The sequence below is a fragment of the Sciurus vulgaris genome (assembly GCF_902686455.1).
Source record: "Sciurus vulgaris genome assembly, chromosome: 15".
In the NCBI taxonomy this organism is placed as follows: Eukaryota; Metazoa; Chordata; class Mammalia; order Rodentia; family Sciuridae; genus Sciurus; species Sciurus vulgaris.
In genome coordinates, this window is record NC_136476.1 from 53,362,133 (window position 1) to 53,499,761 (window position 137,629).

General features: G+C 38.1%; 2 protein-coding genes across 2 annotated transcripts; both read left to right on the forward strand.

Moving 5' to 3' along the window:
• Nucleotides 1-991: 991 nt before the first annotated feature.
• On the forward strand, nt 992-79,690 carry LOC306645606 (reversion-inducing cysteine-rich protein with Kazal motifs-like). The gene is given in 28 exon segments (XM_079113519.1): nt 992-1,160; nt 15,517-15,575; nt 21,814-21,888; nt 22,621-22,657; nt 25,399-25,484; nt 27,206-27,253; nt 41,044-41,077; nt 43,295-43,492; nt 45,445-45,712; nt 48,692-48,871; nt 55,390-55,602; nt 57,144-57,280; nt 59,520-59,660; nt 65,865-66,053; nt 68,470-68,592; nt 69,329-69,500; nt 73,611-73,762; nt 73,765-73,802; nt 74,989-75,066; nt 75,068-75,200; nt 75,881-75,921; nt 75,923-75,955; nt 76,756-76,798; nt 76,801-76,815; nt 76,818-76,871; nt 76,874-76,908; nt 78,094-78,190; nt 78,193-79,690. Coding segments are annotated over 28 exon segments (2,907 nt in total). The 5' UTR covers nt 992-1,060; the 3' UTR covers nt 78,321-79,690.
• A 28,064-nt stretch (nt 79,691-107,754) lies between these two features.
• On the forward strand, nt 107,755-114,134 carry LOC306645634 (reversion-inducing cysteine-rich protein with Kazal motifs-like). The gene is made up of 5 exons (XM_079113579.1): nt 107,755-108,247; nt 109,433-109,643; nt 110,327-110,400; nt 111,199-111,354; nt 112,536-114,134. The coding sequence occupies exons 1-5, from the start codon at nt 108,179-108,181 to the stop codon at nt 112,761-112,763; spliced, it is 738 nt and encodes a 245-aa protein (XP_078969705.1). The 5' UTR covers nt 107,755-108,178; the 3' UTR covers nt 112,764-114,134.
• The last annotated feature ends 23,495 nt before the right edge of the window (nt 114,135-137,629 follow it).

Below are 137,629 nucleotides of genomic sequence, written 5' to 3' on the forward strand. Positions count from 1 at the left end.
TCCCATGGGAAAACTAACTGCTTCTAGTGTCTTAATAGAGGGAAACTGGAAAAATGGGGGGGAAAGCTATTAGTTTTATCCCTGAACAGCAAGATGATTCAAAAATGGATGTACTATTTGTTCAGGGGGGCAGGAGAGATCTACACAATTAATTGGCTTTAATAGCTAGCAGACGCTTTCAAACATTCTCCACAGAGGCTGTCATCATGAGGGGTGGGCACCTTCAAATTGTCTTTTTTTTTTTTTTTCCCCAGTGCTGGAGACAGAATCCAGGACCTCACAGATGACAGGCAAGCGCTACCACTGAGCTACACCCCCAGTCCAATCAAATTGTCTCTTGAACAACGTCTGAACTTCACAGTCCGACATTCAGGCTCCACGTGTAGTTCCACGAGCCTTCACCCACCCACTTTTTCCTGAAGGAAATAGGTATTAAGAGTACACCAAAGGCACTGTGAACCTATATGTGCCAACGGCTTTGGTGGTGAATCCGTGCCTCTGGCCCTTGTCTGGGGACCGTGTCGGTGGCAGAGCCCTTCAGCATTTGGGGAGATCAGGTGACACGCCTTCTTTCGGTTTGAGGTAGCACTTCGGTAGAAAGGATATTGAGAGTTATCACTGAGAGTACTAGAAAGGGAGAAGCCCCTGCGGTTCAGCCTTGACTTAGCCCTCCCTGGTTCTCAGGCGAACGTGCAGTGTTCTTCACGGTCAGTCTCCTCTCTGAGCTTCAGTGGCGCCATCTGTAAACCTTGGGAGTGGCAGAGGTGTTCCAAGGGCCTGTCCAGTTCTGACGGCCTCTGACTGTGCTCTTGGAGAACGCTGCTTGGAAGGCTGCAGATAATACCGATACACAGCTGGGCTCTAACAAAGGGCCGGGGTCCCGGGCGCGTTGCCGCCCCCAGGAGGGTTTGGAAACTCTGGGAGACCGAGGGCGGGGCTTGAGCGCGCCGCAGCCAATCACCGAAGGGCCAGGGCGCCGGGGGCGGGTCCTGAAGCGAGCGGCGGCGGCGGCCAGGCTGGGTCCGAGCATCCCGCCGCTCCGGACCCGCCCGGCCCGGACATGGCGAACGTCCGGGCCTCCCTCCGAGGCACGCTGCTGCTTCTGTTGGCCGTGGCGGGGGTCGCGGAGGTGGCGGGGGGCCTGGCCCCGGGCAGCGCGGGTGAGTAACTACCGGAGCAGCTGTGCGGGGCGATCCGGAGCGGCCGCCTCAGCACTCCAAGATGGCGCGGGGCAGGGGGGGGTGAGCGCGACCCCAGACCGGCCCACGTCCGGTGACCCTGGGTCCGGAGGTAGCGGCAGTCAGGACCTGTTGCCGACTCCGGGCGAATCAAGGCCCCTCCCCACTCTCGCCTCTGCGCCCCGAAGATCTTCTGAACGGGGGCCGGTGACCTGGGTTCGAGGCCTTGCTCTGTCACCTACCAGACGTGGGCCCCCTGCCCTGTCCTGATACCCCTCGCCAGGCTCTGGTCCTTGTCAGAAAACGGTAAAATGCCTTCCCTCAGGATCGTCGCGAGGGTTGGGCGGGATTTCAGATGTGCAGCCTCCTTACCGCTGCCCAGGCCAGTTATTGTCACTTGTTACTTGACCCTTACTTGGTTCCGAAAGACCGGCCTCGGTGTCGGAGAGCTCGTGGGCCCTACGGTGCTATGTCGGACAGGGTTGAGCGGGAGGCATTAAAAATCAGTAAACCCTGCTCTCTGGTGCTAGCGGGCTGGAGGAGAGTTGGTCCTTGCTCTAAAGGAGTTAAACTAAGGATGAATAGGAAACTGCAGTGCTTATAGTTGTCGCCTGCTTGCTGGTCATTCAGATTTGTTGCTAACTCCTGCCCTCCAGCAGAGCACAGGTTAGGAAGTAGGATACAACAGGAGTAGCTTGAATTCAAGGCAGAAGTGTCCAAAGGAGATACAGAACTGTGTGTGCACAGAGGGAGATGACATCCACCTGGGATGGGGGCAAAATTGAGTGATGTCCTCCTAACTATACTAACCATCGAAAGATGGCAGGGTTCCTAATAACAACAGTGGTGGAGGAGTGCATTGCTTTCAGGGAGAGACCTCCTAGAAAAGGCAAAGTCAAACTCTACAGGTTTTAAGGTAGTCTGCAATGTTAAAAATAAAGATTTAAAAAAAAAAAAAAAAAAAAGGAAGGCATTTAAAGGGGGAGAAAATTGTGTCAGGAACCTCGGATTAGTTAACTGTAATTGTGTTCTAAATTTACCTGTAAATTAGCTCAGAAATCAAAGAAAAAAGAGAAAGAATATGTATTCTTCGCTAACTCAACTTACCTTTGTGAACCCCATTTTTCTCACTAAGTTAAAAGAGACTGAACTAAAGCACTTACAAATATTTGGTCCATAGAGTGCTATTGCCCATTCTCATCCATAGCTACTCAGTTCTGTGGGAAGTTGTAGAGTGAAGTGATTAAGAATAATGGAGAAAGTTTCTTAGCCTTAATTTTTTGTCTAATACCCACATTTATTATATATAGCACCTCCTAGATTTTATTATAAGAATTAATTGAAGTAATACATCGTATTTAGCATAGTAAACACTGAAATGTTAGCTACTGAATATGTTTGGGAAACACTGCACATTGGACCCCGTCTTATAAATTCACAAAATACATTAGATTCACAATAAAGGGGCCAAGGATTCCTTTGGTAAAGACACTGGTTTGCTGGGGGAATAGAGAATGACTGCTCAGGAGTGTAGAGTTTCTTTTTGGAGGACTGAAAATATTCTAAAATAAACAGTGGTGATAGTTGCACAACTCCGAATATAAAAAAAAAAAAAAACTGAATTATACATCTTAAAAGGGTGAATTGCATGGTATGGGAATTATCTCAAAATTATTACAGAAAAAATAATCATTGGCTCATAAAACTTTTCTTCATAATACCTAAAGTGCACTTTAGAAAATGCTGGGCTATAGTTGATTTTTAACAGCCCTTCCAACTCTAAAAGTTCATGACCTGATACAATTTGTGTTGTTTGATAGAGCAAAATTCCAGATTTAATCTTAAAATCCTTGTACTAAATTCTAGGAAGCTTATATTGCCTGGTTCTTTACATAAAGAACATTGAGTATATAGTAGACAAAGGCTTCTACTGTGCATTGTAGAAAGTGCAGAAAATGTTCTTCAATTCTAAACAGAAATTGAGAACACAATTACTAAATTGTTTTTCAATGAAGGCTTGGCTTATATTCCTGCATAGACAGTCTTCTGTCTGTCAAAGATTGGGTCCTTCTGTCTCCTCCAGCATAAAGCTTTACAGGTCACTACCCCCTCTTTTATATTGCCCTGATTATTCCTATACTCATTGGATGTAGGTAATGGAGTGATACTACTTATTAGCTGATTTTCTCTTTGGAGGGTAGGATGGGACTTTAGGGTGCAGTCTCATGGCACCTGGTAGTAGCTCTGTTTCTATTTAAGATATTTTGTAAGAAAAAGATGTAACATTAAAGGCCAAGTTGCAACAAGTTGACATTTAAGGAATTATGTAATAGTCTAGAATCCTGAAAAAGAATGTAATGAATTTTAAATAAGAAAAAGAAAAACGCCTATCTGAATAAAAGTAATAAAAAGCAGATTCTGTTCCCAATGCAGTATCTTGGCTCACACTGGAAAGAGCTAGGACTAATCATGGACCTAACGATAAGATAGTTTATTATGGTATATTACTAAAAGTTCCTATCTTGTATCCATAGACTTAAGCAATCTTTCATTAATCATACTTTTAACTATATACCATTGAAAGAAGAAAGGGGGAAGATGTCAAGGACGTGGGTTTTATATATTAAAATGTACCCCTTTTATTGGGGGGGCAGGTACCTAGGATTGAACCCAGGGCGCTTACCCACTAAGCCACATCCCCAGTCCTTTTTTATATTTTGTTTAGAGACAGGATCTCGCTGAGTTGCTTAGGGCCTCACTAAGTTGTTGAGGCTGACTTTAAATTCGAAATCTTCCTGTCTCAGCCTCCCAAACTCCTGGGATTACAGGTGTGCACTGCTGCCACAAATGTGGCTTTTAAAAGAGCAAAATATACTCTTTTTTGTTAAAGGCTGGGGGTGTAGCTCAGTGGTAGCGTGCTTGCCTTGTGTGAGGCACTGGATTCAGTTCTCAGCACTGCATATAAATAAATAACAACTAAAAAAATTTTTTTTTAAATACTGATGGTTGCTGTATGTCAGGCAGTGTTCTAAGTGCAGAGCTGCTGCTCTCAAGGAGCTTTACATTCTAAAGGAGGGAAAATAGATAATAAAATCATCTCTGGGTATGATAAGTATACTATGAAAAAACTAAACCAAATGATAAGAGAATTGTGTGTGTGGAGGCTGAATGGTTACTTAGAGCTGACAAGAGCAGTCTCTTTGAAAGGTGAAGTTTAAAGTTAAGATCTGAAGGCCAAGAAGGTACTATCCTTCTGAAAGACAGAGGTGGGGTCCAGGAAGAGCAGAGACCTTAAGGCATAAAGACCAGAAGGTCTGTGTGGTTGGAACTTCGTGGGCAAGAGAGTACCATATCACTAGGTGCTAACCTTTGCAAGAAGTCATGTGAAGATTGTATTCTGTGTACAGATAGAAACCAACAGAGTTTTAAATGAGAGAGACATGATTTATTTATATTTTAGATCACCCTTGCTGCTAATGGGGGGGGGGGGGGGTATTATAATGGGCAAGAGTAAATGCCAGGTGTCTAGAAGCATTGCGGTAGTCCAAGCAAGAGAGAATGGTGACTTAGAGGAGAGATTCAAGATATTGTTGATAGGTTGAATATGGGAATTGAGAGAAGGAAGAATTAAACTTACTGATAGGTTTTTGTTGTTTTGTTTTTGAATTTTGAGCAGCTTACTAAAAGTTGATGCCATTTATCAAGGTAGGAAACACAGGAAGGAGCAGGTTTGAGAATTGACAGGTAAGATGGAAGTAGAACAAAAGATCCATTTTGTGGCCTGTAGATGTAGCTCAGTGGTACATGTGCAAGGTCCTGGGTTCAATCCCTAGTACCCCAGTTTTTTTACATTTAAAAAAAATGTTTAAGATGGGTGTTAGGAAAAATTCCCTGTGTCCATTGCTTTTTAAGCTAAATTTTATACCTGTCAGTTACCTATTTAACAAAATAATATTAATAGTACCAGATACCATAATAAACATAGGTATAAAATAAAAGCGAAAACAGACATGATCTCTACTTTCATGGGACTTCCAGTTTTGTGGGAAGTTCAGACATTAATATTACCTCCAAATGTATACTATCTACATTGCTATTTTGTATTTGTTATATATAATTCAAGTACATCTAAGGAATATATTTCAGGAAAAATCGTATGATATTCATGAAGTATTGTAGGGTATAATGTGCTGGACGCTATTAAGAACATAGATAACATGAAGACTACAAGAAAAGTGGAATATTAAGAGATTCATTCTGACCAAGGGTTATACCATTGAGAGCCAGATTTCATACTTTTAGATCCCTTGTTTTGAATGGGAGCCTTGTAGCACTGAGTGGGGAAGAACATTATCCAAGAATGCTGGCTATCAGCATATATAGAGAATTTCAGAAGCGCCTTTTGCTTTAGTTGTTACATAATGATGATGTTAGGGTTAAGGTTTAAGGTTTTGACCCCAACAAACAGAACCAAGGGTAGCTCTGATTAGGGGGCTGGCTATGTGACCTTTAACAGGAAATCTCATAGAAAACCATGAGTGGGAAATTCAGCACACCTCTACCTCAGGGATTGCTGGGAAACTGGAAAGTGGCAGGAACAAGACTGTTTTTACAAATAGCTAGCTTCTCTCTCTTTCACTGCTTCTCTTTGTGCATCTCTTGCATTCTTCTGCCAGCCAGTTTCCTCTTTTTACTCATGTTTTCTGTACTTCCAATAAAACTTCAGCTTCCCCAGTTACAATTCTTCTTGACCTTCTATACCTACTACCAACTGACTGTTTCTCTCTTGCCTGAGTACTTATCTCCAATATATGTTTTGACCTAGGCCAAAACAATCATGTTTACTAAATTATGAGTGGGTCACCATATGATATGTGGTAGTGAGAGAATACAGTGAGGAAAAAAACTTGTTTTTTTTTCTGTTAAAAAGGTATAACAACATTATTAATATTGTTAATCTTGAATAAAATATTTTAAATTGAGCACTGTGCTTGGTGTACCAAGATCAATCAATCTGGGGATTCCAAAATAACTCATATGAAATGACTAGAAAAAAATTAAAGATTCCAATTCTACCTAGAATAGTAGGGTCTTGCTGTAGTACATGCCTGTAAACCCAGTAACTGGAAGCTGATCACAAATTCAAGACAACTTAGCCAGACCCAGTCTCAAAATAAAAAAATAAAAAGGTCTGGGGATGTAGTTCAGTGATAAAGCACCCCTGTCAATCTTCAATACTACCAAAAAAAAAAATGTTGGCTCTTAATCAACCCCCAAATCAACATGGCCTGAAGTTGTTGGAAAAGAAACATTGAAAGATGTTTGGAATTTAGATCATCAGGAAAGGGACATGAAGCACTTTAGGCAGAAGACTGTTCCAGATAATTGTAGATTTTCCTTATTGAAAGTAAATGAAGTTTAGGGAAGGGAAGGCTAGAAAAAAAGACTTGGAAATTTTTAGTTGGAATACTAGGAAGCCATTGTAGACCCTTAATTTATTAAGAGTGACATCGTGAAAGGTCCATTAAAAAAATTAACCTGGCAGTCATATTGGTACTACAATAGAATGAATATAATTGGTATTACAGCAGTACAGTGTGAGACCAACAATGGAGGATATGTCTAACTTGCAAATGATTCAGGGAAAAAAAAAAGCAAACATGTTTATAATATGTATAGTCAGATGATAAAACAGTATAACAGCAATGTTGGATGAGTGATGGATTATATGGATAATCATTTTATTATTTGGCTCTCCCTTAGCTGACAGTATTTTATATAGATATATATACCTATAACATCAGTTTTTAAGGAATAAAGGTGATATTTGCATGAAGTTATTTATTAATTAAAGTTGAAGTTGTCATTTAAACATTTTTAGAGTGATTTTCATTTTCCAAGTTGTTTTAAAAATAAAAATTTGATCACAAATAAGATTTCATTGGGCACAGTGGTGCATACTTATAACCCCAGCTGTTCAGGAGGCTAAGGCAGGAGGATTGTGAGTTCAAAGCCAACTGGGACCATCTTTTTTGAGACCTTGTCTCAAAATAAAATTTTAAAAGAACTGAAGAACTGGGAATGTAGCTAAGTGGTAAAATGCTTGCCTAGCAAGCATGAAACCCTGAGTACAATGCCTAGTACATCCAAAAAAAAAAAAAAAAAAAATATATATATATATATATACATAAGTAATAAAAATAAGAATTTTTAAATTAATGTATCTTTTTAATTTAAAATGACCTTCCAGTATTAGCTCAGATTTTTTCCCCTTAATAGTGTGGGAAGGATATTTATATTTTCTTAAAAATATGTATTCTGTTTTAGTAATTCTTTAGGAAAACATTAATTAGAGGAAATCATTATTTTCCTTAGAAAAGAAAACAAAAATGACTTTGCATTAACCAGATTGAATTATAGCTTTTGGGAGACTTCCTTGTGGCAAAATCCCTTTTAACTTAAAAAATCCTATAATTCTATGGATATTCCTTATTTTTAGATTGGGGTGTATTTTGTTTTTTTAAATGCCAGTTGGTTTAGAAGTTGTATTTTCTGTATGTGGCTAGAGCATGTGTTTCCTGCTTATTTGCCTAACTTTGGTACACATGTTGCCTAAATCAGCAGCCAAACCTTGATGTTTCAAATTATTGGATATTCTGCTTGCATATATCTAGATGGCTCTAATTCCTTCGCTTTTTTTGAGGTGGGGAGTACCAGGAATTGAACTCATGGGCACTCAACCACTGAGTCACATCCCCAGCCCTATTTTGTATTTTATTTATAGACAGGGTCTCACTGAGTTACTTAGTGCCTCACTTTTGCTGAGTCTGGCTTTGAACCTGAGATCCTCCTGCCTCAACCTCCCAAGCCACTGGAATTACAGACATGCACCACCGTGCTTGGCTCTAATTCCTTCTTAAAGCCAACAAAATGGCTTTTAGTAATCAATTTTTGGTTTTTATTAATTTTATAATCACAGACACTTGGAATAAGGATGCAGGATATCTGTATGTCTTTAATAAGGATAATACCTGTGCTTTTTATTTTCATCATGTTGATATAGAGTTATATTTCAAACCATTTTACCTTTAGTCAACTTCATTCTATGAGAAAAACAGCTTAAAACTTTTTTCTTGAAGAAAAAATTAGAATCAAATTATAAATTAAAGCATCTGTAGAATTCATTGCCTTATAAAAGCATTAGGTCTTGGAAATATTTTTTTTCCCTCTTTTGTACTAGTTGAATGACCCAGTTAATCCATTTTAATTGCTCTAAAAAAGATAAAGACCTTTAATTGCCACATTAATTACATTTGAATCTTCCCATCCTTAATGAAGGCATATGAATTAATGTTTTTTCATGGGCATTTATTTCTTGAAAAATATGCAATGGAAAAGATTCTAATAATCTTTTATTGTTTAAAAGGAAGAAAAATGTATACTAATACAGTAATGGCTAAAGTTAAGAGTACAGTTTGGAAAATATGATGGAGCTCCCTAGCCTGTTCATGGAGGGTGGCAGTCTTCTAAAAGGAGGAAATGTACTATTATAGAGGAATGTTTGGTTGAGAAGAGGAAAGAGATTATTACCAGAAGATTTCAGGCTGCCGTCTTTCATCCCATTCTGTCAGAAATACAAGAGAAGGCTTTTGGAAGAGTAGAAGGAAATATGCCAGAATGTCAACAGAGGTTGTGGCAGTACAGTGGGAGTATAGATCTTTCCCCCCTCTTTATTTTCCAAATTGGGGTTTTTAATGAAGGGGAGGAATTATTTAAAAAATTTAACTTTGTAGGTCATTCCACTATAAATTTGACCTTCACCATTAAATAAGGGAAAAAAGGCTTTTATATTTTAAATAAAACTTTTATATTTTAAAAAAAATAAAATTGGAGTTTTAATTATGACACATTTTGTGTTTCTGTTTTAAATAAACCTTTGCTCCAAGAAACTTTTTCAAAAATCCCAAGGTCCAAATCAGACTCCTGTCTGCCTGATTGTTTACTTTTTGCTAAGCCTGTGTTTATTGGGACCATATGTTATTCTGAGTTATCTTTGCTCAAGATCAGCTGGATTTTCTGCCCTCATATGACCTTTGTGTTAGAGGATAGTAGAAAGTGCCAATTTTTAGAATACTTCAAAAGAGAACGTCAGTATCATGCAGGGGAGCCTTTTATCCTTGCCTGCCCTCCCATTCTAATGAGTCTGGGACACACCAACAGTCTTAGAAGATGGGGGTTGCTTGGTCTGGCATTGCAGAGAAGGCAGGGCTGCTGGGAGGAAGTCTCATGAGTTCTTGGGCCCTTCCTAGATTTAGAGCTTTTTAGAAAGTGAGAACAGTACAAGACACTTTTGACACTTTGAATCAAAGCACATTTTTCTTCTGAAACATAATAAAATTTTTTGTGTGTTCTTCAGAATAATATAGGTCAGATGTTTAAAGCTTTCAAGAAACCTTTTCCCATAGAGTTAATAGCGCCACAATACTCTTTTATGAAACCAAACTATAGTAATATGCCAGTGGTATCATAGACCCTGTCATTGTTTTGATAAAGAAAAAGTTTCTAGTTTTGAACTTAGAAGCCTCATTTGTAAGATTTAAAGAGGACTTCTTTTATCTTCTGTTTATTCATCCTCTTCTTCCCAATACCATTTCTGCTTTCAATCAAAAAAGTTGTTTTTCAATGAATAAAAATGCAGTCTGTAAAAATTAAAAAAAAGAAAAGTTGTTTTTATCTCATTTGTATACTGAAATGGTTTAGATTTTTACTTGAATAGAGGATTATGTTACATGTATTAGTATGTGTACACACATATACAGGTTTGCATAATATATTAAAGATGTGTGTGTGTGTGTGTGTGTTATACATATGGGGGGGGCGGATACTGGAGATTGAACCCAGGGCCTTACGCATATTAGCAAGTGCTCTACCACTAAGATATGTAAGCCTCACTAAGCCCCAAGTATGTATTTTTAAAGCTGTAGTATCAGATCCAGTTGCCTAAAAATAATGTTTTCACTTCCATGTCTCCTTTGACTTGCCAGTCCTACACAACTGCTGATCATTGTATTTTTTCCCAATCTTTTACACTCTAAAACAGTTACATGCTCCTTCAGATTATTTATATAGCTAATTTATGAATTATTCTGGGCCTGTAATGTTGCTTAGCAACCTTTTTCCTTTTCTCTAATTTGATGTTTCTCAAATGGCATTCTGAGATGTTAGTAAGTGGCATGAAAAGTGTTCTGTGCTTTGAGAAATTTGTGTAATAGATCCCTATTTAGCAAATTAATGTATATTAATTGTTACTTTAACAAATAAAAGGCTTTACATTGTCCTATAGTGAATCTGTTCAATTGTTTTTTTTTTTTTTTTTGGGGGGGGGCACTAGAATTTGAACCCAAGGGTGTTAAACCACTGAGCCACATCTCCAGCCCTTTTTTATTTTTTATATTTATTTTTATTTTGAGATAGGGTCTTGCTAAGTTGCTCACAGCCTCACTAAGTTGCTGAGGTTGGCTTTGAACTTGTAATCCTACTGCCTCAGCATGCTGAGCTGCTGGAATTATAGGCATGCACTACCACCATGCCTGGCTTTTCAACTTTTTTTAATCCTTCATTTCCCAGTTTATTTGAACATGAAGCATTTTCTTTGAGGCATAAATATTAACATGGTATGAAACAATGTTCTTTTATACAGAAACACATCTTTAGTTGTTTTCTTTCTCAGTTCTCCAAATTAGTTGTTTCAGACCTTGACATTTTCAGCTCAAACCCCCCCAACCCTATTTATTTCAACCTTATTTTTATTCTTTGTTTTGGATTTTTTGTTTTGAGACAGTCTTGTTATATTACCCAGGCTGACCTTGAACTCAGGATCCTCCCATCTTAGCTTTCCAAGATTATTATAGGTGTATACCACCATATCTAGTGCAACTCTATTTTCTGACCCAATCTCTATTTCACTGAGAAAGTAGATAACTGTCAGCTTCATTCTTCATATATCAATATCCTTAAGTCCTTTCCTCTTGTCTAGATTTCCTGGAATCCTAGGCCAGAGACCTTACTCTTGGGGTTCCAAAAATGAGGTTTGGCCACTTGTCTGAAAACTAAACAGAAAAGATAATGGTGTTTAGCAGGAAAGGAGCTTTTCTCAATATAGTCACATTGGGAAGGCAGAGTGAGATCTAGCATCTTAGCCTTGTCTTTGGGGTGTTGACATAGGTTTTAAGTTTGAATAAGGAAGAATTGAGGCAGGGTATAAGAGGTAATGCATAATTAAACAGTCCTAGTCAGACTGTGGCCTGGTTGGTCATCATCTTAGTTCTAGTTCTTCAAGGTGGCTCCAGAGAAGTTCTTATCATTGAGAGGGCCATCTCCATTTGCTTCACAGGATGCAGGATGTTTATCTGTCAGACCTGTGATCCTGGAAGGGATGATTGCTCCTGTTTAGGGGTTAATGGTAGGGTGATGTGCCTACAAGGCTCTACTATTCATGGAAGAAGTAGAGAATGACCGGAGACTTCTAGGCACCAACCCCAAGGGTCTGAAACAAAATGCTGTAAATGTCCCTGCAAATCTTGCTTTAGTCTTGAAGGAGGACAAGATAGTTAAGTAAATTTAGGGCTAATAAACTTGCCTTACAAGTTTTCAGATGAACACCCCTAAAATGATTAACATGCCTATGTGCAGAACTGAGCAGGTCATAAAGTTTAAGGTAATAAAGGAGATGGATACAAAATTAAGGCAGAAATGCCAAGCTTTATCCTGCTTTTAGTAACTCATTGGGCATCTGCATCTGCAGGCCTAAGTAAACAGACAATACTTTTAACAAAGACAGCCTTGCTAAATCTGTTATATATCACCACCAGGCTGTAAATTGATGAAGTAAGAGAGCATATTTTTTGTTCATTATTGTGTCCCTGTCTCTGAATACACTATCTCTTCTTGAATCCACATCCCTTTCTAGAAAAACCATCTTTCATTTCTCTTTAATCTGTTTGATCTCCGACTGGGTGTACTGCAATTCAGTTCTACCACCAACCACTCAATAGTTAACATAACCTCCACAAGCTTTAAAGGGCATGGCCCCTAACAAGACTTCACTTACTCCAGACACCAACCTCACTTCCGGAGTCCTCAGGCCACTCACACTTTTGACTATAAATCTGTGGTCTCCATGACCCTTTTAGCTTCAATAATTCACTTGAACCACCCACAGAGCTTACAGAAGGCAATATACTTAAAATTGCTCTTTGGAGCTGGGGGGCATAACTCAATGGTAGAGTGCACACTTAAGTATGTAGGAGGCTCTGGTTTCAATTCCCAGTACCAAAGTATAAAAAAACAAAATAAAATTACTGTTTTATTATAAAGAATTCAAGTCTGGAGCACCAGCCAAATAAAGAGACTCAGAGGACAAGGTCTGGGAGGAAATGAAGAGCTTCTGTCCTGTTCTCATGGAATCAGGATGCATCATCTTCACAACACATCAGTGTATTCACCAGCCCAGTGAGCTTCTGTCAGGAGTTTTTATCAAAATTTCATTACATAAGCATGATTGATTGATTGGTCACTTGATGGAATTCAGTCTCTAACCCCACTCCATCAAAGATTGAGATGTCAGGTTGAGAGATGATTCAAAAGTCTCAATCTTCTAGTCTTTCTGGTATGGCCAGACCCCATCCTGAACATATCTGGGTAAGACAACGAGTCATCTCCATTTTCATAACAAAGACACTCAATATTACTCAGGAAATTCCAAGGATTTAGAGTCTCCTAGGTTAGGGACAATGGCCAAATTCTTCATTATACATTGCTGATACTCAAAAGAGTTATCTGTACATTCTTAATTCTTTCTTGAACTCAGTCAGGCTTTTGCCCTCACCATGTCAAATTGATGAACACTATTTGAATTCATCAGTATCCTTCACATTGCTATATACTGTGATTCATTTTGAAATCCTCCTTTCTTGACATCATCTAGCACAGTTAATGCCTCCTTCTTGAAACATTTTATTATGTTGTCTTCTTGGTCACTGTTCTTTTCTCTTAGTTTTTTTCCCCATACATTAGCTACTCTTCTGCATTCACACCTAAGGGATGTCTCAAACTTATATCAAAATTATTTAAAAAACTGGATTTCTGATTCTTTCTTACCCTCCGAAATTCCCTTTTTCAGACTTTTCCATTTCAGTTAATGGTATTTCCAGTATTTCTATCTTTCCACTTAAAATTTTATAGTCATCTTTGGATTCTTTTTCTCCCATATCACACATCTAATCCAATAGCATATTCTATCAGGCTTTGTATTCATAATATATATCCAGATTCTGATTACTTAATACCACCTCCACTGCTGCCCTCTAGTCAAGACACTATGATGTTCTATCAGTACAATTGCAGCAGCTTACTGAGAAGCAGATTGCTCCTCTGCAGTGTGTGTGTGTGTGTGTGTGTGTGTTTGTGTGTGTGGTATGTGAATTTGGTACCAGGGATTGGACCCAGGGGCACTTAATCGCTGAACCATACCCTTAGCCCTTTTTGTATTTTATTTAGAGTAAGAGTGTCACTGGATTGCTTAGGGCCTTGCTAAGTTGCTGAGGCTGACTTTGAACTTGCAGTCCTCCTGCCATCAGCCTCCAGAGTCACTGGGATTACAGGCATGCACCACCTCACCTGGCTTCTGCAGTATATTTTTAACACAGAAGTAGAGTGATCCTTTTAAATTCAGATTATGGCATGCTCAAAACCCTCCAATGGTTTTCCCTTATTAGAGTAAAGGCACAAGTCCTTGTAATGGCCTATAGAGACCTATATGATCTAGCCCTGTTACTTCTCTGATATTATACATTATCATCTACTTTCTTTCATTCTTTTCCAGCCACACTCCGTGCTGCTCTCTGAACACACAAGAACTTTGCACTTGTTTGAAAATTCAATAGACTTGTTCTCTCACTTTCTTTAAGTTTTCTGCTCAAATATCATTTTTTTCAATGAAGCTTTCCTAACCTGCCCTACAAAATACCTTTGTACTGCTTTATATCACAGTAGTCTTTACCACCATCACACATTCATATTCATATCTTCCCTTCGTTTCTCTGTGTGCGTGTCTGTGTGTGTGTAGTTTATTTTTCCTTCCAGGGAACGTAATCTCCATGGGGACAAAGGCTCGTGATTGTTGAGTGAATGAATTGATTCTGGTACTTAATAAACTGCTTCCTTAGAGGAAAAGATATGCACTGCTTCTTGCTAAGCATAATGCCTTCTTATTAAAAAAAAACAAAACAAAACTTGATTTCACTCACTCTGGATTCCTCTTAAGACATTGTTCTATCAGAAAAGCATTAATTCTCAACTGTTTCTTTCAGTCTGTAAAGAAGCTCAAGTCTTTCCAACTCTTAAAAAGGGCAGGAAATCTTCTGTGGCCCTGCATCTTCCTGTAACTACCATTCTCTTCTCTTCCTGTTACTGCCAGACTTCTTGTGAATCTACATTTACTATCTATGCTTCCTCACCTCTGACTTACTTCTTAATAGCTTTCATTTCTACTGACTGTACAGAAGTGATCAGGTGGCCTTCTGACTAGTAAATCCATTTTCTTTTTCAGTTTTCCATTCAACTTGATTCTTGGGCACATAACACTACACCCTCCCCTGTAATACCACTCTCTGTAGTTGACCTATCCCAATTAGACTATTCCATTTCCATCTCTTTCTTTGTCTCTTCTCGTGTCTCAGATATTGCCAATTTTTTAGAATTTGGTGCTACATGTACTTCTCAGTATAAACTCCCTAGGCAGTATCATTTCTGTATACCTCCTTTATGCTGATGACTTCCAAATTTGAATCTTGAGGTTGGCTTTTCTTGCACTCCAGACTTCAATTTCTGACTTTACTGGAATTTCCATTTGAATGTTCTATAGGAAACACAAATTCATCTCCTAAACAAAATTCACTTTTTAAAACCGTTTGACCTTGTATTTTGGGTATAATAATAGAATCTAATCCATAGGGTAATTTGTAAGAATTGAAAAAGCAACGCATAAAATGAGCTTAATATAAAATTCTGGCACACAGAAAGCTACAATAAATAATAGTTTACTATTATCACATTACAGTCTCCCCTATTAGACTGCAAGCTTATTGAGGGCAAGGACCATATCCTTAAACTTCATACCATCCTTGTAATAGATGCTCATTAAGCATTGAGTTAAAATTAATAATAATAATCTGTGGGATAAACAGTTTGTATAATCTTCTTATAGCTTAGTCATCTTGCTTATTTAATAGTGAGACAACTTTATATGTTGGGTTTTTGTTTTTGTTTCTTTCCCTAGGTGCATTATGTTGTAATCATTCAAAGGATAACCAAATGTGCCGTGATGTGTGTGAACAGGTAAGCTTGATCAAAATTGTAGAGGCTGTCAGTTATGTAACTACTTATTACATTTAATAACTGGAGAAATCTGCTGGACAGTACCTTAACCATATGATCAGAATTCACATCACCAATACTGGGACAAATTGACATGTGTCTGCTGATACAATGCAGTGAGAAGAAGCACAGCATCTTATAAAGCATTCCTGCCAAAAATGCTTATCCTGAATCATGAAAAAACAATCAGGTAAATGCAGATTGAGGGGTATTCTTCAAAACAACAGTCTATACTCCTCAAAATTATCACTTATATTAAAAATATCAGTTATTATAAAACAAAGGCAGGCTGAAAAAACTGTTCCAGATTAAAGGAAACTAAAGAGATATGACAGCTAAATGCAATGCATGATACTGGATTGGATACTGGAACAAAAAAAAAAATTACCATAAAGGACATTATTAGATAAATTGGTGAAATTTGAATATGGACTAAATATTAGCTAGTATCATATCAGCATTTTGATCCTGAATTTGGTCATTATATTGTGGTTAGGTATGACAGTGTCCTTATTCTAAAGAGATACATGCTAGGATTTAGGAATGAATGATCATAATGTCTATAATAAATTCTAAAATAGTTCATCAAATAGTAGTAATAACCATATGTGTATATAGAGAGTTATAGCAAATGTTGTAAAATGTTAATAATGGGTGAATCTTGGTGAATACTCTGGTTATTTTTCGTATTACTCTTAAATTTTTTCTAGGTTTGAATTTTTCTGGTTGAAACTTTTTATCCAAGTTCTACCGAAACAATATCTATTCATAAAGTCCAACTTTTCTTTCATCATTAGCCTTAGCACCTGATATATTATGGTCTCAGTCATCTTCGAAGTTTTCTAGTAATAATCTGGATTTTATCACTTTCTAAAACTAGGCAAGCTACCTAACTGGGACTCTAGTTCTCTCAAACAATACTGTGGACTTTGTTTTGTTTTGTTGTTTATTTTGAGGATTGAACCCAGGGACCACCACTGAGCTCCATCCCTAGTCCATTTTATTTTTTTTATCTTGAGACAACATCTCTGAGTCACTGAAGGTCTTGCCAAGTTCCTGGGGCTAGCCTGGAATTTGATCCTACTGCTTCATCCTCCTGAGTGTAAGGAATTACAGGTGTGAGCCACTGTACCTGGCTATGGACTTAGATTTTGCAAGATACTTTCTGATTATAGTACATGAGAGTGTCTCAGTAGACATCTCATCTGAGTAGCTAATAGAGAATGCAGTGATGTGCCAAATCAAATTTGCTGCCAGAACATAGCTTTTTATTTTATTTGGATAAAATCCAGGGCCTTGTACATACTAGGCAAGCACTCTACCTCTGAGCTACATTCCCGCCCCAGGATAGCTTGTTTTTTTTTGTGGTGGTGCTAGTGCTTAAACCCAGGGCCTTGTGCATGCAAGGCAAGCACTCTACCAACTGAGCTCTATCCCAAGCCCCGCCCCCAGGATAGCTTTTTAAAACAAAAATGACCTGTTGGTAGTGTCACTAGAAGGAAGCTTTCCAAGTAATTCTTGGCTACTTTTGGAGGCATTGCTTTTCTGACTTTTCACTTTGTTTCTTCATGCTTTTCCTACTGAGGTTCCATAGGATTAAAAAATGTGAAGAGGTATCTTGTAATGAAATACCCGCAGCAGGCAAGGTCTAGTTTCTTAAAATCTGGAATGTTAGACATTCCATGACTTAGCAAATCTATTGAATACTACAGTCACCCTAATAAAGAACATTATTCTCTAACCAGGTTCTTAACCAATTGAGAGATAAGACAGATAAGTCCCAAAATAAAACTTTATAACTAGTTACACAGATGTTGAATGTAGCTTTATCTCTAGGCACACACTAAGTGACAGAATTAGACTTACTCCCAGAGGAAGACAGGTAAGGTCTGGGTAGCATATGTTCATTTTCTCCTACCAAATTCAGCAGTCAGCTAAGTCAGTCTGTCAGATCATGGTAGGAGTGAGGAGTATAAAACAGGCCTGGACGATTAAAACTAGTAGATCTCACTACAAATGGAAGAAATACCAGGAGTGAGGAATTATCATTTCTGTAACCAGTATGGAATAAAGGGAGAATGAAGTCCTGATAATTTAGATTTTGTGCTGGAGTGAATAGTCTTATATACCTTTGATGGCTGTGAAAGTTGGGAAAAGGGTTTGGTTGGGGTGCGGGGTAGGTTCACCTTCCTGGTAAGTTGCTGAATTGTCAGTACATAGTTGAAGATAGTTGAAAACTGGGAGTTAAAACCTTTGGAATTAGAATTTACATAAAAGGGCTGGTGGTTTATAACAGTCAAAATAATAAGTGTGATGATTTACTGTGTAAGTCTGTCAATATTGTCAGAAAGTAAAGTTAAGGAATTTGAAATCTGAGAAAAGGCCCTTAGTTTGTTTTAACAAGAGAAAACTGTTAGCAGTGTCTAGAGCAGGGACTTTGGTTTGCTTTGTTTTTGCTGAATCCCCCAATGCTTAGAACAGTGCCCAGTACTGAACATTTTCAACAAATATTTCTAGATTGATTGGGATGATGGGGCTACAAGTCATACTGCAGGTATTTTATTTTAATTTAATTAAAAAGTTTAAATGTATTATGTACTTTTTTCAAATTTACAAAATTGTTTTTATATACAACTATATTATAAAAATTCTTCAAATATAAGGATTATGTCTTACTTAACTATTGTACTTAGGTCCTTATTCATGGAAACTGATCAGTGAGTGTTTGCAGGTTGGTTGGTGAAGAAATGAATGAAATGAAAGAAAAAAGTTGGAGAAGTCAGCCAGGCGCAGTGGCACACAACCTATAATTCCAGTGACTTGGGAGACTGAAGCAGGAGGATCATAAGTTCAAGGCCAGCCTTGGAAATTTAGTGAAACCCAGTCTCAAAAAATTAAGGACTGGGGATGTAGCTCAGTGGTAGAGCACCACTGGGTTCAATACTCAGAACTACCCCCCACAAAAAAAGAAATGAAAAGAAAAAAGTTGAAAGTGTCAATAAGTCAATGCAGAAAGTGAAGATTTATTTAGATGATAGGGCTTTGCTTGTTTGAATACAAGGGGAAATCAATTATGATGAGTTGAGGTAAAAAGAAGTCTTTTAGAATTTAAGATTATAAGCCCTGTGATCTGATTATTTCTGCCTTGAATGGAGTATGAGTTTGGTTATAATTTTTTTGTGTGTGATTTATACAATCAAAGTTTCTATTCTAGATATGTATTCATCTTTCTTTTAAGATGTGATTACCAGTTCAGTAAGAAAAGTAACTGTTTATATTTAAGTCTATTTATTATCTGAAAGTGTATTCATGCTGGCTTCTTTAAGCTAAATGTATTCCTAATAATTAGTATATATTTCTTAGTTTAATTCATTCTACTTTATAGAATCATAATTTTAGAGAGAGAAGGGACCTGATGGATTATCTGACTTCTAAATTTTGTTTGTTAACTATTCAGATAACTTTAACCTGGGAGTTAATTATTTGTGTGTGAGAAGTGTTAAATATTCTTTATTTAATATTATACATAAATCACACTAAAATGCCTTTCCATAAGGAAAAGACAGCATTTGAGATACAGGGAATTCTAACTGGGAGTTATATATATATATTTTTAATCTCCCCATGTGCTAAACCCTGTACTATACTTCTTTAATATGAATTATTTCATTTAATTCTTACACCAAGCACTTGAGGAGGTAATATCTGCATTTTATAGTTAAGGAAATAGAGATATAGCAAAGTTAAATAACAAACCAAGCCAGTGATTTGAAGAACAGGACTCAGAACCAAGTGTGTCTAGTTATATAGTCCATACTTGCAGCCATCAGGATATAACCATCTCCTATAATGCAAAGTAGGATGCCTGTTTATTCAAAGTATATTTTTTACAATCTCAGTTCCATGTTCTTTGTATTGTCCTAACCTGTTTCAAGTGCTTGGAGGTTTTTTGCTTTTTTGTTTGTTTTTGAGAAGAAATGTTGTTGAGGGACAAGGCATAGTTTTCCTTCTCTGTGCTTCTTCCCATTCCATGTTACATGCTTGCTTTCTCTCTTTCATTCTTTTTTGTATGTCGTTGTCCCTTTTTTTACCCATTGTTTTCTTTCACTCTTCCTTATCTTTTTATAATGGAAAATTGCAAATATATACAAAGATAGAAAATATAAAGAGCTTTGAATTCATCTTCAGCATTATTAATTACCTTTCATTTAATTCCCCCCCATCATACTCTTTCCATTCCTCTTCCCCCATTATATTGAGGCAAATTTATATTGAAGCATATCCCAGTTGTTCTATCATTTGATCCATGGATTTTCAGTTTATAAATTATAAAGATTCATTTTTTAAAAAAATAACCAGGCTAGGGGGTTTGCTTAGTGACAGAGTGTGCCTAGTATTCATGAGGCCCTGGGTTAGATCCCTAGCACCACAAAAATAAATAACCAAAACATCATTATCACTTCTTTGAAAATGTAATATTCTAATAATATCTAGTTATTCAGTTGTCTTAATTGTTTAATAAAACTTCTTATCAAGATCCAAGTGAAATGTATACATTGCAATTGGTTTTATGTCTTTTAAGGTCTTTTTACCCAACAATACTTTATGTGTGTGTGCGTGCGTGCGTGTGTGTGTGTGTGTGTGTGTGTGTGTGTGTGTGTGTGTGTGTATTTGTAGTACTGGGGATTGAACCCAGGGCCTGTGCATACTAGGTAAGCACTCTACCAACTGAGCTACATCCCCATCCCCAACCCAACAATACTTTTAGAATGACTTATACTAAATATTTTTCTTTTAAAAATTTTTAAGTATTAACTTATATTAATTGTACAAATTAATGGATTCAACTGTGACATTTCCATACATGCTAATAACATACTTTAATTGTATCTACCCTCCCTACTACCTTCTATTACTTTCTTTTGCCTCCCCTCTCTTAAATATCTTTTGATCTATAGATTTCTTCTAGTAACTTACTTGAATAAATTTGAATTTATCCTGTAGAGTTTCCTACAGTTTGAACTTTACTGTTCACATCCATGGTATCATTTAATGTATTCCTCTTCCTTCTATATGTCTTAGTAATTAGTTGTTAGATTTAGAGCAGAACTATCTAGTAGCTTTCTACAGTGATAAAAATTTTCCATAACCATATGTTAGCCTCTAGCCATATGTGCCAAGTGAATACTTCAAGTATGATTAAAGAGACTAAGGAACTGGTTTTAATGTTATTTCATTTTAATTGATTTAAGTTTAATTAAATAGCCACACATGACTACAGCTATCTTATGAGACATATCTAGAGGCTTGATCAGATTGAAGTAACTTTTTATTTTTGTTTTGTTTGTTTGACAGTTCTTCCCATGAATGGTATTTTGTATCTAGTTGTTGCTTTTCATGATGTTAACATTGTTTTTAATTACTTAAATGCATTAATTCACTAGATATTACAAAATGGTGCTATCTTATTTCTTTTTACTTCTTAACTATACTTAGTATTGGAGGAATAACTGGAACTAAATGCTTTTTCATTGCCCTTAGCACTCATGGATAGTCTTGACTGTTTACAGGTAAATGTGAAGGTCTGTCTGATATGTGTAATGATTTCTAATTTACTGAGATACCAGATTGTAACTTTATTAATTTAATTCCTGTAAGGCTGTGAGTCATTTGGCCTGGTGAGTGAACCTTGTCAGCTCCTCAGGATATTTAGTGAAAGATGGCTTTATCTTTATTTTATGGAGAATTTATGAACCATATGCTATTCACAAATTCATCTTCATCAGTGTCAAGAATATGACACAGTTTAGCTTTTAATTGTCATCGTTGACTAAAAGCATTTATAGAACAGTTTAGAATAAATTTTTCTTTTTTACTTCCTTTTCCCTTTTCTTCTCTCTTAATTTTTTCCAACTCCACCCCCAACAGGTTTTCTCCACTTTGGGTCAATAGAAAAGGCTCTGGACTTACTATTTTGGACTTTCTTGGTTATTTGCCAAATTAACCAACCTTTTAAGAAATGTTACCTCAGCTTAATTTGGATGCTTCCAAAGGTTTTCCATTTATGAAAAGAAGTAGGAAAATATTCTGGTTCTGATAAGTCTAGAGGATAATAAATTTTATTCATTTCTTATGGGGAAAAAAAATGCTACAAAACCTTTTTCCTTTTTTTTTTTTTTTTCTTTTTTTGGTCAAATAGATTTTCTCCTCAAAAAGTGAATCCCGACTAAAACATTTATTACAACGAGCCCCAGATTATTGCCCTGAAACAATGGTAAGTTCTACTTAAACTATGAAGGTTTTTGTCTATATGAAACTAATGAGTTACTTTTAGTTTTAGCATAATATTCAATGTGATTGTGGTCAGAGTAAAATATTAGATTTAGTTAAAATATTAGATTTAGAAAGTGTTTTTTAAAAATCTTCACACAAACTGTTACATAGAATATGGTCTTCCATTTTTTATTTTGTACTTTAGGATGTAGGTATAAAAACAAGTTTAAATATAAATGTATTCCAGCCTTTAAATTTTATTGTAATATTTTATTTGGGTTTGGAATTTCATTTATTATTTTATTTTGATTAATTTTATGAAAGCTATAATAACTAAATCTTATTTATTTTGATTTTTAAAAATTGAATTGGGAATAAGGGAACATACATGGAATAGTATTCCTATATTTCTATTTTCTGACATACTATAGATCTATTGCTTGCCTGTCTAAATCAGGTAGCCTAAAATATTTCCATTGCTTGGGCTCTTCTCAGTATTTGGGATGCTTATGAATTAGACCAACAAAGCTTGAGCTTGCACGGAAGAACCTCTTTTTATACATGGTACCTTTATTATGTGGAAGGGGGAAAAATGATGGTCAGTTTGATGGACGTTTTCCTTAAGTTACTCAGCAGACACTTTTGTCTCTGTGCTTGGAAACAGCAATAAAAATTGTCTTTTTTATAAAAACTGGTTATCTACATAAAAATCTCTTGGTGATTACAATTTCAGGTTGAAATTTGGAGTTGTATGAATTCATCTTTGCCAGGTAAGCAGTAGAAAGTATAACATTTAGCATTTTTAATTTTAAAAATTTATTTTGTGAATATAAAATCTGTCATAGTTCAAAAATAGAATTTGTACTCCGGAGGTTTTATCCTTGTCTTCCCTTCCACACCCAAATTTTCAAATGTATAATTTATTCTCATTCAAACCTTTTATATTCTTGTCTCCACTTCACCATTCTTCTGAAACTATCTTTGAAAGATCACCAGGACTTCTTGATTTGTATATCTTTTGCTTCTTCTCAGTGTTTATTCTCTGATTTTCCTATATACTTGGTATCATTGACTACTAACTCCTTATGACTCCATCTTGGCCTTAGAACAGTATTTTCTGGTATCTTTCTCCTCTTACCTACCATAAGAACTGTGGTTCCTGTGTTCAGTGCTTTCCCCTTCTCTCTCTACACTCACTGTGGTGACATTCCCTCCCAGAACTGTTAACTAATCAGCCATGGAAAGGGAAGTATCAAGTCTAATTTGTTTGTGACTTGTAAACATCTCTTCCTAGATTCTTCATCCAGGTGGCATCTAAAGTGCTAATCTAAAATCAGTCATAACTGACCCTTTTTCTGAATGACACTAGACTAGAAAAACCCTTTTTCTTTCTAGTTCCATTGATTCTCCCCTTGCAAAATCTTGCAACTGTCTTTTCTATTTCTAGTTCAAGTCTTTATTATTATTTTGCTCTTGGGATAGAATATTTTAATAACCTTATGATTGATGTTTCTATACATTATATACATCTTGCCTATCCTCTTCAGAAAGAATCCCTCAAGCAAGATCCACTTCCCTTGGAGTAAAGCCCAAACTCCCTATCCTGGCATTCATGGTCTTCTAAAATTAAGGCTAATTTTCTAGTCCTTGTTAAAACCAATCTCTTGGGGGTGGGGGGGGGGGGGGGGGTAGTATAGCTTATATATTTCTGAGTTCTAAAGGCTGCCACATTCTTTAAAGTTTGTATTTCAAACAAATTGATTTGTGTGTCTTCCTGGAATTGCCCACCTCCTTCCCTGTTCTAGTTATCTCTTAACCTAATGTCCTGGAATTTATACACATACATATGCATTCCTACCGAACTGTAATCTCCCATAATGGAATAAGTCATATATTTTATCTATTTCATACTTTCATAGCCCATATAGCACCTAATAGAGTACCTTGTCTATAGTAAGGACTGAATAAATTTAAAAGCTTGTTGAATAATATTTTCTAAGGTCACTAGATACATAGAAACAGCAATGTACTGTATTATTAACAGCCCATAGAGTTTATGACCTACAAGAATTCTATTCATAATTCTTTCTAATATGTGAGAAATTCTGAATAGCAAACAGCTAAGAATTAGAGGAAATTATACGGGGCAGTGGATCTAGATGGAAGTCTGTGCCCTTTATATCCTTAAAGCACATGGAGATAAAGAAATGTATAATATGCAATATTTTTAGTTTTTATAATTCATGTGATTTATAATGATCAACTTTGAGGCAGTTTATAATTGTATTTTGAGAGCTTTGTCTATCTGTAAACTATTTGTTTGCTTTTGTTTGTTTTGCTTAATGTTTTTCAGTAGAATACTACTGTTTGTTGTATTAAGTCCTAGTTTTGTGTTACCTATTGCCTTGAATTCACCACATTTTTTCAAATGTGAATAATAATTTAATGTAATCCGGATGTTCATCTGTAGATCTGTGTATTACATGGAAATAGCATAGAGCATTTTTTAAAGCAAATAAAGGAAGAATTTGCAGCATTCCTACAAACATAAGTCTTTTCTCCTTTCATTGTTCACTTGTTTTTTTCTTTTCTGTTCCTTTCTTGGTTTTTTTGTTTGTTTGTTTGTTTTTGTTTTTGTGATACCAGGAATTGAACCTGCACTCTACCACTGATCTACATTGTGAGAACTTTTTTTTTAATTTTGAGCCAGGGTCTTGCTAAGTTGCCAAACTAGCCTTGAATTTGCAGTCCTCTTGTCTCAACCTCCCGAGTTGCTGGGATTATAGGCATGTACACCATTGTGCCAGGTTCTATATTTACTTCTTATGTTCCTAATTTTATAGGAGAAGTCAGTCTTTGACATTTATGATCACGAAAGGGGTCTAAGAACTTATTAAAAGGATTTTTATTTTATCATCTTTTGATTTCAAAGTACTTTAATTGGAGAAATATCTGCTATGCATAAATTGAACCAAAATAGTACATAGTCATTTTGACCCATGATTAATTGTGCCCATCAAAGTCAGGACTACTTGACAGAATTACTCTTGCATGTTTTCTAAGAATCAATCTTTAAATAGGATCATGCATTTTTACTATTCCACATATATAATATTTTGAACACAATAGTACTTGTACTCCTATTCGTTTGCTTCAGTTAAATTAGAATCTTTGCCTCAGTCTATAAAAATAAGAAGAGGCTTCTCCATTGCTTTCTTCTCCCTATATATCCTCTGATAGAGTGAGAATGACTTAAGTAAAGTTTAGGTTGAACAGAGAAAAGTGAAGAAGCAGAGGGCCTGGTGATTATGCTGTGTGAGACCCTAAGGAGACTGATGAGTACTGGGAGTAAGGATGAAGGGGAAAGGCTTAATAATTTTGAGGCCCTGCTATCTGGGCTACTTTTCCTGTGGTCACCCTCTTGGATTTGTAGTGGTTTCCATGAAACATTTTATTGTAATTTTTGTCTTTGTTATTACTTATGAAAAACATGTGAACATTTTGTTTTAAGGTGTATTTAAGAAGTCTGATGGCTGGGTTGGCTTAGGTTGCTGTGAACTGGCTATTGCCTTGGAATGTCGACAGGCATGCAAGCAGGTAACACCTGGCAATCAGGTTTTTCTGCATCATGAAGTATAGTTTGGGTTACTGTGCATGTTATACAGTTAGCTGTGCATATGTTTAAGCCTTGCCTACTTTATAGCATTGGAGAGGTAACCCACAGAAACTGCAAGTTGCCATTTCTTACATGGGACATTTCCTTTTAGATCTGTTCCTTTTTCAGTTATGGCTGCTACATCTATGATCTTCAGCCTTCTCCTTTCTCATCTTCCTTCTCTCTGCCATGCAAAGAAAGAATTTTATTGGAATCAGGGCCTTTCATGCTTTGCCCGTGGTCATGCTGAGTCAATGCTGAATTGTCTCCAAATGGTCATGTAACATTTACATATGCTTGGACAAAAGAAGTTGACACAGTTGCCTATTTCATTTTCATCTTTTGTCTTTTATCATGGTTTACCCTGAGCATGTTCTCATATCACTTCTCTTAACCTAAGTGGAATGTGATTCCTATAATGAGTTATGGCTTTTCTTTGATTTGATATATCTTGGTCCATTTCAGGCTAGGTCCTTGAGTCCTTCCTCACTGCATATTTTCATGGTGCCTCCATGAATGGGAAAATCACCACCACCCCCACTCCCACTTCCACCACCCCGTCTTCGTCACTCCAAATGGTGGGAATAGACCACAACTGGAAAGACTTCTCATTTTATTCTTGTAGGGACTGATCTCTGAACAGAACTATATGAGACATGGTATCACCTTCACTTTTACACAGACCACTGTGTACCATAACCTAGGCAACACTCTTTGGGCAGCACATGGCCTAGCTATATGCTGCTCTCCTTTAAGCATTGGGATGCAGCTGAGTTGTCCAAGATTGTACTGTAAGAATCTAATGAGACTTAAAGCAGTTGTCAGCCTATTCTGCTTTCCTTTTCCATCCTTACCAACTGGCTTATTCTAAATTGCATGGGCCTAGGTGAAAGAATAGGAGGAAATGAAATAAGGGACCAGAGTCCATGGCTCTGAAATTATGTCTTTAAATGGAGACTAATGTCATGTAGAAGATTAACTACTTCTCAGCAGATTTGTTGTGCTTGTTTTACATAGAAGTACATATTTAAATGTGGTTAATAACTTGCTGTTTCTCTGAATATCAGTTTCCTCATCTATAGAGGTGATAATATCTTCTTAAGCTTATAAGAGAATTACATAAAAGGAACTTTTGTTAATTGCCTGACATAGTACCCTTCTTTCTTTGGTTGTCCTCTCTACCATTGAAAAAATTGGCTCCGTAAGTTCAGTATAAAATCTTTGTGTATGAAGGGTTAAAGTAAAAGCAAAATATAAGTGCCCTGGCAGAGCTTCACAAGAAAATTTGCTGTGGCAGAGCTTCACAAGAAAATTTGCCAGAATGGAATTCAGCTTAAAAAAAAAAAGTTCTCTGATTTACATTTCCTTCAAAGTCATCTAGTTTCTGAAATAACAAAAGAGCCATGTTATTATGTGTGATTAAAACCATAAAAGTTAGAGTGAAATTCTAGCATATTGAATAGATCCTAGGGTGCTGTTTGTTTTAAAGTCATTGCATGAAATTTGCTGTATTTTAGGAACTTTTAAAATATTTGAGTATAAGATTTTCCAATAAAATAAAAAAATACTACACCAGCCATTGACATATACTAACTTGTGCTCCTTTTTGTCTTTGTTAAATAGCATGTATAATAAATTAATGGAGAAATGTGTTGGCTTTTAGGCATCTTCAAAGAACGATATTTCCAAAGTTTGCAGAAAAGAATATGAGGTATGCGTTTTATTTAGCAAATATGGGTAGCCTATTCAGATGTTACCAGAATTGACAAAAATCACTTAAATTTTAAAAGTGAGTTCATTTTTACACCAACTGCCTTCTGCTTTACAGAAAATTTAACTTTTACAAAGATGTCATTGCTTTGTTTAGAAATGTATGACTTTAATTAATTTTGTTGAAATTAAGTATTAATTTTAAAGAAATGCCTTAATCTAACATACAATGAATTTAACCTAAATATTTTTAAAACAAAGCAGCTGGTTTTGCCTAAGATTCTGAAATCATTTTTCCTAAGTTCTGTATCCTCTTTTTGCCCCCTTTCTTATCTCTTGACCTATCTAGGCATTTTTTTAAATCTCTGTCATAAATATAAACAAAGAAATAAAATCACACTGCTAGTATGAGTAACTTCAGACTTTTCTAACATCTTGCATTTGGGGGAAAATACTGTTACAAAGTCTGTACTAAATTTGAAACTCTCATCTCCCACTGGTGGAATTTCAAGCACTGTGCTGTCTGGACAGGGAAGACACTAAAGCAGAAGTAGAGGAGGTATTTTCTATCAAGCAAATTTGTGCAGGAGATTTTCTCTAATGCGAAAATGTTCATTTTCTAGAACCCCATTGTTAAATGAGACAATTTTATTGTTTTTCCTAGTATAAGGTCATGTAATTAAGGAGACATAAGTTCCCATGCCCCTCATTCATCATTTTTATATGTAAACATTAAGATTCTCATTACTTTTAATAGTCTGTTCTCTTGGAGAAGATAGAATAACTCGTAACTGCTTCTATATACTTCTGGTTTGTTTTTGTTTTGGTTTTTGTTTTTTTTTTTTTCTCAAAGCCTATAATTATATCTCTTAACATTTTTAAACTGGAAAGCCTTATTTATCTTTTGTCCCATTGTATTGTTTGCTAAGTTATATCTGTTCCTTTGAAGAAATTTCCAAATTAGCTATAGCTCTTCCCTGTTCTTATTAAAGAAACCTTGCTACCAAGAAGTAAAAGGTCCTTTTTTCCGTCCCCCCTTATCTCTCTCTCTACCTTTGATGTTACCAGTTTGGGTTTCTCTTGAACAAAGTGGCTAACTATGATAATTCCTTCTTTTCTCCCACATGATGTCTGACACTGTCCATCTCCTGTAGCCTGTCCTCCATAATTTTAGTGTGCTTCCTTCTCTTGTCTGGATTTCTGCATTGCCCTAGGAGGTCTACCAGTATGTGTTGATGAAGGACGGGACAGGAAAGGTAAGAGAGACACTGTCCTATGATAGAAATAAGAACAGTTTGGTTTTCAGTCTATCTTCCCTTATTTGAACTAGAGTTAAGTAACTATTCTCCAAAAGTCTACATGACAAGAGGATTTTTTATTTTGATACTGAACGCTGATGTCCCAAATTATTCAAGATAATATAGACTCAGTTTGGTTTTTTTATATGTTATTTAGAAACAAAGAGAAGCAAGAGCATTTTAATGTAGGAGAAGGGTCCTGCATTATAAATCCTAAATAACAGTACCTGTTCAAGTCTACTGGTGATAATGACTATTTGTTGTAAAGTAAATTTTGTGTAATATAGCCTGTTTTTCTCACTGGTTTTTTAAATCAGTATCTGAAACTGAGCTTTCAGTATCTTTTCCCGAGTGGTACAGGGGTAAACTCCTAGATGTTCAAGCCTTTTCTTTAGGCTTACATTTTCAGGAGTAGCATTTACCCTAGAATGGTTTTGAGTAGTTTGATTCAAGATTCAGAGAGTGGGGTAATTACATTTGAAGGAGTTTATTATCTTTATTGGAAAGATGCTACAGAATTCCTTTTGAGGGGATTTCTTAGAAATTTACTTAAGTGAATAAAGTTTAAAAAATGATAATGCTATAGCCAAGCATGGTGGCACATGCCTTAATCTCAGTTACTTAGGAGGCTGAGGCAAGAGGATCGCAAGTTTGAGGCCAGCCTCAGCAACATAGCAAGATCTTATCTCAAAATTAAAAAAAGAAAAAAAAGGACTAGAGGGATAGCCCAGTGGTAGAGCACTGTCCTAGCATGTGTAGATGTGCAGTTCTGAACTAAATCCCCCACATTACTACAACAACAAAAAAAAAAAAAAAGGAAAAAAATTGTAATGCTATTTAAGATTCTGTTTATTCTAACCAACTTAAGATTCTAACCAACTTAAGATAAACCAGTTAAATGTAAAGCATTGTTACATCTGATTTTTACAGAGTGTACTGAGAGGCTTATTTATTTATTAGAAAGCACAAACTGGAATCAGATTTGTTAAAATTCTGATTAAACTCCTTATAGCCTAACTTTAAATACTAGACAGTTATAGCTAATTGAGTGAAATTAATTAAAATATATGCTGCATACACAAGGGCTCAGGGAAATCCAAAGCAGAAAAATCATGTTGGGAGTTAGTGAGGAAAACTTTGCAAAAGAGAAAGACCTGAAAGGATTGATATAATTTGGCTATTAATAAGACCATGGATCAAAGGCATGTTAGCCAAAAAAAACAATGCACATGGCTTATGCCAGGAGCAAAGAGAAGACACACCTCTTTGGGGCTGAGAATCTGTACTTGAAAAGATCCTGGAAAGTTGACATTTGGAGGCTCCCCTCATTAGTAAATAAAGGATGATGATGATTCAATAGAAAAAGGCTAATATGATGAATAACAAAGCCAATATTTTAGAAAGCTTAAACTCAGTTTTGTGCAGACTAAGTTTTAAGTCCTCTAAACCCCTGTAACTTAGCTAAAAGGATATAAGGTTGACAGTGATACAAAATAGAAGACACAGAGATAAACCCACATAAATACAGTTATCTCATACTAGACAAAGGCACCAAAAACATTCACTGGAGAAAAGAACCTATTCAACAATGGTGCTTGGAAAATTGGAAATTCACATGTAACAAAATTAAATTAAACCCCTGTCTCTCACCCTGCATGAAACTCAAAGTGGATCAAAGATTTAAGCACTAGAGACCCCACACCTAATAGAAGAAAAAGTAGACCCAGATTTTCACCTTAGGATCTGACCTCCTTAACAAGACTCCCAAAGCACAAGAAGTAAAATCAAGAATCAATAAATGGGATGGATTCAAACTAAAAAGCTTCTTCTCAGCAAAGGAAACAATCAGTAATGTGAAGAGAGAGCCTACAGAGTGAGAGAAAATCTTTACGACTGCACTTCAGATAGAGCACTAATCTCCAGAATTTATAAGAACTCAAAAAACTTTACCAAAAATATAAATAACCCAATCAATAAAAAGGCTAAGGAAATGAGCAGACACCTCACAGAAGAAGAAATACAATCGAAGAAAGAAAAAATGTTCAACATCTTTAGCAATTAGAGAAATGCAAATCAAAACTACGATTTCATCTCACCCCGGTCAGACTGGCAATTATTAAGAATGTAAACAACAATAAATGTTGGCGAGGATGTGGGGGAAGAAGGTACACTCATACATCACTCATACATTGCTGGCGGGGGATGCAAATTGGTGCAACCATTATGGAAAGTGGTATGGAGATTCCTCAGAAAACTTTGGAATGGAGCCATCATTTGAACAGCTATCCCACTTCTTGATTTATACCCCAAGGACTTAAAATTAGCATATTACAGTGATACAGTCACATCAGTGTTTATAGCAGTTCAATTCACAATAACTAAACTGTAGAATCAACAACCTAGGTGCCCTTCAACTGATGAATGGACAAAAAAAAGGTGATGTATATATGTGATGGAACATTACTCAGCCTTAAAAAAGAATTAAATGATGGCATTTGCTGGTAAGTAGATGGAGCTGGAGAATATCATGCTAAGTGAAATAAGGCAATCCCAAAAAACCAAAAGCCAAATGTTTTCTCTGATATGGATGCTAATGCACAATTTGGGGTGGGGGTGGGGGCATTGGGGAAGAATAGAGTTACTTTAGATTAGGCAGAGGAGATTGAAGGGAGGGGAGGGGGTATGGGGATAGGAAGGATAGAATGAATTAGACATTATTACCCCTGTGTACATAATATAACTATATGACCAGTGGGATTCTACATCATGTATAACTAGAAGAATGAGAAATTATACTCCACTATATATGATGTATCAAAGTGCATTCTACTGTCAGGTATAACTAATTAAAGCAAATTTTAAAAAAATTTTTAAAAAGATAAGTTCGAGCCAGCACTAGGATGATAGCAATAGAATCAGGTATTCAAGAGTATGTCAGGGATTTGAAGACAGAATTTAACTGGATTTGTTATAATGTTTTGAATATGAAAGATAATGTTCAAGGAGATAGAATAAACACTTCTAATCTTTTCACCTAGTTTCCTGACTTACATTTACTATTTTCCTGTGCTTGAAGTCATTCTTTCTGGCAATAGGGCAGACTTGGTACCTAGACTGTTCCTCCAGATGAAAGCAATTTAAAATACTACTTTAATTTGCTGGAAAGAAAATATGGACTGCCCCCAAAACCTAGGCAAAGACAGGAATCCAGAGAAGTAAGAACACTAAAAATAACATTAGCACTGAGGACATTTGATGAATAACTTCCATAGTGCTGTAGCTTCAGAAGTCAAGAGATACATCTTCAGTTCTGATTAAAGATGGAAAACCTAAATGTAGTACTTTCCCCTTCCCACCAATAAACTTGGAATCCCAAAGGGACTATCAGTATTAGGATGATCAAGAAATGTTCAACAAATACAAAATAAATAAATAAAATAATTTTTTAAAGGAAATATGTTCATTTCTTCCCCTTCTAGGGAGCTACAAGGAAAATTGCTTCTCTCAAATGTTAACAATATAAGCTAGCCTTCACTTGAGTTTGCAGCCCACATTATACTGGTATCAATACAACATCAAGCTGAGAATTTATTTAAAGTGATGCTAAAGTTTATTTAAAGTGATTCTAGTGGCTCTTAGGTATCTGAGACAAGCTAACATAAATTCTTCTTAGAGAAACATTTCTTTATTCCAGACTCCTTGGATTTTCATAGATAAAGTTCTAAGAAAAATAAACAACTCACATGTAAATAAATCCCCAAATTCACCAGAAAACAAGATTCATCAAATGAGCTAGCAGGATTAATGGTGAACAGAATCAGTCCTGAAAATACTTCAGATATAGAAATTAACAGATGCAGACCATAAAACGTTTTATGTATTTAAGAAATAAAATAGTCTTGAAAATATAAAAAGCAAGCATAATTGAAAAAGAATTTCCAGAAAAGCATAACTGAAATAAAAACACAATGGATGGATGTTGTAGCAGATTAAATACAATAAAGAAAGTGAATTGGAAGGTAGAACTAAAGTTATGTGAAGAAGCAGCACAGAGGGACATGAAGCTAAAAGATAGTTCAAGAGACAGAACAGAGCAGGACTCATCTTGTAACTGAAGAACTAGAAGAACAATAGTATGGCAGAAGCAATGTTTAAAGAAGCCCAACAAATCCCCAGCCAGATTTCTTTTTCTTGATACACATGACAAATCTTAAAAGCAGTCAGAAAAAAATGACATTGCCTTCAAAGGAGACCAACAGTTGATTTCCCAGTAGCAACAGAGGAAGCCAGAGATCAGTAAAATGATACTTAAATGGTTCTGAAAGAAACTAAACATCAACCTAGATTCTCTATCCACCAAAAATATTTTTCAAGAAAGATGGCAACATTAAGATATTTCTAGATCCTTGCTAGAAGTGCTTCTCCAAAGGAATTTCTGAAAGATCTAGTCCAGCAGAAAATTATTTGAGATGCAAAAGGGAATATGAAAGTAGAAACTAGGTAAATTAAAACACATTTTATAAAACAATGGTAAGGAACTATTGGATTTCAAATATAGAATTAAAATGCACATTAACAATAGCAGATTCATTAGGAAGGAGATTAAGGGAATTGAAGCATTTTGAGTAATTAGGTACTTTTAATGTAAAGACCCATATTTCCAAGGTTGTTAGAAATACGTGACTTAAGTAAAAGGAGAGATGTCATGCCCACAGTCAGCCTTAAAGTAACCCTGGAACATTGAGGGTGTGCTTGAAAATTGATGGTGTGAGTGAAAGAGAGCTGGATTTTGAAGATTGCTTATTAGGGAACTGGAAGAGAAGGAACAGATATGGATAATAGTATTTCATATTACTGTTCAAAATGAAATGAGATGTTCCCAAAAAAGATAACTTTCTATCATTGGAAATGTTCAAAGTCTTACTGGATTCGTACATTGCAGAGGGAATTTCAGCAATGGACAAGAGATTCAAATAATGATCTTCCAGGTCTTCCATTCTCTTGTTTTGAACAATACTTGAGAGAGTACTTCCTTCAGTATTTAAGAGTACTTCTTTGAGAATGACCTGTTTGATTAAGGTCACCAAACTTTGATCGATCAGAACTGCCAAAATCAGTCATTAACTTGATGACTACATCAACATGTTCAAGTGTCATGGGAATGAATGCTCAGTTCTAGATTCTCCTTACATTTTCGTAAGTGTAGTCCTTAGCCCACCTAAGGGGCTTAGGTCATATGAGATTCACAGATATGCAATACTAGAAACTGAGATCATATTCAAAATATTCAACAGTTGGAATAACAGGCACAAACAATCAGAATAGATGCTAGCCGTATAGTACAGCCATACTAGAGCTAACGTTAACATGAACTTGATGTTTTCCATGAAGTATGAGGCAAAATAGAGATTCTTTTAAAAAATATATGCCTATATATATGGGGGGGGGGGGGGGTAGTTGTTTTTTGTTGTTGTTGTTGTTTTTTCTTTTTGTTTGGTTTTGGTTTGCATAGTCTTTGTCCAAAACAGCTGTAAACCTTTTCTTTGGCCACCAAATGTAATGATTTTTAAAAAAAATTTTTGACCATCAATAGCTATTTTCTTCCTTGTGTATCAGAATAAACATCATTAAGATTATGTGAGGCTGATGTATTTCTAGAGACCTGGCAATGGCTATAAAGTGATGAGATAAATTTTAGTTTTGGATTCATAAACTATTCCATACCTTTAATGTCAGACCTTACCTGCCACTTTCTTAATACAATGACCTTAAATATGAATACTTTTCCATTTGCTTCATGATCCACTGAAGTACCTTGCTACAAATTTACCATCGAATTTTTACATTTTTACTTATTTCTTCTTTCATAGATTCTTCTCTAGGATTTCCTTTATGTTCTTTTCAGGAACGTCATTGTCATTTCTCTCCTTTAATTCCTGGCTTTCTTCATTTCAGTTATTTGGTGTTATTTCGTTAAGAAAGGTGAAAAAGGAAAGGAAGGAAAGTCAGTAGGAGGTGCTTTGGGGGACTTTTAATCTTAAGGCAGTTAAGTTTGAAGCTAAATAGTTGCTAAAACAACTAAAATATTGTTCTGCCTTTGAGCTCTGCTTTTGTGACAATGCGAAGATAAAATTAAGACTGAAAATATTACAAAGAGACTCTTGGAACCACAAAACTCTTAGAACCAAAAACACTGTCATCCTTGAGTTCAGAGGCCCTTGGGTTCAATCCCCAGCACCAAAACAAAAATAATCATGTGGTACTTTACCTTCAGGACCTAAATATAATAAAGTGTGTTTGATTAATGCTGAGGAGACCTTAAGAATTGTTGGACTGAGCGCAGTGGCTCATACCTGTAATCCCAGCAGCTTGGGAGGCTGAGACAGGAGGATCAAGTTCAAAACCAGCCTCAGCAACTTAGCAAGGCTCTAAGCAACTTAGCAAGACCCTGTCTCAAAGTAAAAAACAAAAAGGGCTGGGTCAGTGGTTAAGTGCCCCTGGATTCAATCCCTGGTGTCAAAAAAAAAAAAAAAAAAAAACTTTGTAAACAGTAAGATGCTATGCATGCATACTATGTCAGAGTGGAGTTTAGCCGTTACCTGCAGCTGATGAGCTCCAAAAAGAGCGAAACCTGTAAGGTCCTGCAGTACTGGCTTAAGATGGTATAAAACCTTGATTATGTGTTACTTATAGGTTATTTGCTTTGTCATATTTGTATTATTGTTTGGGGAAAGGAGTAACTCCTATTTAGTCTCCATGCCCTAGTATATTTCCTTTCTAATTCCTCTCTGAGTCACCTGAATGAGATCATCCCCAAAAGGAAATCTGATCAAATCAGAATAGATTGTTATCTCGTCTAATTTTAAATACCCAGTGTTTTTTTTCTACTAGGCAATCTCACCTATTCCCATAGGTTTTTTGTTTTATTTTGTTTTTGTGGTGCTAGGGTTAAAACCCAGGGCCTCATGCATGCTAGGTAAGTGCTGTGCCACTGAGCTGTATTTCCAGCACAACTCCCATATCTCGCCTCCGTAGAATGACACCTCCAAAATCTTTTTCTGAGCTCCTGGATAGGTTTACTTTTGATGTTCTATTGGAGCAACAACCATGTCAGCCAAATTTGATTGATTTCAAATCAACCAAATTATTATTTTCCATGCATTATGTACTTCTCTTTCACTCCTGCTCCCCATGTATACCACCACACACATATGTACATGTATGTATGAATGCACACACATGCACATACATACATACATACACACGCATGCATGTGCACACACTCCAAAACAAAAACAACTTCTTTTTCTTATACTCAAGTATTATCTACTCTTTGCTCTTCCTCAACTGTTCCTACAAATCCCTGGCTATCAAGCCCAAAATATTTTTCTTCTAGCCAGGCATGGTGGCACAGTGACTCAGGAGGCTGAGGCAGGGGATCTCAAGTTCAAAGCCAGCATTAGCAAAAGCGAGGCACTAAATAACTCAGCGAGACCCTCTCTCTAGATAAAATACAAAATAGAGCTTGGGATGTGGTTCAGTGGCTGAGTGCCCTGATTTCAATCCCAGTACAAAAATATATATATATGTATTTTTTCTCCTAAATATATGTTACATCAATCTGCTTTCCAGATCCTCAGTTACTGCCTTAGTTCATGCCTTTATGTTACTTTGCCAGACTACTATCATAGCTGCCAAACTAGCTTTTCTAAGTCCAGTTTCTCCTCTTACCTACTATCTCTACTGCTAAAGTGATCCCTTCAAGGACTAATTTGATTGTGTCACTTCCCTCTTTAAAACTTTTCAGTGGCTCCCCTATAAGATGTAGTTCATACTTTACAGTCTGTTATACCAAGCTTTTCTCAATCTAGTCCCTGTTTCTTCTCTCCTTTACACTTCAGCAGCACATTACTTGTAATTTAACAGATTGACCATGTTTTGTTAGTTGTAGTTGTACAACTTGGAATTCCCTCTTCCAAATCCATTCTCATATATTCCTGTCCAATAGTATACTGGAACTGACCCCTATCAACTAGGATGAATGGATTGTTAAATATCCAGAATTTTGCAAGCCAGTTTGTAACTTGAAATCAGCTATCAGTGAGGGTATTTTCACCAAGAACATCAGCAAGTACTGCAAATTAGGACTTTCTCCCCCAACCAATTAATTCCCCACAAGAAAACTGGTCCCAAAACACCATTATCCCTATCCACTGGCACCCTTTGCTTCAAATTCTAGCTTAGGTGATACCTCTTTCAAACCTTTACTGCTCATCCCTCTTCTCTCCACCCACATAGAATTGATTGCTTCATCTCAATCCTTAGTTTTTCTCTTTTTAATATAAAATTCTGAGTTCCTGGATCAGAGTCCATATAGTTGTCTTTGTATTTGACTTCCATTTATTCAACATTCATTAAACTGATACACACTGAACTGATACACTTAATATGTGTCAGTCACAGTTCTCAGGGTACAGAGATGAAAAAGTTTAGCTACTGTCTTCAAGAAACTCATAATCTAGTCTGTAGAAAGAGAAAAAGTCAGATAGACCATTAAAATATGGTGACATGAATACAATTCTAGAAGTCTATACAAGACACATTGAGACCTGGAGGAAAAAACCCTACCCAGAGCAATGGGGAAATCTTCACAGAGCAGATAAGACTTAAAGGATGAGTAAAATGTTGTTGCCTATAAGTAGCTGCCACAGTCAGTACTTATGAAGACAGAATTTTATTTATAGGACTTTTTTCCATTCTAGAAAACTGAATTATACAGGGTTAATTTTTAGGTACAAGTCTATATGAATGTCTAATGAATTAAACTGACTTTGAATTAGTAGAGGAAGCACTGAGTACTATTATCACAGTAATGTTCTATATTAAACCATTCCAATACTCTACAGCCTAAAACAGTAACAATTCATTATTTCTTTTGAATCTAACATCTTGACAGTTCTGATCTAGCCAGGTTTAGCTAATTCTAGGTGGGCTCACTTATTTACAATCAGCTGACAGGTCAATCTGAAGTTGACTGGTTTAAGATGCCCTTGGCTAAGGCAATTTATTGTCTTCTGTCTCTCTCATCTCTCCAGCAGGTTAGCTCAGACATTTTCCTGTGGAGGTAGTAAGGGTCCATGAAAGGAAGTAGAAGCCATGCCCGGTGACACACGCCTGTAATTCCAGCAGCTCAGAAGGCTGAGGCAGGAGGATCGCGAGTTCAAAGCCAGCCTCAGCAAAAACGAGGTGCTAAGCAACTCAGCGAAATAAAATACAAAATAGGGCTGGGGATGTGACTCAATTGTCAAGTGCCCCTGAGTTCAATCCCTAGAACCCCTCCCTCCCCGAAAAAAGGAAGTAGAAACATGCAAATATGTGTTCAGGCCTCTGCTTGCTTTAAGCTTACTAATATATTGTAGGCCAAAGCAAGTCACATGGCCAAGTCCAGAGTCAGTATGTGAGAAATAGATAAAAGAAGTAAAAAATTGGGGCACAACTGCATTCAATTTACCACAAGCACTTAACCTTTTGAGCCTAGCATTTGATGGGCTGGACTCCTTAAATAAATGCAGATTTCAAATTGGGAGAAATTTCAGTTAATCTGTGAAAAGCAAACATTTTTATTTACTAAGGCCTATAAACAGCAGACCACTTACTTTTAATTAGTAGTCTAGTTGAATGATATTGGGAATAAAAAGCATTAAACAACAATTCATAAAATATATTATTTTTGTTCTTTGTCCAAAGAATAAAACATCCAAAATGCAAACCTGTATTTTTTTTTACAAGATTCATATCCTCAATATTTGTTTAGTTTTCATCATCCTTATCTTCAATGAGAATGGGAGAGGGTGCTGGAGTAGCTTATCATAGATGGGCCGTAGACAGGAAAAGGATTGAAACAAATGAACAAATGGAGAAATGTTAGAAAGGCATCAGTCACTGAAGTGGAAGAGTGGGTGGCTAGAGCAGAAAGTATACCTTCAGAGCCAACTGTGGATTAGAGGTTAGACCATCAAGGGTCTACTTTCCAGTGCACCCAAAGACTCTTCCCATGCCCCCAGAAGGAAGGTCAGTCTGATAAGCTCCCTCATCTTTCATTCTTTTCCATTTTTCTGCCAAATTTGCTCAAAGGTTGCCTGGTCCTGGCCCTAGAACAAAAGAGTTTGTTGTACTTCTCTAAAACCAAGAAAAGGATTTTTTTTTTCAACCACAATTTAAGGTTCCAATATAAAAACAGGAGACTGGTCAAATTGATTATTCCATGGACATAATTAAACCTTTTATCAGCTGCATTTAGAAAAATAATCCAGACTATTCTCACAATACAGTGCTATGTAAGAACACTGGTAGAGCAGACTGGAGGATAGCCAGATTCTGCTTACTGTGTACATCTGGCTCTCTAACTGAATAGTGAACACCTTGGGATTTTAAGTTCTCTTGAGATCCTGCCAACTCCTGTATGCTGACATGTTCTTTGGCTTATCCTTATCTTGGTGCCCCTATAGTCTTGGTTTATTCTCAAGTAAGATGAGTGGGTTGAGGGAGGCATATTGGCTGTGATATCAGTAAGCAGAAGGTTAGGAGAGGCTCCAAGGTAAATATAAACCCTCAGTTACTTCCCACTTTTGCCACCAGATGGCAATCAGACATCTGAAAGACTTGAGAATTGCTAACTACAGGATTGGCGATTTAAGAAACTATAAGTTAATGCTGTTATTTATTATGTGTATATTAAGTCCTGTCAACTAATCAATAGCTTAAGCAGTGAAAAGACAGAGTTACCTGTAATAAATTTAGGAATCTTTCGTTAAAGTTGAATATATGTTCAATCTATAAAATAAAGACATGTCCAATCATGATGGGTGTAACAGAGAACTGATAAATTCCTCAATATACAGGATCAATATTATGTATTCTAGTATGCTAGAGTGAAGGAACATTCTTTTAAACCTCAAAATTAAAGATGTAAAAATAGTATTCATTGATACTAAAGGTACTGCCTTATAAAATTATGAAAGTTTTTACTTCAATAAATGCAGTTTAATCTACACATGAAAGATCTATTGGTGAATATTATGAGAAGTGAGAAATAGTTGAGGAACATCTCTAAACTGGATGTGACATCAAAGGAAGCAACTGTGCCTTTTCCTTTTTCTTCAACAGGTAGCAAACTTTGGGCAAAGGCCAGATAGGAAATATTTTAGGCTTGCAGAATATATAGTCTCTGTCTACTCAGCTCTGTCCTCAGAGCATATGTCCTGTGAAGTAGCCAAGTAAAATACATAAATGAAGGGGTGTAACTGTTTCAATAAACTTTATTTACAAAAACAGGTGATAGCCAAGATTTGGTTTATGCACCATAATTTACCAACCCCTATTTATCATTGAAAGCTGGTTTACATAGCTATTTCCCCTTTGTAGGCCTCAGTCTCTGACTTCTGTAATATAAGGAAGCAAGATTAGATGATCTCTGACATTTCTCAGGTTGTGTTTCCTTTAGTACCTCTCTCTTAGCTAAATGATTCACCAGAATGATTTCCATCTACTTTTTATTTGTGCTCATATTATTTAAGAATTCATTCTCTTCCAGTTATGAATGATGTTAATCATAGCTGACAAGCCCTGAATATCCAAATGACTTTGGACAAGGAGTTTCTCATTTTTGTTTTCCTTCTTATTTTCTTGTATTTTCACTATGGTAACTTTGATACATTTTCCGAACAGTAATCTGAGACCTCTCAGAACTCTAATTCTAGTCTCTGGTTTTGCTTTTGTCTTGTTTTATGATCTGGGACAGGTCTTTTTCTTTTGCTGAAGGAATGATTTTTTTTCATCTGAAAAAATGGTAGAAAGATTCTTAAACTCTGGTGTCAGGAAGGAAGAATTAAAAAAAAAAAATCATCTTCGAAGCCTTGTTTAAAATTTGGGTATCTGTGCCCCATCCCTGGATTCTGATTCTGTAATTTAAAACCTAGGAAGCTCAGGTGATTTCAGTGCACAGCCATGTTTGAAAACCATCAGAGATGATCTCTAAGATCCTTTAAACTCTAAAATGCAGCAGTTGTATGAAATATATATTTCTTTAAATGTTTTTTATTAGATTACTTCCTAGAAAGTGTTTTATATCCTACAAAAAAAATGCAATTAATACATTGTAGCCACCCCACCACTGCACACACACACACACACACACACACACACACACACACACACACACAATTACACTTTGATACAGTTTACATAAAATTGATTTGCTATAATATGACCAGCTTACACCTTGGGGTGATCACCTTGATCCCCTGTAGGTGTTAGATGATGTTTTCCCTTTTTTCTAGCAGGTTATTTTATAGCTTCAATATTTTCAACCTTCAATTTAGAGAGGAATTAAATAGTTTGATATCCTAATTTCTATAAAACCATAAGATGGGATAAAATTAGAAATTCTTTCTGGTTGTTAATTTCTGTTTATTTGTTTTTCTTTAATTTACAGAATGCTCTTTTCAGTTGCATTAGCAGAAATGAAAGTAAGTATATTGTCAATGGTTATGCAAGCAGTCCAAAGAACAAAACAACAGTTTATAGAACATGATTAACTGTTATAAATTTTGCCAAGATCCTGGTATTTTAAGTTAGGCCGTTAATAAGCCATTTGAAAAATGCATAACAGAATTCTGCTAGGCTGTTTTCCTCTGGGGTGTTCAAGTCATTTATGTAGTAACAATTCTCATGTCCTAATTGCAGGTTTACAAAGCAGACACTAGAGTTAGATGTGCTAGAGGACAATAACACAATAATAGGGTCACTTTCAGAGGTCATACACATTCACATTATATAATGTAGCACTTGCCGAGAGCTGCCTCTCAGTTCATTTAGCAGAATTTTCTGAGTACTTGCTTGATATGGGCAGACACATCTGTGGAGGATGTGACCCATACACAAAGAACTGTAGGGCAGGGTAAGACATGAGAGAGAGCACTGATATGTTGCAGTTCAGAGGAAGGAGGGATCAGCCTTTAATGGGCTCAGAGGTGACTTCATGGAGTTGGTAGCTGAGCTGGGCCTTTAAGGGTGGACAAGATGTAAACAGTGGAGATTGGAGGAAGGGCATTATAGGTGAAAAGAAGCGGGAGAGCAGTTAGAGATCGAAAGAGACACCTACGGAACAGACAATTGTTTAGATCAACTTGGCAGGACATTAAGAAGCATTAGCTGTCAATACTTTATTTTCTACCCTTTCACACTGGAGCATTATTCAAGATTTCCCAGATAGTCTCTGCCACATAATCTTATATCCTCCCACACTGGCAAGGAAGCCAGCCCAAGGAGGAAATGAGAAGGTGGACATCTTGTCCTATTCTACTTGTCTCCTCTGTCCTCAACATACCACTCCTAGTATATCCTCATTGAGGTTACATTGATAAAATTAGGCCATAAATAATTTTTCTTTGTGGAACTGGGGAGGTAAATCAGTGGTAGAGTGTCCACTTAGCATGTGCAAGGCCTTGGATTTGATCCCCAGCACCATATACATCAAAAAATAAGTAAATCAAAATGGATTTTATTTATGGTGAAAATGAACTCTTTGGCAGGGGGCACAGTAATTTTGGTAGTCATCCCAAACTGAAAACAGGTGGCATAGTAGATATAGAACAGTTTCCTAATCCAGGAAACTGTCCTTATTTTTGTCCCAAGTTATTTCATTGTTAATCTGTGTGTGATTTTACCATTATCATTGTTTCTAAAAGTCACCTAAATTCCCTGCTCATTGGTCTGTGAAATTCACCAAAAACCTGGTTCTGATTCTTCCATATCCATCTCTAATAATTATCTGGGAATTCTTACCTCACTTTCTCTAAACCTCTTCCTGACACACATCTGTCGTGGCTCCCGTTTGCCTCCCACAGATCCCCTTAGATTCCTGTAAGTGTCTCTTAGTCTTCATTATAATTACCACATCTGCCCCTCTGCCAACTGGCCTGTCATCTCCCTCTCCTCAGACACTTTTAAATGGCAGCCTATTGATTTTTTATTTTTTTAATACAAAGTCATATTTATTTCAGATGAGTTTTACTCTTCAGTATTGGGACAGATCATATCAGTTATGAAGATTATCCCTATCTAGGCATATTCTTGCAGATGTTCAAACTGTGTAGAAGTTTTCCAATTTTGTTTTGAGATATACAGTTATTTAATTGTCAAATGTATTAAATAATCCTGATGTCTCTTAGTTTTAACTGGTCCTATTTTGTAAGTGTGAGATATTTGGGGTTTTATTTTGTTTTGCTTTGTTTATAAACCTCCACAAATCTAACATGGAATGAAGTTGTTTCAGTGGTTCTCTTGGCATTTGGGGGAGACAGATTTAGCTATATGAGACTGTCTTGTGCGTTGCAGGATGTTTACCAGCCCTGACCCGTGCATTAAATGCCAGCTCTAGTCCCCAAGTTGTTATGACAACCAGAAATACTTCCATATGTTCTCCTTCCGGGGGTAATACTGTTCCTATGGAGAACCACTGGACTATAGACTATAAGTTCATGAATATTGACTTTCTTATATCAGTGAGCACTTGAATGTCCCCATAACTGTGCCTACATTAGTGCTGATTTCAAGTGTTAATCTCTTATGGCATGGTTTTATTTCTCAAATTGAGAAAGGTATACTGTTTCATCAGTATGGTGATTTAATGTTAACAAAAAACTGTTTGCTTCAGTGTTTTCTCTTTTTTTCCCTCTGTATAGTGGGCTCAGTGTGTTGCAGTTATGCAGGACATCACACAAACTGCCGAGAATATTGTCAAGCCATTTTTCGAACAGACTCTTCTCCTGGTCCATCTCAGATCAAAGCAGTAGAAAATTATTGTGCCTCTATTAGTCCACAATTAATACATTGTGTGAACAATTATACCCAGTCTTATCCAATGAGGAACCCAACAGATAGTAAGTAAAATGGACATATTTTTTTCATTTCAACCTTTGATTAAAAGTTTATAAAAAGAAAGTGATACATTCTTATAGGTAGTTGCAGTCTTGGTTTCTTGGGAAACACCAGCTTCCTTTGGTGTTTAGATTTGACAGATTGGATATTACCGCCACAGTTAGAAGGTGCCATGAAAGATGGGACTATAGAGAGTATGAGGAAAAGGGAATTTTAGTCTGAGGGTGGGAGGGTTCTTTGATATGGATATTTTGGAGGGAAGTTGGATAATGACCATTAGAATTTCAGATTATTTTACGTTTTGATCTAGCAAGTCCACTTTAAGAATTTATCCAGCAAGAAAACTTATACAAATTTGCAAAAAAAAATGTTGTAAATATGCTTAAATATTGCAAGCATAAGGCCCTGGGTTCAATCCCCAGCACAGCACCCGCCCCCCCCCAAAAAAAAGGTATACAACATTGACAGTAGAGAAAAATAAATAACCCAAACATCTATCTGTAGGATATTGATTATATAAATTTAAAACATATATATATATATATATATATCAACAACACTTTGCAAACAACAAAAAGAAAGGAATACATTTATATAGAAACAAAAAAAGCAAGCTACAAAACTAAAAGTATAGTGTGATACATTTTTAGTTATATACCTAATTGTTTTACATTGTATATTTCTGTAATTTGAATTTTTTTATCAGTGAGCAGTGATTATAAAAATAAGAAAAGAGTCTGATTTTTTAAAAAATCAGGGCCTTCTAATGAACCTGCCCCTTATAGGGGTTTTCAAGATCTCAGCTTCATACATCCAAGAATCCATATTTCTCCTCTGAAGATAATCAGATTTTAAAGAACTGACTGATTAACCAAACTGACTGATTAACCAAACTGAGAGAAGATTGATTTATAAGCCATATGCCAACTTTTTTTATATGTGGACATTGAAGACTTGTCTTTATAAACTCAAAAGCAATAAGCCTTATTTGGCCAGGCTTTTGACATTCTGTGATATGACTGTGTGGTGAAAATCATAGGATAAAGCATTTGCCACAAGTAACTTCCACTGATTTTAAAGGCAGATCTGTAGTCCCTGATATTTAGGCTACCCAGAGGTGCTACTGGAGCTAACAAGATTGCAGCTTAAAAAAAAAAAAGAAAAGGTAGGAGAGGTTTTAAGGGTAGAAGAGCAGTCATCTCTAATATGTGTTAACACAGAGGGCTCTGGAAAAGGCTACAAACAAAACAGGCTTCTTCAAAAGTCAAAGACACCTGAGAAAAGTAATTCAGGAGGCCATTATGAATTCCATAGCCTCGTTTACAGTGTTCTTTAATTTTCTGATTCTTTGTAGAAAATTAGAGGCTGGAAACTGGGAACATAGCTCAGTGGGAGAACACATGCTTACTGCTGGTTCAGTTCCTAGCATCAAAAAAACAAAAAAGAAAATTAAAGGCAGAAGCAAACTGATACCTTGTCAAAGTTTCCTACTGTATTATTTAAATTACAACTTACCTAACTTGCACAGACATATAAAACCTTTATGCTTAGAATATGATGAAATGCAGTGTTTGTGTTTGTTGTTATAAAAATTAGTCATCTCTCATGTCAAGAACATAATCCCTTTTAGACATTCACTACTAGAAGTAAGTCCACTTTGATCTACAATATATTTTCTAAGAACATAAAATGCCTTTTACATGAGGGCCTTTTCAGTGTAAGATGATTTCATTTTTATTAGGATGATACAAGAAAGCTCATGATTAGTACTAGATACCTTGTCCACCTTTTGCTACCCTGCAAAATAATGGAGAGAATTTAATAGGCCCTGTATAATGTAGACACTGACATAGAGTAGTAATGGTTTCCCTACACAGTCACATTCTTCCTCTCTTCTGAGCAATAAATGCAATAAAGCCAGCTAATTAAAACCACTTATATTCTGAAAATGTAGGTTTGTATTGCTGTGACAGAGCTGAAGATCATGCTTGCCAAAATGCCTGCAAGAGAATTCTGATGTCTAAGAAAACAGAAATGGAGATTGTTGATGGTCTCATCGAGGGTTGTAAGACCCAGCCCTTGCCTCAAGATCCTCTTTGGCAGTGTTTTCTCGAAAGCTCACAATCTGTTCACCCTGGAGTCACTATACACCCTCCTCCCTCTACAGGCCTGGATGGTGCTAAATTGCATTGTTGTTCTAAAGCAAACACTTCAACATGTAGGTCAGTATCTCATTTTCTTTTATTAAAATAAGTAGAAAATAATATTTTAATTAATTATTTTAGGCCTAGCAAATGCATGTTATATTTTTGCATTATGTAGGTTGAGCATTTAGAAGATATAAAATCTTTCATGCTGTCATTCAGCAATACTTACTGATCATTGGGTATCTAACATGATACATCACATGCTTTTGGGATGTGGAGGATTAGCCTGAAGAGAGCAATAGATATTTGAAGATAATGCAATGTGAATTTTGCCTTCAAGGAAATCATTAGTAAATTTCAAATTTAGATGTTTTGATCTGACATCTAAGGATATTCTCTTTATTAAATTATGAAACTTTAAACTTAACCATAAGCCTTTGGTAACATTGGTAAATAACCTGGGTTGGCACTAACACCCAGAGTTAGATAGCAGTACATTGACATTCATTTGAGTGTTACACTTAGGGATAAAAATTAACAATACAAATATAGGATCAGGGAAATACAATCTAGAAATAAGAATAAATGGAGATAACTAAGGTCGTGGCAGAACACAGATTATAGGACAGGCACAATGGCACACACATGTAATCCCAGCTACTCTGGAGACTGAGGCAGGAGGATCACAAGTTTGAGGTCAGCCTGGGCAACTTCTTGGGACCCTGTCTCAAAATAAAAAATAGAAAAGGCTGGGGGTATAGCTCAGTGGTAAAGCCCCTGAGTTCAGTCCCCAGTACCAAGACAAACAAACAACCCACACATAGATAAAATAGAAATTTGCTTTATTAGAGACATTTTGGGTAAAAACATCCATACATTTCTAGGATATCCTGAAATGAATATGATTTCATTTGATTTCTAAGTTGGATGGACTTTTAGCAAAAAAAAAAAAGTGCCTGGAACAACTTATCACACTTTACCAAAGACATTAAAAATCTGAGAAATATTCAAAGGAAATTAATGGAAGTATTTAAAGGAAAATTAAGTTGGCTCAGGGATTAAGAAAATTGAGTTGCTTATAGAAAGAAGTTAATAAATATATTGATAAGAGAGATGCTGAGTAATTCTTAGAAAGAAAAACCTCTGCAAAAGAGCTTTATGCTGACCTAGAGTTGCTAGAGGTTGTAGTAGCTGTGTAGTCCCAGAGGAGCTTTAGTAAGAAATAGTTTCCTCTCTCGAATCTTGAAATAGATTTTATGGTTTGCTGAATGCTTTCACTTCCATCAGATTTGATCTTCATTAAACCTTATGGCATCTACCAACTGAGCTAATTCCCAGCCCAGTTCTTGTGTAATTTTGGTTTGCATATAAGAAGAAAACTCTGAAGTGTTAACAATCTGTTCAAGGTAAGTATAGAAAGTTAAGGACTAGGGCTGAGGATGTTCAGTGGAAGACTGCTTGACTAGCTTGATATGTAAGCCCCCTCCTAAAAAAAAGAAGGAAAGAAAGCAAGCAAAAAAAGTAAGGAAGTTAAGGACTAGAGAAAGCACTGGTTTCCAGTTCAAGGTAGCTGATAATAACTTTATTTCAACTTCCTCATCCTCATAATGTATATATGCTTTATTGAGAGTAGGAACCTTGTCTGTCTTATTCACCACCACACTTCTGGTGTCTTGAACCAGCATTCACACAAAATCGGCACTCAGAAAACACTAGAGTGAATGAACAAAGTTAAATATACCCCAAGATACCCTCTTCATAGGGGTGATTATCAGAGTCAAATAAAATGTGAGAAGAATGGAGAATTTTTACTTGTGACTTCGTATGTTTCAATAATATTAAAATTTTGCATAGTGAACATGTATTAGTTCTAAGTTAAATAATTGAATGAATATAATGTGTACATGCATATCGGAAATGGTACAGATAGTTTTAGCTATAAACATATACTTAATTTGCTTTGTAATCATCAAATACTGAAAATAAGAATATCATATCAACTACAGTAGTGTATAGAGGCTTTGGGATAGCTTAAGGAACATAAGTGACTTGGGGTAGTTTTATAGGAGAAACTAGCAAACACTATGTCTATAATGCTTCTTTTTGCGGTGCTGGTGATCAAACCCAGGGCCCTGTGCTTGTAAGGCAAGTACTTTACCAACTGAGCTATCTCCCCAGTCCATATAATGCTTCTTAAAACAAGTCAGGACTGTCATGGTTTGCCTCCTGTGATTGCCTTTGTGGAGGAAAGATAAAAGTGAGATCAGAAAAATACAGGGAGAAATAATTGTGCCAAGTACTAAGGATGTACAAATACTGTAACTGAACATTAAATTTAGCACTGAGCTTCCTAGCGACCATGGCAAAGAGAAGAGATAGCCAGGTGCACACCTGTAATCCCATCTACCTGAGAAACTGAAGCAGGAGGATCAAAAGTTTGAGGCCAGTCTGGACAACTTGGAACCTGTCTCCAAAAAAAAAAAAAAAAAAAAGGAAAGAGAGAGAGAGAAGCTGGGCACAGTGGCACCCACCTGTAATTCCAGTGGCTTGGGAAGCTGAAACAGGAGAATCTTGAATTCAAAGCCAACCTCAGCAAAAACGAGGTGCTAAGCTACTCAGTGAGACCCTGTCTCTAAATAAAATACAAAATAGGGCTGGGGGTGTGGCTCAGTGGTTGAGTGCCTCCTGAGTTCAATCCCTGGTAACTCCCAACCCCTGGCAAAAAAATAAAAATAAAATAAAGGACTGGGGATATAGCTCAGTGGTAGAGTGCTTTCCTAGTACATGCAAGGTCCTAAATTCAGTCCCTAGTACCACTAAAAAGAAAGAAAAAAGGGAAGGGAAGACATAGATGACTTAAAAAGCCTGTTTTTCATGCGGGGGAAAAGTCACTTTTTCTAGCTCCAAATCCTAGGAAATAGTACTTTAGCTCTTTACTTTTTATCTCATTTATGTTCCAAAGTATATAGTTCGTAGAGTTCAAGTTTTACACAAATCAGGTATTTATTCATTATGGCTTCTCTCTGTGTGTCTGCACTTGTGCTTTTGTTACAGGGAACTGTGCACTAAACTTTATAGCATGAGCTGGGGCAATACGCAGAGTTGGCAAGAATTTGACCGCTTTTGTGAATATAATCCAGTGGAAGTGTCCATGTTGACCTGTCTAGCAGATGTCCGGGAACCTTGTCAGTTGGGTTGTAGAAACCTTACTTATTGTACTAATTTCAACAACAGGTAGGAACAAGTTATACATGGAATGGAAATATTTTATCATTAATTACCTGCTTTTTAGATAAATGAAATACCACTTTACTCTGATTTTGTTCTTTCTGGGTTAAAGGAAAGCTTTATTTCTTTATGGTTTCATTTTTAAATGCTGTGTTCCATCTAAGTTACTTCTGGGAAAGAAAACACTCTTAGGGAGTTCCTTCTAATCTAGAGATACCTCAAGCTTCTGGAATTCAGAGAATTTCTTCTGCTCTCAGTCCCTTCTTCTGCTACACCACCAGTAGAAGTAATTCATTGAAGAATAAGTCATTTTTCACTATTGTATCATTCATATGTGCACTTTTGGGCTGGTTACTTTGCAGGACCTTCAGACTGGTTGAGTTTACTGCTCAGTGAGTCTCCCATTTCATACAAAAATATTTCTTTACAGAAGCAATTTGAATAGGTGTTTTCCTCAGGTATCAAGTATAGTAAGAAAAATAAGAGCCAACAACTAGACCTTGGAGCATATCCCCAGGGCTGAAGAAATAGTGAAGAAAACAGAAAAAAGGATATCCAGAACACAGAATGGGAGCACTTCACCTCATAGAAACCAGAGAAGGAACATTTCTAAAGCAGAGGTGACTGTTTTGTGAACTGCAACCCAGAGACCCAGAGGGCAGAAAAGAAGAAATAATTCAATTGGTCCATAAGGAAGTTGTAGATATATATTTTTTTGCTATAAAATTATTTTTTTATTGTAAACAAATGGGGTACATCTTGTTTCTCTGTACATGAAGTAGAGGCATACCATTTGTGTAATCGTACATTTAAATAGGGTAATGATGTTTGATTCATTCTGTTATTTTTTCCTTCCCCCCACCCCTCTTTTCCCTCTATCCAGTCCCTCCTTCCTCCATTCTTGCCTCCCTTCTACCCCCCATTATGTATCATCATCTGCTTATCAGCGAGATCATTTGTCCTTTGGTTTTTTTTGAGATTGACTTATCTCACTTAGCATGATATTCTCCAATTTCATCCATTTGGCTACAAGTGCCATAATTTTATTATTCTTTATGGCTGAGTAATATTCCATTGTATATATATATACCACAGTTTCTTTATCCATTCATCAATTGAAGGGCATCTAGGTTGGTTCCACAGTCTGGCTATTGTGAATTGAGCACCGATGAACATTGATGTGGCTGCATCACTATAGTATGCTGATTTTAAGTCCTTTGGGTATAGGCCAAGGAGTGGGATAGCTGGGTCAAATGGTGGTTCCATTCCAAGTTTTCTAAGGAATCTCCACACTGCTTTCCAGAGTGGCTGCACTAATTTGCAACCCCACCAGCAATGTGTGAGTGTACCTTTTTCTCTACATCCTTGCCAACACCTATTGTTGCTTGTGTTCTTCATAATCGCCATTCTTATTGGGGTGAGATGGAATCTTAGGGTAGTTTTGATTTACATTTCTCTTATTACTAGAGATGTTGAACATTTTGTCATATATCTGTTGATTGCTTGTAGATCTTCTGTGAAGTGTCTGTTCATTTCCTTAGCCCATTTGTTGATTGGGTTATTTGTATTCTTGGTATAGAGTTTTTTGAGTTCTTCATATATTCTGGAAATTAGTGCTCTATCTGAAGTATGAGTGGCAAAGATATTCTCCCACTCTGTAGGCTCTCTCTTCGCATTGCTGATAGTTTCCTTTGCTGAGAGAAAGCTATTTAGTTTGAATCTGTCCCAGTTATTGATTCTTGCTTTTATTTCTTGTGCTATGGGAGTCCTGTTAAGGAAGTCTGATCCTAAGTCAACAAGTTGAAGATTTGGACCTACTTTTTCTTCTATAAGATGCAGGTCTCTGGTCTGATTTCGAGGTCCTTGATCCATTGTGAGTTGAGTTTTGTGCAGGGTGAGAGATAGGGGTCTAGTTTCATTCTGGTGCATATGGATTTCCAGTTTTTCCAGCACCATTCGTTGAAGAGGCTGTCTTTTCTCCATTGCATGTTTTTGGCCCCTTTGTCTAGTATGAGAAAATTATATTTATTTGGGTTTGTGTCCTTGCCCTCTCTTCTGTACCACTGATCTACTAGATATATTTTTTAAAAATATTTTTTAGTTGTTTAAGGACCTTTATTTTATTCATTTATTTATATGTGGTGCCGAGAATAGAACCCAGTGCCTCACACATGCCAGGCAAGTGCTCTACCACTGAGCCACAACTCTAGCCCTGTAGATATTTTTTTGTCAGATGATATTTACCTCAATCTAACACACATTGTATCCTTTTAAAAATATTCCAATTATTACTTTGAGTAAGACAATTGAGATATCTTTATAGCAAGTGATGGTGGAATAATTAAATATCTATATTAAAAAATAGAAGAATTTCAACCTCTGTGTCACACCATACACAAATTATTTCAAGATGGATCATAGAATTCAACATAAAAGCTAGGCAGGTATAGTGGCACTCACCTGTAATCTTAGCTACTCGGGAGGCTAAGGCAGAAGGATCACTTGAGCCAAGGAGTTTGGGGACAGCTGGGGCAACACAGCAAGACCTATGTACTGTCAATGGAAAATGTAAATTATTATAGCCATTACAGAAAGCAATATGGAGATTTCTCAAAAGTTAAAGAATAGAACCACCACATAATCTAGCAATTCCCCCATTGGGTTTATATCCTAAGTCTGGAGTCAGTCTGCCCAAGAGATATTTCACTCCTATGTTTATTGCAGCATTATTAATAGCAAAGATATGAAATCAGCCAAGATGTCCATCGGTAGATGAATGGATAAGGAAAATATGATTTATATACACAATGGAATACTATTAAGCCTTAAAAAGAAGGAAATTCTGTCATTTGCCACAATGTTAATGAACCAGGAGGACATTAAGGAAGTAAACCAGACACAGAAAGATAAACACTGCATGATCTTGCTAATATGCTGAATCTAAAAGTATTGAACTCATAAAAGCAGAGAGTAGGATAGTGTTTACCAAAATGTAGAGGGACGGGGAGGGGAAGATTGGGGAGACAGTGCTCAAAGGATACAGAATCTCAGGAGGAATAAGTTTAAGAGACCTGTTGTACAACATGGCTGTCTGGAGTTAGAAATAGTGTATTGTATGCTTGAAAATTGCTAAGAGGGTAGATTTTAAATATTCTTACCATACACACAAATTAAGCATGTGAGGTAATACATATGTTAATTAGCTTGTTTAGCTATTCCACAATGTATACATATTTCAAAACATCATTTTGTGACTTTATGACATTTGCCAGTAAATGGATGGATCTGGGGTCTAAATGAAACAAGCCAATCCCAAAAAGCCACAGGTCAAATGTTTTCGCTGATATGTGGAAGCTAACCCACAGTGGGGGAGGGGGGAGAAGAATAGAAATTCAGTAGATTAGACAAAGGGAAACGAAGGGAAGGGAGGAAGGATAGGAAAAGGAAAGACAGTGGAATGAATCTGACATAATTTTCCTGTGTACTTATATGAATATACCACAGTGAATCCCACCGTCATGGACATCCACAAGAATGGGGTCCTAATTAGAATAAGATATATTCCATGCTTGTATAATGATATTTAAATGGATTCTTCTGTGATTTATAACTAAAAAGAACCAATAAAAAAAAAATTTAAACACATCATTTTGAATACCATAGATTTTTTTGCCGTAAGAGTTTTTAGTACTGGAATATGTTTGGCTAGCATGTGCAAGGACCTGGGTTCAATACCTAGCACCACAACAAAAGAAGAAATGGACATTCAAGTACATGAAAGATTTATTATTATTCATCCTGGCAAAATGTTAATTAAAACTTAACTGAGATGCCTTGTCAACCCAATATAGTGGCCACAATTAAAACACTGGCAAACATGTGAAGCAAGTGTGTGGTTTAACATTTTGGGAAACTTTCTTTTAGTCTCCTAAAAAGTTAAATCTGTGATCCAACAATTCTATTCTGAAGAATTTACTCAAGAGACATGAAAATGTGTGTCCAAAAAAGACGTATCTAGTAGGCTTATTCATAATAGCCCAAAATTGGGAGGGAGACCTAGAACATCCAGAGAATGAGAAAACAACATAACTGTGTGTTCCAAACAATGGAATGGTATACAGCAAGAAAAAAGCCAAACTACCAAAACACCCAAAAGCATGGATGACACTTAGGTTGAGCAAAAGAGGCCAGACATAAAATACATTCTTTTTTGACCTCCCTACATTAGTGGAATGGAAACCCAGGGGCATTTTACCACTGCGTTACATTTACAAACCCTTTATATTTTATTTTTAAACAGGATCTCAGTAAGTTGTTATGGCTGTTCTTGAACTTGTGAACCTCCTATTTCAACCTCCCAAGCCTCTGGGATTACAGGCATGTGCACCTGGCTCAAAATAGATTCTTGATGATTCCATAAACATGAGCTCCAAGAATAAGCAAAAGTAATCTATAGGGATAAAGATCAGAAAATCACCTTTGGTGGAAGTGGGAATTGACTAGAGGAGGGTATAAGGGTACTTCATAGGTTGATGGAAATGTTCTACTTCGTTTTTGGGGTTTCAATTACATGAGTAGATTTCAAATATTATTGAACTAAATCCTCAAAATCTATGCATTATTTGCATGTAAATTATACCTCAATAAAATATCATTCTAAATAAAATTTTTAAATTAAATTCTTTTACTCATCAAGAAACACCATTAAGAAAATGAGAGGGTGGCCAGGTGCAGTGGCACATGCCTTTAATCCCAGCTACTCCAGAGGATGAGGTAGGAGGATCACAAGTTCGAGGACTGCTCCTTAGCAACTTAGTGAGATCCTGTCTCAAAATAAAATACAAGAAGGTATTGGGGATGTAGCTCAGTGGTACAGCATTCCTTAGATAAGAAAGGAAGGAAGAGTAGGAGGAAAAGGGAAAAAAATGAAAGGGTAAAACACAACCTGGCAGAAAACATTTGTACTGATATATAATATATAAAGAACTTTTCAACTCTTTTTTTTTTTTTTTTACAAAAGCAAAGGGCTAGACATCACAAAAGATGTCCAGCAATTATATGAAAATACAAATAAAACCAATAAATACCCCAGCACACTTACAGATTGGTCACAGCTGAAAGGAGTGTAGAACAGTTCAGCCTTTCATACATTGCTGGTGAATGAGTAAAATGGTATTGCCACTTTGGAAAACAGCGTGGCAGTTTCTTAGGAAGTTATACTAAGCCTGTGACTCAAAAATGATATTCCTATGCATGAAAACTAGAATTAACCTTAATGTCCATAAGGAAGTGATAGGATGGTCTCAAAGTGTGGTCTGTGGTCTCCAAAACTCCTTCAGGGAAGTCCATGAGATCCAAAGTGTTTTTATAACAACACTGGTTGTTATTTGCCTCTTTTTCTTATATTCTCATAGGAGTGAACAGTAGAATTTTCCAGAGGATGAGACGTGATATATGAGCAACAGACTGAAAACAGAATCAGATATGAAAATCCAGGTGTTCCCATCAATCCATACATGAGTGCAAACCTATAGAATAATCCTATTCTTCTCATGATTTTTGTTTAGTTTTAGAAAATGTAGTTATTTCTCATAAAAATAATGTTTATATTACCATGTAATAGGTTTATTATAATTTAACTCAATTAATAATCACTTTTAAATCTTTTTCATTTCTAATGTTATAAAATATTGATGGTTTCAACCCATATTAAAAAAAACTTTTTGAGAACCCAATAATTTTAAGAAGGTAAATGGGTCCTGAGATCAAAGTTTGAGAACTAGGATAAGCAAAATGATATACACTTATCAATGGAATGCTATTCAACAATAAGAAGAAATGAAATATCTATATATGCAACAACATGGATCAATCTCAAAAAGATTGCATTTGGCTGAAGACCCCAGACCCAAAAGAAAACAGACAATATGATTTCATTTATATGAAATTCTAGAACAGGCAAAATTAATCTATGGTGATAAAGGTCTGAAAAGTGTAGCCTCTGAGATGAACTGACAGGCATGAGGGAACTATCTACCACCATGGAAATGTTCCTTTATTGGTGTGGGAGTACCTATATGGGTGTTTGCATTTGTCAAATCAAATCAAACCCATAAGATGTATGCATTTTACTTTGTAAATTATACCTCAATTTTTAAAACTTGGACTCATTTATTTTATGAAATGAAAGCAATGAGATGGCCTCCGGATATTAGTCCTATCCAGAGCATTTAAGTTTTAAAACCACCTCATGAAAATATGTTAAAAAGAAAACATGCAATCACTTTCTCAATGCTAGTGTCAACATTGAATCTTCATACATGCCAGGCTGATATCCCTTGTTGAGTTTTATGTTGCTCAGTGGTAGAGCCCTTGCCTAGGATATGCAAGACCCCAGGTTCCATCCTCAGCTCTGCAAAAAAAAAAAAAAAAGTCAGGCTTTCCTGATTCATTAGTATTTCATGATTTTACTCATTGACTCTTGATTCCTTCTGGCAATTTTTGTATTTGGTTTTGTTTTTTAGGCCAACAGAACTTTTCAGGAGTTGTAATGCTCAGTCAGATCAAGGAGCCATGAATGACATGAAGCTGTGGGAAAAAGGAAGCATAAAAATGCCATTTATCAACATACCTGTTCTTGATATTAAAAAGTGCCAGCCAGAAATGTGGAAAGCAATAGCTTGTTCACTGCAAATTAAACCTTGTCATAGTAAATCTCGGGGAAGTATTATTTGCAAGTAAGTTTCTTTCATCATAATGACTCTCCAGTTTGGATTCAGAACCTCCATAATAATCTTTACCACCCTTCCCTTTGCCTGTTGCCCCCACACGTCAGATGCTTTTCCTACATTTTCCCCCTCTGCTTGAAATACTGTTCCTGCCCCACCCCTATCTGCATTTGCCTCCTGCCTGCTCTTCCTGCTTTCTCTCAAATACCAGACATTCCTGTGGAGTCTTCCCAGATTTCCCCAGCTGATAGTAATTCATCCTTATTACAAATCCCTATAGGCCTGTAAGTGTACTTTCTTATAGAACTTAGTTCAAGATACATTTACTATATCCTTTTCAATGCACAAGTCTATTTTCACATTTTAATTTGTATGCTCATCTTATATTCTGCTAGATTTTGCTCTCCTTAAGGAGCTTATTTTTCTTTGTGCCATATTTCTTTTATCCTCTTTCCTCCTTTTCTCCTCTTTAGGTATTAGCATAATCCTAACAAACAATAGGTATCCATAAAGGTTTGATGAGTAAAAGGGCTAGTGAATACAGTCATTAGGACCTGTGCACAGGAAACATTTTTGAATGGTTTGTTTAGGAAATCTAAGATAAAGATGGGAGTCTCGATGATGGATAAAGTATCTAACTACATAGTAATCCATGCCAGCTACTCTTCAAGAGTCTTTTCCCAAAAGCTTTTCCAAAGCCAAATTAATATTTAGCCCGTAAGTTATTGGTGTGTGACCCAATGCTACTGGGTACTTGATGACTCACTTCAGATTGTTTCAGTCTTAAACAGAATCTAGAACTATTTTCTGATATGACTTGGGGATGGCCTGAGTAGAGGAGGTACTGAGGTATAGACAAGAAAAAAGCAACAAGTGGGAAATACGTATCTCAGCAAAGAAAACTTAATAGAAGTCAAATCCTTGTTCAAAACTAAGAAAATTTTAACATAATGGACTTTGTAGTTGTTATAAGCTAAACACCTCAATGTCGATAATTAAAAAGTTATTTTAATAAAAGAGAAAAGGTGGAAGATATGGAAAAAGGAAACAATCAAGCAAGCATAATGTCCTGACAGTAAGGATATATGATTTTACAAAGGTCAGATGAGACTAGCCTAATTTAATTTCCTTTCAAAGATGATGAAAAGCCACATTGATAATAGGAACAAAAAGTTTGACAATTTGAACACGGCTTTTGATTTTAGATTAGACAAAGTAAGGGATGCTTTGAATTCTATTCAATTGGAAGTTCACCATGATTCCTCTTTCCGCATACTCACCCCCAACCAATTCTGAAACATTGTTAAGTAATAAAATCTCACTTTCTGAAAAATTTTAGAAAAGGAAGTAATTTTGACCAGACAACTTGAGGGTCCTTGTTGGTAGAAATTGTCATTCTCTCAAGCCAACAAACTATATCCCTTAAACTTTGTGAAAAGTTTAGCAAAAAAACAAACAAACAAAAAACCCACACATTACTCTAAAATATAAACTTCTGTGAGTTCTTGGTGCCTCAGATTCCTAAATTTGGGTGCATTTTTCTTTTCAAGATCTGATTGTGTGGAGATTCTAAAAAAATGTGGAGACCAGAACAAATTCCCTGAAGACCACACAGCTGAAAGTATTTGTGAGCTTCTATCACCTACAGATGACCTGGAGAATTGTATACCTTTAGATACATACCTCAGTAAGCACTGTTTTTGTTTGTTTTTAGATTTCAAATACTTCTCTCATGATCTCTGTCCTTACTATTTTTAGATTAACATTTATCTATTGAGAATATGTTTCAATGATACCATCTCAGTACAGACTCTTAGCTGCTTGACCTTTTTGGCTCAGGACAGCATTATCGTCTTAAATTTTGTAAGAGGTGATATGATATCAATCTGAACAGGTATGAATTGTTATTAATCAGGAATTCTAAGCTGTGAATCAGGGTCCAGTCTTCTCCAATATCATTATTATCACCTTGCCACTGTAGTGTGCAGAAAGTAGAATTTCCCCCAGAGAGCTTTCAGCTTTTTGTCATCAGAAATATCAGTGTACCTGAGCCAGCCTGGCCTGGACTTACCCACCCAACAGAGTGAAGAATGATAGTCTGATTAGTATAGGAAAATGGCACTTATCTCACTGCTTCAGCTTCTCTCTGCCAAATACTCCTGCCAAGAGCTACACAAGTAAGTTGGTATCTCATTGAGGAATTCTGGAGCTGAGCTTGTTGGCAGCAGTGTGAAGATGTGTTAGAGGCCAGGGAGTAACCAGTAAAACACAACTCCTACACACTCAGTAGTTAGGAAAAGAGAGGTGTTTAGGCTGCCACTAGGGGGCTTTAGTGCTGTGAGCTGGCTGGAAAACAGTGACGTTACCTCCTACTTGCTTTCTTTCCCGTATCAGATAGAATTAAATTCAACTGCAAATAACAGCATACATAAAAGTAAAAGAAAGCTCAGACACAGATATTCCAGGACTATTCGGGTGGTTCCATCATCAAGAATTCAGGCTCTTTTTATCTTTCTATACTAACCTTAGTACTTGACTTCAGTCATTAAGGTTATTTCATATACTTTATTATCACAACATGGCTATTGGAGTCCTGGCCACCACATTCTAGTTCCGAATGTGAAAGGGAAGAGGGAGAACAAACAACTCATTGACCACCCTTAGTTGTATGGAAAACAGGGAAAGATTATCTTCTTTAGCTACAGGCCTATTGCTACCCTAAGTAAAATTGGAGATTCGTTAGTAAAGAGGGAGAGAAGAATGGATGCTGAAATTGTAGTTGGCAGTAATTGTCACATTCTGTTAAGACCTACAAACTGTGTCCCTTAACCTTTATGACCAGTATAGCCAAGGGAAGAAAAGCATTAAACAAAATGTAGGCCTCTGTTAATTTGAGCAGATCATTTCTTCAAGCCTGATTCCTTATGTATATAGAATAGAATGATTGGACTGGATGAGATGAATTCCAAGAGCTGTTCTACCTCTATTAGTCTTGGAGTATGATCTGATCTAAAATTAAGTAAGCAAAACTAATGTATTCATAATCCTAGACTCTATTACAGCAGCAGTCCAATAGGAAACTATTTCAGTGGGAGAAAAAGAAATGCTTTTATTTAAATTTCAGACATCATACACAGTTTATCTTTTGTGAGACTCTTCCTTGCTGATTATTTCAGAAGTTAAATATAATCATGGTTCATATTATCATAGTAGATGGCCATTTATGATAAAACATGCTAAATTATTCCTCTTAAACACTTCAAGAGGCTGAGGCTGGAGGATCACAAGTTTGAAGTCAGTCTGGACCCTGTCTCAAACTAAAAATTAAAAAGAGCTGGGGATGTAGCTTAGTGGTAAAGTTCCTCTGGGTTCAATCATTAGTACCAAAATAAATAAACCTTAGCACCTATTTGACCACCTTATATAAAACTGTGCTCGTCACTTTGTAGTCCCTAATATTACTTACTACTTATAATTTTCTGAGTTTATCTTTTATTTATACACACAATATTATTGTCTGGCTGGGGATGTAACTGGGGTAGAGTGCTTACCTAGCACAAATTGTATCCCAAGTACCACAAAAATAAATAAATAAAGTATATTTTTTTCTACCAGATAAAAACTGTATGTCAGAGATTTGTCTATTTGTTCATCACTGTATCTTTAGTGCCCAGAATCTTGCCTAGTATGTTGTAGGTACCCAATAAACAAACACATAAGTGAATATGTTATCTTTATGCTATATTCATAAATGATGAGAAAATCTATCTTCATAGCTTATTAGAATCAGGCCTTGCTTTATGTTCATGAGCTCTTCATTTATCTTAGCCATAATTAATTGAGATAATTTAAATTTACAGACTTCTGTTATTCTTTCAGGTTGGTTAAACTGATCTGTTTTGGGGGCTTTGGGGTGTGTTTTTCAGGGCCAAGTACTTTAGGTAACATTGTAGAAGAAGTGACTCATCCCTGTAACCCAAATCCTTGTCCAGCCAATGAGCTCTGTGAAGTGAACAGAAAAGGGTGTGCATCTGGAGATCCCTGCCTTCCTTACTCTTGTGTTCAAGGTAAGAGGTAGGTAGGTGTGGATGTGGGATGAGCATGGATAGGTACTCTAGTGTTTCTCTGGAGGTTTTCTGGTATTTATAGGGGTTGTCTTTGGAGTAAGGTTACAAGGGACACTTTATTTTCTACATTATGTTTTTCTATAATGTTTAGTTTTCCCAGTAAACATGTATTTTCTGTGTAAGCAAAAAAAAGGCAACACATGTAAACTTTTGGTTATCATTTATATAGTATCAATTGAAAACCTCAGTCGCATAATGAGTTATAAGGTTCTTGACTACAACAGAGAAAAGAAGTTTGGGCTACCTCTTTGTACTTTCTCTTCCATGTTGTAATGTTTGACAAATGTACTCTACATTGTTTTTGTTTGTTTCTTTCTTTCCTTTAGTTTGTGGAAAAATATCATATTCCATAGGATGTAATAATTATTATCATAAAGATTAACCTTATCAGGAGACTGAGGCAGAAGGATTGCAGGTTTGAGGCCAGCCTCAGCAATTTAGTGAGACCCTGTCTCAAAATAAAAAGGACTAGGGATCTAGCTCATAGGTAAAACACTACTGGGTTAAATCTACTCAGTACAAAAAAAAAAAAAGAAAAGAAAAAAAGATTAAAGATTAACCTTGTGTTGAAATGCATATGATTTTATGACTGAATATTTTTATTTCAGAAAATGTCATTTTTTGTCCTTGATTCTATTTATGTAGTGAATTTTTTAAATATGGTTATTAATGGACACAGTATCTTTATTTTTATGTGGTGCTGAGAATCGAACCCAGTGCCTCACATGCCTCACAGGCCCAACCCCAATGTCGTGAATTTTATTGATTTGCATATGTTAAATCATCTTTGCAACCCTGTGATAATAACAACTTGGTAATAATGTACAATCTTCTTAACATGTTATTGAATAAAATTTGCTAATATTTTATTTAAGGGTTTTTGCATCCAAGTTCATTAGGAATATTGGTCTATAGTTTTATTTCCTTGATGTAGCCTTATCTGGTTTTGATATAAGGGTGATACTGGCTTCATAGAATGAATTTAGAAGTGTTCCATTCCTTTCTATTACATGGAATAATTTGAGAAGGATTGACAGTAGTTCTTTAAAGGTCTGATGGCATTCAGCTAAGAATCCATCTGGTCCTGGGATTTTCTTTGCTGAAAGACTTTATTTCTGCTTTTATCTCATTGCTGGTTATTGGTCTATTTAGGTTTTCTATGTCCTCTTCATTTAATATTAACAAGTCATATGTCTAGAAATGTATCCATTTCTTTTAGGTTTTGCAGTTTATTGGAGTATAAGTTTTCAAAATAGTCCCTAATGGTCCTCTGGATTTCTGTGATATCTGTGGTGATTCTTCCTTTTTTATCTCCAGTTTTATCAATTTGGGTCTTATCTTTTCTTTTGGTTAGTTTTGCTAAGGGTTTTTCAATCCTGTTTATCATTTTATAAAATCAACTCTTTGTTTCATTGATCCTTTGTATTATTTTTTAAGTCTCTATTTCATTGATTTTGTCTCTGATTTTAATTATTTCCTTCCTTCTACTGGTTTGTTTTGGTTTTGGTTTTGGTTTTGGTACTGGGGATTGAACTCAGGGGTACTTGACCACTGAGCCACATTCCCAGTCTTATTTTGTATTTTATATAGAGATAGGGTCTCACTGAGTTGCTTAGCACCTCACTGTTTCTGAGGCTGGCTTTGAACTCATGATCCTCCTGCCTCAGCTGCTGGGATTACAGGTGTGCACAACCGTGCCCAGTTCTCCTCCTACTGGTTTTAGGATTGATTTGTTCTTGGTTTTCAAGGACCTTGAGATGTACCATTAGGTTATTTTATTTCTTTCTGATTGTCTTAAATAGGCACTCATAGCTATAAACTTTCCTCATAGAACTACCTTCATAGTGTACCAATGGTTCTGGTATGTTCTAACACTATTTTCATTTGATTCTAAGAATTTTTAAATTTTTCTCATGATTTTGCCTATTACCTATTCATCATTTGAAAGTATTGTTTGTGCTGGGATTGTAGCTCAGTGGTAGACCCTTGCCTGGCATGTGTGAAGCACTGGGTTCAATCCTCAGCACCACATAAAAATTAATAAATAAAAAAATAAAGATATTGTATCCATCAACAACTAAAAGTAGTTTTTAAAAAGAAAGTGTTTTGTTAAATCTATATTTATTTATATATTTCTTTGGGGTATTTTGATGTTGATTTCTAATTTTATTCCATTGTGATCAGGTAAGATGCAAGAAATTATATCATTTTAAAAATTTGTTAAGAGTTGTTTTATGGCCTAAAATATCTGTTTTGAAGAGAGGGTTCCAATGAGCCACTGAGAAGAAAATGTATTTGGCTGCTGTTGGGTGAAATAATCTATAGATGTCTGTTAAGTCTGTTTGATTTATAATATTTTTTAGGTCTGTAGAGTCTGAGTTGATATCTACCAATAGGATAACCTACCTATTGGTGAGAGAGGTGTGTTGAAATCACTCAGTATTATTATACTGGGTTCCATCTGAGTCTTTAATTCGAGTAGTTTTGGTTTTATATAATTAGGTGTACCAACATTTGGGGTGTAAGTATTTATTATTGTCATATCTTCTTGTTGGATTGTTTCTATTTACCAGTATAAAGTGAACTTCTCTGTCTCTTCTTTTAATTTTGACATGAAGTTTGCTTTGCCAGATTGAGAGTAACACTCTTGCTTGTTCGGGGGCTCTAATTTCGTAGTATATCAGTTTCCATTCTTTCATTTTTCAGCTTGTGGCTGTCTCTGTAAGGTGAGTCTTTTGCAAACAACATATAGTTGGATCTTTTTTTTTTTTTATCCATCTGCCAGCCTGTGTTTTTAAATTGGAGAGTTGAGACCACTTGTTATAGAGAGATATTTATTGATTCCTGCCATTTTGATTTATTTCTGTTGTTTAATTTGGTCCTGTTTCTCATTTGCTTAGCTACTCTTCAGTGAGATATGTCCATGTGTAAACTCTGGAGTTTTTGATTTATTCTATATGTAGTATTTCTTTAAGTATTTTCTGTAGTGCCCACTTCATAATCATGAATTCTTTTACTTTCTGCTTATATTGAAATGTTTTTACTTTTCTTCAATTCTGAAGGATAGCTTTACTGGCTGTAGCATCTTGGTTGACAGCTATTTTCTTTCAGAGCTTGTAGCACATCATTCAAGCCCTCCTGGATGTTAAAAGTTTGGGCTGAGAAATCTTAAGTAATTGTCATTGGCTTATCTCTAAATGTGACTTGATGTTTTTCTTTTGAGGCTTTTAAATTTCTGTCATTGTTCTGTATGTTAAGTATTTTAATCATGGTGTTTTGTGGCAAAGTTCTTTTTTGATCTTGTCTATTTGGGGTTCTGAATGCCTTATATATCTGGATGTCCATCTCATTCTCAAGGTTTGGAATATTTTCTGTAATTATTTCCCTGAAGAGGTTATCCATTCCATTAGCCTTCATCTCACAAGCTTCTTCAATTCCAATAATTCTTAACTTTGTCACTTAATGTCCCAGAGTTCTTATATACTCTGGTCACGGTTACTTCCTTTTTCTTTTTCTTTTTTTTTTTTTTTTTTTTTTTTTTTTTTTTTTTTTTTTTCCAGAACATTCTCTCTTCTAAAATATCTCCAGATTTTATCTTACATTATCCTTCTATGTATTTGGTTACACTCATCTCTTTCTATCTCCCATTCATTGGAGATTCTGTTAACGAACTGTCAAGGGTCTGAGATTTTGCTCTCCTTGAAAGCTGACAAGTTAACCTTCCACAGTTTCGTGAATCCTGGCACAAGACAGAAGACTTTATTATTGTTTTTTTCTTTTTCTAAGACTATTATTAATAGCAAAAACATGGTTAAAAAAAATCAGTAAAATAACAGCATTTGCTTTCACTGGTTCCTCAGTTTGAAGAGTGTCTTGAAGACAGCCAGGTAAGACATGCATACACAGTAGATCAAATTATATACAGGTAAGGAACCCCAAGTTTAGGAATCTGGAATCTTAATATAAGGGCACAAAACATGTTTGCCATTGTTTGGCAGGAAAATATTGTCTTTTTCTTCCAAGGGAGAAGGTGAATGTTTTTCTCTGTAGGAAGATAGTCTCCATTTTCTAAAGGTGTTTGTTATATAGCATGCTTTAAAAGATAGTCCAGAACAAAGACAGTATGCTTCTGCTCACAATATCTGCAGAAACATGAAATTCACAGAGAATTATCTCCTAACAGATTTTATTTCTAGTTCACTGATAGTTTACTCCAAGACTATTAATAATTCTTGGTGATTTCAGTGTTTATGTGTGTAATTTTTTCCATGGGCTGGTGTATTGAAACCTGGTACTCTTCCTCTGAAGAATTTTGCCTTCTAAATCATCTTACTAATAATTTCTAGACCTTATTTTTATCTAGACTTCAGCTAAACCATAATTTAATTTTAGTTTCTTCCCTCTGTCAACACCTCTTATCTTTTTATATCACTTCCTTTAACAAGCCTTTGGGCCTATTAGGTCCCTTTATTTTTAAAATTGATCATTTTTTACTCCGTGATCCTGATTTTCTAACTTTCCTTCCTCAGAGTAAATTCCAATCTGTCATGATAATCTTAGCCTTCTATACACTTAACTCCTTGCCTACACTCATACATTTGCAAATATCTAGAGGAAGAGAAACATAACCATACTTCCTGGTCTCACTTTTAATTCATTATCCCTAATCTCAGTGAGCCCTTAGTGCTACCCAGTAATCAGATTTCATTTACTCTCTCATACTTCTAGATGACTTCTGATACATTCTGCTTTCTGCTCATATCTGCAGCACTTCTTCCTTGCTTCTTAGATCACAGATAAAATTGACTCAATCAGAAGAAAACTTCTGCAGGCTTCGACTTCCTTTTTCTTTAATACTGTCTGAATGTCCAAGGCCAGCCACTTGGTCTTCCATCTCTGAGATTCTGTCTTCAACATAGTCTACTCTATTAGAGAGACTTTCACTTTCAACTGAACATTTTATTGTGTCTTTCATTTACAAGATTTTCAGTATCTTAATCTCCTTTTAAATTTCTCATTCATACTCTTTACTGACTCCTTAATTCATTTAATTGTTTTTCTGTATTCTCTTGGAATTCATTGATAATTTTTATACTTTTTTGAAAATTTTAGAATTTTTGAATCTTAATGTGGTATTTCATCCACTTCAATATCTTTGGAGTCTATTGCTAGTGAGTCATGAACTTTAGGAGGTGTTGTGTTACTTCACATTTTTTGTATTTCTGTGTTGGTTTTTATGCATCATTTGGAGTGGATTTCTCTACCACTCTTATGCGTGAGTCTTTTTAGGGCACAGCATTCTCTTGCCAAGATGTCCTAGAGTAATCTAGATTGAGACTCCTAGGTGATATCCACAGTCTTTGTGTTCATTCTCTCAGTTTTTACTGTAGGAGTGGATGTCATAAGTGGGGCTTGAGCCCCCAGACCTCAGCCATTCTACTCAGGGTCTGATCATTATTTTGGGGGTTTTGTCTCTTCTATTCTTTGTATTAAAGTATAGCTGAAGTTTGAGTATGATTCATTTGTGTAGAGCAGTGTGCACGGTCTCTTGGCTGGGTTTAGCTCAGCAAAGTGATCTCTAACCTTTGAACTTGCAGTGCCCCCACTGATTCCCAGCACCTTACAGAAAAGGGAGAAACAAAAAATAGCAACAACTCACTGAAAAGCAGTACTCCTGCTGTTTGAACCCTGAGCCCTGGAGCAACTGGAAATGCAGCATTCCTCTAATCCATCATCTTGAAGCTCCCTTGCCATCTGTTCTGAAGTTTCAGAGGTTTAGTTCATAGTTGGCTGACTCCATAGATCTGTGCTCAAGGTGAGGCAAAACATCATGGCAGAAGAGTATGGTGGAGGAAAACAGCCCAAGATATGGAAACCACGAAGTAGAGAGGGTACAGTTTCTTAATGAAGTGAAAGTTCTGTTACATAATCTTTTCTTTTCTTTTTTTTTCCAGTGCTGGAGAACCCCACACTTGGTGGAGACACGCACACTGTATCCCTCAGTTACATCCCCAGGCCTACATAATCTTTAATAGCTACACAGAACCTTTAAGATTCCTGCCAAGTGTATCTAATGTCATAAATGTCATAAAGCAACATAATAGAACATTACCTTTAGCTTTTTTTTTTTTTTTTTTGGTACAGGTTGCAAATTGGGAGAAGCTTCTGATTTTATTGTCCGTCAAGGGACACTAATCCAGGTGCCATCATCTGCAGGGGAGGTTGGTTGTTATAAAATCTGTTCATGTGGACAGAGTGGACTCTTAGAAAACTGTATGGAGATGCATTGTATTGACCTGCAGAAGTCTTGTATTGTTGGAGGAAAAAGAAAAAGTGAGTCTTGAATGATATTTGTTGTTTTTGGGGTTTTTTTTTTGTTTTTTGGTACTGGGATTGAACCCAGGGGTGTTTAACTACTGAGCTATGTCCCCAGTCCTTTTTAAATATTTTATTAGAAACAGGGTCTCACAGAGTTGCTAAGTGTCTCACTAAGTTGCTGAGACTGACTTTGAACTTGTGATCCTCCTGCCTCAACCTCCCAAGCCTCTGGAATTACAGGTGTGCGCCACTCTGCCCAAAAGATATTTGTTGTTTCTAATATGAGATTAGTTATCTTTAAATATAATTTTTAGATTTAGTTTATCTTTGTAGGAAGAATGTTGAATGGATTCTCACCAGAGTCAGGTCTACACATCTGATACTCCAGGGCAGTATTTTTTAAAATAATATGGAGCTCTATCACTTCTAAGGAAGCCTCTTAGAAGGCCCTTCAGGAAAGGGCTAATGTAACTGAATGGCAGAGTACTTGCCTAGTGAGCATGAGGTCCTGGGTTCAATCCCCAGCACCATGCGTGCACGTGCACACACGCACACACACACACACACGCACACAGAGCTGATGGCTAATAATAATTAATACTTAAGTGAATTATAATCATGTTACAAGCTTGATTAATCATGTTAAAAGCTTGATGCTAAGTCTCTTTTTTTATTTTTTGGTACCAGGGATTGAATCCAGGGGTGCTTAACCACTTAGCCACATCCCAGCCCCTTTTAATATTTTATTTAGAGACAGGGTCTTGCCAAATTGCTTAGGGCCTTGCTATATTGCTGAGGCTGTCTTTGAACTCATGATCCTCCTGCCTCAGCCTCCTGTGCCTCTGGGATACAGGCATGCACCATTGTACCTGGCTGATGCTAAGTCTTAATGCTAAGTCTTGCCCTACACTATCTGACTTAATTCTCCTGTGGTATTATTTTTGTTATCACTACATTATAGATAAGGAAAACAATGCTCAAAGACTCTGAGTTAGTAAGTGAACAAAGCAGAATTCAACTTCAGGCTTATTTGACTACAAAGGAATTGCCCCTCACAGGCCAGGACACAGGTACCCTCCCTCCTCTTCCTTATCTATTCCCCCACTTCATCCCCACTTCACCATAAGTAACATTCTCATTTTGACATCATGGAAAGCAAATGGGGAAGCAACATCAATGTTGATTAGGGATTTAAAATAAAACACATTACAGTGTGTTTTATTGCCAGGCATAGTGGCACATGCCTGTCACCCCAGCTACTTGGGAGGCTGAGACAGAAGGATTGCAAGTTCAGGCCAGCCTCAGCAACTTATCAAGACCTCATCTCTAAAATAATAAATAAAAAAGGACTGGGAATATGGCTCAGTGGTTAAACGCCCCTGGGTTAAACCCAGTACCAAATAACCAAGCAAAAAAAATGCCACCTTTTGATCACCTTCCCTAAAAATCTTAGCATCTTATTTTCCTACTGCTTCCTTAATTACCTTTTACTTATAGCCTTAACAACTGTTTCATGTCAATATATGACTTGAAAAACCATAGAAAAATGGTCAGAGGGTGTAGCTCAGTGGTAGAGTGCTTACCTATTGTGCTCAACACCCTGGGTTTAATCCATAGTACTGCAAAAAAATAAAAATATTAAAAAATGCCATTTTTGAAAATACGTTCCCTTCCTACCTGCTCGCTTTGCTATCCCACCCCTACTCCTATCCTTCAGAGTAGTTCAGCTTTTATATGCTTTTTGGTTTACTCTTCTGTGTGAAATATTATTGGAAAGAAGAATGCTCTTGGCTAAAAAGAGCTTAAAAATTTCTATTCTGGAACAAGTCAGGTATTTGCTTTTTAGTCCATATTCTACGTGACCAAAATATGAAGGTAGGTACCTTGTATCACAAGAAGTATCTGGAGACAAGTTTATTCCTTCTGTAAACATTCATTGATTAAATACCTGTTCTGTACGAAAAAACATACTAGTGCCATGTGGAGCTAAAACTGGTCTCAGGGGAGAGATCATGCTTTATTTTACATGGTAAGATGGAAGGGAATTTGAGTAACAGAAAGTTGCATTGCTCTTCCAGGAGTTAATCAGTCCTTTCAGGGCATCAGGAGGGTCTTCAATCTAAAGACAGCATCAGGTCTGACTTTGGAGAGATGAATGAAGTTCCAAAGCAGAAGAGCAATGAGGCAGAGGGGCAGCCAAAAACATTCTCAGAAAATAGGGAGGAGCCAGGTGGGATGAGTACATTGGGGCTTGAAGGAATATGGTAGAAGATAAACATGAAAATACAAACATCTCAGATTTAAGTCCCTAGTTTTTATATTTGGAAATCAACTTTCAAGAATTCCCATTTGAAATTTTTGAACATTAAAATTTTAATTATGCCCTAGTTCTTAACATGTAATATAGTTTGATGTTTTCATTCTCTTTCAGGTCATGGAACTACCTTTAGTATTGACTGCAATGTCTGTTCTTGTTTTGCTGGTAATTTGGTGTGTTCCACCCGCCTTTGCCTCAGTGAGCACAGTTCAGAAGATGACCGTCGCACCTTCACAGGTAACTGGGCACCTAGATGGCATGTTCAGGAAACCATCATTGCTTTACTGCTTTACACCCATTTTCAAGGCAGCCAAGTCAATGACTCTTTTTTTTTTTTTTTTTTTTGCAGTACTGGAGATCAAACTCAGGGCCTTGTGCTTGTGAGGCAAGCACTCTACCAGCTGAGCTTTCTCCCCAGCCCACCAATGACTCTTTAGTTAGCAGATTCTAAAGGAATTTTGTTGACCCCAAATATTACATTTCTTATGACTCTGTTACCCAATCCAAACATGACTCAGAGAGAGACATTCATAACAATTTGCCTCAAAATTACAATAATTTCCATAGTTACCTTCTTGTTTTTCCTCCTTCCTAAAGAGATGAATGGAAGGAACCTACAGGCAAAGCTGGCAGCCCTCTCTGTCTTATTTTTTTGAAATTACCCTTTAACATTCAAGAAATCCCCCAAGCCAGACTTTAAGTAAACATCCTAATTCCAAATTTTATATGCTAGATCAGGAGAAACATACTTTACTTTCCTACCTGTACTTTTTCAGAGCCTTGCTGCCTTTAAAACCCTGTCAGCAATTGCAGGGAAGTTTTGGTTTTTTTGTTTTGTTTTGTTCCTGATTTAATTTACAATTCTGTTTTAACATGAGACCTCCACATGATTGTTAATGGCTTGCCTTCACAAGGACAGATGAGGGGAAGGGGGAAAAAAACACATATTTTTGAGACTGTTTCCTTCCTTCAGGTCTGCCCTGTAACTGTGCAGATCAGTTTGTCCCTGTGTGTGGGCAGAATGGACGCACTTATCCCAGTGCCTGCATTGCTCGCTGTGTGGGTCTCCAGGACCATCAGTTTGAGTTTGGATCGTGCATCTCAAAGAATCCATGTAATTCTAACCCCTGCCCAAAAAACCAAAGGTAAGTCAAATGACATTTTTTTTTTTCAACCAAAGACCAGCACTTACAATGCATCTACCAAGTACCAGACGCTGAAATACAAAAAGTGAATTAAGAAGAGATCTCTGACTCAGAACTTGGAGTGTGGAAGCAAAGAGAGTAAAGCTAGTTGGCAATGTGATTAGAGCCCAGAAGTGGAAAGTTAATGCACCTGGGAGGAAAGGGCCTGGGAAAGCCTCTGGAGTATGTGCTGCTCAGCCAAATCTGGGAAAGTGAACAGAAAAATGCAGGCTAGTTTACAGGAGAGGAAAGCTGGTGTGGGTGAAGGCAGATAGCAACAGGAGCAGAAGTTGTAGCTATTGGAGACCAGGAGGTAGTGCGGTGTCTGCTGGGAGCTTTAGCAGTTCCATGACTGATGCAGAAAGAGTAAAGTGAGGAAAGTAGCTGAGGAGACAAGAGAAATTGGTATACCTTTGTTGCCAGCTGTTTATGCCTGATCATCAAGGGAAACTTTCTTCTATTTACATGCCTCCTTTTAGGGTTTGGACATATAAATCTCAGTAACTTAAGTATTATTTGAAATTATTTGGTTTGGGGCTCCCTTCTCTACAGTCTCTTCACTGAGCCCAGAGGACAGTTAACCTGGCCTTGATTGATTTCTCCATGTGGTGGCCACCAGGGCAAGTGTTTGGCTCACTTGTAAATTGCTTCCTTCTGAGACCTGAATAGCCCACATACTGTACCACGTCCTTTTCTCATGAAAGATTTTGTGAAAAATAAGCAATTTTTTTTTTTTAGCCTAGAAACCTGGTGTAGTATGGAAAGAGGGAGGATTTTTACATGCATTAAATGAAATGTCAAAGAATTGGTCATCCATCTGCCAAAGTTTTTATAGTGAAAACAAAACCAAGAAAATTTCTATTGAAAGAAGATGGGATGAAAAAATAAGCCAAAGGGATATTTGTTGTGTTGGAAAGTAGAATGAAGGGTTGTTTGGTTGTGTGTTTGTTTTTCTCTGCTGGCTAAACATTTGGAATAAGATTGTCCTGCTTTTATAATAAAACAATAAAAAAGAAAATCTTAAAGTAGAAAGGCCTTGCTGGGTATAATTTTAAAAAATAATACAAAAGGCTGAAAAATTCAGCTACATGAAAATCGTAATTTTCTTCATGGTAACAGACAAATGACAATCTAGAAGACTCTTACAAAGAAAGTTCTGCCGTCCTTGTAAAGAGCCCCCACAAACCAATATGAAAAATATCAACCTGATGTAAAAACAGGCAAAGATTGGTAACCTAATAGAAAATGGCCAAGGACATAAACACAGAGAAAGTTACAAGTTATTCTTAAATAATTTAAAAAATGTTTTTAGGGCAAGTAACTCTAGTTATTTCTTACAAATCCCCAAATATCAGTACTTTCACATAGTAGAAGTTCAAAGTCCATTTGTGTGTTCAGCAGGTAGCTTAATTGGTAATTCCTAGAGACTTAGGGTCCTTCCATGCCGTGACTCTGCCATTACCTACAGCCCCATAGTCCTCCTCTGTATCCTCTGCATCTGGCCAGCAGATATGAGAAGGGAAATGGTGGATGTTGCTCTTGAAGCTTTTATGAACCAGGTCTAAAGGTGACCTTATCACTACTTCCAGCCACACTCCATTATCTAGAACTCTCACTTGAACACAACCAACTTCTAGGAGACAACTGGAAAATGTAATCTAGATTTATACCCCCCCAAAATTAAATGAATTTGAAGAACATCTAGCCTGTGTATTAATGCTTCATAACCTTCCTCATATTAAGAAAAATGTAAATAATTTTAAACTACAAATGTGTACCATTTTCCTTTTATTAGGTTGGCAAAGACGAAAAGGTCGATAACAATGTATAGAAACAAGTCCTCTCACACAAGAGGGGGTTGGGAGAGGACTGCCACATCTTCTCTGGAGAGCAATTTGGCCCAATCCTGGCTTTAAATGCACATATTCTTTGGATCAGCAAATGTAAATGCTCATACTTCCATAAACTGTCTCTCAAAGAATACATAAGAAATGGGTCAGAGGGTCGCCTTGGGGAATGGAATCTAGGTGGCTGGGTCACAAGAATAAGAAGGAGACTAATTTTTCACTATGCATCATTTTGTATTTTTCAATTTCACTGTGGACTTGTATTTTTTGTTCAAAAAAATTTTAGAAAACAAAAGACTATATTCACTCATAAAGCATCTACTTAGGCACCAGCCATTATTTTTTTAAACATTAGGACAAAACAACAACCAAGATAGACCATCCCCACCCTGTTCATTTTACTTTCATTTCCTCCCCAGATCCCCAGCCTTTTCCTGTGATCCTTATTTCATTATTATTCAAGTTTCTCTTACCCACATTACCAAATTTCTCCTGATACTCTTGGTTCTCATACCTTCCCTGTTAATGGATAGTGAAGTTCCACATATTCTTTTCCATTATTCCTTTTCAAACATCTTAGCCAGGCACGGTGATGCACACCTGTAATCCCAGAAATTTAGAGGCTGAAACAGGAGGATCACACATTTGAGGGCAGCCTCAGCAATTTAGTGAGGCTCTCAACAACTTAGTGAGAACATGTTTACAAATAAAAATAAAAAGGCATAGGCACAGTGGTGCATGCCTGAAATCCCAGTGACTGGGGAGGCTGAGGCAGGAGGATTACAAGTTCAAAGTCCACCTCAGCAATTTAGCAAGCAACTCAGTGAGACCCTGTCTCAAAATAAAATATAAGAAAGGTTGGAAATGTGTTATAATGATTAAGCACTCCTGGATTCAATCTCTGGCACCAAACAATAAAAAATAAAAATAAGAAGGACTGGTGACGTATCTCAGTGGTAAGGCACCCCTGGGCTAATTCCCTAGTACCAAAAAAAATTTTTTTAACCTTAAATTTCCATAAAACCATAACTAAGTGCATTCTGATTTCAAAAGACAACCATATGTGGTGGCGATGGTGATTTCTGTAAAAAATTTCCTTTGAGATTAAAACAACACTCGCTACTATGTTCCTTTTCTTTTATTTTACTAATATTTGTGTATTTTATTATTTCAAATATCTAGTGAAAGGTAAGCATGTTCATGGATCTTTTCTTATAGAAAATTATGCATACCCCTTACATAAATTAGGAAAGCAGAAAAAGTCTAGAGAAGAATAAGCTGTCATCCTAACCCCTTTTGAGGAGTCAGGAATGAGAATGAAAAAGGCCCAGATGTGACCAGGAAGGACCAGCTTTGGTGACATTCTCTCACTGGTTGCAACTAACCAGTATCAACCACTCAGTCTTGTAGGCACAGAAACCTGACATTTTTTAGGACAGAGGGAAGCCTTTCTGTAAGATAGACTCACTTCACGTTAGCCAAGCTGACAAAGCACCTGTTATTTGTAACTGACTCTGAGGCCTCCAGCATCAGACTCCAAGCCACCTACTGGCCTCGTATCACAACACTTCTGTCCCATGCCTACATCTGTGGCTCCTGACCTTAGGGTCATCTTGTCGCTTCTCCAGCACTGCATCCTCAAGCGTCTCCCCCATGCTCATGGCTGCTCTCTCTGCCTGGCTTACTGTGTGGCCCTCCTTACCTGCCTGGCTCCATCTAGAACACCCCCTCTCTGATGTTTTCCCCATGCTCTCCACTCAGTGTCTCATTCCCATGAGAAGTTCACGTATCTTTTTCTTTTTCTTTTTCTTTTTCTTTTCTTTTTTTTTTACCTCTTTTCTTTGTTTTTGGTACCATTAGTACCCGGCATTGAACTCAGGAGTGCTTAACCACTAAGCCATATTCCCAGCCCTGTTTGGGTCTTGCTAAGTTGCTTAGAGCCTCACTAAGCTGCTGAGGCTAGCTTTGAGGCTGCCTCAGCCTCCCAAGCCACTGGGATTACAGGCGTGTGCCACAGTGCCTGACTAGTGTCGTTTTCCACTTCATAGCCTACTTTCTCTGCTTGCTTGACTCTCCCACTCTGCATGAGCTCCTTTGGGGACAGGACTGTTTTGATTTATCTCTAGCTTTCTCCTCAACTCCCTGTGCCTTGTTCAGGGCTTTTCCGGCCCCACCACGATCCCTCCCTACATCTGGCTCATGATGCTGCATTCTTGTTTTTCAGATGTGTATCCAGACCACAAGTCTGCCTGACAACTTTTGATAAATTTGGATGTAGCCAGTATGAATGTGTGCCAAGACAGCTCGCCTGTGACCAAGTCCGTGATCCTGTTTGTGACACAGACCACATGGAACACAATAATCTTTGCACTTTATACCAAGAGGAAAAAGCCTCTCTTACAGAGGCCCGTGCCAGGTACATTGTTTGACTGACAAACCAAAGTGCACTGGGTGTGGAATTAGTTTATGATATTTGACAGATGAGCCGCAGTAAGACCACCTGAGGGTCTTCTGCAAATCCCGTTGAAACTAGAAAACAGTCCTCCACTAAAAAAGGACCAGCTTGCTCTTCTAACTCTGAAAGACTGACTAGTGGTATAAGCAAATATAGAGCATGGCTTCTTGCAGCCTGCTTCTAGGAAAAGAGCTTCAAGTTTCATACCCTGGCATGGTTGACATCATTTTCACTTCCACAGTTCTGTGGGCCTCCCACTAGAAAACAGATTGGGAGGAGTGTTGAGTTGAAACAACTAACAAGAGCTTTCCCACTATTCCTCCTGTGATACTGAAAAGTTATTGAAAAAATTCACTAAGACATTTTATGTTAGCTTATCTCTCAATCTGTAAGGGCCATGGAGTCTACACCCATGTTAAATAAATAACCCCTAGGACAAGCCCTTTGAGGCTTCCTACATGCACCACTGTTTCCTTGCTGACTCCTCTCCTGGAGATTCCCATCTTGGAACCCAGCATGCCCTGTCCATTACCCAGTAACACCCAACATGAGTGCTTCTCAGTCCCTGGTCCTCATGGTTAAAAAAGTCCCTTCACTTTGTCTACTTTCTCTCAAAGCTTGTGTTCCATTTGCATCAAAAGCATCTACTCTTAATCCCCAGTCTTCTCTTCCTACTTTCCCACTCCTCTTGACTATGATTTATTTTTCTGATATATTCCTAAACCTAACTGATGGTCCAGATTTTGTCTGCCCCACTGATCTCTCCACTCTTCCTTCTTTTCTTCGTAGTGAGCATGAATGATAAAGCCTGTGCATTTGCATGAGGATTGATCTTGTTTTCTTCAAACAGATCTTCCTGGATACTGAGAAAGTCTGGGTATAGGGGAAGAGGTCACAGAGGTGGATATTTTTATCTTCAATTAGTTCATGTGGAATGAGTACACAAGTTCCAGAGAGGCTAAGAAAAACGATCTTTTCAGTACATCTTGAGGCAACCTTATTGCTTTCCAGTCCCCACTTAGCCCAACTTAAGAGCTTAAGAGAGCCCCCACAATTTATACCTGTGTCTCTTCCTGAAAATAGGGTCTCTTGGTTAGGAGAAGTGCACCATAGGTTTCCAGGCTAAATGTGATTCCTTTGCCCTCAGCCCTTCTGCAGAGCCACAGAGCCCATCTGTGGGCACAACGGTGAGACCTATAGTAGCATGTGTGCTGCCTACTCAGATTCGTGTGGCAGTCGATTACTATGGGCCCTGCCAGGCTGTTGGGGTCCTCTCAGAGTACAGTTCTGTCGCTGAGTGTGCTGCGGTGAAGTGTCCTTCGCTCTTTGCAACTGGGTGCAAACCCATCATCCCACCCGGTAGGCTGGCAACATTTGGGGTGGGCAGGGTGCAATTGAGAAAACTTTACTGATCTGCCTTGAGAGAGTGAGCCACTGAGAAGATATTTGACTATTTATTTAAATTTTTCAAAAAAAATTTATTTATGAGGAAACTCTTAGGCTGATTAGACATATCACACTGGGTTAACCTTAAAAGTTATGTTACCTTAGAGATCATCTGGTCCAGTGATTTTAAAATCATAGGCAACTTTCTCAAGTGAAATCTTATGCCAAAAATCCAAAATAATAAACAGAGTAGTATTTTGTTATAAAAATTAAGGTTACTGAGTTTAAATGCATAGTGTTTACTTATCAAGTTAGTGAACAAGGAATTATTAAGAAAGGGAGGAATAATCTAAGCAGTTTTGATGTACACAGACATTTGAAATTAAGAAATCAGAAGAGAGTTATTATCTTAGATGGACCTAGCATCTAATGTAATTGGTTTACTTGCATATAATCAGAAAGTCTTGTTTCATACAGACTGTTGTAAGCAATAAATTTTTTAAACAGGTTATAAGACCCCAAGTTGGTTGGAGAACATAGCAGTCCTCAGGAAGGATAGTTGTAACCCAGAATGAAGGGTGGTCACTTCCACCACCATTTTTTTTTTATTTTAAATTTTATTCTGAATACATGCAAAATGGTTTCTGTTACAGGTGCTTGTTGCCCATTATGTGCTGGAATGTTAAGAGTTTTATTTTGACAAAGAAAAACTGGACACTATTGCTAAGGTAAATTGCTTTAGATACAGGTACTATTGCAAACCTTTTGCTAAACCTCAAGAATCCTGGAAAAATGGAAATTATTGTGCCATTTATAGATGAAGAAACTATCCTCAAAAAAGAGACTTGCCCAGGGCTGTTCAGCTCATGATTACTGGAACAAGGCAGGTTCGTGCCCATCCTGGCTGCCTCCTGACCTGCACCCATCCCACCACACCCCATCCGTGCACATTGGTTAACCGAGCCTTTCTTAGAAAAAGGTCCCCTAATGGCACAGTGAGCATGGTCAGGGGCTGCAGGCAGGGCCTGATGCCCAAGACTGGCAGATACCAGATGTTTTTTAAGGTCACCTCCCCTCACACCAGCCACCATTCCTCCATGGGGACCTTCCAAAACCTACCACCTTCCATGGGTACTTCCGCCCTTTCTGTTTGGCGCGCCATCCCTTTTTTGCTCTCTTTTTGTGGAGATGGCTTCTAGGAATGTAGTAGCCAACACTTGCCACTACCTAGAGAATTCTTCCCATTTTGGTTATGATGTCTTTACAAGAAGGTTTTATGTTCCTGCAGGCTCTAACTCAGAACAGTCACTTTTTTAAGAAGCACTTCTGGTGAGTGTTTATCTTGGCCACAAAAACCCCATTGTAATGGACTCTGAGATTTAAGATTTTGTTCAGCAGTCCTTATAGGGCCTGATACCTGGAGGTTCCTTGGTCAAAGAGCCCTCCTCAGCTGTCAGCTAAAGCAAGTAACACAGGCAGTGTTAGGGAATTCTTATTTTCAGGTGATGGAAATGTTTTATCTTTCTAGGTAACAAACAAAAAGCCAATAACAGTTTTGGAAATACTTCAGAAATCCGCATGCATGTGTCTGTCCACAGTGTGATGTATTTGGATACTTCAGCATCGAGTCTGAGATTGTGGTCCTCTCATTCCTGTTGATCATCATCCTAAAGCTTTGCAGGTGGGGCTCAGCACATGTTGTGCAGCCATCTCATACTTCCACATTTGGTGGACTTGAGAGGGGGACACAAACCAGGATCAGGGAAGGACTGGGGGTGAGGAAATGGAGGCATTTGAGAAGTTTTTTTAAAAGGGCAGGAAGGAGAAAACAAGACTGTCTGAAGCACTGAACATTTTCCAGGTGACTGAGGCCTAGCACACATTTGATAGTGCAATGCAAAGGAAGTGGGGAGGCGGGTGTCAATGGTACCATGGCTCAGAGTGTGCAAGAGATGGTAGGAGTCCTTGAAATCATAAGTTCCAATGCACCCATTGCACCAATGGCAACTGCAGCCCAGGGAGGAAGAGGCTGGTACAGGTCATAAGTGACAAAGCCAAAATGGACTCCAGTCTCCTGAGGGATGTGCTTCCACTGTTGACAACCCATGTAGATTTGGTCTTATGGACCCTGGTTTTTCTTCCACACGATCTAGAAGCATGTGGAACCTCACTAGTGTAGGCTCAAGTTTTAGCATCGAGGTAATGAAGGCTGCAGTGATGGGAGCCACAGATTATGAACCGTCATCATTGGAATCTCATTAAGTTGAATTGTTTCATGTTTAAAGAGGAGTTAAAAGTGCATTTCCTTGACTACATGAACAATTTAAACTGATCTCAATGTGTAAAATCAGTGACAATTGTGGAAAAATGAAAACAGGCCATTAAGTAGGGCAGTGGCATTATGGATCATTTCTTTTCTGATTTCCATTCATACTCTTATATTTATGTACTAAATTAAGATTAAAATAAAATGTTGCCTGAGCCAGGCACGGTGGCACATGCCTGTAACCCCAGCAGCTTGGGAGGCTGAGGCAGGAGGATCATGAGTTCAAAGCCAGCCTCAGCAAAAAGCAAAGTGCTAAGTAACTCAGTGAGACCCTGCCTCTAAGTAAAATACAAATAGGGCTGGAGATGTGGCTCAGTGGTCGAGTGCCCCTGAGTTCAATCCCCAGTATCCCCCCCACACCAAAAAATAAAATAAATAATAAGTCAATAAAATGTTGCCTGGACTAAGAAAAGAAGAGCAGAAAGAAAGCAGACACCCTTGGAGGTCCATACTTCTTTGGGGACTATGTGGAATTTGTCTGACAACTTTTGCACAGGTTCTGTGGTTTGATATTAAAAGGATTTTATTTTCCCCTCCCAGATTGAAGCCTGCAATAAGGAAGCAGAGAAAATCGAATCCCTTATCAACTCTGACAGCCCCACTCTGGCGTCCCACGTCCCTCTTTCTGCCCTCATCATCTCCAGGTGCAGGTCTCCAGCAGCCTGCCCTCAGCTGGCATCAGGGCCAGGCCTCCCTGCCACTCCTTCATCGTCCTCCTCCTCCTCAGCCTGGGCTTTGCCTCGCACATGCTCTGGACACATCACTGACTGCCCACAAAAGGTGCAAAGGGTTCCTTGACCCAACTTTCCTACCTTGTGAAAGACATTCAGGACTGCTGGTCGGTAGTTGGATAGTGGCCAAGTAAAAGCACATGTCACCTCTTTTCCACCACACAGTATTTTTTTTTAATCTACCAATATTAGTAGGGTTTTGTATTGTTTGCGCAAATGTTAAAATACATTCTTCCAAATACTAATGAAAGAGAAAGCTCTTTCTGGTGGATCACTGCCTCATGATTTACATTTTGCTCAATAGATGGGTCCCCACTCCAAAGCAAACTCAACATCACTGGTAATAAGGTGCTCACTTTTTAGAAAGAGAACTCACTTCACTGTCAGGTTCATATCTCAGAGACTTCATTTCAGAGATCCTTTAAGTATGAAGGTTGCCATTGTGTTTGTTATTGTTTACAAATACCTACTCTAAAAGCTGGGAAGCCCAGTGAAGAACCACTGCTATTAGTATGAAATACAGAGCTTTGAAATTATCATGTAAATCATCGGGCATATTTAAGCTAATTTATAGAAATTTAATTCAGGACCTATCTATTGTTCTAAGCAAAAGCAAGCTAACCAAATGACACTCATATAATTAGGTGTTATGAGTGACAGTCTTAGTAGTCACTGATTTGTGCCCCTGACTTTTGTGAAAGAGACAAGTTACATCACATCAGAGCATCTCACATCATACAATTTTTACACTAACCAGATATATATTCTTCTATATTTATGGAATTAAACTTAGAGTTTTTAAGCATCAATCTTTAAACCAATTGCTGCTACTTATATGATTGCCAAAAAGTGAAATAATTAGTAATTCTTGTAAATAATACATGATTTTTCTATTTTATTATGAAGAAGGTGAATAGCCATATTTGTAAAATGACAATCATGTGTGTTAACCCAGTACTTCCTGTTCAGGAAGACACATTTGCTTTTTGTGATGTGCACAATGTAGATAAATATTCTGTCTGACTTCCTTTTTTGATATATAGAAGTATAAAGAGTTGTGGTTTATATATTTAAAAATGTCAAGCTGAGTATTAAAATGTTTGCATGTTGTCTCAGATTGGATACTTTGAATGTGTTTGACAGTTTGAAATAAGCTATTCAATGTAATACTTCTTGTTTGTATGCACCTGAGCTTAGGTTTTACATGAAGTATTTTTTCAGTATTATATGAACCCTTTGAAACATATAGGGACATGCTTATTATACCAAAATGTTGTTGAAAAGCGGGCACTTAAAGCTTTCAGAATATCTCAATGTGATGTAGCATGTTTGTTGCAATTGCTTATTTCTGTATAAATGTCTCCAATGCAATATATAGAAAGCCTTTCTATTTTAATAAAAATTTTATATGATTATGTGTACTTCCAAGTAATGTGACCATTCAAAATGAGACTATTGATCACCCTTGAATGAGTTATGTCTTTACTCTGGAATAAGAAGCCATGGCATGTTATCCTAATCCAGGGGCCCTGGGAGAGCAGAGCAGCTAGAACAAATGGATCCAGGCATGGCCCTAGGACAGACAGCAGCAGAGCCAGGTGCCTCAGGACAGAGACCTGAGGCCTTCTGAGACCTTGGAAGGGAGGCGGCAGTTCTACTTCCAACTTCCCTGGGCCTGATGGTTCAGCTCCAGGGCACCTCCTGACACACAGAAGACTCTGTATGGAAATGGAGGGCCACTGATAAGGACTTGAGAGGTGGTACCAATCAGCTTAGGCTAAGTCCCCCAAAACTTCAATAGCTTACAACCACAGAGGCTTCTGTGCTGTGCCTAGCACTTGTCCACTTTGGATCAGCTGCAGCTCTTCTCAACATGCTCTTCACTCCAGGACCCACCCGTTCCAGTGTTCTCATAAAAGGGGGAAAAGAGACACAGAACACAAGCTGACTCTGAAGTCTGCTCAGAAGTGACACTGTCATTTCTGTCTACATTTTGCTGGTTAAAGCAAGGCACAGGGCTGCTCCTGAACTCCAAGGATGACAATGTAAAATCTTCCCATAGAAGAGTGTGTGTGTTGTGGGCAAGAGCAGTAAGTATTTGGGTAATACAGTCTACCACAGAGGTCCTTCCTCATCAGGTGGGACAACAGCCAGACCTGATGATATTTTTTTGTTAGAAAAGCAATAGAAGTTCCATGGTTTTAAAAGGAAATATGGGAGTTGAGAAGGGATTTGACCTTGGGTTTTGTGGGAGGGGATATCTCAAGAAGGAGAAAGATCTAAAGGTTGGTCGTGCTCTGGTAGCACAATCATAAGAACTCCAAAAATGGTGACAGGAGAAAGAAGCCCAGGTCATGTCAGGGGATAATGCTTTTCAAGTGCTGGCTTCCATGGACATCAGGCTGCCTCAGGGAAAGACTATGAATGGCTTCCCAACACCAGATCAAGTGGAGCCCCTACTGAATGGCTGTCCCCCAAAGGATTTGAGATCCAGGGGAGAGACTGGAATTACAGGGATAACAAATGGGACACCTGTACCCTGTAAGTGCACCAGGGACTAGCAGAAGGGAAGGCCTAGGAGTCCAGGAGAGGAATTCTGCAAAAGGAAGACAAGTTAGAGGGTGAGGTCACTGCACAAAAGTGAATTCTAGTGATTCAGTCTTCTACAGACAGGGGTAATGAAACTATGACCACAGAATTCCAAGCACAGTGTTCTAAGCAAGAAGAAAGGTAACAAGAGCCACAGTGACTTCTCTTTGCCACTTGTATATCTTATGTGTAAGAAAATAATTCTCAGAAATTCATCCACATTTATTCCTTGTATCCCCGTGGCCAGGACTGAGTGTACTCCCACCTCTAGAACAGTCACTGGCCAAGGAGAATAGGATGGCCAGCCTGGCTTAGTCCAAGGACTGCATACAATGCTGCCCAAACCAAGGCAGGGTTCAGAAGGATAAGTTCGTAAGGCAAAACCGTTGCACTGGTCACCAACAGCTTTTGTGTCAGTGTGAGTCTTCCTGCAGTCTTTACTTGCTAGAGCATAAATATGAAAACAACTCCTTTTTTTTAGTAACTGACCTCTGGCTATGCTATGTGGACCTATTTTCCAGCAGGTAGTAGAACAACACCCTCTCTTGGATTTCATAACTTTATTCCTTACCTTCAGTTATTAAGTGACCTCACTTCATTTCTCAGATATCCCTCCTGGTTATTTTAAAATTTCAATCCCATATTCAATGTGAGAGCCCTTTCTGCCTCCCCTTGCCTAGGCTAGATGAGTGATTGCTCAGGGTGGAGGGCGTGGAAGGTTTGGCTTCCATGCCCCAAACAGAGGCAAGCCTCACCTCTCAATGAATCAGTGAGCTTGGCATGATGTCACTGTTGGCATTGGTCATAGACAGTCATGAAGCCTTTTGGGGGTTTTGTTTGTTTTGTGGTGCTTAGGATGGAACCCAGGACCTCTCGCACATGCTAGGAGAGCACCCTACCACTGAGGCATATCCACAATCCTCATGAGGACATTTTCAATATAAGTTGTGGGGCATTTGTTTCTAGAAAGAACATTGTCAACCAAGAAAGGTTCCCGAGTGGCATTCCCTTAGTTACGGTTTACCTTAGACTAGGTGATCTAACGTACACAGGACATGCCATGTGAAATATGATGGAAGTGAAGAGACTCTAACAAGCAAGAAGACAGGCTTCTAACAAAGTTTTATTTGAGCTGGGCCTGGTAGAGATCAGGAGGCTCAGCCAGCTGACTGAGAAAAGTCAGGAAGCGGGAGGAAGAGCTTGGAGCAAAAAGTTTGGAAACTGGAGAGTCCTGTTTTGTCCCAGTAGGACAGCAGAGCTGACATTGGGAAGGGAGGTATAAGGCAGACCAGCTGTGCTGGGCTCAAACGCCACACCAAGTAGCACCCAAAGCCTATGCCCTTGCCCTTCCAGCTACCCTGACCAGCTGGATAACCCTGCTGTGCACAGGATTGTGCACATCAGCTTCACCTCCTGGTCTGTGTATTAGTTAGTTAACACCTTTTCCCTCTGTCCCATGAGCATCCTGGATTCTGTTAAGGAAACCCTAACTGAGCCAGGGTGGGGACCAGGCCATCCCCCTGGACCAGTCCCTACCTGTAAGATTCAACCTGCTCTGTTTCAGCTCTACCATGGGAAGAAAAATAAAACCCACCAGGACACTATGGTCTTGACACAAATCCAGTATTATTTTCCTTCAGTTGATTTAAGTCTTCTCCTCCAGCCACTGGGCTGGTGGAGTGAATTCCACACATCTCCTGGAGAGCGCTGTTTCTCAAAGAGACAGGAGACCCTTCTCCAGGAGGCTTCCCCTTGCGCTCTCCCAGCTGCAAAGAGGCCTTTGTTGTGCACTTTGCCAGCTGAGAGGAAGGGAAGGCAGAGGAGCAGAGGGATGATTCCTAGGGACAATCCTTCCCCAAATCAGGGCTGAGGCTGGATTTCCAGTATATACACAAAAACAGGCCCTGATCAGGAGCAGAAGTCACATGCCAAGGCAGGGCAAAACCACAGCTGGAGGCCAGGTCTGGGCCTCCCTGGCACAAGGAAGCTTCTTGGGAGTGGAGTCATGGCAAGACAAGGCCAAGAGGGCAGTGCCAGGTGGCAATGGAGGCAGGTCAACTCAGGTCACCCAGGTGAGGATCGGTCTAAGAGAGATGCCCAAGGAGCAAACAGGAATCAATAAAAGCAAACTGCCCTGCCACAACCTTCCAGCAGTTTTCTAGGACGGTTTACACAGTGCCTGATGTACACAGATGGCAAACGCCAGACCCAAGGTTGAGTACATTCTGGAGCTGAGCCGTGGCAGTTAAGCTGTTGAGGGTGAGTAGAAGGAAGGCGCTCCCCGTGTGTTCCCCATCTTTCCATTTTTCCAAACCAAAGTTCACTGTATTGTTTCTCTACAGTAATGGCATATACACAAACACCCCAAGCACCCGGAAACGTAAACAAAGGAAAAAGACTCACACCTGCCTTCCTCTCTCTGCCTCTACCAAAACATTCAGTCACCTCTGTATCAGGGGGTCCTTTCTGTAATTGGGAGAGAGTCCCTCCTCTGTCCACAATGAGGAGGTGGCTACCTCACTGCCCTAAGAGGGGAAGGTCAGGGAAGCTCAGTTTCATATTTTGGGATGTTGTCTGTTCATGGGTCCTTCCCTGCCTGACAGTTCACAGATGGAAGCCCCACCTTGGCCAGAACCTCATCAGGTAATCAGGTGACATTCTTTTATCCTGAGAACGCCCCCCCCACCCCCACCCCCAAATCAATCTCCCACTGAACTCTGTGGCTGGCATGAGCAGTTACTTTACAAATAAGCAGGTAGGCATTTATGTACATCAGGGTCCCATGGGTAAACAGGAAGCCCAACCAAGGTGGGATTAATTTGAGGAAGATTTGGTAAAGGGAGGATTCACAGAGGAGTGGGCTGGTGTGGAGAAACCACAGGGATGAGCAGCACGTGAGCTGTTGACGGTGGGGCTGTGAACTCCCCTGAGCCCCACCCAGGGCGCCAGGAGGCTAGCAGAACCCAAAGAGAGCAGAGCTGTGTGGGAGAAGGTGACCCAGGACGAGGGGGCTTGATAGGATTGCTATGGCAGTTCAGCTTGGGGACAGAGAAGAGGGGCTGACTTGATTTAGGAAAGAAAGTGGAGCAAAAAGAAGATACACCACACAGCCAGTGAGGGCAGTGCCAAGGAGGTGACCAGGAGGTGCGACCTGGCCTATCTACTCATTCCTGGCACCACCTTCGACGGGAGCGGCCACTGAACACTACTTCCTTCCCGCCTGGCCGTGCACTCAGTTCCTCTCCGAGCCCTTCTTTCAGCCCACACGTTCCAAGGCTCGCTCCACCCAGCTCAGGTCTGCAGACTTCCCCAGCCCTCTGCGACCTAAAAAGGAGGAGTCCGGGCTCTCTCCTGCGGAGCCATACAAATACTGGCTCCCAAAGCCAGGGCATGTGACACTAGGATGGAAGACGAATCATGCTCCTTCTGACAGTTCTAGAAAGTTCCTTGTGCCCAGTTTTGACTGGTTTTAAAGTGAAGGTCTGACCTTTGACCACGGGAGTGGGGGGAAATTAGTTGCTCTAGATTCAGATCCAGCTCACCTTCTGCATCAGCAAGGAGCTGCCAAGAGCAAGTGCCCCTGTCACAGTGAGTAGGCATCTCCTTCCTCCAACAGCCCAGCCTGGTGGCATGTGAAGAAGGAACAGTCCTGGTAAGAAAATGGTTGTGGTCATGTGCGTAATGGAGGAGGTCTATACTGGGTGGTTTTAAAGTTGGTTGTTGCTATGGTCATGTTTCCCCCATGGTCCACTCCAACTGGTTACTGATGGGGTGCAAAAAAATCTCTGGATGTTTAAAAATAGTTTTTCATGACCCCAGATTGTCAGTGAATTTTTTCCCATTTGTTTTATGGATTTTCTTCTACTTTTCCAGGGAGAAAACCATTAAGAAAAAAGTTGCTCTTCCTTTTTCCAAAGATATTAGAAACCTCTTGTCTCTCTTTGCTGTCTAGTATTGATTAGAAGTCCCAGAACAGTAGAATAACAGTGAGGAGGAGCAGAAACTTTGTGTTCTGGATTTCGATGGGAATGCCTTTGCTGTTTTTGCTGTTTCGCATGGCACGGTTGATTAAGCACTATGTGTCCACCCATTAGTATCATTATTTATCCTCAGTTTCAAGAGTTTTATTTATTTATTTATTTCTGTACTGGGGATTGGAATTCAGTGCCTCAAGCATTGCTAGGCAAAGCACTGCACCACTGAGCAACATCCCCGACCCGAGAGGTTTTTTCTTAAATCAGTAAGAGATACTGAATTTTGTCAAGTATATTTTCAGCACCCATTTACATTATATTTCCTTTGGCTTGCTAATATTTCTCTTCTTTTTTTGCAGGGAGCCAGAGATATTGAAACGCAGGGGCACTTAACCCACTGAGCCACATCCCCAACCCTTTTAATATTTCTTTAGAGACAAGGTCTCACTGAGTTATCTTAAGGCCTTGCTAAGTTGCTGAAGCTTGAACTTTGAACTCTCCATCCTCCTGCCTCAGCCCTCCCAAGCCACTGGGATTACAGGTGCACACCATCATGCCCAGCCTGAATATGTTTTCTTGACCATCAAACCATCCTTATATCCTTGAAAATAAGTTTCATTTGGGTCATACTGCATATTCTAGCAATGTGCTGCTATGATTCAAATTTGCGGATACTTATTAGAATTTTTGATGTTGACATTCATTAAAGTGTTGATAGTATTTTTAATTTGCTATATTGTTCAGGTTTTGCAGTCAGGATCCTTCTAGCTTCATTAAGTGAATGAGGTAGAGTTTCCATGCTTGTAGGACATGTTAATACCGTGACCCTCTGTCTCCATACGTTCCCCATCCACAGATTCAATCGACACCTGGATCAAAATATTTGAGAAAAAAAAAAACTGCATCCAACTGAACATGTACAGATTTTTCTTGTCCACTATTCCCTAAACAATACAGTATAACAAGTATTTACATAGCTCTTACATTGTATAAGGTCTTGTAAGTACCTAGAGGTGATTTTAAAGTATACAGGAGCAATGGACCTAGATTATAGCAAATACTATGCCATTTTATATAAGACACTTGAGCATCTGCAGATTTGGTATTAAGGAGAAGTGTCCAGGAACCAACACCCTGCAGATACATAGGGAAACTATAGTACCAGAATCTTTCAAAGGTCTGATGGAACCGGCCTGCAACCCTCTGGGCCCCAGCTCCATATCTGAGCAAGTGATAATATTTTTCTTTTTCTTTTTTTCTCCATACTGTATTGATTCATTTAGGTTCCTCTTGCTCTCTTGTTTCTCTCCCCTTAAATACTAGTCATTTTTATTTTCCTAGAAAAGAACCCAATGAAGAAAAACTACTTGCAGGGAAGGAAAAATAATAGAAGGAGACAAACATCATTACCGTATGTAAATGTATGATTACACAAGTGGTATGTCTCTACTTCATGTACACCAGAGAAACAAGTTGTACCCCATTTGTTTACAATGAATCTAAATAAATTAAAAAAAAAAACTACTAGTAGTTTTTCATAGTGGAAAGTGGTATTATCATTTCTTAAATTTTTTTATTTTATTGAAATATTTTTTATTTTTACAGACACATTTTGATTCATTATACACAGATGGGGTACAACTTTTCATTTCTATGGTTGTACACAATGTATTTTCACGCCATTCATGTAATCATATATATATAGGGTAATACTGTCTGTTTCATTCTGTTTTTCCATCCCCACCCCTTTTTCCTCTACACCATCTAAAGTTCCTTCATTCTTCTCTTCCCCCCATCGTTATATATTGTCATGCACTTAACAGAAAAAACATTCGCCTTTGGTTTTTTGGGCTTGGCCTATTTCACTTAGCATGATATTTTCCAACTTCATCCATTTACCAGCAAATGCCATAATTTTATTCTTCTTTATGGCTGACTAATATTCCATTGTGTATATATACACAGTTTCTTTATCCATTCGTCAATTGAAGGGCATCTTGGTTGGTTCCACAACCTAGCTATTGTGAATTGAGCTGCTATGAACATTGATGTGGCTGCATCACTGTAGTATGCTGATTTTAAGTCCTTTGGGTGTACACCAAGGAGTGGGAAGCTGGTTCAAATGGTGGGTCCATTAGAAGTCTCCATACTGCTTTCCAGAGTGGCTGTACCAATTTGCAACTCCACCAGCAGTGTACCAGTGTGCCTTTTCCCCCACATCCACGCCAACACTTATTATTGCTTGTGTTCTTGATAATAGCCATTTTAATTAGAGTTAGATGAAATCTTAGGGTGGTTTTAATTTGCATTTCTCTAATTACTAGGGATGATGAACACTTTTTCATGTATTTGTTGATCACTGTATATCTTCTTCTGTGAAGTGTCTGCCCATTTCCTTAGCCCATTTATTGATTGGGTTCTTTGTATTTTGGGTGTAAAGTTTTTTAAGTTTTTGTAAACTTTGGAGATGAGTGCTCTATCTGAAATGTGTGTGGAAAAGATTTTCTCCCATTCTGTGGGCTCTCTTTTCACATTGTTGATTGTTTCCTGTGCTGAGAAAAAACTTTTTAGTTTGACTCTATCCCATTTATTGATTCTTGCTTTTATTTCTTGCACTATGGAGGTCTTGTTAAGGAAGTTTGGTCCTAAACCAACGTGATGGAGATTCGGGCCTACTTTTTCTTCTATTTGGTGAAGCCTGTCAGGTCTAATTCCTAGATCCTTGATCCATTTTGAATTGAGTTTTGTACAGGGTGAGAGATAGGGGTTTACTTTCATTCTACTGCATATGGATTTCCAGTTTTGCCAGCACCATTTGTTGAGGAGGCTATCTTTTCTCCATTGTAAGTTTTTGGCACCCTCGTCTAGTATGAGGTTACTGTACTTATGTGGGTATGTCTCCGTGTCTTCTATCCTGTACCATTGGTCTACCTGTCTATTTTGGTGCCAGTACCATGCCGTTTTTGTTACTATTGCCCTATAGTAGAGTTTTAGGTCTGGTATAGTGATACCTCCTGCATCACTCTTCCTGCCCAGGATTGCTTTGGCTATTCTGGGTCTTTTGTTCTTCCAGATGAATTTCATGATTGCTTTTTCTGATTTCTATGAGAAATGTCATAGGGATTTTAATTGGAATTGCGTTAAATCTGTATAGCACCTTTGGAAATATGGCCATACTGATAATATCAATTCTACCTATCCAAGAACATGGGAGATCTTTCAATTTTCTAAGGTCTTCCTCAATTTCTTTCTTCAATGTTTTGTAGTTTTCATTGTAGAGATCTTTTACCTCTGTAGTTAGATTGATTCTCAATTTTTTTTTTTTTGAGGCTATTGCAAATGGAGTTGTTTTCCTCATTTCCCTTTCAGCTGTTTCATCACTTAAGTATAAAAATGCTTTGGATTTATGCGTGTTGATTTTATAGCCTGCTCTTTTGCTGAATTCATTGATGAGGTCTAGAAGTTTTCTGGAGGAGGTTTTTGGATCCTCTAAATAGAGAATCATGTCATCAGCAAATAGTGATGGCTTGAGTTCCTCTTTTCCTATTCATATCCCTTTAATTTCTTTGGTCTGTCTAATTGCTCTGGCGAGTATTTCAAGGACAATGTTGAATAGAAGTGGTGAAAGAGGGCATCCCTGTCTTGTTCCCATTTTTAAAGGGAATGCTTTCAGTTTTTCTTCATTAAGAATGATGTTGGCTGTGGGCTTAGCATAAATAGCCTTTACAATGTTCAGGTATGTTCCTACTATTCTTATTTTTTCTAGTGTTTTGAGCATGTCGGGGTGCTGTATTTTGTCGAACGCTTTTTCTGCATCAATTGAAATAACCATATGATTCTTATCCTTAAGTCTATTGACATGATGGATTATGTTGATTGATTTACGGGTGTTAAACCATCCTTGCATTCCAGGGATGAACCCCACCTGATCGTGGTGCACAATTTTCTTAATATGTTTTTGGATACGGTTTGCCAATATTTTATTAAGGGTCTTTGCATCTATATTCATCAAGGATATTGGTCTAAAATTTTCTTGATGTCTTTGCCTGGTTTGGGTATGATATTAGCTTCATAGAATGAGTTTGGTAGGGCTCCCTCCTTTTCTATTTCCTGGAATACTTTGAGAAGTATTGGAATGAGTTCTTCTTTGAAGGTCTTTTAGAACTCGGCTGAGAATCCATCTGGTCCTGGGCTTTTCTTGGATGGGAGGCTTTTGATGGCTTCTTCTATTTCATTGCTTGATATTGATCTGTTTAAATTGTGTGTGTCCTCCTGGTTCAGTTTAGGAGGAGCATATGTCTCTAGAAATTTGTCGATGTATTCAGTAGTTTCTATTTTGTTGGAATATAGATTTTCAAAGTAGCTTCTCATTATGTTATGTATTTCAGTAGTGTCTGTCGTGATATTTTCGTTTTCATCACGAATTTTAGTAATTTGAGTTTTCTCTCTTTGTTAGTGTGGCTAAGGGTTTGTCTATTTTGTTTACTTTTTTGAAGAACCAACTTTTTGTTTTGTCAATTTTTTGAATTGTTTTCTTTTGTTTCAATTTCATTGGTTTCAACTCTGATTTTAGTTATTTCCTGTCTTGTTTTATCTCCTCCCTGATATTTTCTGTTATCCATGTTTCATTCAATAACATATTATTTAGTCTCCAGGTGTTGGAGTTTTTCTGTTTTTTTATTTTTTCATTGATTTCTAATTTCTTTCCATTATGATCTGATAGAACATAAGGCAGTATCTCTATTTTTTTGCATTTCCTAGGGCTGCTTTGTGGCATAACATATGATCTATTTTTGAGAAGGTTCCATGCACTGCTGAGAAAGTAAATTTGCTCATTGATGGATGGAATATTCTATATTGTTAAGTCTAGATTATTGATTGTGTTATTGAGTTCTATGGTTTCTTTGTTTAGTTTTTGTTTGGAAGATCTATCCAGTGGTGTCAGCGGTGTGTTAAAGTCACCCAGAATTATTGCATTGTGGTCTATCTGATTCCTGGAATTGAGAAGGATTTGTTTGATGTACATGGATGCACCATTGTTTGGGGCATAATATTTATGATCGTTATGTCTTCCTGATTTATTTCCCTTAAGCAGTATGAAATGTCCTTCTTTATCCCTTCTGACTAACTTTGGCTTGAAGTCCACTTTATCTGAAATAAGATGGAAAAGCCCGCTTTTTTACTGAGTCCGTGTGCATGGTAGGTTTTTCCCCACCCTTTCACCTTTAGTCTGTGGATGCATTTTTCTATGAGATGAGTCGCTTGAAGGCAGCATTTTGTTGGGTCTTTCTTTTTAATGCATTCTGCCAGTCTATGCCTTTTGATTGATGAGTTTAGGCCATTAACATTCAGGGTTATTATTGAGATATGATTTGTATTCCCAGTCATTTGGGCTTATTTTTGGCTTTTACCTTGGCCTGGTTTCTCCTTTGAATGGATTTTTCTTTAAGGTAGTTCCTCCCTTTGCTGACCTACATTGTTATTTTTCATTTCCTCCTCACGGAATATTTTGTTGAGAATATTCTGTAGCACAGGCTTTCTATTTGTAAATTCTTTTAACTTTGTTTATCATGGAAGGATTTTATTTCATCTTCAAATCTGAAGGTTAGTTTTGCTGGGTATAGGATTTTTCATTGGCAACCATGTTCTTTCAGAGCTTGAAATATGTTGTTCCAGGCCCTTCTAGCTCTTAGCATCTGGGCTGAGAAATCTGCTATCTGTATTGGTTTTCCCTATATGTAATCTGATCCTTTCTCTCTCAGCCTTCAAAATCCTGTCTTTATTTTGTATGTTAGGCATTTCCATTAAAGTGCCTTGGTGTGGATCTGTTGTGATTTTGTGTCTGTAAGCCTCTTGTATTTGATTTTCCATTTCATTCTTGAGGTTTGGGAAATTTTCTGATATTATTTCATTGAATAGGTTGTTCATTCCTTTGGTTTTATCTCTGTGCCTTCCTCAATCCTGATAATTCTTAAATTTGGTCTTTTGATGTCCCATAGTTCTTGGAGATTCTGTTCATGAATTCTTACGATCTTCTCTGTTTGGGCAACTTTATTTTCAAGATTAAATATTTTGTCTTCATTGTCTGAGGTTCTGTCTTCCAAGTGGTCTAGTCTTTTGGTGATGCTGTCCATTTTTTATTTGGTTTATTGTTTCCTTCATTTCAAGGATTTCCACTTGGGTTTTTTGTTTTTGTTTTTTTTTTTGAGAATCTCTATCTCTTTGTTGAAATGATCTTTTGCTTCCTGCAGTTTCTCTTTCAACTACTTATTGGTATTATCATTCATTGCCTGCATTTGCCCTCTTATCTCATCCTTTGCTTCAAGAATCATCTTAATCATGTATCATCTGAAGTCCTTTTCTGACATTTCTTCTACCATACTGTCACTGGATTCTATTAATATAGAATCTAGATTTGTTTGGATCATTTTATCATTTTCTTCCCTTTTTTTTTGTGTCATTCATGTATCTTTCCCTCTAGCCGTGCAGATCTGGGGTATTGCAGTTTCCCCCCTATAGGCTTATAGTGGCCTTATAGGTTTCCAAAACTTTTCTTTAAGGGGGATCAATATTAGCAGTGCCCAGTTCATACAGTATGCATCCTAGACCAAATAGCCCCTATGAGGACAATAACAAAATTGTCATAATAAACAGAATGAGTTCAAGTATTATCTTCAGTATAACAAACTGATTTGCAATAAGGTCTGCAGTTTCTAATGGAGGACAAAGAGGATGCAGAGGGGTAGGATGTAGCTGTTAATGGTATAAGAAAAGAATATAGAAGTTCTAGATAATAGAAAGAGTGAGAGTGTAATCAAAAGAAGTTGGTTGTTAGCATGTGAAAAGGGAGAAAGAGACTCTGGGGGAACAGGTAAACAATAGGAAAAGAGAGCAAGAAAAGTAAAGAAATAAAAACTTAATATTGTTCAATAAGGAGAAAAAAGAAAATCTACACTATAACAGTCATAGAGTATTCAAACCTCCCAGTCTTCAGTAGCCTGATGCATGAGAGGTACCTGACAATGAGCTTCAAGTCTCCAGCGGGCATCTCGGGATGGGATTTGCCCCACTAAAGATGGGAGATACAGCTTCCAGGATTATCCAAGATGGCTTCTCTGGCTTCCAAATGTGTTGGCAAATGGGGAGTTGCAGCTCGGAGTGTGGGCGTGATCAGCTGGAGGTCCTAGAAGCAGGGTGTATTTGGTCAGGCAGGGGTCCTGGAGGTGGGGTACAATCAGTCAGTCTGCGGGTCTGGTGATAGGGCACAGTCAGTTGGTCTGGGGGGTCCTGGTGGCAGGGAGCAGTCTATGTGAGGGCCCTGGAGGCAGGAGTGTGAGGGATTCTGGAGACAGGGCTCAGTCAGTCTGGCCAGGGATCTTATGGGGCCTGGCTATTGTCTCAAAATAGCAGCAGCCACGTGTAACCAAACCTGCAGGTACTGTGACAGTGAACTTCCAGGCAACAGCAGTCAGCTGGCGCTCCACTGGTGGTCTGTGGTCAGTTTGCTGACTGCTGTCAGACGATCAGGAGGTGAACCTTGAGCGGTGGGTAATGGATAGGTAAAAGGCAGATGATGGACAGGCACCAGGCAAGCAAATGGTGGATGATAGGCACCTGACAGTGAGCAATCTGCACTCACAAAGGTGTTGATATGCTGGCTGACTGCAGGTGATTGCAGTAGACAAATGGGGTAAACAGCAGGGCATCAATAAGCAGCAAAAACTGCCTCACCCAAGAAACAGATATCCTCTGCTTGAAACCTGAGTTACGGAGTGACAAGGAACACAGCCTCCCTCTAGTCTGCCATCTTGGATCTCCAGTGGTCAGTATTATCTTTATGAACACTTAAAGGAGATCGCCTCACCCCTTGTATTCCTTTTACACTACTAGGGATCGAACCTAAATCCTTGTGCACTGAGCTACATCCCCAGACCTTTTAATTTTTTATCTTGAGACAGGGTTTCACTAAGTTGCTGGGGCAGATTGCAAACTTGTGATCCTTCTGCCTCTCCCTCCCAAGTAGCTGGGATTATAGGCATAGGCTACCATACCTGGCTGCATCCTCTTTCTTATTACTAAAGTGGTATACCTGAGTTTTCTCTCAGTTTTTATTGATTGATTGATTGATTTGGGTATTAGGAATTGAACCCAGGGGCACCCTGGGATTATAGGTGTGCACCACTGCACCCAGCCTTAGATTCTTGAGTGGCTGGGATTACAGGCTGAGGCTACCATGCTGAGCTACCAATTATTGATTTGATTTTGTAGAGATTTATCTATTGGATATGTCTTTCAATTCTAGGATATATTTTACAATTCTGCTTCTGCCCTTTTTCTCTTTTATAATGTATAATTTTCTGTTTTTATCTCTATCAATTTTTTAAGTTAGTCATCTTTTAAATGTCTTATGGAACTTTTCAAACCTATGAAAAATTTGAAAATGAAAATCCATATACTCACCACCTAGATTCTACAAATAAAATTTCAAATATTTGTTTTTATTGACCCACCTATCCTTCAATATAAGCTTCTTTTTTATATATATTTCATAGTAAGTCTAACTGATTTTATTTTTATACATTTCAAATAAGTTGAAAACATCAATACATTCTTACCCCTAAACACCTCAGCATTCATTCAATGTTTGTCTGTTTCTGTTCTTTCATTCATTTCTTTCATTACTTGTCTAGCTCCTTTAGTTCAACACTTAATTTGTTTATTTTTCTCTTTTTAAACAAGTAATATGGTAGTGTTTAAAATTTACTGATCATCTATCATGTTTCAGACCATGTTAGAGGAATTTTTGCCAAAATTCAGAGAATCTTCTCCCTCCAAACCCCAAATTATGGAATAGATTACAAATCAATATAAGGTTCAGAATTCTAAAATACAGATATCAGTAAAAAGGGATTTTTCATTATGTTTCTTCATTTTCAAATAAAGTATTCAATAATAATAAGTCATTTTCTATACTTTTTTCTCAGCCCTTGATGGTGAATCTTCTCTCCTTACTGGTTTTAATGCTCTGGGAAGAGTCAGATTAGAGTCTCAGGAAGAAGGCAGAATAAGAGGTTTTTCTACATTATCTTATTTCTTTTTCCTACCTTCCTACTTTCCTCTTGTTTATCCAAGATTGCCAGAAAAATCATCTAACTGCAGTTTTTCTTCCTCATTTGGAACAATAGAACGAATTTGGTCTATGCATTTTCAGGAACATTATATTATAAATCATCAGCAAAATGTGAAATCTAGCAAATACTCTATGCTCTGTTAGACTTTTCACTTATTATCTCCTGAGACTAAAACAACTTGAACCTTATGCATCATGCTCCTTTTGACAATTTCCACTACAAGAATTTCATATGACAAGTGACCAAATATAACCAAGAAAGGTTTCTGGTCCACTTCCTCAAGATTGTCCAGGGATACTTGTCATATAAGCATAGTCCCAAGTGCTTTAAATGAATTATCTTATGGAATTCTCACAACCTCTCTATGAGGCAAGTGGTATCATCAACACCATTTATAGTTGATGCTCAACCTTTGCTGTACTAATTAGATGAAAAGTTGTGACCAGACATTCAGAGGAACCCTGTGTTTCCTCCATCAGAAGAATAGATAGCAAAGATTTTCTTCCATTCTGTAGGTTTTCTTCACATTCTTGTTTCTTTTGCTGTTCAGAAGCTTTTAAATTTGATGCCATCCCATTTATTAATTCTTGGCATCATTTCCTGAGCTGTAGGGGTCTTACTGAGAAAGTCATTGCTGTGTCTATATGCTGCAGTGTTGACCCTATGTCTAGGACTTGAATAGTTTCTATTCTAATTCCTAGGTCTTTGATCTGTTGTAAGCTGATTTTTGTGCAGGGAGATGGAAAAGGATCTAGCTTCAATCTTCTACACATGGTCAACCAGTTTTCCCAGGACCATTTGTTAAAGAGGTTGTCTTTTTTCCAATGTATGTTTTTGCCACTTTTGTCAAGGATCAGATGACTATTGGTATGTGGGTTTATCTGTGTCTTCTATTCTTTTCCATTGATGTATGTGTTTGTTTTTATGGTAGTACCATGCAGTTTTTGTTACTATAGATCTGTAGTATAATTTGAAGTCAGATATTATGATATGTTTATCTTTTTTTTTTTTTTTTTTTGGCTTAAAATTGCTTTGGCTATCCTGGGTCTTTGATTTTTCCAAATGAATTTTAGGACTGTATTTTCTAGTTCTGTAAAGAATGTCACTGGTATTTTGATGGGTAATTGCATTAAATCTATATATTGCTTTTGGTAATATGGCCATTTTAACAATATTAATTCTGCCTATCCATGAACATGGGAAGTCTTTTCATCTTTGGAGGTTTTTCTTTCTTCTGTGTTCTATAGTTTTCATTGTAAAGCCCTTTTGCCTCCTTGGTTAGATTTATTCCTATAGTTTTTTGTTTTTTGTTTTTTTGATATTGTAAATGGAATTGTTTTCCTGATTACTTTCTCAGCACATTCACTTTTGATATAAAGGAAAGTTATTGATTTTTGTATGTTGATTTTGTAACTTGATATTTTGCAAATTTGTTTATTAGCTCTAACAGTCTTTTGGTTGAGTTTTTTAAAACTTCTAGGTATAGCATTATGTCATCTACAAACAGTGATAATTTGACTTCTTCCTTTCCCATTTTTATCCCATTTATTTCCTTCTTTTGCCCAATTGCTTTGGCTAGAATTTCTAGCACAATATTAAATAGGAGTGATAAGAGTGTACCATCCTTGTCTTGTTCCATAATTTAAAGGAAATGCTTTCAGTTTTTCTCCATTTACTATAAGGTTGGCTTTGGATTTTTCATACACAGTCTTTATGATACTTAAGTTAGTTCCTTCTATCCCTAGTTTCTTCAATATTTTTATCATGAATGTCCACTGTTATGGTTTGGATGTGAGATATTCCCCAAAAGTTCATGTGCAAGACAATGCAAGAAAGTTTAGAGGAGAAATGATTGGGTTATGAGGGTTTTAACCCAATCACTAAATTAATCCCCTAATGGGGATTGAATAGTAACTGAAGGTGGGTAGGGTGTGGCTGGAGGAGATGGGTATTGGGGGCCTGACTTTGGGGTGTATATTTTGTATTTGGTGAATAGAGTCTCTCTCTGCTTTCCAGTCATAGGTGAGCTGCTTCCCTCTGCCACACTCTTCCACCATGGTGTTCTGCCTCAAGTCAAGCCCCAAGGAATGGAGCCTGCAGTTCATGGACTAAGACCTTTGAAATTGTGAGCCCTCAAATAAGCCATTCATCCTCTACAATTGTTCTGGTCAGGTCTTTTAGTTGCAGCAGCAAAAAAAAAAGCTGATTAAAACACCAAACCTGTATTTCCTCTAGGAGCACAGATTCACCAAGCTGACCCAGGTGGTTAATAGCAAAGCAAAGACATTTTGAACCCAGATATAACTCATATATCATATTTATCATACTATATATTCAATCCTAGGTATAGCTTTGGCTACATCCCATGTATTTTCTAACAGCAATAATAAAGAAAACATAACAGAATAAGATAAGATTTTTCTGTCAACATTTTTCTTTTCCCCGTTTTCCTAGTAGACATTGCCTTCCACCCATTGGCTATTACCATGAATTTCTACTGACCCCACCACGGGGGTGGGGGGAGACCTCTGTAGATAATCAGCCAAATCCTGAGGGTCTTAAAGCATAGTTTGTATTATAAATTCTTTGGAAAAGAATTCATAACGATGTAAGGGACTGAGTCAATGGGCTGCAACATATTGTGGGAAAATAATAAAAGATAGAAAGAAAGTCCCTTTCTGAAAAGGAAGACATAGTAGATATTCTCTGAATTTGGACTGTTAAGCATTTGGCATCATCTCTATTTGAATGTGAAAGATCCTGTGCTGGGGCAGGGAACAGGCATTTCCTCAATTTTCTTTCTGGAAGCTTGCCTGAGGGCAGTGACCAAGACTCAGTCAAACAGATGCTTATGCCCAAGAACCTAAGTCTGGTGGAGCTTAATCAAAGTTGTGGAAAAGAACAAGGAAAGATTCCAAGTTGCTTGAATATTTATCCCAAAGAAACTAAAGTAGTGTGACTGAGTTTCTTTGAAAGTGTAAGTTTAAGTTTTCCACCAGAAGCAGAATTGAACTTGTGATCCTCCTGCCTCAGCCTCTCTCGCCCCCACGCCCAGCCAACAGTCCTTTTTTTTATGTTCTATTTTGAAACAGAGTCTCACTAAGTCTTTAGGGCCTTGCTAATTTGCTGAGGTTAGTCTCAAACTTGTGATTCTCCTGCCTCAGTCTTCCAAATTGCTAGAATTACAGGCATGTACCACTGCGCCTGGCTAAGAGTAATTTCAACTGCATCTCATTTAATCTTAAGAAATCTTCTGAGTATTACTATATTCATATTACAAAAGAGGAAATGGACATGGGGAAGCTCAAGCACTTGGATTAGAGGCACAGGGCAGCAGAGCCGAACCTGAACTTGGTCAAAATGGACTTGAGCCCTTAACTCTTAACCATGACCAACTATTCAAGTTGTTCATTTCTAAGCATCTGTTTTAATTTTGCTTTTCAGTGTTCTAGGAGGGATTTAAATTTTTGTAGATGATTTGAACTTTTTCAGTTAATCTTTTGTTATAAAGTTTTAGTTCTATTTTTACTACATAATATTCAGTAAGTTTGACTGAATTTACTCTACTTTCAGGAGTTCATTATGGTTTACATTCAGACCCCATACTTGTTTTACATCTGTATTTGTTCCATATAAATTTAAAAATAAAGTTATCAAGTTTAACAGTCTTAGCACAAATTAAAAGGCCGAAATTGTCAGACTACATAAAAAGAAAGTCCTGACTATACATCCTGCCAACACAAGTTGCCATTGTTAAGATAAAGAAAAAATTAATAGTTGAAGTAAGGAATGGGGGTAAACATATCTATAGAGCTAATTTTGTGTTAGGACCTCCTGTTCTGAGGACTTTACATGTATTAGCTCATTTATATTCTCTCAACCACCCTATGAGGTAGACACTTTACTATCCCCTTTACAGAGGAGGAAACTAAGTCAAATACTTGTCCAAGTTCATACATTGGTCACATGGAGTTTGAATGTTTATATTTTACAGAGCATTGAGTTACAAGGGATTTAGCGTAAACAATGTTGCAATAAAACAAAGAGCATACCTTTTTTGCCTATTATATAAATTTCTTTTCATATACTGCATCCTACTCAAAACACATCAAAATAAAGCTCTATGACTGTAAAGCTCTAATTCTACAAAACGTAAAAGCAAAATTGTATTTTTCTGTGTAAAACAGTTGTCTTCTGAATTTGTGGAAATACGAAAAAAAGTTAAAGGATAGAAATTAGGTTAACCTACAAATACTAACTGGAAGGAAGAAGAAATAGTTATATTAATGTCAGATAAAATAGATTTCACAGGAAGGAATATTACTAAAGGTAGCATAATAATAAAACAGCCAATTTACCAAGATTATATAAAAATCATAAATATTTGTATTCCAAATAAAAAAGTTTAAAATATATGAAGCAAATTTGATATACAATTGTAGACAGATCTACAAATATAGCTGACGATCTCAATATCTCTCTGTTTTTGATAGAACAAGCAGACAGAAAATCAGTAAGGATATAAAAGATTGAATAACACTATGAATAAACTTTACCTAACAGGCATTTATGGATCATTCTACCCAATAACAACAAAGCACATAATCTTTTCAAATGTTCTGAGAATATTTACCAAGATAACCCACATCCTGGACCATAAAACAATTCTCAGTAAATGGAAAAGAACTGAAGTCACACAACGTATATTCTCTGTCCTCAATAGGATTAAAGTGGGAATCAATGACAGAAATTTGGGAAAATTACCAAATATTTGGAAATTAAGAAACATTTTCAAATAACTCTTAAATCAAAGAATAAATCATGAGGGAAACTAGAAATTATTTTGAACGGATTGAAAATAAAAACAATTTTGGCATCATGAAGTTCAAGATGGTCTTACAGGGTAATTTAATAGCACTAAATACTTACAATAGAAAAGAAGAAAAGCTAAAATCAATAACCTGAGCTCCACCTTATGAAATCGGAAAAGACCCAATTAAATCAAAGGTAAGTAGAAGGGGAAAATAAAAGATAAAAAGAGAAATAGTAAATGAGAAAATAGAGTATATCAATGAAATAGAAAAAAATAGAGTAAATCAATGAAATAGAAAGCTAGTTCTTTGAGAAGACCAGTAGTGGAGCCCATTCTCGTTGTTCATGGTAGTGAAGTTCCCAAACATTGCTGGGAACTCTGAATTAGTTGGTACTAAACCATTGCTAGTTTCCTGTGAGCATCTGGTCATGACTTTCCTTCAACCAATCTAAACATAACTTTGTTTTCTGTGTTTCTATTTAAAGACACCATATTTAATATGTCTTGTTGAGTCATTAAAATTGGACTCATGGCCAACAGCACTATAGCTCATGCCTGAATGAAGTTTATTTCATTAAAACATTTTCTCTCTGAGGCATAATCATTTTGAAATACTACATTGCACTTCCAGACTATGCTTGGGAGCTATTTTAAACAACAAAATCACCAAGAAAGAGCACACACACAAAAGAGAAAAAACAAAAACAACAAAAATGACACTAAGCGGACTATAGAAAGAAGGCCGAGCTTCACCTTGTTCACCTCAGCCGGTCACTTACATGATGTGCAACTCAACTTTTTTACCACTCTTCCCCCAGGGCTGTGAATGATCACAAAAGCACCACGTGTATTCATTTGGGGGTTCCAAATAAGTCTTAGTGAGTGGGAAAATTCATAAAGTTGAATTGGCAAATAATGAAGATCAACAATATTGATAAAACTCTGATGTTACTAATATCAGAAATAATAAGAGGACAACATCACAGATCACACAGACAAGAATAAAAAACTCAAGAAACTTTAATGAACAACTTTATGCCTATAAATTTGACTACTTACATGAGCAGAATGGGCAAATTCCTTAAAATACAAGTTACCAATGCTCATGCAAGATGTACATAATCTGAATGGTTCTATATTTATTCATAACATTAAATAATTCAAGCAGGCACACCTGCAATCCCAGTGGCTCCAGAGACTGAGGCAGGAGGAACGCAAGTTCAAAGCCAGCCTCAGCAAAAGTGAGACCCTGTCCTTAAATAAAATACAAAACAGGGCTGGGGTGTGGCTAGGTGGTCGAGTGCCCCTGAGTTCAATCCTGGATACAAGAAACAAATTTGTAGTTCAAAATCCTCCCACAAATCATTTGTGGAAAATCGAGTAAGTCTTTGAAACTGGGTGACATTAAATTGATTGTTTTTGCTGTCTGTGGTTGTGGCTCAGTGGTAGAGCACTTGCCTAGCATATGTGAAGCACTGGATTCGATCCTTAGCACCACATATAAATAAATAAAATTAAGGTCCATTGACAACTAAAATAAAATATGAAAAAAATCCTCCCCAACAAAACAATTACCTCCTTGAATACATGACTTCTTGGTTGATTTATAGCAAATATTTAAGAATAATACAAATTCTGTACAAACTCTTTCAGAAAATAGAAGACCCTTTCCAACTTATTTTGTAATGCCAGCATCACTCTGATCACCAAACCTGAAAAAAAAATTATAAGAAAAAAGTCTTGAATGATATTGTTGTTTTTGGGGTTTTTTTTTTGTTTTTTGGTACTGGGATTGAACCCAGGGGTGTTTAACTACTGAGCTATGTCCCCAGTCCTTTTTAAATATTTTATTAGAAACAGGGTCTCACAGAGTTGCTAAGTGTCTCACTAAGTTGCTGAGACTGACTTTGAACTTGTGATCCTCCTGCCTCAACCTCCCAAGCCTCTGGAATTACAGGTGTGCGCCACTCTGCCCAAAATATATTTTGTTTCTAATATGAGATTAGTTATCTTTAAATATAATTTTTAGATTTAGTTTATCTTTGTAGGAAGAATGTTGAATGGATTCACCAGAGTCAGGTCTACACATCTGATACTCCAGGGCAGTATTTTTTAAAATAATATGGAGCTCTATCACTTCTAAGGAAGCCTCTTAGAAGGCCCTTCAGGAAAGGGCTAATGTAACTGAATGGCAGAGTACTTGCCTAGTGAGCATGAGGTCCTGGTTCAATCCCCAGCACCATGCGTGCACGTGCACACACGCACACACACACACACACACGCACACAGAGCTGATGGCTAATAATAATTAATACTTAAGTGAATTATAATCATGTTACAAGCTTGATTAATCATGTTAAAAGCTTGATGCTAAGTCTCTTTTTTTATTTTTTGGTACCAGGGATTGAATCCAGGGGTGCTTAACCACTTAGCCACTCCCAGCCCCTTTTAATATTTATTTAGAGACAGGGTCTTGCCAAATTGCTTAGGGCCTTGCTATATTGCTGAGGCTGTCTTTGAACTCATGATCCTCCTGCCTCAGCCTCCTGTGCCTCTGGGATACAGGCATGCACCATTGTACCTGGCTGATGCTAAGTCTTAATGCTAAGTCTTGCCCTACACTATCTGACTAATTCTCCTGTGGTATTATTTTTGTTATCACTACATTATAGATAAGGAAAACAATGCTCAAAGACTCTGAGTTAGTAAGTGAACAAAGCAGAATTCAACTTCAGGCTTATTTGACTCAAAGGAATTGCCCCTCACAGGCCAGGACACAGGTACCCTCCCCCTTCCTTATCTATTCCCCCACTTCATCCCCACTTCACCATAAGTAACATTCTCATTTTGACATCATGGAAAGCAAATGGGGAAGCAACATCAATGTTGATTAGGGATTTAAAATAAAACACATTACAGTGTGTTTTATTGCCAGGCATAGTGGCACATGCCTGTCACCCCAGCTACTTGGGAGGCTGAGACAGAAGGATTGCAAGTTCAGGCCAGCCTCAGCAACTTATCAAGACCTCATCTCTAAAATAATAAATAAAAAAGGACTGGGAATATGGCTCAGTGGTTAAACGCCCCTGGGTTAAACCCAGTACCAAATAACCAAGCAAAAAAAATGCCACCTTTTGATCACCTTCCCTAAAAATCTTAGCATCTTATTTTCCTACTGCTTCCTTAATTACCTTTTACTTATAGCCTTAACAACTGTTTCATGTCAATATATGACTTGAAAAACCATAGAAAAATGGTCAGAGGGTAGCTCAGTGGTAGAGTGCTTACCTATTGTGCTCAACACCCTGGGTTTAATCCATAGTACTGCAAAAAAATAAAAATATTAAAAAATGCCATTTTGAAAATACGTTCCCTTCCTACCTGCTCGCTTTGCTATCCCACCCCTACTCCTATCCTTCAGAGTAGTTCAGCTTTTATGCTTTTTGGTTTACTCTTCTGTGTGAAATATTATTGGAAAGAAGAATGCTCTTGGCTAAAAAGAGCTTAAAAATTTCTATTCTGGAACAAGTCAGGTATTTGCTTTTTAGTCCATATTCTACGTGACCAAAATATGAAGGTAGGTACCTTGTATCACAAGAAGTATCTGGAGACAAGTTTATTCCTTCTGTAAACATTCATTGATTAAATACCTGTTCTGTACAAAAACATACTAGTGCCATGTGGAGCTAAAACTGGTCTCAGGGGAGAGATCATGCTTTATTTTACATGGTAAGATGGAAGGGAATTTGAGTAACAGAAAGTTGCATTGCTCTTCCAGGAGTTAATCAGTCCTTTCAGGGCATCAGGAGGGTCTTCAATCTAAAGACAGCATCAGGTCTGACTTTGGAGAGATGAATGAAGTTCCAAAGCAGAAGAGCAATGAGGCAGAGGGGCAGCCAAAAACATTCTCAGAAAATAGGGAGGAGCCAGGTGGGATGAGTACATTGGGGCTTGAAGGAATATGGTAGAAGATAAACATGAAAATACAAACATCTCAGATTTAAGTCCCTAGTTTTTATATTTGGAAATCAACTTTCAAGAATTCCCATTTGAAATTTTTGAACATTAAAATTTTAATTATGCCCTAGTTCTTAACATGTAATAGTTTGATGTTTTCATTCTCTTTCAGGTCATGGAACTACCTTTAGTATTGACTGCAATGTCTGTTCTTGTTTTGCTGGTAATTTGGTGTGTTCCACCCGCCTTTGCCTCAGTGAGCACAGTTCAGAAGATGACCGTCGCACCTTCACAGGTAACTGGGCACCTAGATGGCATGTTCAGGAAACCATCATTGCTTTACTGCTTTACACCCATTTTCAAGGCAGCCAAGTCAATGACTCTTTTTTTTTTTTTTTTTTTTTGCAGTACTGGAGATCAAACTCAGGGCCTTGTGCTTGTGAGGCAAGCACTCTACCAGCTGAGCTTTCTCCCCAGCCCACCAATGACTCTTTAGTTAGCAGATTCTAAAGGAATTTTGTTGACCCCAAATATTACATTTCTTATGACTCTGTTACCCAATCCAAACATGACTCAGAGAGAGACATTCATAACAATTTGCCTCAAAATTACAATAATTTCCATAGTTACCTTCTTGTTTTTCCTCCTTCCTAAAGATGAATGGAAGGAACCTACAGGCAAAGCTGGCAGCCCTCTCTGTCTTATTTTTTTGAAATTACCCTTTAACATTCAAGAAATCCCCCAAGCCAGACTTTAAGTAAACATCCTAATTCCAAATTTTATATGCTAGATCAGGAGAAACATACTTTACTTTCCTACCTGTACTTTTTCAGAGCCTTGCTGCCTTTAAAACCCTGTCAGCAATTGCAGGGAAGTTTTGGTTTTTTTGTTTTGTTTTTCCTGATTTAATTTACAATTCTGTTTTAACATGAGACCTCCACATGATTGTTAATGGCTTGCCTTCACAAGGACAGATGAGGGGAAGGGGGAAAAAAACACATATTTTTGAGACTGTTTCCTTCCTTCAGGTCTGCCCTGTAACTGTGCAGATCAGTTTGTCCCTGTGTGTGGGCAGAATGGACGCACTTATCCCAGTGCCTGCATTGCTCGCTGTGTGGGTCTCCAGGACCATCAGTTTGAGTTTGGATCGCATCTCAAAGAATCCATGTAATTCTAACCCCTGCCCAAAAACCAAAGGTAAGTCAAATGACATTTTTTTTTTTCAACCAAAGACCAGCACTTACAATGCATCTACCAAGTACCAGACGCTGAAATACAAAAAGTGAATTAAGAAGAGATCTCTGACTCAGAACTTGGAGTGTGGAAGCAAAGAGAGTAAAGCTAGTTGGCAATGTGATTAGAGCCCAGAAGTGGAAAGTTAATGCACCTGGGAGGAAAGGGCCTGGGAAAGCCTCTGGAGTATGTGCTGCTCAGCCAATCTGGGGAAAGTGAACAGAAAAATGCAGGCTAGTTTACAGGAGGGAAAGCTGGTGTGGGTGAGGCAGATAGCACACAGGAGCAGAAGTTGTAGCTATTGGAGACCAGGAGGTAGTGCGGTGTCTGCTGGGAGCTTAGCAGTTCCATGACTGATGCAGAAAGAGTAAGTGAGGAAAGTAGCTGATGAGACAAGAGAAATTGTATACCTTTGTTGCCACTGTTTATGCCTGGATCATCAAGGGAAACTTTCTTCTATTTACATGCCTCCTATTTAGGGTTTGGACATATAAATCTCAGTAACTTAAGTATTATTTGAAATTATTTGGTTTGGGGCTCCCTTCTCTACAGTCTCTTCACTGAGCCCAGAGGACAGTTAACCTGGCCTTTGATTGATTTCTCCATGTGGTGGCCACCAGGGCAAGTGTTGGCTCACTGTAATTGCTTCCTTCTGAGACCTGAATAGCCACATACTGTACCACGTCCTTTTCTCATGAAAGATTTTGTGAAAAATAAGCAATTTTTTTTTTTTAGCCTAGAAACCTGGTGTAGTATGGAAAGAGGGAGGATTTTTACATGCATTAAATGAAATGTCAAAGAATTGGTCATCCACTGCCAAAGTTTTTATAGTGAAAACAAAACCAAGAAAATTTCTATTGAAAGAAGATGGGATGAAAAAATAAGCCAAAGGATATTTGTTGTGTTGGAAAGTAGAATGAAGGGTTGTTTGGTTGTGTGTTTGTTTTCTCTGCTGGCTAAACATTTGGAATAAGATTGTCCTGCTTTTATAATAAAACAATAAAAAAGAAAAATCTTAAAGTAGAAAGGCCTTGCTGGGTATATTTTAAAAAATAATACAAAAGGCTGAAAAATTCAGGCTACATGAAAAATCGTAATTTTCTTCATGGTAACAGACAATGACAATCTAGAAGACTCTTACAAAAGAAAGTTCTGCCGTCCTTGTAAAGAGCCCCCCACAAACCAATATGAAAAATATCAACCTGATGTAAAAACAGGCAAAGATTGGTAACCTAATAGAAAATGGCCAAGGACATAAACACAGAGAAAGTTACAAGTTATTCTTAAATAATTTAAAAAATGTTTTTAGGGCAAGTAACTCTAGTTATTTCTTACAAATCCCCAAATATCAGTACTTTCACATAGTAGAAGTTCAAAGTCATTTGTGTGTTTCAGCAGGTAGCTTAATTGGTAATTCCTAGAGACTTAGGGGTCCTTCCATGCCGTGACCTCTGCCATTACCTACAGCCCCATAGTCCTCCTCTGTATCCTCTGCATCTGGCCAGCAGATATGAGAAGGGAAATGGTGGATGTTGCTCTTGAAGCTTTTATGAACCAGGTCTAAAGGTGACCTTATCACTACTTCCAGCCACACTCCATTATCTAGAACTCTCACTTGAACACAACCAACTTCTAGGAGACAACTGGAAAATGTAATCTAGATTTATACCCCCCCCAAAATTAAATGAATTTGAAGAACATCTAGCCTGTGTATTAATGCTTCATAACCTTCCTCATATTAAGAAAAATGTAAATAATTTTAAACTACAAATGTGTACCATTTTCCTTTTATTAGGTTGGCAAAGACGAAAAGGTCGATAACAATGTATAGAAACAAGTCCTCTCACACAAGAGGGGGTTGGGAGAGGACTGCCACATCTTCTCTGGAGAGCAATTTGGCCCAATCCTGGCTTTAAATGCACATATTCTTTGGATCAGCAAATGTAAATGCTCATACTTCCATAAACTGTCTCTCAAAGAATACATAAGAAATGGGTCAGAGGGTCGCCTTGGGGAATGGAATCTAGGTGGCTGGGTCACAAGAATAAGAAGGAGACTAATTTTTCACTATGCATCATTTTGTATTTTTCAATTTCACTGTGGACTTGTATTTTTTGTTCAAAAAAATTTTAGAAAACAAAAGACTATATTCACTCATAAAGCATCTACTTAGGCACCAGCCATTATTTTTTTAAACATTAGGACAAAACAACAACCAAGATAGACCATCCCCACCCTGTTCATTTTACTTTCATTTCCTCCCCAGATCCCCAGCCTTTTCCTGTGATCCTTATTTCATTATTATTCAAGTTTCTCTTACCCACATTACCAAATTTCTCCTGATACTCTTGGTTCTCATACCTTCCCTGTTTAATGGATAGTGAAGTTCCACATATTCTTTTCCATTATTCCTTTTCAAACATCTTAGCCAGGCACGGTGATGCACACCTGTAATCCCAGAAATTTAGAGGCTGAAACAGGAGGATCACACATTTGAGGGCAGCCTCAGCAATTTAGTGAGGCTCTCAACAACTTAGTGAGAACATGTTTCCAAATAAAAAATAAAAAGGCATAGGCACAGTGGTGCATGCCTGAAATCCCAGTGACTGGGGAGGCTGAGGCAGGAGGATTACAAGTTCAAAGTCCACCTCAGCAATTTAGCAAGCAACTCAGTGAGACCCTGTCTCAAAATAAAATATAAGAAAGGTTGGAAATGTGTTATAATGATTAAGCACTCCTGGATTCAATCTCTGGCACCAAACAATAAAAAATAAAAATAAGAAGGACTGGTGACGTATCTCAGTGGTAAGGCACCCCTGGGCTAATTCCCTAGTACCAAAAAAAATTTTTTTTAACCTTAAATTTCCATAAAACCATAACTAAGTGCATTCTGATTTCAAAAGACAACCATATGTGGTGGCGATGGTGATTTCTGTAAAAAATTTCCTTTGAGATTAAAACAACACTCGCTACTATGTTCCTTTTCTTTTATTTTACTAATATTTGTGTATTTTATTATTTCAAATATCTAGTGAAAGGTAAGCATGTTCATGGATCTTTTCTTATAGAAAATTATGCATACCCCTTACATAAATTAGGAAAGCAGAAAAAGTCTAGAGAAGAATAAGCTGTCATCCTAACCCCTTTTGAGGAGTCAGGAATGAGAATGAAAAAGGCCCAGATGTGACCAGGAAGGACCAGCTTTGGTGACATTCTCTCACTGGTTGCAACTAACCAGTATCAACCACTCAGTCTTGTAGGCACAGAAACCTGACATTTTTTAGGACAGAGGGAAGCCTTTCTGTAAGATAGACTCACTTCACGTTAGCCAAGCTGACAAAGCACCTGTTATTTGTAACTGACTCTGAGGCCTCCAGCATCAGACTCCAAGCCACCTACTGGCCTCGTATCACAACACTTCTGTCCCATGCCTACATCTGTGGCTCCTGACCTTAGGGTCATCTTGTCGCTTCTCCAGCACTGCATCCTCAAGCGTCTCCCCCATGCTCATGGCTGCTCTCTCTGCCTGGCTTACTGTGTGGCCCTCCTTACCTGCCTGGCTCCATCTAGAACACCCCCTCTCTGATGTTTTCCCCATGCTCTCCACTCAGTGTCTCATTCCCATGAGAAGTTCACGTATCTTTTTCTTTTTCTTTTTCTTTTTCTTTTCTTTTTTTTTACCTCTTTTCTTTGTTTTTGGTACCATTAGTACCCGGCATTGAACTCAGGAGTGCTTAACCACTAAGCCATATTCCCAGCCCTGTTTGGGTCTTGCTAAGTTGCTTAGAGCCTCACTAAGCTGCTGAGGCTAGCTTTGAGGCTGCCTCAGCCTCCCAAGCCACTGGGATTACAGGCGTGTGCCACAGTGCCTGACTAGTGTCGTTTTCCACTTCATAGCCTACTTTCTCTGCTTGCTTGACTCTCCCACTCTGCATGAGCTCCTTTGGGGACAGGACTGTTTTGATTTATCTCTAGCTTTCTCCTCAACTCCCTGTGCCTTGTTCAGGGCTTTTCCGGCCCCACCACGATCCCTCCCTACATCTGGCTCATGATGCTGCATTCTTGTTTTTCAGATGTGTATCCAGACCACAAGTCTGCCTGACAACTTTTGATAAATTTGGATGTAGCCAGTATGAATGTGTGCCAAGACAGCTCGCCTGTGACCAAGTCCGTGATCCTGTTTGTGACACAGACCACATGGAACACAATAATCTTTGCACTTTATACCAAAGAGGAAAAAGCCTCTCTTACAGAGGCCCGTGCCAGGTACATTGTTTGACTGACAAACCAAAGTGCACTGGGTGTGGAATTAGTTTATGATATTTGACAGATGAGCCGCAGTAAGACCACCTGAGGGTCTTCTGCAAATCCCGTTGAAACTAGAAAACAGTCCTCCACTAAAAAAGGACCAGCTTGCTCTTCTAACTCTGAAAGACTGACTAGTGTATAAGCAAATATAGAGCATGGCTTCTTGCAGCCTGCTTCTAGGAAAAGAGCTTCAAGTTTCATACCCTGGCATGGTTGACATCATTTTCACTTCCACAGTTCTGTGGGCCTCCCACTAGAAAACAGATTGGGAGGAGTGTTGAGTTGAAACAACTAACAAGAGCTTTCCCACTATTCCTCCTGTGATACTGAAAAGTTATTGAAAAATTCACTAAGACATTTTATGTTAGCTTATCTCTCAATCTGTAAGGGCCATGGAGTCTACACCCATGTTAAATAAATAACCCCTAGGACAAGCCCTTTGAGGCTTCCTACATGCACCACTGTTTCCTTGCTGACTCCTCTCCTGGAGATTCCCATCTTGGAACCCAGCATGCCCTGTCCATTACCCAGTAACACCCAACATGAGTGCTTCTCAGTCCCTGGTCCTCATGGTTAAAAAAGTCCCTTCACTTTGTCTACTTTCTCTCAAAGCTTGTGTTCCATTTGCATCAAAAGCATCTACTCTTAATCCCCAGTCTTCTCTTCCTACTTTCCCACTCCTCTTGACTATGATTTATTTTTCTGATATATTCCTAAACCTAACTGATGGGTCCAGATTTTGTCTGCCCCACTGATCTCTCCACTCTTCCTTCTTTTCTTCGTAGTGAGCATGAATGATAAAGCCTGTGCATTTGCATGAGGATTGATCTTGTTTTCTTCAAACAGATCTTCCTGGATACTGAGAAAGTCTGGGTATAGGGGAAGAGGTCACAGAGGTGGATATTTTTATCTTCAATTAGTTCATGTGGAATGAGTACACAAGTTCCAGAGAGGCTAAGAAAAACGATCTTTTCAGTACATCTTGAGGCAACCTTATTGCTTTCCAGTCCCCACTTAGCCCAACTTAAGAGCTTAAGAGAGCCCCCACAATTTATACCTGTGTCTCTTCCTGAAAATAGGGTCTCTTGGTTAGGAGAAGTGCACCATAGGTTTCCAGGCTAAATGTGATTCCTTTGCCCTCAGCCCTTCTGCAGAGCCACAGAGCCCATCTGTGGGCACAACGGTGAGACCTATAGTAGCATGTGTGCTGCCTACTCAGATCGTGTGGCAGTCGATTACTATGGGCCCTGCCAGGCTGTTGGGGTCCTCTCAGAGTACAGTTCTGTCGCTGAGTGTGCTGCGGTGAAGTGTCCTTCGCTCTTTGCAACTGGGTGCAAACCCATCATCCCACCCGGTAGGCTGGCAACATTTGGGGTGGGCAGGGTGCAATTGAGAAAACTTACTGATCTGCCTTGAGAGAGTGAGCCACTGAGAAGATATTTGACTATTTATTTAAATTTTTCAAAAAAAAATTTATTTATGAGGAAACTCTTAGGCTGATTAGACATATCACACTGGGTTAACCTTAAAAGTTATGGTTACCTTAGAGATCATCTGGTCCAGTGATTTTAAAATAATAGGCAACTTTCTCAAGTGAAATCTTATGCCAAAAACCAAAATATAAACAGAGTAGTATTTTGTTATAAAATTAAGGTTACTAGTTTAAATGCATAGTGTTTACTTATCAAGTTAGTGAACAAGGAATTATTAAGAAAGGGAGGAATAATCTAAGCAGTTTTGATGTACACAGACATTTGAAATTAAGAAATCAGAAGAGAGTTATTATCTTAGATGGACCTTAGCATCTAATGTAATTGGTTTACTTGCATATAATCAGAAAGGTCTTGTTTCATACAGACTGTTGTAAGCAATAAATTTTTTAAACAGGTTATAAGACCCCAAGTTGGTTGGAGAACATAGCAGTCCTCAGGAAGGATAGTTGTAACCCAGAATGAAGGGTTGGTCACTTCACCAACCATTTTTTTTTTTTATTTTAAATTTTAATTCTGAATACATGCAAAATGGTTTCTGTTACAGGTGCTTGTTGCCCATTATGTGCTGGAATGTTAAGAGTTTTATTTGACAAAGAAAAACTGGACACTATTGCTAAGGTAAATTGCTTTAGATAACAGGTACTATTGCAAACCTTTTGCTAAACCTCAAGAATCCTGGAAAAATGGAAATTATTGTGCCATTTATAGATGAAGAAACTATCCTCAAAAAAGAGACTTGCCCAGGGCTGTTCAGCTCATGATTACTGGAACAAGGCAGGTTCGTGCCCATCCTGGCTGCCTCCTGACCTGCACCCCATCCCACCACACCCCAGCCGTGCACATTGGTTAACCGAGCCTTTCTTAGAAAAGGTCCCCTACTGGCACAGTGAGCATGGTCAGGGGCTGCAGGCAGGGCCTGATGCCCAAGACTGGCAGATACCAGATGGTTTTTAAGGTCACCTCCCCTCACACCAGCCACCATTCCTCCATGGGGACCTTCCAAAACCTACCACCTTCCATGGGTACTTCCGCCCTTTCTGTTTGGCGCGCCATCCCTTTTTTGCTCTCTTTTGTGGAGATGGCTCTAGGAATGTAGTAGCCAACACTTGCCACTACCTAGAGAATTCTTCCCATTTTGGTTATGATGTCTTTACAAGAAGGTTTTATGTTCCTGCAGGCTCTAACTCAGAACAGTCACTTTTTTAAGAAGCACTTCTGGTGAGTGTTTATCTTGGCCACAAAAACCCCATTGTAATGGACTCTGAAGATTTAAGATTTTGTTCAGCAGTCTTATAGGGCCTGATACCTGGAGGTTCCTTGGTCAAAGAGCCTCCTCAGCTGTCAGCTAAAGCAAGTAACACAGGCAGTGTTAGGGAATTCTTATTTTCAGGTGATGGAAATGTTTTATCTTTCTAGGTAACAAACAAAAAGCCAATAACAGTTTTGGAAATACTTCAGAAAATCCGCATGCATGTGTCTGTCCCACAGTGTGATGTATTTGGATACTTCAGCATCGAGTCTGAGATTGTGGTCCTCATCATTCCTGTTGATCATCATCCTAAAGCTTTGCAGGTGGGGCTCAGCACATGTTGTGCAGCCATCTCATACTTCCACATTTGGTGGACTTGAGAGGGGGACACAAACCAGGATCAGGGAAGGACTGGGGGTGAGGAAATGGAGGCATTTGAGAAGTTTTTTAAAAGGGCAGGAAGGAGAAAAACAAGACTGTCTGAAGCACTGAACATTTTCCAGGTGACTGAGGCCTAGCACACATTTGATAGTGCAATGCAAAGGAAGTGGGGAGGCGGGTGTCAAGGTACCATGGCTCAGAGTGTGCAAAGATGGTAGGAGTCCTTGAAATCATAAGTTCCAATGCACCCATTGCACCAAGGCAACTGCAGCCCAGGGAGGAAGAGGCTGGTACAGGTCATAAGTGACAAAGCCAAAATGGACTCCAGTCTCCTGAGGGATGTGCTTCCACTGTTGACAACCCATGTAGATTTGGTCTTATGGACCCTGGTTTTTCTTCCACACGATCTAGAAGCATGTGGAACCTCACTAGTGTAGGCTCAAGTTTTAGCATCGAGGTAATGAAGGCTGCAGTGATGGGAGCCACAGATTATGAACCGTCATCATTGGAAATCTCATTAAGTTGAATTGTTTCATGTTTAAAGAGGAGTTAAAAGTGCATTTCCTTGACTACATGAACAATTTAAACTGATCTCAATGTGTAAAATCAGTGACAATTGTGGAAAAATGAAAACAGGCCATTAAGTAGGGCAGTGGCATTATGGATCATTTCTTTTCTGATTTCCATTCATACTCTTATATTTATGTACTAAATTAAGATTAAAATAAAATGTTGCCTGAGCCAGGCACGGTGGCACATGCCTGTAACCCCAGCAGCTTGGGAGGCTGAGGCAGGAGGATCATGAGTTCAAAGCCAGCCTCAGCAAAAGCAAAGTGCTAAGTAACTCAGTGAGACCCTGCCTCTAAGTAAAATACAAATAGGGCTGGAGATGTGGCTCAGTGGTCGAGTGCCCCTGAGTTCAATCCCCAGTATCCCCCCCACACCAAAAAATAAAATAAATAATAAGTCAATAAAATGTTGCCTGGACTAAGAAAAGAAGAGCAGAAAGAAAGCAGACACCCTTGGAGGTCATACTTCTTTGGGGACTATGTGGAATTTGTCTGACAACTTTTGCACAGGTTCTGTGGTTTGATATTAAAAGGATTTTATTTTCCCCTCCCAGATTGAAGCCTGCAATAAGGAAGCAGAGAAAATCGAATCCCTTATCAACTCTGACAGCCCCACTCTGGCGTCCCACGTCCCTCTTTCTGCCCTCATCATCTCCCAGGTGCAGGTCTCCAGCAGCCTGCCCTCAGCTGGCATCAGGGCCAGGCCTCCCTGCCACTCCTTCATCGTCCTCCTCCTCCTCAGCCTGGGCTTTGCCTCGCACATGCTCTGGACACATCACTGACTGCCCACAAAAGGTGCAAAGGGTTCCTTGACCCAACTTTCCTACCTTGTGAAAGACATTCAGGACTGCTGGTCGGTAGTTGGATAGTGGCCAAGTAAAAGCACATGTCACCTCTTTTCACCACACAGTATTTTTTTTTTAATCTACCAATATTAGTAGGGTTTTTGTATTGTTTGCGCAAATGTTAAAATACATTCTTCCAAATACTAATGAAAGAGAAAGCTCTTTCTGGTGGATCACTGCCTCATGATTTACATTTTGCTCAATAGATGGGTCCCCACTCCAAAGCAAACTCAACATCACTGGTAATAAGGTGCTCACTTTTTAGAAAGAGAACTCACTTCACTGTCAGGTTCATATCTCAGAGACTTCATTTCAGAGATCCTTTAAGTATGAAGGTTGCCATTGTGTTTGTTATTGTTTACAAATACCTACTCTAAAAGCTGGGAAGCCTAGTGAAGAACCACTGCTATTAGTATGAAATACAGAGCTTTGAAATTATCATGTAAATCATTGGGCATATTTAAGCTAATTTATAGAAATTTAATTCAGGACTCTATCTATTGTTCTAAGCAAAAGCAAGCTAACCAAATGACACTCATATAATTAGGTGTTATGAGTGACAGTCTTAGTAGTCACTGATTTGTGCCCCTGACTTTTGTGAAAGAGACAAGTTACATCACATCAGAGCATCTCACATCATACAATTTTTACACTAACCAGATATATATTCTTCTATATTTATGGAATTAAACTTAGAGTTTTTAAGCATCAATCTTTAAACCAATTGCTGCTACTTATATGATTGCCAAAAAGTGAAATAATTAGTAATTCTTGTAAATAATACATGATTTTTCTATTTTATTATGAAGAAGGTGAATAGCCATATTTGTAAAATGACAATCATGTGTGTTAACCCAGTACTTCCTGTTCAGGAAGACACATTTGCTTTTTGTGATGTGCACAATGTAGATAAATATTCTGTCTGACTTCCTTTTTTGATATATAGAAGTATAAAGAGTTGTGGTTTATATATTTAAAAATGTCAAGCTGAGTATTAAAATGTTTGCATGTTGTCTCAGATTGGATACTTTGAATGTGTTTGACAGTTTGAAATAAGCTATTCAATGTAATACTTCTTGTTTGTATGCACCTGAGCTTAGGTTTTACATGAAGTATTTTTTCAGTATTATATGAACCCTTTGAAACATATAGGGACATGCTTATTATACCAAAATGTTGAAAAGCGGGCACTTAAAGCTTTCAGAATATCTCAATGTTGATGTAGCATGTTTGTTGCAATTGCTTATTTCTGTATAAATGTCTCCAATGCAATATATTAGAAAGCCTTTCTATTTTAATAAAAATTTTATATGATTATGTGTACTTCCAAGTAATGTGACCATTCAAAATGAGACTATTGATCACCCTTGAATGAGTTATGTCTTTACTCTGGAATAAGAAGCCATGGCATGTTATCCTAATCCAGGGGCCCTGGGAGAGCAGAGCAGCTAGAACAAATGGATCCAGGCATGGCCCTAGGACAGACAGCAGCAGAGCCAGGTGCCTCAGGACAGAGACCTGAGGCCTTCTGAGACCTTGGAAGGGAGGCGGCAGTTCTACTTCCAACTTCCCTGGGCCTGATGGTTCAGCTCCAGGGCACCTCCTGACACACAGAAGACTCTGTATGGAAATGGAGGGCCACTGATAAGGACTTGAGAGGTGGTACCAATCAGCTTAGGCTAAGTCCCCCAAAACTTCAATAGCTTACAACCACAGAGGCTTCTGTGCTGTGCCTAGCACTTGTCCACTTTGGGTCAGCCGCAGCTCTTCTCAACATGCTCTTCACTCCAGGACCCACCCGTTCCAGTGTTCTCATAAAAGGGGGAAAAGAGACACAGAACACAAGCTGACTCTGAAGTCTGCTCAGAAGTGACACTGTCATTTCTGTCTACATTTTGCTGGTTAAAGCAAGGCACAGGGCTGCTCCTGAACTCCAAGGATGGCAATGTAAAATCTTCCCATAGAAGAGTGTGTGTGTTGTGGGCAAGAGCAGTAAGTATTTGGGTAATACAGTCTACCACAGAGGTCCTTCCTCATCAGGTGGGACAACAGCCAGACCTGATGATATTTTTTTGTTAGAAAAGCAATAGAAGTTCCATGGTTTTAAAAGGAAATATGGGAGTTGAGAAGGGATTTGACCTTGGGTTTTGTGGGAGGGGATATCTCAAGAAGGAGAAAGATCTAAAGGTTGGTCGTGCTCTGGTAGCACAATCATAAGAACTCCAAAAATGGTGACAGGAGAAAGAAGCCCAGGTCATGTCAGGGGATAATGCTTTTCAAGTGCTGGCTTCCATGGACATCAGGCTGCCTCAGGGAAAGACTATGAATGGCTTCCCAACACCAGATCAAGTGGAGCCCCTACTGAATGGCTGTCCCCCAAAGGATTTGAGATCCAGGGGAGAGACTGGAATTACAGGGATAACAAATGGGACACCTGTACCCTGTAAGTGCACCAGGGACTAGCAGAAGGGAAGGCCTAGGAGTCCAGGAGAGGAATTCTGCAAAAGGAAGACAAGTTAGAGGGTGAGGTCACTGCACAAAAGTGAATTCTAGTGATTCAGTCTTCTACAGACAGGGGTAATGAAACTATGACCACAGAATTCCAAGCACAGTGTTCTAAGCAAGAAGAAAGGTAACAAGAGCCACAGTGACTTCTCTTTGCCACTTGTATATCTTATGTGTAAGAAAAATAATTCTCAGAAATTCATCCACATTTATTCCTTGTATCCCCGTGGCCAGGACTGAGGTGTACTCCCACCTCTAGAACAGTCACTGGCCAAGGAGAATAGGATGGCCAGCCTGGCTTAGTCCAAGGACTGCATACAATGCTGCCCAAACCAAGGCAGGGTTCAGAAGGATAAGTTCATAAGGCAAAACCGTTGCACTGGTCACCAACAGCTTTTGTGTCAGTGTGAGTCTTCCTGCAGTCTTTACTTGCTAGAGCATAAATATGAAAACAACTCCTTTTTTTTAGTAACTGACCTCTGGCTATGCTATGTGGACCCATTTTCCAGCAGGTAGTAGAACAACACCCTCTCTTGGATTTCATAACTTTATTCCTTACCTTCAGTTATTAAGTGACCTCACTTCATTTCTCAGATATCCCTCCTGGTTATTTTAAAATTTCAATCCCATATTCAATGTGAGAGCCCTTTCTGCCTCCCCTTGCCTAGGCTAGATGAGTGATTGCTCAGGGTGGAGGGCGTGGAAGGTTTGGCCTCCATGCCCCAAACAGAGGCAAGCCTCACCTCTCAATGAATCAGTGAGCTTGGCATGATGTCACTGTTGGCATTGGTCATAGACAGTCATGAAGCCTTTTGGGGGTTTTGTTTGTTTTGTGGTGCTTAGGATGGAACCCAGGACCTCTCGCACATGCTAGGAGAGCACCCTACCACTGAGGCATATCCACAATCCTCATGAGGACATTTTCAATATAAGTTGTGGGGCATTTGTTTCTAGAAAGAACATTGTCAACCAAGAAAGGTTCCCGAGTGGCATTCCCTTAGTTACGGTTTACCTTAGACTAGGTGATCTAACTGTACACAGGACATGCCATGTGAAATATGAGGAAGTGAAGAGACTCTAACAAGCAAGAAGACAGGCTTCTAACAAAGTTTTATTTGAGCTGGGCCTGGTAGAGATCAGGAGGCTCAGCCAGCTGACTGAGAAAAGTCAGGAAGCGGGAGGAAGAGCTTGAGCAAAAGTTTGGAAACTGGAGAGTCCTGTTTTGTCCCAGTAGGACAGCAGAGCTGACATTGGGAAGGGAGGTATAAGGCAGACCAGCTGTGCTGGGCTCAAACGCCACACCAGAGTAGCACCCAAAGCCTATGCCCTTGCCCTTCCAGCTACCCTGACCAGCTGGATAACCCTGCTGTGCACAGGATTGTGCACATCAGCTTCACCTCCTGGTCTGTGTATTAGTTAGTTAACACCTTTTCCCTCTGTCCCATGAGCATCCTGGATTCTGTTAAGGAAACACTAACTGAGCCAGGGTGGGGACCAGGCATCCCCCTGGACCAGTCCCTACCTGTAAGATTCAACCTGCTCTGTTTCAGCTCTACCATGGGAAGAAAAATAAACCCACCAGGACACTATGGTCTTGACACAAAATCCAGTATTATTTTCCTTCATTTGATTTAAGTCTTCTCCTCCAGCCCTGGGCTGGTGGAGTGAATTCCACACAATCTCCTGGAGAGCGCTGTTTCTCAAAGAGACAGGAGACCCTTCTCCAGGAGGCTTCCCCTTGCGCTCTCCCAGCTGCAAAGAGGCCTTTGTTGTGCACTTTGCCAGCTGAGAGGAAGGGAAGGCAGAGGGATCAGAGGGATGATTCCTAGGGACAATCCTTCCCCAAATCAGGGCTGAGGCTGGATTTCCAGTATATACACAAAAACAGGCCCTGATCAGGAGCAGAAGTCACATGCCAAGGCAGGGCAAAACCACAGCTGGAGGCCAGGTCTGGGCCTTCCCTGGCACAAGGAAGCTTCTTGGGAGTGGAGTCATGCAAGACAAGGCCAAGAGGGCAGTGCCAGGTGGCAATGGAGGCAGGTCAACTCAGGTCACCCAGGTGAGATCGGTCTAAGAGAGATGCCCAAGGAGCAACAGGAATCATAAAAGCAACTGCCCTGCCACAACCTTCCAGCAGTTTTCTAGGACGGTTTACACAGTGCCTGATGTACACAGATGGCAAACGCCAGACCCAAGGTTGAGTTACATTCTGGAGCTGAGCCGTGGCAGTTAAGCTGTTGAGGGTGAGTAGAAGGAAGGCGCTCCCCGTGTGTTCCCCATCTTTCCATTTTTCCAAACCAAAGTTCACTGTATTGTTTCTCTACAGTAATGGCATATACACAAACACCCCAAGCACCCGGAAACGTAAACAAAGGAAAAAGACTCACACCTGCCTTCCTCTCTCTGCCTCTACCAAACATTCAGTCACCTCTGTACAGGGGTCTTTCTGTAATTGGGAGAGAGTCCCTCCTCTGTCCACAATGAGGAGGTGGCTACCTCACTGCCCTAAGAGGGGAAGGTCAGGGAAGCTCAGTTTCATATTTGGGATGTTGTCTGTTCATGGGTCCTTCCCTGCCTGACAGTTCACAGATGGAAGCCCCACCTTGGCCAGAACCTCATCAGGTAATCAGGTGACATTCTTTTATCCTGAGAACGCCCCCCCACCCCCACCCCCAAATCAATCTCCCACTGAACTCTGTGGCTGGCATGAGCAGTTACTTTACAAATAAGCAGGTAGGCATTTATGTACATCAGGGTCCCATGGGTAAACAGGAAGCCCAACCAAGGTGGGATTAATTTGAGGAAGATTTGGTAAAGGGAGGATTCACAGAGGAGTGGGCTGGTGTGGAGAAACCACAGGGATGAGCAGCACGTGAGCTGTGACGGTGGGGCTGTGAACTCCCCTGAGCCCCACCCAGGGCGCCAGGAGGCTAGCAGAACCCAAAGAGAGCAGAGCTGTGTGGAGAAGGTGACCCAGGACGAGGGGGCTTGATAGGATTGCTATGCAGTTCAGCTTGGGGACAGAGAAGAGGGCTGACTTGATTTAGGAAAGAAAGTGGAGCAAAAAGAAGATACACCACACAGCCAGTGAGGGCAGTGCCAAGGAGGTGACCAGGAGGTGCGACCTGGCCTATCTACTCATTCCTGGCACCACCTTCGACGGGAGCGGCCACTGAACACTACTTCCTTCCCGCCTGGCCGTGCACTCAGTTCCTCTCCGAGCCCTTCTTTCAGCCCACACGTTCCAACGCTCGCTCCACCCAGCTCAGGTCTGCAGACTTCCCCAGCCCTCTGCGACCTAAAAAGGAGGAGTCCGGGCTCTCTCCTGCGGAGCCATACAAATACTGGCTCCCAAAGCCAGGGCATGTGACACTAGGATGGAAGACGAATCATGCTCCTTCTGACAGTTCTAGAAAGTTCCTTGTGCCCAGTTTTGACTGGTTTTAAAGTGAAGGTCTGACCTTTGACCACGGGAGTGGGGGGAAATTAGTTGCTCTAGATTCAGATCCAGCTCACCTTCTGCATCAGCAAGGAGCTGCCAAGAGCAAGTGCCCCTGTCACAGTGAGTAGGCATCTCCTTCCTCCAACAGCCCAGCCTGGTGGCATGTGAAGAAGGAACAGTCCTGGTAAGAAAATGGTTGTGGTCATGTGCGTAATGGAGGAGGTCTATACTGGGTGGTTTTAAAGTTGGTTGTTGCTATGGTCATGTTTCCCCCATGGTCCACTCCAACTGGTTACTGATGGGGTGCAAAAAATCTCTGGATGTTTAAAAATAGTTTTCATGGACCCAGATGTCATTGAATTTTTTTCCCATTTGTTTTATGGATTTTCTTCTACTTTTCCAGGGAGAAACCATTAAGAAAAAAGTTGCTCTTCCTTTTCCAAAGATATTAGAAACCTCTTGTCTCTCTTTGCTGTCCTAGTATTGATTAGAAGTCCCAGAACAGTAGAATAACAGTGAGGAGAGCCAGAAACTTTGTGTTCTGGATTTCGATGGGAATGCCTTTGCTGTTTTGCTGTTTCGCATGGCACGGTTGATTTAAGCACTATGTGTCACCCATTAGTATCATTATTTATCCTCAGTTTCAAGAGTTTTATTTATTTATTTATTTTCTGTACTGGGGATTGAATTCAGTGCCTCAAGCATGCTAGGCAAGCACTGCACCACTGAGCAACATCCCCGACCCGAGAGGTTTTTTCTTAAATCAGTAAGAGATACTGAATTTTGTCAAGTATATTTTCAGCACCCATTTACATTATATTTTCCTTTGGCTTGCTAATATTTCTCTTCTTTTTTTGCAGGGAGCCAGAGATATTGAACGCAGGGGCACTTAACCACTGAGCCACATCCCCAACCCTTTTAAATATTTTCTTTAGAGACAAGGTCTCACTGAGTTACTTAAGGCCTTGCTAAGTTGCTGAAGCTGACTTTGAACTCTCCATCCTCCTGCCTCAGCCTCCCAAGCCACTGGGATTACAGGTGCACACCATCATGCCCAGCCTGAATATGTTTCTTGACATCAAACCATCCTTATATCCTTGAAATAAGTTTCATTTGGGCATACTGCATTATTCTAGCAATGTGCTGCTATGATTCAAATTTGCTGATACTTATTTAGAATTTTGATGTTGACATTCATAAAGTGTTGATAGTATTTTTTAATTTGCTATATTGTTCAGGTTTTGCAGTCAGGATCATTCTAGCTTCATTAAGTGAATGAGGTAGAGTTTCCATGCTTTAGGACATGTTAATACCGTTGACCCTCTGTCTCCATACGTTCCCCATCCACAGATTCAATCGACACTGGATCAAAAATATTTGAGAAAAAAAAAAAACTGCATCCAAACTGAACATGTACAGATTTTTCCTTGTCACTATTCCCTAAACAATACAGTATAACAAGTATTTACATAGCTCTTACATTGTATAAGGTCTTGTAAGTACCTAGAGGTGATTTAAAGTATACAGGAGCATGGACCTAGATTATATGCAAATACTATGCCATTTTATATAAGACACTTGAGCATCTGCAGATTTGGTATTAAGGAGAAGTGTCCAGGAACCAACACCCTGCAGATACATAGGGAGAACTATAGTACCAGAATCTTTCAAAGGTCTGATGGAACCGGCCTGCAACCCTCTGGGCCCCAGCTCCATATCTGAGCAAGTGATAATATTTTTCTTTTTTCTTTTTTTCTCCATACTGTATTGATTCATTTAGGTTCCTCTTGCTCTCTTGTTTCTCTCCCCTTAAATACTAGTCATTTTTATTTTCCTAGAAAAGAACCCAATGAAGAAAAACTACTTGCAGGGAAGGAAAAATAATAGAAGGAGACAAACATCATTACCGTATGTAAATGTATGATTACACAAGTGGTATGTCTCTACTTCATGTACACCAGAGAAACAAGTTGTACCCCATTTGTTTACAATGAATCTAAATAAATTTAAAAAAAAAAACTACTAGTAGTTTTTCATAGTGGAAAGTGGTATTATCATTTCTTAAATTTTTTTATTTTATTGAAATATTTTTTATTTTTACAGACACATTTTGATTCATTATACACAGATGGGGTACAACTTTTCATTTCTATGGTTGTACACAATGTATTTTCACGCCATTCATGTAATCATATATATATAGGGTAATACTGTCTGTTTCATTCTGTTTTTCCATCCCCACCCCTTTTTCCTCTACACCATCTAAAGTTCCTTCATTCTTCTCTTCCCCCCATCGTTATATATTGTCATGCACTTAACAGAAAAAACATTCGCCTTTGGTTTTTTGGGCTTGGCCTATTTCACTTAGCATGATATTTTCCAACTTCATCCATTTACCAGCAAATGCCATAATTTTATTCTTCTTTATGGCTGACTAATATTCCATTGTGTATATATACACAGTTTCTTTATCCATTCGTCAATTGAAGGGCATCTTGGTTGGTTCCACAACCTAGCTATTGTGAATTGAGCTGCTATGAACATTGATGTGGCTGCATCACTGTAGTATGCTGATTTTAAGTCCTTTGGGTGTACACCAAGGAGTGGGAAGCTGGTTCAAATGGTGGGTCCATTAGAAGTCTCCATACTGCTTTCCAGAGTGGCTGTACCAATTTGCAACTCCACCAGCAGTGTACCAGTGTGCCTTTTCCCCCACATCCACGCCAACACTTATTATTGCTTGTGTTCTTGATAATAGCCATTTTAATTAGAGTTAGATGAAATCTTAGGGTGGTTTTAATTTGCATTTCTCTAATTACTAGGGATGATGAACACTTTTTCATGCATTTGTTGATCACTGTATATCTTCTTCTGTGAAGTGTCTGCCCATTTCCTTAGCCCATTTATTGATTGGGTTCTTTGTATTTTGGGTGTAAAGTTTTTTAAGTTTTTGTAAACTTTGGAGATGAGTGCTCTATCTGAAATGTGTGTGGAAAAGATTTTCTCCCATTCTGTGGGCTCTCTTTTCACATTGTTGATTGTTTCCTGTGCTGAGAAAAAACTTTTTAGTTTGACTCTATCCCATTTATTGATTCTTGCTTTTATTTCTTGCACTATGGAGGTCTTGTTAAGGAAGTTTGGTCCTAAACCAACGTGATGGAGATTCGGGCCTACTTTTTCTTCTATTTGGTGAAGCCTGTCAGGTCTAATTCCTAGATCCTTGATCCATTTTGAATTGAGTTTTGTACAGGGTGAGAGATAGGGGTTTACTTTCATTCTACTGCATATGGATTTCCAGTTTTGCCAGCACCATTTGTTGAGGAGGCTATCTTTTCTCCATTGTAAGTTTTTGGCACCCTCGTCTAGTATGAGGTTACTGTACTTATGTGGGTATGTCTCCGTGTCTTCTATCCTGTACCATTGGTCTACCTGTCTATTTTGGTGCCAGTACCATGCCGTTTTTGTTACTATTGCCCTATAGTAGAGTTTTAGGTCTGGTATAGTGATACCTCCTGCATCACTCTTCCTGCCCAGGATTGCTTTGGCTATTCTGGGTCTTTTGTTCTTCCAGATGAATTTCATAATTGCTTTTTCTGATTTCTATGAGAAATGTCATAGGGATTTTAATTGGAATTGCGTTAAATCTGTATAGCACCTTTGGAAATATGGCCATACTGATAATATCAATTCTACCTATCCAAGAACATGGGAGATCTTTCAATTTTCTAAGGTCTTCCTCAATTTCTTTCTTCAATGTTTTGTAGTTTTCATTGTAGAGATCTTTTACCTCTGTAGTTAGATTGATTCTCAAGTATTTTTTTTTTGAGGCTATTGCAAATGGAGTTGTTTTCCTCATTTCCCTTTCAGCTGTTTCATCACTTAAGTATAAAAATGCTTTGGATTTATGCGTGTTGATTTTATAGCCTGCTCTTTTGCTGAATTCATTGATGAGGTCTAGAAGTTTTCTGGAGGAGGTTTTTGGATCCTCTAAATAGAGAATCATGTCATCAGCAAATAGTGATGGCTTGAGTTCCTCTTTTCCTATTCATATCCCTTTAATTTCTTTGGTCTGTCTAATTGCTCTGGCGAGTATTTCAAGGACAATGTTGAATAGAAGTGGTGAAAGAGGGCATCCCTGTCTTGTTCCCATTTTTAAAGGGAATGCTTTCAGTTTTTCTTCATTAAGAATGATGTTGGCTGTGGGCTTAGCATAAATAGCCTTTACAATGTTCAGGTATGTTCCTACTATTCTTATTTTTTCTAGTGTTTTGAGCATGTCGGGGTGCTGTATTTTGTCGAACGCTTTTTCTGCATCAATTGAAATAACCATATGATTCTTATCCTTAAGTCTATTGACATGATGGATTATGTTGATTGATTTACGGGTGTTAAACCATCCTTGCATTCCAGGGATGAACCCCACCTGATCGTGGTGCACAATTTTCTTAATATGTTTTTGGATACGGTTTGCCAATATTTTATTAAGGATCTTTGCATCTATATTCATCAAGGATATTGGTCTAAAATTTTCTTGATGTGTCTTTGCCTGGTTTGGGTATGATATTAGCTTCATAGAATGAGTTTGGTAGGGCTCCCTCCTTTTCTATTTCCTGGAATACTTTGAGAAGTATTGGAATGAGTTCTTCTTTGAAGGTCTTTTAGAACTCGGCTGAGAATCCATCTGGTCCTGGGCTTTTCTTGGATGGGAGGCTTTTGATGGCTTCTTCTATTTCATTGCTTGATATTGATCTGTTTAAATTGTGTGTGTCCTCCTGGTTCAGTTTAGGAGGAGCATATGTCTCTAGAAATTTGTCGATGTATTCAGTAGTTTCTATTTTGTTGGAATATAGATTTTCAAAGTAGCTTCTCATTATGTTATGTATTTCAGTAGTGTCTGTCGTGATATTTTCGTTTTCATCACGAATTTTAGTAATTTGAGTTTTCTCTCTTTGTTAGTGTGGCTAAGGGTTTGTCTATTTTGTTTACTTTTTTGAAGAACCAACTTTTTGTTTTGTCAATTTTTTGAATTGTTTTCTTTTGTTTCAATTTCATTGGTTTCAACTCTGATTTTAGTTATTTCCTGTCTTGTTTTATCTCCTCCCTGATATTTTCTGTTATCCATGTTTCATTCAATAACATATTATTTAGTCTCCAGGTGTTGGAGTTTTTCTGTTTTTTTATTTTTTCATTGATTTCTAATTTCTTTCCATTATGATCTGATAGAACATAAGGCAGTATCTCTATTTTTTTGCATTTCCTAGGGCTGCTTTGTGGCATAACATATGATCTATTTTTGAGAAGGTTCCATGCACTGCTGAGAAAGTAAATTTGCTCATTGATGGATGGAATATTCTATATATGTTAAGTCTAGATTATTGATTGTGTTATTGAGTTCTATGGTTTCTTTGTTTAGTTTTTGTTTGGAAGATCTATCCAGTGGTGTCAACGGTGTGTTAAAGTCACCCAGAATTATTGCATTGTGGTCTATCTGATTCCTGGAATTGAGAAGGATTTGTTTGATGTACATGGATGCACCATTGTTTGGGGCATAAATATTTATGATCGTTATGTCTTCCTGATTTATGGTTCCCTTAAGCAGTATGAAATGTCCTTCTTTATCCCTTCTGACTAACTTTGGCTTGAAGTCCACTTTATCTGAAATAAGCATGGAAAAGCCCGCTTTTTTACTGAGTCCGTGTGCATGGTAGGTTTTTCCCCACCCTTTCACCTTTAGTCTGTGGATGCATTTTTCTATGAGATGAGTCTCTTGAAGGCAGCATTTTGTTGGGTCTTTCTTTTTAATGCATTCTGCCAGTCTATGCCTTTTGATTGATGAGTTTAGGCCATTAACATTCAGGGTTATTATTGAGATATGATTTGTATTCCCAGTCATTTGGGCTTATTTTTGGCTTTTACCTTGGCCTGGTTTCTCCTTTGAATGGATTTTTCTTTAAGGTAGTTCCTCCCTTTGCTGACCTACATTGTTATTTTTCATTTCCTCCTCACGGAATATTTTGTTGAGAATATTCTGTAGCACAGGCTTTCTATTTGTAAATTCTTTTAACTTTGTTTATCATGGAAGGATTTTATTTCATCTTCAAATCTGAAGGTTAGTTTTGCTGGGTATAGGATTTTTCATTGGCAACCATGTTCTTTCAGAGCTTGAAATATGTTGTTCCAGACCCTTCTAGCTCTTAGCATCTGGGCTGAGAAATCTGCTGATATCTGTATTGGTTTTCTCCTATATGTAATCTGATCCTTTTCTCTCTCAGCCTTCAAAATCCTGTCTTTATTTTGTATGTTAGGCATTTTCATTATAAGGTGCCTTGGTGTGGATCTGTTGTGATTTTGTGATTTGGTGTTCTGTAAGCCTCTTGTATTTGATTTTCCATTTCATTCTTGAGGTTTGGGAAATTTTCTGATATTATTTCATTGAATAGGTTGTTCATTCCTTTGGTTTTTATTTCTATGCCTTCCTCAATCCTGATAATTCTTAAATTTGGTCTTCTCATGATGTCCCATAGTTCTTGGAGATTCTGTTCATGAATTCTTACGATCTTCTCTGTTTGGGCAACTTTATTTTCAAGATTAAATATTTTGTCTTCATTGTCTGAGGTTCTGTCTTCCAAGTGGTCTAGTCTTTTGGTGATGCTGTCCATTTTTTATTTGGTTTATTGTTTCCTTCATTTCAAGGATTTCCACTTGGGTTTTTTGTTTTTGTTTTTGTTTTTTGAGAATCTCTATCTCTTTGTTGAAATGATCTTTTGCTTCCTGCAGTTTCTCTTTCAACTACTTATTGGTATTATCATTCATTGCCTGCATTTGCCCTCTTATCTCATCCTTTGCTTCAAGAATCATCTTAATCATGTATCATCTGAAGTCCTTTTCTGACATTTCTTCTACCATACTGTCACTGGATTCTATTAATATAGAATCTAGATTTGTTTGGATCATTTTCTTCCCTTGTTTTTTTGTGTCATTCATGTATCTTTCCCTCTAGCCGTGCAGATCTGGGGTATTGCAGTTTCCCCCCTATAGGCTTATAGTGGCCTTATAGGTTTCCAAAATCTTTTCTTTAAGGGGGAGATCAATATTAGCAGTGCCCAGTTCATACAGTATGCATCCTAGACCAAATAGCCCCTATGAGGACAATAACAAAATTGTCATAATAAACAGAATGAGTTCAAGTATTATCTTCAGTATAACAAACTGATTTGCAATAAGGTCTGCAGTTTCTAATGGAGGACAAAGAGGATGCAGAGGGGTAGGATGTAGCTGTTAATGGTATAAGAAAAGAATATATAGAAGTTCTAGATAATAGAAAGAGTGAGAGTGTAATCAAAAGAAGTTGGTTGTTAGCATGTGAAAAGGGAGAAAGAGACTCTGGGGGAACAGGTAAACAATAGGAAAAGAGAGCAAGAAAAGTAAAGAAATAAAAACTTAATATTGTTCAATAAGGAGAAAAAAGAAAATCTACACTATAACAGTCATAGAGTATTCAAACCTCCCAGTCTTCAGTAGCCTGATGCATGAGAGGTACCTGACAATGAGCTTCAAGTCTCCAGCGGGCATCTCGGGATGGGATTTGCCCCACTAAAGATGGGAGATACAGCTTCCAGGATTATCCAAGATGGCTTCTCTGGCTTCCAAATGTGTTGGCAAATGGGGAGTTGCAGCTCGGAGTGTGGGCGTGATCAGCTGGAGGTCCTAGAAGCAGGGTGTATTTGGTCAGGCAGGGGTCCTGGAGGTGGGGTACAATCAGTCAGTCTGCGGGTCCTGGTGATAGGGCACAGTCAGTTGGTCTGGGGGGTCCTGGTGGCAGGGAGCAGTCTATGTGAGGGCCCTGGAGGCAGGAGTGTGAGGGATTCTGGAGACAGGGCTCAGTCAGTCTGGCCAGGGATCTTATGGGGCCTGGCTATTGTCTCAAAATAGCAGCAGCCACGTGTAACCAAACCTGCAGGTACTGTGACAGTGAACTTCCAGGCAACAGCAGTCAGCTGGCGCTCCACTGGTGGTCTGTGGTCAGTTTGCTGACTGCTGTCAGACGATCAGGAGGTGAACCTTGAGCGGTGGGTAATGGATAGGTAAAAGGCAGATGATGGACAGGCACCAGGCAAGCAAATGGTGGATGATAGGCACCTGACAGTGAGCAATCTGCACTCACAAAGGTGTTGATATGCTGGCTGACTGCAGGTGATTGCAGTAGACAAATGGGGTAAACAGCAGGGCATCAATAAGCAGCAAAAACTGCCTCACCCAAGAAACAGATATCCTCTGCTTGAAACCTGAGTTACGGAGTGACAAGGAACACAGCCTCCCTCTAGTCTGCCATCTTGGATCTCCAGTGGTCAGTATTATCTTTATGAACACTTAAAGGAGATCGCCTCACCCCTTGTATTCCTTTTACACTACTAGGGATCGAACCTAAATCCTTGTGCACTGAGCTACATCCCCAGACCTTTTAATTTTTTATCTTGAGACAGGGTTTCACTAAGTTGCTGGGGCAGATTGCAAACTTGTGATCCTTCTGCCTCTCCCTCCCAAGTAGCTGGGATTATAGGCATAGGCTACCATACCTGGCTGCATCCTCTTTCTTATTACTAAAGTGGTATACCTGAGTTTTCTCTCAGTTTTTATTGATTGATTGATTGATTGATTTGGGTATTAGGAATTGAACCCAGGGGCACCCTGGGATTATAGGTGTGCACCACTGCACCCAGCCTTAGATTCTTGAGTGGCTGGGATTACAGGCTGAGGCTACCATGCTGAGCTACCAATTATTGATTTGATTTTGTAGAGATTTATCTATTGGATATGTCTTTCAATTCTAGGATATATTTTACAATTCTGCCCTTTTTCTCTTTTATAATGTATAATTTTCTGTTTTTATCTCTATCAATTTTTTAAGTTAGTCATCTTTTAAATGTCTTATGGAACTTTTCAAACCTATGAAAAATTTGAAAATGAAAATCCATATACTCACCACCTAGATTCTACAAATAAAATTTCAAATATTTGTTTTTATTGACCCACCTATCCTTCAATATAAGCTTCTTTTTTATATATATTTCATAGTAAGTCTAACTGATTTTATTTTTATACATTTCAAATAAGTTGAAAACATCAATACATTCTTACCCCTAAACACCTCAGCATTCATTCAATGTTTGTCTGTTTCTGTTCTTTCATTCATTTCTTTCATTACTTGTCTAGCTCCTTTAGTTCAACACTTAATTTGTTTATTTTTCTCTTTTTAAACAAGTAATATGGTAGTGTTTAAAATTTACTGATCATCTATCATGTTTCAGACCATGTTAGAGGAATTTTTGCCAAAATTCAGAGAATCTTCTCCCTCCAAACCCCAAATTATGGAATAGATTACAAATCAATATAAGGTTCAGAATTCTAAAATACAGATATCAGTAAAAAGGGATTTTTCATTATGTTTCTTCATTTTCAAATAAAGTATTCAATAATAATAAGTCATTTTCTATACTTTTTTCTCAGCCCTTGATGGTGAATCTTCTCTCCTTACTGGTTTTAATGCTCTGGGAAGAGTCAGATTAGAGTCTCAGGAAGAAGGCAGAATAAGAGGTTTTTCTACATTATCATATTTCTTTTTCCTACCTTCCTACTTTCCTCTTGTTTATCCAAGATTGCCAGAAAAATCATCTAACTGCAGTTTTTCTTCCTCATTTGGAACAATAGACACGAATTTGGTCTATGCATTTTCAGGAACATTATATTATAAATCATCAGCAAAATGTGAAATCTAGCAAATACTCTATGCTCTGTTAGACTTTTCACTTATTATCTCCTGAGACTAAAACAACTTGAACCTTATGCATCATGCTCCTTTTGACAATTTCCACTACAAGAATTTCATATGACAAGTGACCAAATATAACCAAGAAAGGTTTCTGGTCCACTTCCTCAAGATTGTCCAGGGATACTTGTCATATAAGCATAGTCCCAAGTGCTTTAAATGAATTATCTTATGGAATTCTCACAACCTCTCTATGAGGCAAGTGGTATCATCAACACCATTTATAGTTGATGCTCAACCTTTGCTGTACTAATTAGATGAAAAGTTGTGACCAGACATTCAGAGGAACCCTGTGTTTCCTCCATCAGAAGAATAGATAGCAAAGATTTTCTTCCATTCTGTAGGTTTTCTTCACATTCTTGTTTCTTTTGCTGTTCAGAAGCTTTTAAATTTGATGCCATCCCATTTATTAATTCTTGGCATCATTTCCTGAGCTGTAGGGATCTTACTGAGAAAGTCATTGCTGTGTCTATATGCTGCAGTGTTGACCCTATGTCTAGGACTTGAATAGTTTCTATTCTAATTCCTAGGTCTTTGATCTGTTGTAAGCTGATTTTTGTGCAGGGAGATGGAAAAGGATCTAGCTTCAATCTTCTACACATGGTCAACCAGTTTTCCCAGGACCATTTGTTAAAGAGGTTGTCTTTTTTCCAATGTATGTTTTTGCCACTTTTGTCAAGGATCAGATGACTATTGGTATGTGGGTTTATCTGTGTCTTCTATTCTTTTCCATTGATGTATGTGTCTGTTTTTATGGTAGTACCATGCAGTTTTTGTTACTATAGATCTGTAGTATAATTTGAAGTCAGATATTATGATATGTTTATCTTTTTTTTTTTTTTTTTTTTTTTTTTTTTTTTTTTGGCTTAAAATTGCTTTGGCTATCCTGGGTCTTTGATTTTTCCAAATGAATTTTAGGACTGTATTTTCTAGTTCTGTAAAGAATGTCACTGGTATTTTGATGGGTAATTGCATTAAATCTATATATTGCTTTTGGTAATATGGCCATTTTAACAATATTAATTCTGCCTATCCATGAACATGGGAAGTCTTTTCATCTTTGGAGGTTTTTCTTTCTTCTGTGTTCTATAGTTTTCATTGTAAAGCCCTTTTGCCTCCTTGGTTAGATTTATTCCTATAGTTTTTTGTTTTTTGTTTTTTTGATATTGTAAATGGAATTGTTTTCCTGATTACTTTCTCAGCACATTCACTTTTGATATAAAGGAAAGTTATTGATTTTTGTATGTTGATTTTGTAACTTGATATTTTGCAAATTTGTTTATTAGCTCTAACAGTCTTTTGGTTGAGTTTTTTAAAACTTCTAGGTATAGCATTATGTCATCTACAAACAGTGATAATTTGACTTCTTCCTTTCCCATTTTTATCCCATTTATTTCCTTCTTTTGCCCAATTGCTTTGGCTAGAATTTCTAGCACAATATTAAATAGGAGTGATAAGAGTGTACCATCCTTGTCTTGTTCCATAATTTAAAGGAAATGCTTTCAGTTTTTCTCCATTTACTATAAGGTTGGCTTTGGATTTTTCATACACAGTCTTTATGATACTTAAGTTAGTTCCTTCTATCCCTAGTTTCTTCAATATTTTTATCATGAATGTCCACTGTTATGGTTTGGATGTGAGATATTCCCCAAAAGTTCATGTGCAAGACAATGCAAGAAAGTTTAGAGGAGAAATGATTGGGTTATGAGGGTTTTAAACCCAATCACTAAATTAATCCCCTAATGGGGATTGAATAGTAACTGAAGGTGGGTAGGGTGTGGCTGGAGGAGATGGGTATTGGGGGCCTGACTTTGGGGTGTATATTTTGTATTTGGTGAATAGAGTCTCTCTCTGCTTTCCAGTCATAGGTGAGCTGCTTCCCTCTGCCACACTCTTCCACCATGGTGTTCTGCCTCACGTCAAGCCCCAAGGAATGGAGCCTGCAGTTCATGGACTAAGACCTTTGAAATTGTGAGCCCTCAAATAAGCCATTCCTCCTCTACAATTGTTCTGGTCAGGTCTTTTAGTTGCAGCAGCAAAAAAAAAAGCTGATTAAAACACCAAACCTGTATTTCCTCTAGGAGCACAGATTCACCAAGCTGACCCAGGTGGTTAATAGCAAAGCAAAGACATTTTGAACCCAGATATAACTCATATATTCATATTTATCATACTATATATTCAATCCTAGGTATAGCTTTGGCTACATCCCATGTATTTTCTAACAGCAATAATAAAGAAAACATAACAGAATAAGATAAGATTTTTCTGTCAACATTTTTCTTTTCCCCGTTTTCCTAGTAGACATTGCCTTCCACCCATTGGCTATTACCATGAATTTCTACTGACCCCACCACGGGGGTGGGGGGAGACCTCTGTAGATAATCAGCCAAATCCTGAGGGTCTTAAAGCATAGTTTGTATTATAAATTCTTTGGAAAAGAATTCATAACGATGTAAGGGACTGAGTCAATGGGCTGCAACATATTGTGGGAAAATAATAAAAGATAGAAAGAAAAGTCCCTTTCTGAAAAGGAAGACATAGTAGATATTCTCTGAATTTGGACTGTTAAGCATTTGGCATCATCTCTATTTGAATATGAAAGATCCTGTGCTGGGGCAGGGAACAGGCATTTCCTCAATTTTCTTTCTGGAAGCTTGCCTGAGGGCAGTGACCAAGACTCAGTCAAACAGATGCTTATGCCCAAGAACCTAAGTCTGGTGGAGCTTAATCAAAGTTGTGGAAAAGAACAAGGAAAGATTCCAAGTTGCTTGAATATTTATCCCAAAGAAACTAAAGTAGTGTGACTGAGTTTCTTTGAAAGTGTAAGTTTAAGTTTTCCACCAGAAGCAGAATTGAACTTGTGATCCTCCTGCCTCAGCCTCTCTAGCCCCCACGCCCAGCCAACAGTCCTTTTTTTTATGTTCTATTTTGAAACAGAGTCTCACTAAGTCTTTAGGGCCTTGCTAATTTGCTGAGGTTAGTCTCAAACTTGTGATTCTCCTGCCTCAGTCTTCCAAATTGCTAGAATTACAGGCATGTACCACTGCGCCTGGCTAAGAGTAATTTCAACTGCATCTCATTTAATCTTAAGAAATCTTCTGAGTATTACTATATTCATATTACAAAAGAGGAAATGGACATGGGGAAGCTCAAGCACTTGGATTAGAGGCACAGGGCAGCAGAGCCGAACCTGAACTTGGTCAAAATGGACTTGAGCCCTTAACTCTTAACCATGACCAACTATTCAAGTTGTTCATTTCTAAGCATCTGTTTTAATTTTGCTTTTCAGTGTTCTAGGAGGGATTTAAATTTTTGTAGATGATTTGAACTTTTTCAGTTAATCTTTTGTTATAAAGTTTTAGTTCTATTTTTACTACATAATATTCAGTAAGTTTGACTGAATTTACTCTACTTTCAGGAGTTCATTATGGTTTACATTCAGACCCCATACTTGTTTTACATCTGTATTTGTTCCATATAAATTTAAAAATAAAGTTATCAAGTTTAACAGTCTTAGCACAAATTAAAAGGCCGAAATTGTCAGACTACATAAAAAGAAAGTCCTGACTATACATCCTGCCAACACAAGTTGCCATTGTTAAGATAAAGAAAAAATTAATAGTTGAAGTAAGGAATGGGGGTAAACATATCTATAGAGCTAATTTTGTGTTAGGACCTCCTGTTCTGAGGACTTTACATGTATTAGCTCATTTATATTCTCTCAACCACCCTATGAGGTAGACACTTTACTATCCCCTTTACAGAGGAGGAAACTAAGTCAAATACTTGTCCAAGTTCATACATTGGTCACATGGAGTTTGAATGTTTATATTTTACAGAGCATTGAGTTACAAGGGATTTAGCGTAAACAATGTTGCAATAAAACAAAGAGCATACCTTTTTTGCCTATTATATAAATTTCTTTTCATATACTGCATCCTACTCAAAACACATCAAAATAAAGCTCTATGACTGTAAAGCTCTAATTCTACAAAACGTAAAAGCAAAATTGTATTTTTCTGTGTAAAACAGTTGTCTTCTGAATTTGTGGAAATACGAAAAAAAGTTAAAGGATAGAAATTAGGTTAACCTACAAATACTAACTGGAAGGAAGAAGAAATAGTTATATTAATGTCAGATAAAATAGATTTCACAGGAAGGAATATTACTAAAGGTAGCATAATAATAAAACAGCCAATTTACCAAGATTATATAAAAATCATAAATATTTGTATTCCAAATAAAAAAGTTTAAAATATATGAAGCAAATTTGATATACAATTGTAGACAGATCTACAAATATAGCTGACGATCTCAATATCTCTCTGTTTTTGATAGAACAAGCAGACAGAAAATCAGTAAGGATATAAAAGATTGAATAACACTATGAATAAACTTTACCTAACAGGCATTTATGGATCATTCTACCCAATAACAACAAAGCACATAATCTTTTCAAATGTTCTGAGAATATTTACCAAGATAACCCACATCCTGGACCATAAAACAATTCTCAGTAAATGGAAAAGAACTGAAGTCACACAACGTATATTCTCTGTCCTCAATAGGATTAAAGTGGGAATCAATGACAGAAATTTGGGAAAATTACCAAATATTTGGAAATTAAGAAACATTTTCAAATAACTCTTAAATCAAAGAATAAATCATGAGGGAAACTAGAAATTATTTTGAACGGATTGAAAATAAAAACAATTTTGGCATCATGAAGTTCAAGATGGTCTTACAGGGTAATTTAATAGCACTAAATACTTACAATAGAAAAGAAGAAAAGCTAAAATCAATAACCTGAGCTCCACCTTATGAAATCGGAAAAAGACCCAATTAAATCAAAGGTAAGTAGAAGGGGAAAATAAAAGATAAAAAGAGAAATAGTAAATGAGAAAATAGAGTATATCAATGAAATAGAAAAAAATAGAGTAAATCAATGAAATAGAAAGCTAGTTCTTTGAGAAGACCAGTAGTGGAGCCCATTCTCGTTGTTCATGGTAGTGAAGTTCCCAAACATTGCTGGGAACTCTGAATTAGTTGGTACTAAACCATTGCTAGTTTCCTGTGAGCATCTGGTCATGACTTTCCTTCAACCAATCTAAACATAACTTTGTTTTCTGTGTTTCTATTTAAAGACACCATATTTAATATGTCTTGTTGAGTCATTAAAATTGGACTCATGGCCAACAGCACTATAGCTCATGCCTGAATGAAGTTTATTTCATTAAAACATTTTCTCTCTGAGGCATAATCATTTTGAAATACTACATTGCACTTCCAGACTATGCTTGGGAGCTATTTTAAACAACAAAATCACCAAGAAAGAGCACACACACAAAAAGAGAAAAAACAAAAACAACAAAAATGACACTAAGCGGACTATAGAAAGAAGGCCGAGCTTCACCTTGTTCACCTCAGCCGGTCACTTACATGATGTGCAACTCAACTTTTTTACCACTCTTCCCCCAGGGCTGTGAATGATCACAAAAGCACCACGTGTATTCATTTGGGGGTTCCAAATAAGTCTTAGTGAGTGGGAAAATTCATAAAGTTGAATTGGCAAATAATGAAGATCAACAATATTGATAAAACTCTGATGTTACTAATATCAGAAATAATAAGAGGACAACATCACAGATCACACAGACAAGAATAAAAAACTCAAGAAACTTTAATGAACAACTTTATGCCTATAAATTTGACTACTTACATGAGCAGAATGGGCAAATTCCTTAAAATACAAGTTACCAATGCTCATGCAAGATGTACATAATCTGAATGGTTCTATATTTATTCATAACATTAAATAATTCAAGCAGGCACACCTGCAATCCCAGTGGCTCCAGAGACTGAGGCAGGAGGAACGCAAGTTCAAAGCCAGCCTCAGCAAAAGTGAGACCCTGTCCTTAAATAAAATACAAAACAGGGCTGGGGGTGTGGCTAGGTGGTCGAGTGCCCCTGAGTTCAATCCTGGATACAAGAAACAAATTTGTAGTTCAAAATCCTCCCACAAATCATTTGTGGAAAATCGAGTAAGTCTTTGAAACTGGGTGACATTAAATTGATTGTTTTTGCTGTCTGTGGTTGTGGCTCAGTGGTAGAGCACTTGCCTAGCATGTGTGAAGCACTGGATTCGATCCTTAGCACCACATATAAATAAATAAAATTAAGGTCCATTGACAACTAAAATAAAATATGAAAAAAATCCTCCCCAACAAAACAATTACCTCCTTGAATACATGACTTCTTGGTTGATTTATAGCAAATATTTAAGAATAATACAAATTCTGTACAAACTCTTTCAGAAAATAGAAGACCCTTTCCAACTTATTTTGTAATGCCAGCATCACTCTGATCACCAAACCTGAAAAAAAAATTATAAGAAAAAACTCAGGCATGGTGATGGGTACAGCTGTAATTCCAGTGATTCAGGAGACTGAGGCAAGAGGATCACAAGTTCAAGGCCAGCCCTGGCAACTTGACAAGACTCCATCTCAAAAATAACAATGAATAGGTAAAAAGAGCTGGAGAGGTGACTCAGTGGTAGAGCACCGCTGAGTTCAATCCCCAGTAACAACAACAACGAATAAAAAGCTAACTACAGACCAACATCCCATAAAACATAGGCAAGAGAAATTAAAGATAAAAAATGAACAGAAAGATATACCATGCTGATAGATCAGAAAATTCAGCATCATTGAGGTCAATTCTCCCCAAGTTTAAATACACATTTAATGCAGTCCAAATCAAAATCCAGCAGACTTCTTTTGTTTTGTTTTCCAGTAATTGAAGACTAGGGGTGTAGCACAGTGGTAGAGCACTTACTTGCCAAACATTCACAAGGCCTTGAGTTTGAGTCCCAGCACTCCAAAAGAAAAAAAAAAAAAATGTAATTGACAAGCTGGCTCTAAAATTTATATGGAACTACAAAGGACTTAAATTGAATAAAACAACTTCAGGGAGAAAAAAAGTAAGAGGATTTATACTATCTGATTTCAGAATTTGTTATAAAGCTACAGTAATCTAGACAGTGTGGTTTTGGTATAAAAATACATGTGTAGATCAATGGAACAGAATAGACAGCCCACATATAGATAGCCGATTGGAAAAGAAAAACCTGTTCAAGAAATGACACTAGAATAGCGTCAATGGCAAAATGAGAAGAAAAAAAGAAGAGGAGAATCACAACCCAGATTCACACTATACGCTATAATAAAATAAGAATATAAGAGCTCAAATTAAATGTAAAAACTATAACTGTCAAACTTCTTGAAGAAAACAGGAAAATGTGTGTGTGTGTGTGTGTGTGTGTGTGTGTGTGTGTGTGTGTATGCGCATGCACCACGCGCATGTGTGTGCTGAAGATGGGACTCAAGACCTTTCACATGCTAGGCAAACTCTCTACTACTGAGCTATAACCCCAGCCCAATTTTAATGATTTTGGAGTAAGTAAGGAGTTCATTTCTTGTTTTTGTTTCGGGTGCTAGGAATTGAACACGGTTTCCCCTAGGCTCAGCATATGCTGTATTACTGAGCTGTATCAGCCATAAGTTTTCTTCTGCTTTCTTTTGCTCTTAGTATTTCTACTGGGAATTGAATCCAGGGGTGTTCTACCACTGGGCTATATCCCCAGGCTTTTTAATTTTTTAAAAAATTTGACACAGGGTCTCACTAAGTTGCCCAGGCTGGCCTTGAATTTAACAATCCTCCTGCCTCAGCCTCCTGAGTAGCTGGGATTTTTGGATTGTGCCACCATGCTGGGCTAGGAGTTCTTAAATAAGACATAAATACAAAAATTGATAAATTGGGTGACTCACTCCTCTTTGTGTCTGGCTTTGTTATTATTTGTTGCTTATCTCTGTCTACTCGCCTGGACAGTGGCTCCCTCTCTAAGCAGCCAATGGCCCTTTGTAGCGGACAGCTTAGGCAATGCCCTCTCTTCATTCAGCACTGTGCCTGCTGCTAAGGTTAACTCAAAGAGCCCACAGCATCCCACCCCACCAGACTCCAGAGATGCCACTGAGTTAGGAATTTGAACCTGCCCTCTCACCTCCAGGACTCACCTCTGAATAGTTGTGAGTGAGACCTGGTGGTCCCAGATGGGCTCCCCTCTGCATGCAGGACGTGACTCCTTTAGTCTCAGCTGTCTCTACCCATAACCTTGAAATTTGGGTTACACCAAAACAGCTTTCTAGAGATTCTAGAGGCCATATGAAATTCTTTCTGAGCTCATTTTGACATAGGTGATTTCTCAGGAAGAGAGAAAGAGACTCTTAGTAGATGGAGACCCTTAGTTAGGTAAGCGAAACCTCTAGCTATGCTTATAACACAGAATCAATTTAACAAAAACATAATCAGCAAAAACAATCAATTTAATGTCACCCAGTTTCAAAGACTTACTCAATTTTCCACAAATGATTTGTGGCTAGAGTACTTAACCAAAAAGAAACATTCTGAGCCCCGAATATCAAATGGTTATTGTTATGGTTTAGATCTACAGTGTTCCCCAAAAGCTCATGTGTGAGACAATGAAAGAAAATTTAGAGCTAAAATGTTTGGGTTGTAGAGGTTTAACCTATTCAGTGCATAAATCCCCTGATAGGGATTAACAGTGGTGACTGTAGGCAAGTGGGGTATGGCTGAAGGAGGTGGGTCATTGGAGGTGTGCCTTTGGGGTATATATTTTGTGATCTGAGCTTAAGCTCTCTCTGCTTCCTGGGCTACTTTCCTTCTCTACACTCTTCCACCATGATGTTCTGCCTTATCCTAAGCCCCAAGGAATTGAGCTAGCCTTCTATGGACTGAGACCTCTGAAATCTTGAGTTCCCAAATAAACTTTTCATCCTCTAACTGTTCTTGTCAGGTCTTTTGGTCACAGCAGCAACAAAGCTGACTAACACAGTTATCATGGGATTTGATTTTCAAAAAAGCTTGCCTTGGAAACTGTATGTTTCTTCCTGGAAAAATCATGTATATAATCAGAGTTCAACCCTGTGTGTCTCTTCTCTTCTCTGAGAG

Bases quoted from the DNA above. Each gene is read 5' to 3' on its own strand.
- LOC306645634 (XM_079113579.1), top strand. From the start codon at position 108,179: ATGGAACACAATAATCTTTGCACTTTATACCAAAGAGGAAAAAGCCTC. The intron at 109,644-110,326 runs GTAGGCTGGCAA...TTTCTGTTACAG, and splicing joins CAAACCCATCATCCCACCCG to GTGCTTGTTGCCCATTATGT. The intron at 110,401-111,198 runs GTAAATTGCTTT...TTATCTTTCTAG, and splicing joins AACTGGACACTATTGCTAAG to GTAACAAACAAAAAGCCAAT.